Source organism: Notechis scutatus, chromosome 3 (assembly GCF_049901735.1).
Source record: "Notechis scutatus isolate UNSWTSFEM ecotype Mainland chromosome 3, rNotScu1.2, whole genome shotgun sequence".
In the NCBI taxonomy this organism is placed as follows: Eukaryota; Metazoa; Chordata; class Lepidosauria; order Squamata; family Elapidae; genus Notechis; species Notechis scutatus.
The window spans coordinates 192,386,863-192,531,041 of NC_142011.1; the positions used below are offsets into that span (position 1 = coordinate 192,386,863).

General features: G+C 39.2%; 4 protein-coding genes and 1 long non-coding RNA gene across 6 annotated transcripts in view; 3 read left to right on the forward strand and 2 right to left on the reverse strand.

Moving 5' to 3' along the window:
* Positions 1-8,596: 8,596 nt before the first annotated feature.
* On the forward strand, positions 8,597-40,632 carry LOC148131537 (uncharacterized). Of its 2 annotated transcripts, none has more exons than XR_015749007.1 (4): positions 8,597-8,691; positions 8,826-8,888; positions 33,889-33,981; positions 40,159-40,632. It is a non-coding gene; the product is annotated as an uncharacterized LOC148131537 (long non-coding RNA). The 2 variants fall into 2 exon arrangements; XR_015749008.1 differs by lacking the exon at positions 40,159-40,632 and adding an exon at positions 35,682-35,743.
* On the reverse strand, positions 28,820-103,494 carry EIF3H (eukaryotic translation initiation factor 3 subunit H). The gene is made up of 8 exons (XM_026689661.2): positions 103,369-103,494; positions 94,981-95,137; positions 50,716-50,883; positions 47,861-47,960; positions 39,976-40,125; positions 35,705-35,825; positions 32,197-32,329; positions 28,820-29,097 (listed from the first exon to the last, which is right to left on the reverse strand). Exons 1-8 carry the CDS (start codon positions 103,483-103,485, stop codon positions 29,000-29,002), a joined length of 1,044 nt encoding a protein of 347 aa, XP_026545446.1. The 5' UTR covers positions 103,486-103,494; the 3' UTR covers positions 28,820-28,999.
* A 155-nt stretch (positions 103,495-103,649) lies between these two features.
* On the forward strand, positions 103,650-107,184 carry UTP23 (UTP23 small subunit processome component). The gene is made up of 3 exons (XM_026689654.2): positions 103,650-104,682; positions 106,115-106,289; positions 106,702-107,184. Exons 1-3 carry the CDS (start codon positions 104,306-104,308, stop codon positions 107,080-107,082), a joined length of 933 nt encoding a protein of 310 aa, XP_026545439.2. The 5' UTR covers positions 103,650-104,305; the 3' UTR covers positions 107,083-107,184.
* Positions 107,185-111,447: 4,263 nt separating this feature from the next.
* On the reverse strand, positions 111,448-136,039 carry RAD21 (RAD21 cohesin complex component). Its single transcript, XM_026689644.2, has 14 exons — positions 135,703-136,039; positions 129,666-129,832; positions 127,105-127,234; positions 126,226-126,325; positions 125,796-125,902; positions 123,545-123,745; positions 120,566-120,691; positions 119,192-119,314; positions 117,577-117,800; positions 116,369-116,513; positions 116,034-116,185; positions 115,323-115,472; positions 114,212-114,295; positions 111,448-113,252 (listed from the first exon to the last, which is right to left on the reverse strand). The coding sequence occupies exons 2-14, from the start codon at positions 129,807-129,809 to the stop codon at positions 113,061-113,063; spliced, it is 1,878 nt and encodes a 625-aa protein (XP_026545429.1). The 5' UTR covers positions 129,810-129,832; positions 135,703-136,039; the 3' UTR covers positions 111,448-113,060.
* Positions 136,040-142,628: 6,589 nt separating this feature from the next.
* The window catches only part of AARD (alanine and arginine rich domain containing protein), a 2,683-nt gene continuing 1,132 nt past the window's right edge, over positions 142,629-144,179 (forward strand). The window contains exon 1 of the mRNA XM_026689394.2: positions 142,629-142,954. Coding sequence (XP_026545179.1) covers positions 142,733-142,954 — 222 coding nt within the window. The 5' untranslated portion in view covers positions 142,629-142,732. The remainder of the gene's footprint in view (positions 142,955-144,179) is intronic.

Here is a 144,179-nt window from a genome sequence, read left to right on the forward strand (position 1 = left end):
TTTTTATTCCAATATATCTCTAAGGATCAATTGAACTGCTGCTTAAGTGGGTTAGGAATTGTAGTGCAAAAGGACCCTGTTCAACCAGCTGCAACTTAAATTTCTTAAATAGCTTAAATTTCCTACTGTAACAGGGCTGACCTTCTCAAGTTCTTTTTCCTTCCGCTCTCCGCACCAGGTCTTTTCCTAGAACAGAAACGAAAAGGGAACAGCAGCCATTTTCCATTGTCGCCCTCCCTCTTCCCCCTCGTGTGTCGGAGAATGCTATGACTATCATGCTCGACTGAAGCTTGGATGGATGGAAAGAAAAGATCATTTGGTACACAGGGCCACTGAAACATGAGCTTCAGAGAACATAAGGTTGTTTTATCAGGAAATAAATCAAAGCTCTCTTTCATTGCTGGAGAGATGGATTCCACCCTCCTTAACTCATCTTTGCAATGATTAGAGTGTGTGTTTAGACCACAAGAATCTGAGAAATCACCCAGCCTTCCCATCCATGCTTACCAGGCTCAGGATATGGTTGAAATAGTACCATATTCTCCAGAAGACTCCTTTTTCTTCCTTCTTATTTGGTCTCTTGGCGGTGTGCTTGTTTGGATGTTCTCTCATTTTTATAACCTGGGTGATTACAGCTTTCTTTAAAAACTGAGAGCCAAGATATCCATGGTTTTCTTCCCAACACTCTGTGTTGCTAAAATGGGCACAACTAGCATTCTGAGTTTATTTTGTCTTGTTCCCCAGGGACCAATATATCACAGAGAGCTGGCCAAGATTAGCCTTGTTTCTGCTTACTAACTGGTCTTGATCTTACTATTTGTATTTACTAGGTCTGCTTGTTATTATTGATCCGTTTGATTAATTTAATGAAGAGCATCCTATATAATGCTATGGGGGAGGGGACACATGATGGCCCAGCAGTTAAAGACACTGACCTTTTCAGCTCAGTGGAAAGGCAGAAACTTTTTAACCACTCAGCTTCAAGGCCCAGGGAAATTGATGCAGTGAAATTTAGGAAAAAAGCAGCTGACAGCCCAGGTTTGAGACCCAAGCACATGTGACAAGATGAGTTCCTGTACATGCCCCAGCTGCTGTCCACCTAGCAGTTTGAAAGCATGCAAATGTGAGTAGATAAATAGGCACCACTTTGCATTCAATGCTTGCACCTCAAGCATTCCCTGTGCTTGAATGTATAGTCATGCTAGCCACATGATCACGGGAATGTTTTCAAACAATGCCGGCTCCCTCAGCTAAGAAACCGAGATGAGCATTGCTCCCTAGAATTGGACATAACTGGACAGGGAAAACCTTTATCTTTACTTTTACAGTTCTACAACGCAACGGAAAAACAAATTAGTATTACTTTATTCCTCTCTGAGAAAAGGAACATTGTTCAGAAACAGACCAGTAAACCATGCAGCTCTCACAGAAAATATGACAGTTTAAAAAGTAAACTGTGGGGTCTTTGGTGCTCTCTGAGCTTCATTCTTTGCTGGCAGATATTTCATGATCCAACTAGGTTACATCATCAGTTCAAGTGGGCATTGGGTTTGCTATTTGTTTATATGCAGTAGCTTGCCCTGTCAGTTTTGGTGAGTGTGTACCAATAGTCTTCAACTTATGTCATTATGATTTACAACATAAATGTGTGCTCATTTATGGTTGTAAGTGAATTACCCATAGTTTACTCCTTGATGGCAGTAATGAAACTGCCTGAGAACTGACAGTGCTAATGACCAGATGACCACAAAGAAATATTATCCTTCCAACCCCTCCCCCACCTTGTCAGAACTAATCCTTCCATCACCACCACCATCCAGTCACAACTGATGAAGCTTCTTGGATGAGAAGCAAAACATTATTAGCTCCACTCTATAAAGCCTTAGTAAGACCATGCCTAGAATCCTGCATCCAGTTTTGGTCACCACACTATAAAAAATATGTTAAGACTCTAGAAAGGGTGCAGAGAAGAGCAACAAAGATGTGTAGGGGACTGGAGGCTAAAAGATATGAAGAACGGTTACAGGAACTGAACATGGATAGTCTAGTGAAGAGAAGGACCAGGGGAGACACGATAGCAGTGTTCCAATATTTGAGGGGTTGTCACAGAGTAGAGGGGGTCAACCTATTTTCCAAAGCACTTTCCAAAGGCCAGACAACTGACCAAGGAGATATTCAACCTAGAAATAAGAAATTTTCTGTCAGTGAGAACAATCAAACAATGGAACAGCTTGCCTTCAGAAATTGTGGGTGCTTCATCACTGGAAGCTTTCAAGAAGAGACTGGACTGCCATCTGTCAGAAATGGTATAGGGTCACCTGTTTGGGCAGAGGGTTGGACTAGAAGACCTATAAGGTCCCTTCCAACTCTGTTTTTCTGTCTTCTTCGTCTTCCTCAGGGAAAAAGCAGTCCAGTTGCCTTTAGAAAAAGCACCTTTGAGGCAACAATGACCTGGATGACTGAGAATCTCCATAGACAACTGCCTGAGACGTGTACTTGAAAACAGAACTCTTCTGGTTGGAACTAATGGATAGATCATTTGAAAAGAATTTTGGAACATTGTTTTTATATATGATAACAGCTGTGACATTATTATATGCACAGAAATAGATATCTGAAATTCCTACAGTGGAGGGGCTGCCCGGTGATGATGACAGAATTAGCAGAGATAGCAAAATTGACTTTCCTGATTAGGAAAAAACAATAACTTCTTTTATTACTGACTGGAAAGCCCTTAAGCTTTAAGGATTTTCTGCTGAAGAAAGAAAGAAAAATGAGCTTATGATTTACGTGTTTGCTGATTACAAAGGGTACAGTATGGAAAGAAGGAAATTAAGCTGTAATCTTAGAGAAAGAGGGTGAAGCATAAATGCTGCTAAGAAGACCGCAAGTGTTTATTTTCTTTACTTTTCTTTTTTTTTTAAACTCATTTATTTCTTTTTTACTTTCTTTACATTTCTTTTTCAAAAATTGTGTTGCTTTCATTCTTTTAAAAATCCTTGTAATGAAAATTATAATTTTAAAAAGGAAGTACACAGGGCACTGATTTTGCAGTAGCTGAAATTTCCTGACTGTGAGAACTATTAGTCACCCCGCCCCCCCGGCACATGCACACACATCTCCTGCATGCATCCCACCCCCCATGCATGCGTGGCAGATACCCCAAAATCAGCTGGCTGGAGGGAGGCACACATGCATGCCAATGGAATTGAGCTCCTGTGCCCACAGAGATGGGTCTGCATGCCACTTCTGGCATGTGTGCCATAGGTTCGCCATCACAGGTATAGGGTCCCTGCTTGAGCAGGGGATTGGACTAGATGACATCTAAGGTCCCTTCCAAATCTGATATTCTGTTACGCCCAGAGGACTTGAACAGCAGTCATGTAAACTTTGTAAAGCACTCCTTTGGTCATTCTGCCATTTGCATCATTTACTTACCCTGAAATAGTGCGATGAGTATACAATGGTAATAGCAATAGCATTTAGACTTATATACTGCTTCACAATGCTTTACAGCCCTCTCTAAGCGGTTTACAGAGTCAGCATACTACCATCAACAGTCTGGGTCCTCATTTTACTGACCTCAGAAGGGTGGAAAGAATAGATTAGAATAGGATAGTATAGGATAGTATAGGATAGAATAGAATAGAATAGAACAGAACAGAACAGAACAGAACAGAACAGAACAGAACAGAACAGAATAGAATAGAATAGAATAGAATAGAATAGAATAGAATAGAATAGAATAGAATAGAATAGAATAGAATTCTTTATTAGCCAAGTGTGATTGGACACACAAGGAATTTGTCTTTGATGCATGTGCTCTCAGTGTACATAAGAAAAAATAAAATACATTCATCAAGAAGCATAAGATATAACACTTAGTGATAGTCATAGGTTACTAATAAGCAATCAAACAAAACAATATAAATTGTAAAGATACAAGCAACACGGTTATAGCCATAAGTGGGAAGAGATAGGTAATAGAAAGGATGAGAAGAATAATAGTAATACTGAATCAACCTTGAGCCAGTCAGGATCAAACTGCTGGCAGTGGGCAGATTTAGCCTGCAATACTGCATTCTAACCACTGCACCACCATGGGTATGTACATGGGTATTATCTTTCCTAATCTTGAGATGCTGGTTAAATCCAGTGCTCATGTCCTGTTAATACTGAATGTACTCTAAAATGGTTAATCAAAATGTCTGGTATTCATGTGAGAAAGACTGTGGGGAATCAGTTGCTAATCAGCCATAAGGTGAATTGCTTCAGTTGGTAGAATCAGGAAGAGGAACCTTCAATCATTGGAGCTACAGATGGTGTAGCAACAACAAGGAGACACTCCTTATTGCTTGCACTGACAGGAGCCCATCTATTAACGGAAATGTAAATAGCAATTCTATTTTGTTTTCCTACTTACGAGAACATACATAAATTTACCACTGCATAGACAACCTCCTTTCATCTTGAGGTAACAAACCATGGAAAGAAAACATATGAAGACTGTTCATTTTGTTTTTCAAAACAGAGTTTCAATTAGCAGCAGCAGGAAGCAGAAAAGAGGCATAATGCAGCTATTCTGTGCATAATGCTCTGGAAAGAGTGTGTAACTGTCTCAGTTTTAGAGTTTTCTCTTCAACACAGAGTTGTTTTTAATCTTAATGCTTGGGAATGCTAGGGAATTAGAAAAATTAACAGATTTCTCTTTGTCCATGTTGTATCTATGCACACAGCATTACTTGAAACCCTGGGATAAATGTGGATGCTACACCTTCAAGAAAAGATACAGCTATTTATGGACTTTCCAGTATTCACTTTGAAGCCATTTCAAACCCATAGGATATAATTTACTTTAGGAATGAAAAAAATGAAAGTAAATGGACAGAACGAGTGGGAGAGAGGGGAAAAACATACTCACAAACAAGACTAAAGTAATATGATTATATTTGATCACTGAAGCAAATGCCGAAAGCCTGTTCTTTCTTAGATACCTCAGTAAATAATTATTTTGCATTTTAAGCTACAATGCTCTAATGTCTCAGGAAAACCTAAAATAGATTTTTGTGAGCAGATGTCTTTTACAGGGCTTTCTTTAAAACAAAATAAAACATGGATTTCATTGACCATTAAGATTTGGAACAGTAGTTATCTATCTCTGGCCTTTAAGTTATCCTTTAAGTGCTCTGATTTCTTATGAAAAATTGAAAAGATTTTCCAAGTCGATGGATTTTAAAGATTTTTCTCCACAAGCAACCCAAACATTGAATTTATTCAGCATTAAGGTTTGGAACAATAGCTCTACCACAGCCCTAGCTTTTGTCCAGTATGTTTGGTCACAACTCACCCACAGCAATGTTTGAGAATTATGGGACTTGCTGTTCAAACTTATTGGATAACTAAAGCTGAGGAAGATGATTTTATGCATCTAATGGAGACACATATCTTTTATCACTAGATGTTTGGCTTTGAGGGCCCAAACATAACTATTTTGGAAGGTGAATAGTATGAGGAAATAGTATGTTTCCAAAAATATAAGAGATTTACTAGTCTGTTTCAGATCACTAAAACTGCATAGATCTTTCATGCAAACGTTTTCCCCAGGCTAAATGGTGTATACTTTAAGTCTACTTCCCAATACAAAGTAAAATGTCTCAACTTTCCAAATCTATTCCAGGAAAAGCACCATCTATTTTAGCAAATGGCACACCAAGAATATTTTTCTTGTCAATTCTCATTCAATGTGATGAATGAAAATGTGTTTTGGAATTTCAGTGAAATTCCCATTAGCAGAACATAGTGTTCTTACATGTTTGTAGCTCCAAAATGGCCAAAGGAGAATATCCTATCTTTACTTGCCGAAACACCTCTATGGGCGTGTACAACCTCCCTGGCTTCCACACTTCAATTAAATCCCAGAGGAATCCACTATGAGAAAAATCTCTGTATCATTAGAAGGGTGGCCGTTGACATACTGGCAGTGATCTAAGAAAAGAGGATACAATGAAAGAAAGAAAAACAATAGTCTCTATTTGTCTTTGCCCAAATCAGTGTCTCCCACTATAAAAGCATGGCTACTTGTGTATTCCCCAAATCTGCTCAGCCCAATGTTGATATGTGTGCCCTTTCCTCTAGCGAAGTTTTGAAGTGACAACTTATTCTTCTTGTTAATCTGGATCACCATGCCATGGAATGCCTCTTGCTCATACACACACCTTTCTCTGTAAATATGTATAATGTTGTTTTACTGTTTTTCTGACGGCATATATTGCTTTATCTATGAGCTGCCTGCACTTTCTTTGAAGATGGATGGCCATATAAACAATTATAAATAAATAAATAAATACATACATAAATAGCCTGTGTCTTCAACTCTACCAATGATTTCTTCTATCCCCTATAGTATGGAGAAATGTTAAACTGTAGTCTTGACCTGGATTCTAGATAAAGAGCTTCATTTATATAGATCAATGGTTCCCAAAGTGGGCGGTACCACCTCCTGGGGGCAGTGGGATGCCTTGGGGGGGGGGGCACTAAGAGGCAAGGGGGCTGACAGGGGGGGCGTTAAGAGGTGGCAGGGGGGCATTCAAGGCGCTAGCCCCACAGGGTCACCCCACTGACTGTTGCACTGCTCCAGAGCCGGGGCCTCAAATGCGGCAGCTCCGATGCACCGCTCTGGTGCAACAATCAATGGCATCCGTGGATCACCTAGGGGGAGGCAGAGGAAGGGGGGCTTTGACCACATGCCAAATATCCAGTATCCCGCTCAGCCAAGCCTGCCCCTCTTTGTAGTTGCCATGCCTGACAGCAAGTTCACAGTCTGCCCCTCCCACCAGGGATCAGCCTCCCAAGCTGCCCCCCCCTCCCGGGTCACTCACGTCGTAGAGGGCAGTGCTGTTTCCTCCTTCCTGGAGCAGGGCAGGGTTGAGGAAGCCCAGGGCAGGCAGCTTTGCTCTACTTTTGCAATGTGCCGCTGCTGTGTTCAATGAGCTGGCTCCACAAGCTCACCCCATTGAGCCCCTTGCACCGCTCCGGTGCAACAGTCAATGGGATGAGCCTGCAGTGCCGGCTAAAATCTGATTAGATTTTATTCACTACTAGAATCTAATCAGAGATGCTTTGCCAATTCTAGTCCAATGACCTGCTCCAGCAAGGTTAGAAGGGAGCGTGTGTGTATGTGTGTGCATAGCTGTCAAAACTCTAAAAACAGGTCAAGTAGCTCCGGGGAGGCCAGTCATAAATTAGAACACTTGCTAAACAACCAGCCATTAAGTGAAGACTACTTGTATTTGGTTTGCCAGTCAGCTGGCCACACCCACCCAGTCACATGACCAGCAAGTCATGCCCACCCAGGCACCCAGACCAGCAAGCCATGCCCTCAAATTAGGCCACGTCCACAGAAATTTGAATCCCACCCCTGGGTGGGAGGCACCGAGGATGAGTTTGTAGCACCAAGGGGGCAGTGGACTGAAAAAGTTTGGGAACCACTGATATAGATAGTCCGTGACTTATAGCCATTCATTTAGTGACCACCGAAAGTTAACAATGGCATTGAAAAAAGTAACTTATGACCAGCTTTTGTACTTTTCATACTTTGATACACCCATTGCAGCATCCCCATGGTCATTTTATCAAATTTTGGATGCTTGGCCACTGGTTCATATTTATGATGGTTGCAGTGTCCCACATAAAATCTGCATGATGTGTCAAAGCAACGATGAGATTTCAGGACTCCTTGTGACCCTTCAACTTCATGTTCTACCAGGACTGATTGCCTTACTTCCACAGTTTGTCTAAACCAGGGCTGTCAAACTCCTGGCCCACAAGCCAGATGTGTCATGCACTGGCCAAGGTCATGCCAGGGGTAAAATTCAACCACCTCACACCACCTCTGGAGAGGTGGGAGGGATGATTTGAATCGGTTGTCCCCGCCCATGCCTGCCCACCTTCTTCCTTTTAGAGACTGAGTCCCACCAAGCCACACCCACCAAGCCACACCCACAGAGCCACACCCACCAAGCCACGCCCACAGAGCTGGTAGGGGAAAAAATTGAATTTCACCCCTGGGCCACGCACGGTTTAGCAAAGGGGGAAAAGTGCTGATACGTCATATGACAATGCCATGACAATGTGAGTTTGACACCCCTGGTCTAAGCTATTTGAAAGGATACTGCTGCAGTACAAAAGCTCAATAACAGTAGAGGAGATTGTTTCATTGCTGTACATGCTTCTAATTCAGAGTTATTGCCATTGTGCTAATTTTTGCTTTCCTCCTCTGCATTAATACCTAAACCTACTGCTACCTAAATAGAACAACAATTGCCAGTTATTTCCTAGCTATGCTAATTAAGCTAGTGGGGAAACAGCTATATTCTGTTGCAAAAGCCTTGTTCTACTATTAGTGAATGAATAATAGATCAAATCATTTTTCTCTTCGTGTTGGCTCTGTTCACATGATACATAACCTGCTTATGGAATCAACTCTTTGCCCTGTACTCTGAACCAAAACTAATCGACTGGACTGGGTTCAATTCACAGAGGATACAAATCCCTAAACAAACCAAAGGAACAAATCAAGCGTAACGCGTTGCGTAAATGCCTCTTCTCAATCTTTCAGTGATTTGGTTAAGATTGTAACGTTAATCTAAACTGGGCTGTTTTACAATACAAACTCTCCCAGGTGTATTGAAGGTACCAAAAGGAATGGTATTTTTGCGCAATTCCTTTTTTTTCTTTTTTTAAAAATCAAAACAACATAAATATTTCTCCTCCGCACCAACTTGTGATATTTAATCATTATAACCACTGTGTTTTATTCCCATTAGCTAGAAGCAAGGAAGTGTGAAGCAACCTGTGCCACAACTTTATGGCTCTGTATACATTGGCTGGTAAGTAGGAGGATTAAAACCTGATGTGCTGGGAGGAATTAAGAAGTGCTAGTTTTCATAACTGCTATAATTTGTAAAGACCAAAAATGGAGGAGAGAAATCCTAGTGGAATCAATCTATTTCTTATACTCTTTCCAGCTGTACCTAATTTACCCTCGGTTATTTCTCTTTCCTGATCAAGGGCTATTCTCCTTACATTGATTTCCCCCCCCCCTTGCTCTGATCCCCCTGTTGAGCTGAGCTTTTAATAATTGCTTTAATATGTAACATTCCAAAGCAAGGAGTCCAATAAGCAAGATGGCTCTTTTTATTCTTCCTCTCTTTGGTCTTGGAGTCCGGCTAGTATACACTGTGGTATATTTTATTGTAATGATGAACTGCTTAAAGAAACTCTAGAAACAAAAAACAAATGTTTAATCTGCATGCCTTCTTGCTTTAAAAAAAAAAAAGGCAAAATGGTTCATTTTTTTCACTTTTTTTTCCTCGCTTGCTAAAAAGAATAAAATAGCTTTTCTGTTGATTAATTTGTTTGTTAGCTAGCCAAAGAGGAGAGGTTCTCTTTAGTTAGCTAACAAATTAATCAAAATGAAGTTAGTTCTCATTTGCCTGAGCCTTTCCTGCTGCCAACGTGATTGTGTTGCTTTTCATGTGTAAAAGAGCAAATAGCTTACTCTCTTGAAATGTCTTCCTCTCCAATTTTTCTGCTCAAAGAAGAGACTGTCTGCAGAACACTTAATTTTTCCCATCCCCTCTCATATTGGAGAGATTGGAGAGAACGATATTTGAAGAGAGTACTCTAAATTGTTCACATATACCCAAAGATCTAGGCTTACAGCTCAATCACATTATCTTTTAATATGTAGAAGAGCAAACATCTTTTTGTTGCACTCTGTTTTTCTGCAAACTTTCTGCTCTGCAAGGAAAGGGAGGAAGAAAAAAAAAACCAGTAAAATATGTATTGACTATCATGCAGTGGTGGGCCGCTGCCTGGTAGGACCGGTTCGGGCAAACCAATAGTTGTGATCACTGGCTGGGCCCTCCCATGCACCCCTGTGCTATCCTTTCCCTATATAACTAACTTTCTGGTTCATTCCTCGTCCACGCCATACCTGCTGTACTCATCGGAGCTACCTGAGTAGATTAGCTGCATGCTTGAAGCTGTGTTTCAGCCGCAAACTGGTTGGGCGTGGTCACAACCAGTGAACCAGTTGTTAACATAAGTGCAGCCCACCTCTGCTGTCATGGTTATTGTAATGACATCTAGGTTAGCTTATTTGAGCTAGAAAGTTAAGAGGACTGTCCCTGATTCATTTTTTAATGGGAAATTGAGAATACCAGACTTGTGGAAAGAAAAAGAGAGAGAAAGAAAAAGAGAGAGAATGGAAAGGAAGAAAGAGAAAGAAAAAGAAAGAAAGAAAGAAAGAAAGAAAGAAAGAAAGAAAGAAAGAAAGAAAGAAAGAAAGAAAGAGAAAGAGAAAAAAGAAAGAATGAGAGAAAGAAAGAGAAAGAGAGAGATACCTAAAGTACTATAAATCCCAGCCCTGGTTCCTAAATTTTTATTTATTAAAATAGTTTTGAGCTTAATATAGGCTCCATAAGGATTATTAGAAAATAAAAATGATGGGTCATGTGGTATGTTTGGAAAGTAGAAAACATCCACTAGAAAAAGAAGGGAGAGCAGTAAAGAGCATCAGGAGAATGGAGAAAAGAGAGGGTAGCAAAGAACCTACCTTACTATTGACTTTTAGTAATGTTTTCTCTCTGTCCAAACCCCCTATTTCAGCCATTTTCTAAGAAGGCGCATTTTTCTTATTTGAGAGCATGTTTGGGTCTTGTTCTACAAAGGTCTATGAGATGCTCTCAAAATGCCAAATGAACCAGCTCTAACTTGGGCCTAGTATAGCTCTACAAGAAGTGTTCCTTGTGGTGATGCTATGTTGATGAAATCGTTCAAAGAGTCAAACACAACACCCCACCCCACCCCACCCCCACACACAAAGGAATTGTGAGAACAGTGCCAAACAATTTGCAAAGTACCAGAAGAAGAGAGTAAACAATTTGCAAAGTATCAGAAGAAGAGATTAAAGATAACCAGTGGGTCATCTTTAGAGAGTCATCCTTAAAGAGTCATCCTCACATTTAAGCATGCAAGAAGGACAGCCATATGGCAAGTGTGTCACAAAAAATAGTGTGTCACTTTAAAAGTAGCTTGGACAAAGTGGACTCTTGTTAAAGTGGACATCAAAACATCAAACGCAGATCCAGGCCATCAGTGATATAGAACTGTATATTGAACAGCTCCCTTCCTACTTGACAAATATTTATTTCCTTATTCTTTCTGTTCCTCTGCTGCTTCATTTCTGGGGACTCTGGCCAGCTTGCAATATTTATATAATTTATATTTATATAATATGTTTAAATGTGAAACAACAAAAACTCAGTGATCAGCTGTTGCACCACAATGTGGTCAAAGTCTGATTGCATCATTCCTGTCCAAATAGGGGATCTTATGATGGTGGCCAAGAATGCAATGAAAATGTTGATTCAGTGTGTGGTTGCACACACACACACACACACACACACACACACCACCCCTCTTCCTAGGGATCCTTAGAAAAAGGCAAAAACTGAACTACCAATAATGCCTGCCATTGTGATCTTCCTGTTTCCTTGCCAAGACTATTGCAGAGGGATATTCCATCAATCCTTTAAGTACAGCTAGTCCTCGACTTACAACAGTTCATTTAGTGACCGTTCAAAGTTACAACGGCACTGGGGGGGAAAAATGACTTAGGACCGTTTTTCACAATGACGACCTTTGCAGCATTCGTATGGTCATGTGATCAAAATTCAGATGTTTGGTACTTTTGTGAGATTTTGACAAGCAAAGTTGTTAAGTTTGAGGCATGGGTTAATGAAGACCAGACTGTAAACCTTGAACTTCAGCTCTTTATTCTTAAGCATAACAGAGACAAAAAAAACCCGGCTAACAGTCACTCTTTTATAGAGTAAGCTGCTATCAGGATAACCAATGGATAGTGTTGTAGCGTTTGAATCTTGGCACGGCCCGCCAACAGCCAGTCAGATTGCTCGGAATGAACCAATCATAACTTGCCATTATATGGGCCAATAGGAAGTGCAGGATTACGACCCTGCTAGGCAAATGAATCTTTATTAATTACATTTCTTTAGTTCACAACACCCCTCCCCCCTGGGTTCCGTTTGACGGCCGTGGTGATGTAATCACGCAGGTATGCAGGTCGTTTTACCTGCCTATTTGATTTTCGCTGTTCCACTGGCTTTTGTTTAAAGTTCGGTTCCGGTGGAACGCAAGGCTCGTCTTCGCATGGGGTTGATTCCGCGGTGGTGTTTTCGGCACTATCAGGGTCCCTTAACTCCATTCCTGGATCGGGCGGGCATGTTTCCACTACGGTGTTCCTCTGTGGGGAGGATGCCCCCGATCCCGGACCTTCTTCAGGTGGCGCGAGTACTCAGTTTAGCGGCCGTGTGTCCTCAATTACATCATCGTCTATACGGCCTTCGTCCCCCTCGGTATTCCCTCCCCCTTGAGTTTGGAAGTTCGGGGGGTCGCGGATATTGGGTTGTAAACGAGAGCGAAGTTGATCTATGTGGCGTTTCCAGATCTTGCCGTCTGTCGTCTTAAGGCGGTAAGATCTAGGGCCAGTGAGGTAGACTACGGTGGCTGGGACCCACAGCGGTTCGCCGGAAAGGTTTTTGGCATAGACCAAGTCGCCTACCTTGAATTGGCGATACGTTCCACTGGATCCACAAGGTTTCTCTGGCAAATAAGATGGGTGTAATTGGTCGAGGTGGGAGCGAAGCTTCCACCACCATTAAAAGTTCGGCTGGGGTCTTGTTGGTGACACTGTGGGGGGTAATGTGTTGTAGTAAGAGTATTTTGTTCAATCTAGCATCGATGTCCCCCGGATCCATTTTTTGTAGTGTCTTTTTAACAAATTGGACCATCCATTCTGCTCTACCGTTTGCCGCAGGGTGAGCCGGCGAAGTCAAGGCATGGCGGATACCCCGCTCCGCCAAGTATTGTTCGAAGGTGAGAGCAGTAAACTGGGGTCCATTGTCGGAAACTAGAACGTCCGGGAAACCATGTGTTGCAAATAATCTATCTAGTTTTTTAATAATGGAGTCAGTAGTTGTGCTTTTCATCTTGTGGATTTCGAGCCAGTTGGAGTAAGCATCCACGGTTAGGAGAAAAGTGTGTCCCTTCGTAGGTCCCGCGAAATCAATGTGGATGCGGGACCACGGGCCTCGAGGAGTTTCCCATTCGGTGGGAATTGCTCTCGGTGGGGCATTGCTGACTTCTTGGCAGTTTCTACACGTGGTTACCCAGGCTTCAATTTGTTTATCGATGCCTGGCAACCACGCGTAGCTTCGAGCGAGAGCCTTCATGCAGACGATGCCCAGATGTCCTTCGTGCAGGGTTTGCAACACGAGTCGCTGTAGTCTCTCTGGTATGACGACTCTATCTCCCCATAGGATGCAGCCCTTCTGGGAAAATAGTTCCGTTTGCCGGTGTTTGAACGGTGCAAAAATGGCGGGGGTTTCTTCAACTGGCCACCCGCGTTCGACCCATCTGAGAACTTTTGCGAGGATAGCGTCCCGTTTTGTGTCGGCTGCGATATCCCTTGCCGTTAGTGGCGGCGAGTTGAGGGTTTCAATTTGCAGCGTAGTGAGGGTCGGAGCTGGGTCGCTGACGGTTTCCGGAAGTGGGGAACAGCTCAAAGCGTCAGCGTGGGGAATGGCTTTCCCCGGGCAATGCTGCAGTACGTAGTTGCAGGCTGCTAGGAATTCTGACCAGCGAGTCATTCTAGGCGACAATATATGCGGCGTTGGTTTATCACCTGCTAAAATGCCAAGTAAAGGCTTGTGGTCTGTAACTAGAGTAAAGGGCTGCCCGTAAACATATTCCTGGAACCGTTTTACGGCCGATACAATAGCAAGAGCCTCTTTGTCAAGTTGGCTATAGTTTCGTTCAGCCTTTGATAATGTGCGGGAAAAGTACGCAATAGGAGCCTCATTCCCGTTTGGTAACACGTGGCTCAAAATGGCTCCAACCCCAAACGGTGATGCGTCGGACGTAATATTTATTGGCAAAGTCTCGTTGTACTGCATTAGAACAGCATCGGATGTTAATAAGTCTTTCACTTTTTGAAAAGAGCGTTCTTCTCGATGTCCCCAGACGCAGGTAGCTTTTTTGTCGAGAAGTCTATGTAGGGGCTCAGCTACGGTCGCCTTCTGGGACAAGAATATGTTGTAAAAATTAATAAGTCCCAGGAAAGCCTGGAGATCAGTCTTATTTTTAGGTCTTGGGGCGTTCTTGATTGCCCTGAGTTTGTTTTCAGTAGGGTGAATACCGTGTTTATCGAGGAGGTATCCGAGAAACTCTACCCTTTCAGTGCATAGTTGACATTTATTTCTTTTAACCTTGAGACCGGCGTCCATAAATCTATGTAAAACCAATCTGAGACGCCTTTCAAGCTTTTCTCTATTTGGGGCAGCAATTAATACATCATCGAAGTACGGTACAACCCCTTTTATTCCCTGTAAAAGTCTCTCCATTAGACTCTGAAATATACCGGGGGCTACACTCACTCCGAACTGGAGTCTGTTGCATTTAAAGGCACCTCGGTGTGTAACGATAGTCTGTGCCTTTGCGGTTTCCGCATCAACGGGTAGTTGTTGATACGCTTGCGCTAAGTCTAACTTTGCGAAGATCTTCCCGCCGCCCAGGGAATGGAGGAGATGTTGAACCACCGGCACTGGATAAGCGCTCTGTCGGAGTGTGTGGTTCAGAGTGGTGCGGTAGTCTCCACAAATTCTGATTGACCCATCCGGTTTGATGGGGGTTACGATTGGGGTTTCCCAATGAGCATGGTCAATAGGCTGCAACACCCCTTGGGCTATTAACTTATCAAGTTCCTCGTCAATCTTGGGTTTAAGGGCGAACGGCACCCGACGAGGCTTAAGGCGGATAGGGGCTACTTCTGGATTGAGGCTAAATGATATAGGGGTCCCCTTGTACTTGCCTAATTTGTCCGAAAACACGTCGTGGAATTCCTGGACGATGCTCTCTTCCCAATCATCGCTTCCGGCCTGGTGAATGCCGGCCACCTCGATCCCGAGTGGGGCGAACCATTGTAGGCCTAGTAAACTGGGCCGATCACCATTGACGACAGTTAATGGGAGTGACACGGCATGATTTTTAAAAGATACTTGGACTTGACTCACTCCGACGACTGGGATCGTGTTCCCTTGGTAATCCCTGAGGACGATTTTCTGTGTCCTGAGGTCTTGACGACGGATGGCAGGGATCAGCTGTTTAAGGGTCTTCCAGGAAACCATCGAGAGGGACGATCCAGAGTCGACTTCCATCAGGCAAGGTTGGTTTTCGATGGCCACTTCCACTCGGATCTTTTGTTTGTCTAATGACGAAGCGTGGCCGATAATAATAGTCTGGTGTGTCTCTTCTCGTCTTGCTGGAAGAGCAGATGTTTTGCTGCTGTAGGCATGGTTGTTCCATTGGTTATTCAAACGATCCCGATTTGCAGGGAGGTTCCCTGTGGTTTGGCGGAGGTTGTTCTCCTTTCTGTTTGTGTTGGATTCCCTCTTACTCCTGCAGACCCGTGCGATGTGGCCTCTTTTCTCACAGAAACGGCAGATTGCGTCGAGGAATTTGCAACTGGATCGCGGGTGGTTTCCCCCACAGCCCGCACATGGGCGCTGAAATTTTAGAGTTTGTTGATCTCATTCGGCCCGAAGTCTGTTAACCTCTTCTTCATCACTCTCGGACTGGGACTCGAGGTCCTCATGGTGCGCTGTTGCTGAGTGTCTTTCTAGTTGAGGCGAGGCTTCACGGGTGAATTGACGGAGCGGTGCATTGGTGCGGTGCATTCGAGCGGCCGACTTCTTGGTTGCCTCTCCTGCAGTAGCGTCTGCAATGGCATCTGCAAGATCGATGTCCCCTTTTGCCATGAACTTGCTCTGTACTGTGTGGTCATCTAATCCCAGAACTATGCGGTCTCGCATAGCTTCTTCTAGGTCTGAAAAACCACAGAGGCCTCCCAGGTTTCTGAGGTCAGTGATGAAGTCTGCAATACTTTCACCCTTCCGCTGATCCCGTTGATAAAATTCGTGTCTCCGGACCAACGTTGGTACAGCAGGGACATAGTGAGCCCGTAGAATAGGTTCAAGGTTGTCCCAATCCATTGGTTTCACCTCAGCCGGTTTCGCGGCGCTTTCGCCATCCTAAACACGGCTGGTCCACAATGGGTCAAGAACACCGCCCGCTTCTTTCCGGGTGTGGCGTCTTTCAAATTGTTGGTTTCTAGAAACATTTGAAACCAAACCATATACGACTCCCAGTCTTCTTTTTCCGGGTCAAAAGGAGCGGGTGGTATAGCGCCACCTGACATCCTGTCGATGTAGATGCACTCTTAGCCACGTGCTTCGGTTGGTGCTCTGTAGGATTTAGTCAGCTCTTTTGTCTCCGCATCCCACCCTCGTCGCCAGTGTTAAGTTTGAGGCATGGGTTAATGAACGGAGACCAGACTGTAAACCTTGAACTTCAGCTCTTTATTCACAAGCATAACAGAGACAAAAAAAAACCCGCTAGCAGTCACTCTTTTATAGAGTAAGCTGCTATCCGGATAACCAATGGATAGTGTTGTAGCGTTTGAATCTTGGCGCGGCCCGCCAACAGCCAGTCAGATTTCTCGGAATGAACCAATCATAACTTGCCATTATATGGGCCAATAGGAAGTGCAGGATTATGATCCTGCTAGGTAAATGAATCTTTTTTACATTTCTTTAGTTCACAACAAAAGTCAATGGGGAAGACAGGTTCACTCAACAACCAGGGTATTTAACTGATCAACTGCAGTGATTAGCTTAGCAACAGAGGCAAGAAAGGTTGGAAAATGGGGCAAAACTCCTTAACAAATGTCTCACTTATTATATGATTAATACTAATATTATGAACGCTTGTATATAATGAGGAGGGGGGGGATTGCTCAAATTCATTGCAACACACTGTTTACATAAACACTGAATTTTTTTTGCTCTTTCTATATTTAATAAAAATAAAAACATTTTTTAAAAACTCACAAATGTCTCACTTAACAGCAGAAGTTTTGAGCTCAATTGTGGTCATAAGTCAAGGACTACCTGTAAATGAAATTAAAACAGTCACAGGAAGAAAACAAATCAACACTGCAAAACTTTGCTGCCTGGAGGGATTTCTTACTTGTCATAGATAGTGTCAACTAAAAAGATACTCCTTTGGTTTTTTTTAGCTGCCAGAAAAAAGGAGTGGGGGAAAACAGTGCATTCCTTAAGTGCCTAGATAATCATCCTGGCAGCCCAAAGTTGTCGGAGCGATAGAATATTACTGGAGAGCATGATTGATGACTCTTGGGGATGGATGTGTCCCATGGGAGAATACACATCCAGGGGGTGGTAGGAAGTCCAGGGTCAATGGGGAAATGAATGATGTATTTTAGTATTGGCTGCATCCAGCTAACACCAACATGTTCACTTCTAATAAATCAATTTTCTTTTCTCTGAGATGAAGCTAGAGGCTTATGATTTGAATGGGGGTGGATTTGTTGGAGTCCTGACAGATAGCCAACCACAGCAAAATTTGTTCCGCCATCTGGCTTTAAACAGAAAAAAACAACAACAACCCACTTTCACCTGAATTAGCATTATAACATCACATGTTTTTTTTTAATGCAATGCCCTTTTAAAAAAAAAAAAAATTCTGTAAGAAAGGACAAATACAAAGTGTCTCTACTTCCCAGCTTGGACAGGGCTGTCCCCCTTCAGCTTGAACTAACAAACAGAGAGCAATGTTGCTTCTGTCAGATGCCCGCCCCACCCAAGTGCCCATCAATGCCACAATGCCACCATCGGCCCAATGCCGGCTTCCCGTCTCCTTTGGCCACAGGTATGTTTCACCACCGTCTGGCTGGCTGGCTGCTATTTATTCCGAGCTGTTCTAAAATTGTCCCGTTGAGGTTGTAAGCCAAATCCACTGCCAGAGCCCTTGCTTTATTAAAAGTAACAGCTCGGAATGATTGAAAAATTACCAGCCCATTTGGGAAACCTACTGAAATCTTTACAAGGGTGGATGGGGGTGGGAATAATCGCATAGGCGAGCTGTTGTTCCTTTTAGAGCCTTCATTTTTTAGAGACCCTGCCTGACTCAAGACCACTTCCTCCCTCTAGAATTCCACCAGGGAATACAGGTGGTCTCTGTTCGCTATCTCCGTCAGCTGTAAATTTAAAAAGGCATTTCTGACCAGGCTGAAACATTACTGAGATCGCCAGTTTATGTCTAGACTGTTATAATCAGCTAAATGTCATCATAAGGCATATGTTGGTCTTGATGGCTTACATACCCCAGCTCTGCTCCTAAGAAGCAGGATTTTTTTATTGTGTTTTTTTTTTTTTTTAAAGAGAGCTAGTGTTTGCCTAGCCGTGAAAATGGTGCTTTTACCCTGTAATATCAAATATGTAAGCAGGACTGGAAAGCTGCTTTGTAGCAGCTGGCAATCAGCCTGAATTGGAAATGATCCAACCTGTCCCAGTTTAGACTCTGGGGCTCACTCAGGCCATACAAGTGCATAAAGACATAAGGAGCACTCGGCTAGGGCAGGTGGAAGAATAATGTTCAGCTCGACAACTTGTTTCCCAAAAGGGCTAACCAGAAGTTCCACAAGTCCTGTCTGCCACTGCTGTTATTCCCCTGAACTTGGAAAGTACAGGCAAGACTCCCTTGATATACTGTACCAAAGCAGTATACATCAATTAGAGCTAACCCTTGATAGTTTCTTGTTCCATGGATTTATCTCATCTTTTAAAGCCGTTTTAGGGACAAGGTGGCTCAGTGGCTAAGAGGCTGATCTTGTCGATCAGAAAGGTTGGCAGTTCAGCGGTTCAAATCCCTAGCACCGCATAATGGAGTGAGCTCCCGTCACTTGTCCCAGCTTCTGCTACCCCAGCAGTTCGAAAGCATGTAAAAATGCAAGTAGAAAAATAGGGACCACTTTGGTGGGAAGGTAACAGCGTTCCATGCACCTTCAGCATTTAGTCATGCCGGCCACATGACCACGGAGACGTCTTTGAACAGCACTGGCTCTTTGGCTTTGCAACGGAGATGAGTACCGCCCCCTAGAGCCGGAAACGATTAGCATGTCTGTGCAATGGGAACCTTTACCTTTTACCTTTAAAGCCATTGCAAGTTCTGTTTAGGTCACTATTTTGGCAATATCTGCCTTATCACAAAGGTGCTTTTTTCAAGAGGCAATTGGACTTTCTGGTTTTTCTTTGAAGACATTTTGCTTCTTACCCAAGAAGCTTCTTCAGCTGTTCTTGAATGAGAAGTGAAGTGTCTCCAAAGAAAAACCAGAAAGGCCCGTTGCCCCTTGAAAAAGCACCTTTGGAACAACCATGACCTGGATGACTGAGAATCTCCATAGACACCTGCCTTATCATTTCTCAAAAGTCTTCTTCTGTTAGACTATTTTATTCTTAGGGTATTTGAGAGTTCTATTTCAATTGACCTTGTCAGTGATTTAACCTTACTTTATGGTAGTGCATGGTTAGAATGCAGTGCTGCAGGCTACTTCTGCTGCCTGCCTGCCTGCAATTTGGCAGTTCGAATCTCACCAGGGTCAAGGTTGACTCAGCCTTCCATCCTTCCAAGGTTAGTAAAATGAGGACCCAGATTGTTGCAGCCAAGAGGCTGACTCTGTAAACCACTTAGTGAGGGCTGTAAAGCACTGTGAAGCAGTACATAAGTCTAAGGTCTATTGCTATTATGGTTTGTTATACCGTCAGCCAGGTTTTCAGTCTGAACTTGGAATATTTGTGCACCCAGGGGTGGGATTCTACCGGTTCTATCCGGTTTTATAGAACCCCTTGTTAACTTTCTAAGCAGTTCGGAGAACCGGTAGTTAGAAGCAATCTCCTTTTGTTTTTTTCCATCCTTATTACATTCTTAGCAGAATGGCTAGACTTACTGTCTCTGGAGCTTTGGGGCTTGGCTTTCTTAAAGGGGAAGGATTGTTTTAAGATTTTTACACTGCTGTTGGGAGGAAATACTTCCCTGGACAATCAGCATTTTGAAGAAATAATTGAATAATGAAGCAAAGCTTTTAAGTGACAGGGAACCAAGATGAGTGACACTTAGCAAGACTTCTTGGCTAGCTAGAAAAATTGACATTCATACGTGAGTTTACATACTCTCTCTGAGTTTTAGTCTAAAACTGGTTTTTGGTGAAGGTTAATTCTGTGCTTGGTGAAGTTTAATCCTGTGTTTATTGATGGGATAATTTTCCCTATTCAGCTTCAACAAGCAACAGCTACTGTTGTGATTTAATTATTTGTATAGTGTTTGAATTTTTTCCTGCCTCATGGTTTCATTTTCTATCTGGGGAGGGGGTCTTCCTCACTGCTTTAGTACTATCTGGCACTGTTCTTTTGGGATATACTTCCAAGAGGCAGGATGCAAGCTTGGCACTGATTTTTTTTAATTGCCTTTCTGGGGGGCATGTGACCTTTCCTTAATTCTGGATGATTTCCTTAGGATATCTTGTGAGGTGAGTGGCAGCTTTTTGCAAGCAAAGAAGCTTTTTGTATTTTGGTACAGGTAATCCTTGACTTACAACAGTTCATTTGGTGACCATTCAAAGTTACAATGGCACTGAAAAAAGTGACTTATGACCATTTTTCACACTTATGACCATTGCAGCATCCTCACTGTCATGAGAGGCCAGGCAAGGAGAAGCGCCCCTTGACATGAGTGATGTCGAGTTGGCCATGCCCATCCAGTCACATGACCACCAAGCCACACCCACCAACTAAGCCATGCCCACAGAACTGGTTGATAAAAAAACTGAATCCCGCCCCTGAGTGCACCTATTAAGTTCTTCCCAAGGACCTGAGATAGGCAGGTGTTATTATTTCATGTCTTAAAGGTAATATCTCAAAATGTAATTTGTTCTGAGAAAAGATGGCTTTTTCCATGGAGTGATGGTGATTTTGTCAATGCCAATGGTGTTCATGATGCTTTGGGAATGCACCCAAGGTGCATATTACTATTGGCACTATCTTTGCTTTATTTTGCTACAGTCCTTATATTTCTCTTTGCAGGTCTTCATATTTTATTATCCCCTCCAGTTTTTTCCCTTATATTCTGCTATCTTCAGGTACTGCCATGTCCACTATCCGGACGTTTTTATCTTTTTTTATTGACAGTTATTAAGTCTGGGGTGCTATGTGGCCTGAAGGACTGAGAATCTCCATAGACAGATGGTCCACTGCTTCTACAGTCTTTTTGCAGAGGCTAATATTATTATTATTATTACATTTATTTGCCACACATCTCATGATTTGATTGTTCGGAGAACTTAAACATTTCTAACAATAGTGGTGGTTTTTGTTGCAAATCTTTCCATTGGAAGCCTCTCTAATTGCTCCTCTTCTTCTTGTTCTTGATAATGTCTTTAGAATGTCACACTAACATTGCAATAATTAGAATATTTTTTGAGGATGGGATGATTGAAAAAAATTGGTTGCCCATCTTCCTAATTCAAAGACTTAAGAAGACTCTCTCCTGCAACTTTTCCTAGGATTTTTTTCTTGTATGGGATGCTTAACTATAATCTCTTTCTTGCATGACAAACATGAAGATAACAAATCCAAGTCCCTGAAGTTGCTTTTGTGCCTATGTGCCTTTGGAGTGATAGAAGCTAGAATTCAACACATGTGAAGCATACGGATAAGGGAAAGCTGCATCAAACCATTATTTATCTGACATACAGTTATAAGAACAATCAGCCTCAATATAATGCGTTCTGCTTCCTTCTCTTTTTCTAATGGCACTAATAGGAGTTAGTGGTTGTGGGTTCCATTTTATATTTACAACCCTATATGATATCTTCCAAAACCAATAATCTATGGTTTTTCTGGAAACAAGCCAACATCAAGTCATGGGATCAGAAGCGGGCATTGTAAAAGTAACATAGATAGCATTAAGCACTGTTCAAAGCTTGTAAGTGGTTTTAAAAAAGTTGGGATCATCTGAAATTTTACTTGGAAGTGAAAAGAGGGAGAGAAGAAAGAAGGTTTCACAGTGATCCCAGTTTGATCCTCCATTTTAACCTGGATCAAAATGTTCATCAATAAGGCAAAATTCCAAAGTAAGGAGAACAGAATCATTATATCCTTTCATTCCTTTTGCAAAGAAGTTGAATTTTTGCTAACATAATTTAGCTAAAAATATCCACCCATAAACCTTGATAAGATTTTACATAATTTGTTCCCTTTCTTAAACAAACATAATACCATATGGTATTCTCATTTAAATGGAAGAATGTAAAGGCTGGAATTTTGGTCTTGACTCTGAAATTAGATGCGCTTATTAATTTAAAACATCACTAATATAATCTGACAGAAATGTTAAATATATATTTAAGAATTTATAAATCCCTCTGGTTTCCTGTTTCATAAGAATGAAATTTCTAATATTGCTAAAAGGAGCCAATTTTATGCACTAGAATCCTCATTTTCTACTGTATTATTTGTATATTAGAAGTTACTGTTCTTCAGAGTTTGCAATGCAATATCTAAAGTTATATAATACTTAATACTTTAGTAGTCTATGTTTCCCTTACAGCTGGTACTTTTTGGCAGGATAGTTATAGGGGAGGGATGAAGTAGTTGGCCTTACTAAGTACTGATGGAAAAATTAAATGCATAATATTTATGAAGAGAACATTATACTCATTCCACATTCTATATTTAATTTAAACATAAAGATAGGATAAAAAATATAATAATAATAATAATAATAATAATAATAATAATAATAATAATAATAATAATAATAATAATAATAATAATAATAATAATAATAATAATAATAATAATAATAATAATAATAATAATAATAATAATAGTCTTATATTCCTAGGCTCTTCCAAGTACCTGCAGATACTTTGCTTGATGATACCAAGCTTCTTCACCCCACAGGTTATTTTACACTTCTTTAAATACATACACACACACACACACACATTATCAGAAACAAATACCTCAAGGGTATTTGTTGAGTTATAAGCATAGAAGAGTGCATTATTGCTACCTATAATAATCTAGTCAACTAACAGTCAAGGCTAAATTGGTGCTAAATAAGGGTCAACAGAATTCAGGAGTCTCTTATGGCAACATAATTATTCCAAACTAATGACACATTTAATCCCCCCTTACACCTCAGCCTGTTCTTCTCTTACACATTTGCTTTTGTAAATAATAAAAATTATGGATCAATTTATTCAAAACTTTCTTATCAAAGTGTGTGTTCTGGTAAATCAGTATGTTGTAACAGGTTATGTTTCTTTGACATTTCATGAATGGACAAACCCTTCTCCAACTACCATTTGTTTAGAGTCACCTCACATGTTCCAAAAATTCCAAATATGGTACCCATTTTTGCTAATAAATATATTTTGGCAAGAACTTTTTCCTAACATGAGATATTTTTCTTCTTCTTCTCTACTTTCTTAAAGATACACACATTGTAGATCTACTCTAATGGACATATTTCTGTTATACATTTTCTCTCTAAAAACAGTTTTGCTGCATATAATTGTCAGTATTTCTGAGTCCATTTTTTAATAGTAGCTAACATGTGTTTGTTATTTAATTTTTTTTATTACAAACACATTTATTTGTTTAATTACAAACTATTTTTCAGAATCTGGAAAATTTTATTTTCAATTATTCCATATTTCTACCATACATTTTTTCCATGTTCACAGTAATACATAAACCATATAACAGCCCAGTTTTATCCCAAACAGTTTGCTTTTAAAAGATAAAAAATCCCAAGCAGTCATGTGCATTTTGGTGTACGTTCCTCCTAAAGAGTCCATTTGAGGCACATATATTGTCCAATATGTGAATTTTGGTAGGCATTTTTTATTTTAAATTCGTTTACATAATTTGTAAAATGCTGGACTTCATAGCATCAATGGGTTCTGATTTATAAAAGAAGCTTACAAACTAGGAAAATCTCTTTTCATTACCTCTGCATTTTCTTAGCATCACAACAAAAGCTGATAACACTTCACAACTTCGTATTTGGCATGTATGCTCACAATGTTCAGCTGAGCTGGCCATTAAAGTTGCTTGAGGTTCAACTTTTTCTTCTCCCAAGGGATAAATTCTCATCTCTTGCACTGCATGTAGGACTTTAATTGTGCACATCCTATTAGAGATAATGGAAGTTATGCACCTAAAAGTCCTCTGTGTGAAATGAGTCTAATAAATCCAGGGTTATAACCTCATTAAAGACTGATGACTTGTTTCATGGGGAGAGGGCCTTCAGCCTCCATGATCTGGTAATTCATGATTCCATTTGTGCCTAAGCTAGAATTCTTCACTAATAAGTGTCCCCCCCCCTTTCACAATTCTTCCAAATGCGGTCAATCTTATCTCATCATAGCTTGACCAGCTAATATAAATGGCTTCCATTAGGTCAGCCCCCAATTTACAGTATCAGGGCTGAAAGATAGCTGAGCATCAGGCATCACGAACTTCTAATTTCCCCTTTGAAATGACTGGGAAGCCACCAAATCGTTCAATGGTGGAGTATCATTCTCCTGCTTCTCCCCCCATCCTTAGTCTAAGTGCTATTAATTACCACCCTTATAAAGGTTCAGCATTTCACTACATTGCAGAGAAGTTGAAGTACAACATCATCTTCTTTACAGAAAGAATGGATTAAAGTCATCACTTGAACTATTGCATCCAGTTTTGGTTGCCACAATATAAAAAAGGATGTTGAGACTCTGGAAAGAGTGCAGAGAATAAAGATGAGTAGGGGCCTGGAGTTTGAAACTTATGGTGAGTGATTGAGGGAACTAGGTATGTCTAGTCTAAAGAAGAGAAGAACCTGGGGTGACATGATAGCAGTGTTCCAATATTTGAGGGGCTACCATAAAGAAGAGAGAGTCAGCCTGTTTACCAAAGCAACGGAAGGCAGGACAAGAAACAGTAGGTGGCATCTCACAATAATAGTAACTGTGAAAGGTATCTTGGAGTCCTAATAGACAATCACTTAAATTTGAGTCAGCAGTGTGCTACAGCTGCCCCAAAAGCCAACACAGTTCTAGGCTGCATTAAGAAAGGGATAGAATCAAGATCACATGAAGTGTTAATATCACTTCATGATGCCTGGGTAAGTCTACACTTGGAATACTGCATCCAGTTTTGGTCGTGATGTAAAAAAAAAGATGTTGAGACTCTAGAAAGAGTGCAGAGAAGAGCAACAAAGATGATTAGGAGACTAGAGGCTAAAACATATAATGAACAATTTCTAGAATTGGATATGTCTAGTTTAATAAAAAGAAGGTCTAGGGGGTGACATGATAGCAGTGTTCCAATATCTCAGAGGTTGTCACAAGGAAGAGGGAGTCAAGCTATTCTCCAATATAAATTTTAGGGGGAAAAAGATGAAGATCAAGATTTATGGCTACCTGGCATAGCACCAGTCAAAATAGGAGGAAACCTTAGCAGAAGGCACCAAGCAATAAAGTGAATTCTTTAGGGCTGGCCAAGCAATTACAGAAGTTAAATGTGGAAAAAAATAATCCAATAGGTTCTTTGCGATGGTATTAAAGGCACATCATTGTGTCAAGTAAAACAAACAAAGATTAAAACATAATGGTTGACTAAAACAAAGTGAAAGGATATTAGCTTGAAATTTGCCATCTAAAGACAAATGTTTGAACTACAAATGTGTATTTTGACATTTCAACGGGCTCTACTTCCAAGTTCTTTATTAATGTGCAACCTCTCAAACTCCATCTGATGCATTTGACTTTCAAATTAATGTTCCCCTCACTAAGAGAAGGGTGGTTCTGTTAACATTAGGCTGAGCTGCTTAAGGTTTCAATGGATTCAATGGATGAGATTTCTATTCCCAACTATCTATAAAGCCGACCAGAATGAATTTAATTGCCCTAATGCCAAAAACCAAGCTAGTACTTTGGGCTTTTGAAAGGCTAGGGTAACGTGTATACCCTTCCATTCTCACCTAGGTAACCCAATGATCTTGGTATTTGGTAACTTATATAAATATTGGCATAATACATTTCAGGTGCTGTGCACTTGTAGAAGGCTGTTACACAATCCCTAAAAATAGCCTGTGACTACATATGGGGACTTAATTAACACCTACCAGTCATTGCATAGTATGCCAACAATACACCTGAAGACTACGTGCATTTTAGCAATCTCCCTGCTAGGCTAAATAAATTACAATAGGATGGATGGGAAGCTTATTAATGTTACGGAGCTGTAATAACATTGAGAACCTCAATGCATAATACCAAAATTCAGCCCAGGAGACATTTTGTTCATATATGGACTGCATATGTAGGCTGCAAGACTTTTAAGTTGGAGCAGGATGCATGCTAATTTCATATTACAACTGGCCACTTAGTGATTGTGCAAAGTTACAACAGACCCTCCAAAAGGTATTTACAATCTGATTCCCAAGTTCTGATAGCTGGCCAATCGCCCCCATGGTCACATTACCACATTTTAGGTACTCAGTAACTGGTCCACATTTATGGACATTTGCAGCGTCCTGTGGTAACATAACCATGATTTATGACATTAAAAAAAACAGTGTTTATTTCCAGCTTTACAGCAAACAATGGATTTGCCTTATAGCAAACAATGGGTTTGTTTAACCGGGGTGTTCACTTAATGACCGCCATGAAAAAGGTAGTAAAATCATGTCAGTTGCGTGGGTGACTTGCTTTATGACTGTCATAACTTACAACTGTAATGAGCAAACTCCATTAGAGCTACTGAGGTCTACCCGTATAATGGTTTCTTGCAATTGGGCCTCAAAAGCAAAGGAACTTTTAAAGTCAAAATGAAATCTCTCCATTCAGACACTAGATCAGTTTTGCTCCCACAATACATGTTTTTAGTCCTTTCTAGATAAAAAGCAAGTGAGTACAAGATTGCTAGACATGCTTTTCTGTATAATGTGGTACTTGAACTGGTGCTACAGGATACAAGAGCTTTAAGTATAGAGATTATAGGAGTAATTCACAAAAAGAGCATCATGCGCTTGCAAATATCATGGCTGGGTAGACTTGCCAAATGCCTGAGGTTTGCAAACCATCTGCATATTCATTTACATAGTGTGACCAATGTCTAAAGTAGAGGCTGAGGAGAAAGAGGGAGGCAAATGTTTCCATCTTGATAACTTGTATTCCACACTTGTAATTTCATCTTAAAACTCCACCCCTCCTCAACAATCTCTCTTTTCAGTCAAACTGTGGTTGCCCCCTGGATAATTTTCATGTTTTCAGCTAAATGTAATTCTCTTAATTTCCCAGTTTAAAGGAATCTGTCCTCCTAGAAAATACTGATAGTCCTCAACTTACAACTATTGGTTTAGTGACCGTTCAAAATTACAACAGCCCTGAAAAGCAAAGTATGATTGTTTTTCACACAACCATTGCAGTATTCCCATGGTCACATGATCAAACATTGGACAATTGATCACTGACATGTGTTTATTATGGTTGGAGTGGGGCGGTGGCCTAGAGGTGGAGTTCTTGGCTCACAATCAGGAGGCTGATCCTAGGTAGAGGCAAATATTTCTCTCTTTGAACACAATGAGAATGTATCTGCTGAACAAAACTCCGCACTGGCAACAGGAAAGGCATCTGGCCAGTAAAACACACTGCTAGCTCTATTCAATTGCCCAGACTCTACTCCACAAGGGATTATGGGGTTGTTAAACGACAATGATGATGATGATGATGTGTTTATGATGGTTGCAGTGTCCCAGGGTTTCCTGATCCCCTTTTGCGATCTTCTGACAAACAAAATCAATGGGGAAGTCATATTCACTTAATAACTTCTGTGACTAATTTAACAACAGCGGTGATTCACTTAACAACTGTGGCAAGAAAGGTTGTAAAATGAGGCAAAACTCACTTAAGAACAGTATCGCTTAGCAATGGAAATTCTGGGCTCAACTTTGGTCATAAGTCGAGGACTACCTGTGATGCAATTGGAAACACATTTTAATTCTTTTTCCTGATAGAACTGGAACTTTTGCTGAAGTGTACGAGCGAGTTAGATACCTCTTAGTCTAGTCCACTCATTTTTTGCTCATTTGTCACCTGAATCATTTGAGAAGATTTTTGCCCAAGGAGAGATTCTCAGATGTTCAGTGCCCTTCTGCCATTTATCCGAGTCATGTTTTTAAAAATAGTTTTAGGGAAGAGTTGGCAAAAGTGCTAAGCGTGAACCGCCACATTTATTCAAAACCTCCCATTTCAGAAGAAACTCAAACATGATTGTAAGTTCAGAATGATAATGCAATTGCATTATCTATAGATTGGAACTATTTGGTATCAAAGCAACCAATCATCTTCCACTTTTAGTGTTATAACACTAGTTCAAAGCGGCCTTTGTCATTGTTTGAAAATAATTTCAAAGTATACACGAGACAGAAGGGCTTCCTTGGTAGTACAATGGATTTGTCCCTGTCCATTACTATGGGAAAATATAGGTCCACCCAGCCATTTTAGGGCAGATTTTCTATGGGTTTTTAAAAGGCAACTTGAGAAATGGGATTCAGCCTCAGCAGAATAATTCTTTCTAGAGGCTCTGCATTGTGTGTATTTAAAAATAAAATTTCTCTACGTAGAGAAGCCTTTTTCCACCTCATTTGAAATGGCAATTTAAGGTCTTATGAAGGATTGATCTGTTCTATCAAACACTCATGTGAAACTTGGCATCTGAAAATAACAATCTAGAGATAGCTGTCTGGCAGTCAATAAGCACATGCTAAAAAGTTTTACATCTTTTATTATGCTTTTTTTTCCGTTAGAAGAAGAATAATTCTACTCAAAACACATAAGAGTTTAATTCACGGTTCATTTTACAATGTGGAATGAAAGTTAAAAATGTGGTGCGATTCCAAACGTCTGCACTTTTGGTAGGCAAGAAAAAAAAGCACTTTATTTTCTTTCCTAATTGTTGTGTTCTTGAAGTGACTGAGCCAAGAAAAGCTTGCCCAGATTCTGGGCTGTGAATTCCTTGATGTTCCGGCTATAATTATTAATTTGACCTACGAAGAAAAGAGATGGGAAGAGAGAAAAAATACTTTAATGAAAAATCAGACAGATATTTTAATATAAAACTTCCAATCCAAAACATAGTTTCTAACTCCATTTTCTTCACATTGATCACAGCTCATACAATACACCATGCCCAAATAAGTAAACTGTATATAACTGAATTAATTCATATTGGTTCAATTTGATAATATGACTGATTCACACACAATTCATACTACTTAAAACAACCAGGTTACCACAATGCACTGAATTTCCAGCTACCTAATAACAGAGTCTAGTGAGTTGTGTGAACCTAGCCATTTTGTTACTCTTTGATACTAAAGTATATAATCTGAAGCATTTTTACTCAGAAAAAGGCTTCGTTTTTTAGTATCCCTCCAAATGTTGCAAATTGTAAAGCTTTATGGGACAGAATGGGGAATTTATTAAAGAAAGAGTAATCATGCAAGCAAGATGAGTTTGAGCCACGCTTAAGTCATCTTCGACTTACATCCATAATTGGGATGGAATTTTCACAACCAAGCAAATGAATCGCACCCAATTGTATGATCTTTTTTGTCATGGTTGTTAAGCGGATCACCTGGTTATTAAGTGAATCCACCTTCCCTTGTTAATTTTGCTTGTGAGAAGCTGGCTGGGAAGGCTGCAAATAGCGATCACATGACTCTAGGATGCTGCAACCATCATAAATATATGCTGGTTGCCAAGCTCCCAAATTCTGATCTGTGGGGATGTTGTGAATGTCAAAAGTTTGAGACTGGTCGTACAGTAAATCACTTTTTTTCAGTGCCATTCTAAATTCAAATAGTTGCTAAACAAATGATTGTAAGTCGAGGACAAACTGTAAATCCATTTTACTTAGGTACTGGAGCTCACCAAGAATAGCTTCTCAGACTCCCCAAAGTTACAAAATCCGATTTCAGTGTGACATTAGCTTGCAGATTGTCAGGACAAAGTTATGTTGAAATATGGGGTGTGTTTCTTTCTCCTGCCCAATGGTTTATATAGTCTTTCCTTTTTCCCACCTCTAAGTAGGCAAACTCTGACTTGAATTCTTGATCAGATTTGAAAAATGGACCCAATTATCAACAGCTTTCCCCAAATTGCCTTGAAAAAGGCCTTATCTGAACAAATATGGAATGATATTTTCATTCTTCTGATTAAATTGGGAAAGTTGATTTGCTTTTGCATTCTGAATGATACAAAAATAAAAATAGGTTTAGTCATTCAGGCCATGTTATCAGCACAACATTTAGTGAATTCCTTTTTAGTTTTAGGAACTTGCATATTATTCCTGGCTTATATGACTCAAACTAATTTGTAGTAGGTTTTTTTTTTCTTCAGAAATCCACTTCTGAAAATTTATGACAGACAAACCCTATAAAGTGGAATAACTTAATAAATGTGAAATAACTGGGAAAATAGGTCTAAAAATAGGAATAGAAACAGTACTACAGTACTGAGTATGTTAACACACACACACACACATACACACACATGTTCTATCTCTAACAAAGCTGCTTTCCTCAGCTAGCTGACATTTTATAGGTCATGTTTTTGTTAGCTACCTCATGTTATTAGCAATCAAGTCAGCAGTCTGTGAAGGGTTTGTCTGAAGTGCTACACAAATCAAAAAAGTGTCACCTTGCCCCTGGCCCACTCTTTCTGTACATAGTTTGTTTTTATAATTTATTTCCTCTACTAATCAGGAAGAGCAGAAAAACAAAGCCAGATTATCAAAATTAAAATTGCTTAACAGACCAATACATTTTCATTTCCACTTCAAAAAGTTTTTAAAACGCTTGAGAGACAAAACCAACCACATTTCAGCTTTGATCCACAACTTAATTCTGCATGAATTAAAAAAGTAAAGGCTTTTAGTCCCCCCCAGACTTCTAAAAAGAAAAAAAATTGGCGGAGGGCTGTAGAAATATAAATCAGTTGTCCTTTCTCCTAACTGAAGTATAAAGCAAAAGTGAATGGAAAGATAAGTGAAAAAAAAGTTTAACTGGGGGTTTCCCCTTAAAAAAGACTTTGTTGCTGGAGAATGATCAGAATTCAAGGCATACTTATTTTCGGCTAGTCAAGGAGGCTAAAATTTATATAGTTCCACATATTTTATAGTATCCTATCTATCTAAAACAGGGCTGTCAAACTCAAGGCCCGGGGCCGAATCTGGCCCATGAGGTACTTAGATCTGGCCCACAGGGCTGCCCTGGAAATAGAGAAGGACCGGCCCGTGGTGCCTCTGCCAGTGAAAAGGGAGCTCGTGAGGGCCACATGCGGCCCTCCCGAGCTCTGTTTTTGCTGGCTAAGAGGGTTGCAGGAGGCCGTTGCAGCCAAAAACAGAGCTTGGGAATCCATTTTTGCTGGCAGAGCACTTGGGCCACCACAGGCGCTCAACACAAGTGACATCATGCTGGCCACACCCACCTTGGCCATGCCCCACAGCCCTCCCCCAAGGTCAAACATAACCGTGATGTGGCCCTCAATGAAATCGAGTTTGACATCCCAGATCTAAAATGATTTGAAGAGCTCCATTTTCAGGGAATATTAAATTATATTTGAAATTTCGTAATCCACACATGATCTTTGGCTCCTGAATTATCATGGCACAAGGAACCAAAAAGAGGAACACCAGGATTTTTTTAAACCATGGTTTCAAGCATTTGCACTATTTCAGACCACAAAAACATTTCTCTATTCCAGTCTTCTCTCAACATGGTGCCTTCCCAATACATTAAACTATAATTTCCAGAATTCCCAGCCAGCAGGTTAATTAGGAGTTCTGGGAATTTGGTGGGTGTTGGAGTGGACAAAATCATTGTCAACACTTCCTTTCCACTGTGTCTTCACTTCATAGTGTATATTTTTTTTTGCTTTTTTGCCTTGATCTCTGTCCTTTTTTCCATAATTCCAGAAAAACAGCAGGAAATCTGAATTTGCCACTTATTGAAGTAAAGGTTAACATGGCAGCGAAACCAAAACAGGGCCATCCAGGAGGCCTTTATTTTACTTGCTTCCACATCACGCTGAAAACAAGCAGTAGAGGTATAAAAAATGATGGATTTTTCCCTCTGGATCATTACCTGCAATCAAAAGGGAGTCCATCCTGGCAGGAGGCTGTGGCGGCTTGAAGAGTTTGTTCAAGTCTTCCTCAGGAAGGGGAGGTTCTCCTCTACTCTGACGCTGTAGGTTTTCTTGCTGACGTCTCTGCTGGTACTAAAGAGACACAATAGTTCAATGGATGCATTGATCCAAAGGCCATTTCTTGGAAATCATCTGAAGGAATGTTCTTGGTGTAGCTTAAACTAAGTTACGAGGCTGATCTAGACCAAATACAGAATGATTTGTGATGTAGCTAAGCCCTTGGAAATCTCCAAGAGGTCCAGGAACTGTGTTTGAGCTGCCCTTTCACCTCAATGAATTCTATGATCAATACAATTTCCTCCTTTCCATTATGATTTGTCCACTGCAGCCCCATAATGGGAATGTGTGGGAGAACATTCAATACAACAATAATTTGGGGATTTTATCTTAAGTGGTTAATATTGTCTTGAATGAGAAGACAATTGATTCATACAAATGCCTCTTTAGAAGCTTGATATCTGACCTAAGATTGGCCCTGATTGTGATAGCTTTCTTGATTCATGTTAGAACTTGGCTTTTCCAAAGGTCTTTTGAAGCTGAAGTGGAATTACTGGGACCAGGTGGGTATATATGATAGGTTCATGGTTTTTCTGAAAGTCATTTTTTACATGGCTAATTTGATCTGTACACTGTCTGGAGCTTTTTAGAAGCTATATACAAACTATATCAATTCCCCCACTTTCCAATCTTGAGTCATGCTTTAAATAAGTAATCTTCAATATAAGGATCCTGGTACATTCAATATACAGGTAGTCCTCGTGCAGTTTACCCTATCTGGGCCTGGCTGTTCTGCTGCTAATAAAGCAGGTACTAAATGGGAGATCATGTGACCAGGAGTGGGCTTTCAATCTGGAAAGAGACAAAACCACTGCACTCAGTTTCACAACTTCAGTATTTGTTTGCCTCTTAAGCAAATGCCTATCCTTGGGAATACTTGAGTGTCTGCTTACTTTCTTGTACATACTGAAAGCAATGCAATTATGCCAGCAGCCCAGGCTGGAAGATATGCTTTGCAAACTGCTTACTCTCTTGAAATACCTTTGCCTCCAATCTTTCTACTCTGGCTGGGGGAGGGGAGGAGAGAAGGAGAACAGCAAGGAATTTCTGTATGCAATCTCTCCTTTGCCTGACCTCTCCCCCTCCCTTTACAAAGCAGAGAGATTGGAGAGGGATTTCAAGAGAGTAAGCTGTTTGCTTTTCTACATATCAACAGTAAGTGGTTGTGTTTGCCTAATGGCAGGAAAAAGGCTAGACAAAGGAGAGATTCCTACAAAAATCACTTGCTTCTCCCCAGCCATGCCCTCACATAGCAGAGGCTGGAGAGAAGTAGATTTCAAGAAAGTACTGTAAGCTGTTTGCGTAGTGCGCCTAGGGTTCCCAGCCACAGGCTTCCATTGCCGTCTTAATGCTTTTGATCTTCAGAAGAACAGAGAGCATGGTTTCTTGCTATCCCTTTCTCTCCAGTCTCTGGTTTGCAAGGAGGGTGGGAGATACACAGATCGGGCACACGAAAAATGCATACTGATTGTAATGGCAATTACATGACTGAGGGGTACTGCACTGGTTGTAAATGGGCTGTAAAGTTGTTGTTTTTTCAGCACTGTCAAAAAAAAGTTATTTTTTTTCCCCAGCACTTTAGACTGTCATTGAATGAAAGGTCAACAAGAGAAGACTACCTGTAATCTCTTTATTTCTGGCCTACAAGGATCCTGAGTTCAACAAAGGTGATATTATATTTTATACAGCACATCTGGATTTCAAAATGCAGAGTTATATTAAGAAGGCAAAATAGGAAGGCAAAATATACTTCAATCCACCCATCTCCTTTTTATACTGTGCAACCTAAAGCCACTATTACAAGCCCAACTGTGACCCACAGATCTTTAATTGCTCCTAGAAAAATGGATGGCCTCAGACTTAAAAGGGGAGAATGTGGGAAGATTCCAAACCTTAAACTGAATTGTCTGGCAAATAATTTCTTCTTAAGAGAAACTGACATAATTTGAAAGGCCACTTTGAGGCAGAAAACGTCAAAATTATAGCCTGTGTTCTAAAGTGGGCTTAGCATAGTATGTGATGCAATCCCAAACACTTGGCATCACGTCCTGCCTACTCCATCAAAATGTTGTCACTTTGAGTGTCCACTCTTGCTCTTCATTAAGTTCTCCAAGATCTTCATATCTCAATAGCCATAGTGACTAAACATCTGATTTGTACAACATGCATAAGTAAATCTGTCAAAGGCCTCATGCTGTATTCGCACATTAATGCTTGGAGTAGATGGATTGGCTTAGTTGATTTGTGGAAACCTCATCCATTATCTTAAGTTTATGATATGATGGAGCTATGTCTTTAGCAGAAGCTATGTTAAGACAGTGACCAATTTCAACTTTTGATTTACTATTTCTGATTTTCATGTACAAAATCAGAAAAGGTACAAGGAGAAAAAGAAGAGCAGAGTGGGTAAGTCATAACATTAATTTAAAATGAATGTAGCTTCACTTCCAATACAGTTTGAGATTAGTAAAAGAGAGAAGGCAGTCTGCAAATATTCCCAATATTTTCATTTTTCAGAGTTACGTATTATTATGAGGTACATAGACAGGCAAAATAGCAGATTTTATTCTCTGTCTTGCCCATCCCCCTTACTTAAATGGCAAACATTTAAAGCTTCAACAGTACAGGTTTTGTTACACTTCTGGCCAGTGAATCAAGAAATGTCTGGTGACGTTTTGCTGCTTGATAGAAGAACACAAAATGCATCCAGATTTAGAAAATATGAGTGAATAAGAGCATAAAGGTTTGTATGTCAGAGAGAATGAAAAGGGAGAAGAAATGGGAAGGTGGCAGGTAGAAGCAGAGAAGGGAACACAAAGGGGAAAAAGACATCCATAAAATGTATTTTTACACTTTATCAAACAGGTAATGTTCCCCTCAAAACTGCTTGTGCTTGCATTCAACTGTAGAGCTAAATAAAATGAGCGGGGCCAGCAATGGTGCATAAAACCCAGCTACAGCCATTAGAAGTTGAGCAAGAACTACTAGGTAACCTTCCCGGGTTTCCCTTCACCCCCTTCAAATCAGTTTTTCCATCGTTAAAATCATTTCATAAATTTGCCCCTGCAGATTTATACCGATAAGTCAAGGAGCACTCAGCAGCTAAGTCCATGTTCTCCATCCATGTAATAAATGCCAAGGACAGAAAGAACGGTTTTCTAAACTGGCTTGTATATTTAGGTGAAATAATAATAATAATAATAATAATAATAATAATAATAATAATAATAATAATAATAATAATAATAATAATAATAACAACAACAACAACAACAACAACAACAATAACAACAACAACATCCTGCCAATTTGAATCTTACTGTTAAAATCCTATCATGAACTGATTCACTCTCAAACATTTTGATAGGCGGCCAATCCCAAAAATCTTACTTGGTGTTTTTGCTGTTGCTGCTTGCTGGTGTTCCTTAGGTAGGTGTTGTGTTTTACAATATCTTGACTCATTTCATCCACTCGGTCCATCAATAGTTGTAGGGTTTTGCTAAGATGATTACTAAATAGACAAGGAGATACTCTGATGAAGACATGCAGCTATTCTTTAGAAAGACAATGGTATCTGGTCAAATTGAGCTGAATCTGCTTAGGAAATCACAAAATGTCTCTATTTTTTTTTTAAGTTGACTGAGATGATACCTATTGTCTATATATCTCTTGCTGTAATGAGTAGGAGTTGAGAATGAAAGGAAGTCTCATATTACTAAAATGGTAAATCTCTATTCTAGCTAATACAGTACATTAATTATTGGGCTCAGAAACCGGTACAAACATTAAATCATCACTACCTTGTTAATGTTATGAAGACATGTCTCTAATATGACACATCCCAGGCTGTTGTCCATAGATGTACAAAGGCACTGTTCATACTAGACAATCTGTGCCCCAGTGGATCACCGTTTCAGAGATACTTACTGCCTTATGTCTAGTGGTTAAGGCACCAGGCTAGAAACTGGGAGACTGTGAGTTCTAGTTCCACCTTAGGCATGAAAAAATGGCTGGGTGACTTTGACCAGTCATTCTCAGCCCAACCCAACTAACAGGGTTGTTCTTGAGGGGAAAATAGGAGAAGAAAAGAATACTAGGTATATTCACAACTTTGAATTATTATATAAAAATATCAAAGGTGGGATATATGTAAAAAGAATGATAACAGGTGGGGAAAAAGCAGTGGGAACAGAAGAAACTTTCTGCCAGTTTCCCCATTGAGTTTCCCTCCCTCCCTCCTATTTGAAAATAGTTATCTAGCAGGGAATGAAGAAACTAAATGAACAAAATGTTTCAAAACCAAAACAACTTAGTCAAGATTCTATTTTGTATTAGCATTAACTATTTTATATCATTTCAATTTGTGCTTCCACTAGGATTTGAAAGATTGAAAAAAATTAAAGCAAGCAGAATTTTTTAACATTAGATGTTAAAAATTTAAGAACCAGCCTGAAAAAAAAAAAGGTTGATAAACTGAAGAACATGTTTACATCTGTCCTGCTGAAATCATTATGGAAATTCTTAACTTCGTGTTGACTTCATTCTAAGTTAAGGTTGCTGAACTGGGAGCTGAATGTTTTTGGGCAGTGAAAATGAGAAAGGTACACAAAATAACCCTTGTCAAGTTCTCATTGTTTTTACACAGAAGTAATTTGTGTCAATTTCCTGTTCAATCACTTGAGAATTTGTGACACTGCCTAAGAATGGATTTCCTAATAATAATTTTAATCTCATGAGGATGCAAACTTCCACTAAAAGGGAAATTCCCATGTACTCAAAACATCAATTTCTTTGATAATGTTTCCCATTTTTAATGGCTGTTTATTTGCTTAACAAAAGAGATAAGACTCTGGGTGGATTATGGTGAGCTGGAACAGTAATGTATGAAATTGAACTCTGCATTAAGTTGGACTCACAATCCGATCAGCCCCAACCACAATGGCCAAGCAGCAAAGACGCAATCCATGGATCCCCTTCAGTTCATTATTCAAGGCAAACATGCTCAACAATTAGTACTGTTTTTAAAATAAAGTGTCAAAGGGAACATTGTGCAACATTATAGGCCTTTCCAAAGGAAGTCTTCTTAGAACAAAATACAGTGGGTGCTAATGAAGAATGTTTGTAGCTCAGGGTTGAAATGAGGAGTCCATGGCACTTCTTCTCTGAGCTTGGCTGTTTTCTTGCGCATGTTTCATCACCCAAAGTCCGTAACATCCTCAGCATTGATGATGTTACCTAGTTTGGGTAATGAGACGCTTGCAAGAAAATGAACAAGACCAGAGAGCAACAAGGACCCCACAATGGGTACTACAATGGGTACTACAAGACACTACAAGTTTTTACACTTAGAGGAGCTATGATTTGGGGTAAAAAAACCTTCTGAGACAGACTTTTCCAGTACCGACTCATTTATATTTGCAATTCAGAATATTAGATTTCACAGACAAATTGGGACTTAATTTTGTGGCGTGTTTTTAATATGTCTGTTTCTTATGTTACTTATAGTTTCAATGGATTATGCTATTTTTAAAATATAGGCTAATGTATATGCAACTGAAGAGAACACATGTTATTGGACAAATTTAAAATACCGATAAATAGAATGAATGAATGAATGAATGAATATATACATACACATATACACATATACACATATACACATATACACATATACACATATACACACATATATATATATATATATATGGATCTTTGGTTATTCGGGTTTTCTCCCGCAGTAAGATTCTCTTCGCGTAAGAAAACCCGAATAACCAAAGATCCACATACAAACACCGAGAACTCAGAAAACAAATATATATATATATATATATTCTTAAGTTTTCATGGAGATTACATGTATGGTATTCAGCTTTGTTCGGTATTTTCCCACATCATTATAGTTGTGCTTTTAAAGTTGTAGCAACGTTTCGGCAGAATCTCATCTGCCATCATCAGGCTTCTGTATTGTGTTCGTCTGACAAACACAATACAGAAAAGCACAACTATAATGACGTGGGAAAATACCCGAACAAAGCTGAATACCATACACACACACACACACACACACACACACACTGGAGTGGTATCCCAAATAATCAGGATGTTAAGTTAGATTAAGAGCTGATTTGAAATGGTAATTTATGCATGTTTAAATCTAGAAATAATTATGATTATTGACTGATAATTTGAAGAGATATTTGTTAGGTATAACATTGATACCAAATATGGTTTGGGTGAATAAATATATAAAACTTAGATATCATGGTTTAAGTGCTTATCACTTTAAGCAAAATGCAGCAGGCAATTAGCCGATTAAGGGTGCGGTTAGAAGTTACAATATAAGGAAGTATTAGAAGCTGGAAAGCTTACTGGCTGTAACTGTGTGCTGCTGCGACTAACTGTGATTACTGACTGTGAGTGCCTGTGACTGAACTGTTTTTGTTTGCTACTGTTTACTGAATATCCAGCGTTTGTTTCTCTGGAGAGTGAAACCGGAGGAGGAGAAGATATCTTTATCGGCTGATAAAGATATTGCAAGGACTCTTAACTTGGACTATACTAGTGAGTCTTACTGGATGGAAATACTGTGAATGACTTAATGGACTGAATGACAATGCTTAAACTCTAACTGGATTAAAAACTATTTAAACTACAAACAGTGTTTGTGTTCAGTGTGTGTATACTCTGGGGCCCTTCCGCTCTCCTTTGGCTGCCTGGCTTGACTACTGCTGCAATACTCTGCTAGGGGTTAATCCTCAAACCCTAACAATATTATCTAAGAATTTACAGGTACAGCATTACTGTGCTAGAATGGAACTTAGGGCAACCTACATGTTTATAATATTGGAGTCTCTTGTGAGCGTCAATTATATAATATTCAAGTTCTTCTGTAAAACAGTTTTCCTCACACTAGTGACCTCTATATCTATTGGACATTTTCATAATCCATAGTTAGCACATCCAATGCCAGGTTGTTTGAGTGATTATCTAATTGGAAGTCCATTATATATAGACACATAAAGTTGTAGAAAATTGCCAAAGGATATTCTTCAAATCTTGTTTTTAGGAATATAAAAAAGGCACAGAAAGTATTCTCAGTGAAAAGATCTCTTACACAGAAGCTGATTTGAAAGCCTGAGATAAAAAACAAAAAGTATTTTAACCATTCTATTACAGAAATGGTAGGACAAACATTGAAGCAATCTGGGTCAATCTGAAGGAAAATAAATGTGTTGAAAAGGATAGAGAGGCACAATTAATATAAATGGAAAATAGAGAAACCGCAATTTGATGTAAATTGAACCATTTCGTGCATAATTCTTTCAGATACAAAAGCCATCTTGAAATTGAAAATCCTAATTGATGTGTTACCCGTATCTTTTAAATCAAACTGAAATCAAATTGGGTTCTGCCAATATGCTATCCTCTGGAAAAGTTCTTTCTCTGAGTTAGTATGAAACTGATGGAAAACGTAGTCCAAATGCCTCTCTTTTTGCAATAACCTGGTGAAATTCTCCAAGCATCTAGCCTATATTTTCTGTCAATTTCATACTAATTCAAAATGATGACATTTCTGAAATGATTCGTCTTCTCATTTCTACAATGATTTCAACTAAAGTCTAGAAGCACACACTGCATTTTGATTTCAAACCAGCACTTACTTGCTTGCAAGGCTGAGCAATTCATGTCTGTTTACAACTGCTGACTTCTTTTCCAGCTCCCAAAGAAGAACATTGATCAGGTAGGAGTTTCTGATGTTAATGGGGACTTCCTCAAACATGTTTTCAAAGGCAATTCCTGCTTTTTTCAACCTGAAATGAAAAGTGCATATATATTTCTTACAGTTACTCCAGAAAACAACAACAACAATAGTCTCAGCTTCTCATGGCAGAGACTACACTGCTCCATAATTCCAATCATGGAAGATACATTTTTGGAAGACATGGAAGACAAAGAGCTTGGAAGAAAAACTGATTTATTCCAAGAACTTGTAACATTTTTTAAGGGGAAAACAGACCAATGTAAACAGACTTGGGTTACAAGTGTGAAGAGTCAAGAAGCAATTATGATATCAAGATCCGGAGAACTTTGGGGTTCCTTTTAAGCTTAACTATGTTCTCTTACAAAAAGAATAATAATTGGAGGACAAGCAGCATATCTGTCACTAAGTCATCCTAACAATATACAGAAACATTGGTGTCTTTGGCATGCTGGAGGTGACAGTCACTGTCAATATGGTCAACAGTAAACTAGAGCCAGTTTGGGATAGTGGTCAAGACTTTAGGCTAGAAACTGGGAGACTGTGAATTTTAATTCTGCCTTAGGCCAGACCTTGGGCAAATCACTCTCTCTCAACTCCAAGGAGGAGGCAATGGGAAACCACTTCCAAAAAACGTTGCCAATAAAACTTCAGGGACCAGTACAGGAAGGAATCAAAAATTGAATAGAAGACACACACACACATACACACACTATATCTATATCATGTATTGTGTGTGTGTGTGTGTGTGTGTGTGTGTGTGTGTGTGTGTACCGTGTTTCCCTGAAAATACAACCCTGTCTTATTTTTTTGCCACCCAAAAAGGCACCAGGTCTTATTTTCGGGGGGAGGAATGTCATCCACTGACTCACTTCACTTGCACGCGTCACCCCTGGCCTCTTTTTTTTTCTTCCTATCAGAGGCCTTCAGGAACTTCTTCATTCGGCAAGGCCAGCAAGGCTTTCCTGAAGGCTTCTGCAGCCAATAGCAGAGCTCCGGATTGATTTTATGCAACTGGGCCGAAGTGTGTGAGGCCTGGCTGCAACTATCCAAAGGTAAGTAGTAGGGCAGCTCCATCACCCCATCCCCACCCTACCTTAATTTTTACCCATGCAGGAGTAGACGAGGTCTTAATTAGGGCTTATTTTTGGGGGTAGGCCTTATATTGGGCGCAGGTGTAAAAATCAAGCTAGGACTTACTTTCTGAGTAGGTTGTACCTTGGGGGAAACATAGTATGTATATGTATGTGTGTATACACAAACACACAAAAAAATTATACCCCCATGCCTTAAAAATTCCACAACATTGGTGCAGCCTTTATTTCTGAATTCCTTTTGTAAAGAACTCCACTGTTGCCAAATATACCATTGGTTTGCTTCTGTGCAAAAAGCATCTCGACCTACACACGTGCACACACACACACACACACACACACAGAGAGAGAGAGAGAGAGAGAGAGAGAGAGAGACAGACAGACAGACAGACAGCTTTTCAGAGCACAAATTCAAACTTGGCCTTTCTCCCAGCAAGTTTGCTATGCCAGTTACTTTTAAATAATTATTTATGCATTAGAAACTACATGGGGAAAATACTATAACAGTAATCTTTTGGAAGTCCTACATGTTTCAAATCAGCATATAAAAAAATAGAGGCATAATCCTGGCACTTATCCTTTGACAAAAGAATATTGGCTAAATTCATGCAACATTCTAGTCTTAAAGTAACCCATACTGGCTGGGTTCAATGACATGGTAAACTATAAATTACTATTTACAAACCATAATGACTGGACATGCTAAATCAAAACCAGGCAACCATATTATGATATCATCTATTCTGGGAATTAGATCAATACAGAATGGGACTCTTGGATTTTTAATGTTGGTACACTACAGAGTACCATTATGGTCCTTTATTGTTTTTTACCATATTTTCATTTATAATTTAAAACTACAGGCTTCCACACGTCTGTTCTTTGTGGCCACAATCCAATTAAAAAAAACTGACACTCAAGTTCTATGGGTGGGTGGGTGGGCGGGCAGAGTATTTAAGTTGTTCTAAGGAGAGAGAGAGAGAGAGAGGGAGGGGAGGGAGGGAGGGAGGGAGGGAGGGAGGGAGGGAGGGAGAGAGAGAGAGAGAGAGAGAGAGAGAGAGAGAGAGAGAGAAAGAAATGTGGGTCCTGGAAAGTCCTGTTGGGCATCTAGTTGCACAATTCTAACTTTAAGTTCCTCCACTGGGGAAAAACAGGGAAACCTTTCTCTTAATCCAATCTTCTCCAAACTGAAGTCCTCCAGAAGTGTTAGAACTTTGACTTGTGAAAATGCTGTTAATAGAATCAGCAGCCACATTGACTAGAATTTCTAGAAATTGAATCAACCATATTTGGAGAAGTTGAGCCTGAGAAGATGTCAACAATGATAATGCATAAGGACAAGTTGTCTCATTACACCAGGGGTTTCAAACTCAATTTCATTGAGGGACACATCAGGGCTTTGGTTGACCTCGGGGGCCAAGTGGGCGTGGCCAACTGGATGGGCATGGCCAGCTTGATGCCACTCCCCAAACTTCTTCCTCTACTCTTCTCACTGAGTAGACCGGGCCGAAGCTACGCTGGACCGAAGTTTCCTCTTCTCACTGGGTAGACCGGGCCAAAGCTACACGGGCTGGCTCCTACTGCGGGCCAGATCCGACCATATCGTGGGCCACATCCAGCCCACAGACCTTGAGTTTGACACCCCTCCCTGCATTATACCATTATAGAGAAGAATCAGAGAAGAATCGTTGTTTCTAATAAGTGCTTACCATATTAATTATTCATTGTCTGAAAGGGATAAGAATAGTTTTTAGATGGGGATGAACTACATTTGAGCATTCCCCCCGCCCAGGTAGTCCTCAACTTACAACAGTTAATTTAGTGACCATTCAAAGTTACAATGGCACTGAAACAAGTGGCTCGTGACCATTTTTCACACTTATGACCATTGCAGCATCCCCATGGTAACATGGTTTACATTCGGATGCTTGACAACTGACTCACATTTATGATGGTTGCAGTGTCCCGCAGTCATGTGATCCCACTTTGTGACCTTCTGACAGGCAAAGTCAATGGGGAAACCAGGTTCACTTAACAACCATGTTACTAATTTAAGAACTTCAGCAATTCACTTAACAAACGTGGTGAGAAAAGTCATAAAATGAGGCAAAGCTCATTTAACAAATATTTCACTTAACAACATACATTTGGGGCTCAATTGTGGTCATAAATTGAGGACTACCCATACAGGCTTCAGCCCCTCTATGTTAAATTATAGAAGGGCATTCTTCAAAGTTCTTCTCTTTTCAATCAGTGTCCTACATTAGGGTACACGAGCTACCCATGAGAGGGAAAAATAAAACATTCTCATCTTAATAAAAATATTGAAAAATAAATCCCATACACACTGAATTTGCAAGCATGGGATCCAACACATTTTCCCCTTTCCACAAAAATCAGGGCAAAAAACTACATTTTTGTTCTTCCTGTTTCTTATCCTTTGCTGTTAAGATGCAGCTTTGGATTTTAAAAGTGACATTTTTTCCTCCTTGTTTTTATTTGCTCAAACTTTCAAAGGGATCTTTTAGTTTTACAAGGAAACCCAATTATTATTCTTGCTGCTTACTATCTTAATATATTTCCCCTTCTCAAATACTAGCTGATGATTTTTGCAGTTTTTCAAAAGGTGGAACCAACACTTCATCCTCCAAATTGTGAAATAAATGTTTGCATAGCACCCTGAACACCTCCAAACCCAACAGACTGTCACCTTCTTTCCTAGTCTGAGCATCACCCAGGGATTTATTTTTATTTTTTTTAACGAAATTGAAAAGCTGAAGATTAAAAAAAAAAGCAAATGGCAAAAGAGGAAAGAAAAGATCATTTGGAGAAAGCTTTCCTTTTTTTTCTTTTTTAGTCTGCAATTTTAGAAAGAAACCATGCCATCTGCAATTTCTTTCCCCAAAAACTTTCTTAATCTTGCTACAAAAAATGTTATAGGAAAAACCACTGACGGAAACCCTAGCAAATAGCTTGTGAAATCCAGAATTTATTTGATAGCAGTTTGAAAGCATGCAAATGCAACTGGATAAATAGTTACTGCTTTGGAGGATTATTGCGTTCCATATTTTCATGCTGGCCACATGATGTTGGAAATGTCTTTCAGAGATCTGGAGATGAGCAATGCCCCCTTAAATCAGTAACTATTGGACAGGGAAACCTTTAAAACTTTATATTTATGTCACTAATCAAATGTAGTCCAATGAGTACCCTGATCTTTTCCTCTAACTACCATCTAGCATGAGGAGTGTATCAACACCTTCTACAGATGGAGATGTCACAATTTTGACCTCTTACTTAAACTTTATCCTTCAATTGGATCTTCAGAGAACAAGCTGCTAATCAAGTTATGTGAACCATATATTCTGGCGTTCTAAAGTTTTTTTTAATTATTTGATATTTGTGGATATAAAACACAGGAAGAAATGGAGAACGTGTCCAGCTAAACTTGTCCCTTAGACAGATATGTGTGCTATGATTAACTTATTCTCTACAATTGCTTAGATCTATCCTCAGTTGCTTACTTGTTAGTAATTTCATCATAATCTAAAGAGCCTTATATGCACAATTAGGACTTTTATATACCTTCATCTGTCATGACCTTATAAGGTACACTGAGTTATTTTTAAAGGAACAAGACTTCAAAATGTCATGTCACATAGCACAGGAGATCCTAATTAAAAATCTGCTTAAGTCAACTAGCAGGCTTTGGAGTGATTATCTAGGGCAGCTTTGTCCAGCTGGTACACAATAGATATACTGCATCTGAATTCTCAGAATTGCCACCTGCTGTAATGAATCACAATGCAAACTTGCTCATACATCTTGAGGACAGAACAATCTTTGGGGTTTTTTTGGTCCAAGACCCTTTTAAACAATGAGGATCTGCCAGATTATACAATCTTAAAACATCTGTTCTTATACTAAATATATTCAATGTTTTCTAGGTCCCCTGCACCTCCCCTGTTCTTATTCTTGAATCATGAACGTGATCGATCTATGTAATAAGGTGCCCTTGGTTGACTAGAGATGATCGGAGGAGAAACAGTGCTTTGGGCTCAAGCAATTTAGGGGGAAAATTCTATCATTGCTCTGGACTAGAGTTCAACTCAATTTTGTTAATGTTCATGTCAAAAGCTGTGTCATGGCAAATCAAGATGAAACACACTTTAAAAGACATTCAGAGAAAATCCCACTAGTTTGGATACAACAGATTTACAGAGCCATGGCTGTAAAACACATTTTAAAAGGTCAATCAATATTTGCCCCAAATGTAGCCTTAGGACAGTTTTGTTCTGCAACTAGAACAAGTGTGGCAATTCTTGTCATTTAAAAGATACTTGCTTTTTTTGCTCTGGTACCCACAGAAACAATTTACTGAAAATGGAAGGCAATTCCTTCATTTTGAAGACTACATAAGAGATAAGGCTATAAAATAGAAGTTTCAGTATATTCAAAATAAGAGACTGGATTTACATACCCAGCTAAGCATACTATTGTTCGTTTGGGGTATTATTCTAACTTGGTCATGGTGGTTTTCAAAATAGGGTTTACAATTTTATTCAGAGGTGCATTACCTCATGTAAAAGCATACAGCCTTTATAGATCTCTAAAGCATGTTCTAAAAGTGTAATCAATAATGTGATATCAACAGGAAACGTTAATCCAGGGAGTAATTGTATTATAAATTCAAGTCTCAACTCCCAATGACTTCAAGGCATCATTTCATGCAGTTATACAGTAGCAACTTGTAAGTAGCATGGTGGCCTAGAGGTGGAGCTCTCGCCTCACAATCAGGAGGCTGTGAGTTTGATCTTAGGCAGATATTTCTCTCTCTGGGTGCAAAGGGAAAATCTCTGCTGTGGATTCACTGTAGGCGTCAGGAAGAGCATCTGGCCAGTAAACACTCAGCTCCATTCAGTCGCCCCAACTCCACCCTGATGCCAGGGATTACAGTACAGGGTCATTAACGGGGGGAAAAAAATAAAGTAGTAATTTGTCTTCACTTTCTTATTTCACACTCCTAAAATTTTCCTGAAACTCTATCATCCCACTATTAACCAGGTGTGACTTGCCTACCTTCTGTAGAAGTCAAAACAAAACTAGCCTGATGCTGCTACCATACAATACTACTACATACATTTAATTTTAATAAAAAGAGAAAACAAAATCAAAGAGCCAGTTTGGTGTAGTGGTGAAGGCATTGGGCTACAAACCAAGAGACTGTGAATTCCTTTCTTAGGCATGAAGCCATCTGGGTGATCTTGGGCCAATCATTCTGTCTCAGCTCTAAGCAAATGGTAAACCATTTCTAAAATTTTGAAGAAATCAAGAAAACTGTAGGACTAGTCCAGGAAGTTGCCAAGAGTCCTGATTCAAAAGGCACAAAAAACTAAAACGCACAAAATAAATGAGATGGGTCAAGTTAATGCTTTCTGGAGTTAGCCCATAGAAAACCTTTAAAAAAAATGATTGTCACCTTCAGATCAGATCAGGTTATAAACCTCTTCTTTATTTTGATGTGTGACCCCAGACTATTGTGTTGTATTCAATAATTTTAAGCACATTGTATAAATTAGCCCATAGATACTCAAGGATACAGTCTAGATTGTGGTCTTCAAACTCCTAGGCCTAAAACTCCTAGTTTTGTTAAAAATTAGAATAGGGACCATAATATGCAAGGGTAAGTAAAAAAAAAAAAAAGAATAGGGACCGTTATATGCAGAAGTAAAAAAGGCCCTTTTTCAATAGGAAAGCCATGGAATATAAGATTATTGTGGTGAGATTATTATATGGAAAGATGGAAAGATTTGACACTATCCAGAATGGTTGGTGAATTTGACAGCTTTTCCTGAGAAGGATAAATTGACTTCATTGATTACAGAAAAGATATTACCTACATTTACTGATGACAAGAAGCCTCTTGTGTACTTTTTGCATTGAAAACATTTAAAAAAATGAACTTGTGAATTATGGTTTTGATAATTAGACAGGATAGATTACAAAAAGAAGAGTAATATGATAAAGCTTGAGAGACAGAAAGAGAGAGAGAGAGGTTAAAATAAATTTGCTGTGAAGAATATCAGAAGACACTTTATATCTTTATATCTAAAAATTTTAATTACAACACACACACACACACACACACACACACACACAAAGTAAAACAACTAAAACCAGGATTCTTGATCTTCACATTTTTATGTGAAGAATTGAAATTTTACATTTTCCGTCTGTTCTGCTCAATTTCATTTGCCTTAAGAGCTTGTCCTCTGTCTGGAATGATAGGCGTAACAAATCTTTCCTTGGTGAAGCAAATTTTGCTTCTTTATCCTATCAGTTGAGAAGGCTCTCAATACTTGCAGCTACTCGGAATAGCACTTAGCAATAGCACTTAGACTTATATACCGCTTTATAGTGCTTTACAGCCCTCACTAAGCAGTTTACAGAGTCAGCCTACTGCCCCCAACAATCTGGATCCTCATTTTACCCACCTCGGAAGGATGGAAGGCTGAGTCAACCTTGAGCCTGGTGGGATTTGAACTGCCAAATTGCACGCGGCAGATAGTCAGCCCAGGAAAGCACATATATTATACCTATGTAGGTTTTACAAAGTTTCACCGCAAATGATTTGACTATTTTATGCCTCTGGTCCATCTGCCACCCATATCCAGAATTTCCTCTTGCACTTACGCTTCTGGAGAAAAATCCTTCTCTTTGCAAACATCCATCAATTTAGGTGTCAGACGATAGGCTTTTAGGGAGAGATAGCCCTGACTAGTTTTTATAGGATCTGAGAGAGAAAAAAAGGAAAACAATGAAATTTCATCTGAGCGAATCATGTTGGCCAATTTTTTGTATCTTTTAATTATCAGGAAAAAAATGTCAGTATTGTTTTCATACGTCTATGAAACCACAATTTGCGGAGTAAAGAAACACAAATTGCATGTATTATTATTAGTAGTAGTAGTATTGGCATTATTAAAACCTTTAATTTTTATGATTGAATATCAAAATATTATGCAATGATGAAAACAGATTCTAAAAGAAAAAAATAATGATTTAATTTCTAAATAATATACAATAGTGGAAATAGATCCTCTCTAAAAAAATCTTATTGATTTAATTCCATTTCTATATAGAGATTAGTAATAAATTTATTAGTTATTTATAATGGTTTGTTTGAGATTTTCTTGCTGGTAACTGGGTTGGGTCAGAACACATGGGATGGAGTAAGCTCACATCCTTTGCTCCAGCTCCTGCTGGGGACATGAAAGGAGCCCCCATCTGGTCGTCCTCCAGGCAATGAGATGTCACCTGGTAATCCTGGAAGCACCTTGGTGCTTCCAACATGAGGACTGTCAACTCATAAAATATTTCTATGGTTTTTTAGAGTTGCCAACAGAAAGGGAGGGGGGAGTAGTGTGGCGGCTTGGAAATCGAAAATGCATTCCATACGTGCACAATTCTAACTGGAAAACATGATTGATGACTCTTGGCTATGGATGTGTCTCATTGGAGAATATGCACCCAGGGGTTGGGGGAAAACCAGGGTCAAGGGTGACAATGAATTATGTGCCTCAGAGTCGGCTACACCCAGGCAGTGCCAGACATGTTAACTCCCAATAAATCCTTTTGAAGTTTTGGAAGTTTGGCTCGAGACTCATGATTTAATTGGGGTAACTGCCGGAATCCTGACAAAGACAATGTAACAAAAAGGATAGATGATAACTGAGAAACAAGCATGTATTTGGGAAGATAATTCCACAGAATGAGGTGCATTAAAATTTAGCTTCTTAAAATTCATGTCCTCCCCTTTGCCTGGGGTTGAATGGTAAATATTGGAGTGAAAGTTCTCTTAAAATAACTGGTTCCATGATTTCAGAACCTCAGACGTAGGCACAAGAAGCAAAACTGAAGGGCTTCCTGTTCTTATTTTTGAAATGAGAAAAAGAGACAAAGAAAATTCTTATCGTCAAAAATTGCCCATTTTGTTGCTGTATTTCCTTGGCGTATTGCTGTATTTCAATGCTGTATTTCATAGGTGCAATCTTAAATGCCTGGAAAACCACATGTATTCCCATAGTTACCCCTTTTTGGACTAGAGTTTCAAAATGTGACAGCCAATATTTTAAATAGTTCCAGAAACAAATTGGGAATCAACACAGAAAGGGAAAAGAGAAAGCGGGAATCAAATTTCTAAAATAATACTAGAAAAATGAGCTTTACGAATTGTTTCTTTTTTTAAATCTTCCCCAATGCAAAGAAGCCAGACTCAGGATCCACACTCTAATCAACAGCATTACCTCTTACCACATTTAAGACTCAAGAGAGCTACATGATGCAACGCAGTATGCAGACTCAGTATTTTTTTTTTAAAAAAACCACATAGGTAAATTTTTCCAGTTGCCTTTTTTTTTTTTTTTAAATGTCTACATACTTAACATGTTGATGAGCATGTAAGGATGGAAAAACATATGAATTTTAAAAAGGAAAAAATATGTAGTCTTTAGGAGAAAGGCGCTTAACGTCTGTGGTGAGATAACAGCTTAGGCAGACTTGCCAAACAGCAATTTAAAAAAAAAATCAAACAAAAATATATTTATGCTGGTTGTCTATAACCAAACCCAGCAAAAAAAAACAAAAAACCTTTAGCGATCAGTGATAAAATGAAAACCCAAGTAGAGTAAAACAAGTGGAAAATTCATCAGGACCTGATGATGCAATATTTCCAGCCAGAATAAGTATATACTTTAACAACTTGTTCTTTACTGTAATCCAATTGTTAACATACTGAAACAATTTAGGGGCAGCTTGTAAGATTGATCGCATTCATTAGTACTTTTTCTGACAGACACTCAGAACGTTACATTTACTTCTCAGCTGGAAACTATATGTGAGCTTGCCAGATATGGCAAAACTGTGAGTGTTCAGGGAGGGGACAGCTATAAAGCTGTTAAACTGCCTATGGTTCTGATACAGCACAGAACATCTGGTCTGGAGAACTTAGGAAACGTCGCCATTAGAAAAAAAAAAGAAATCAGCAGAAAAGAGGGTGGGAGGGGTAAATCTTCGTGCAACAAAACAGTCCAGGTTTTGTATGCTTCTATCAGATGCATAAAAATTGGGAAGGGGGGGAGAGAGAAGAGAAATACTTGGCAATCTGCTTTATGATTGGTCAGTCTTATGCCGAGCCAGACGTTCCAGCAAGCTGGGTAAGACATCTGGTGTAGTTCCACTAGCCCCCTTCTATGAGGGATGGGAATTGGGAGGAATCAAAATGAAGCAGCTCCTCTGGCATTCCAAAACATACACATCAGGGCTCTGATAGCAAGAAAAATAAACAAAAAGAAGGAAACTCTGTCTAGACTTTGCTGCTGCTGAGGCTGCTGCAGACACAGAGTTGGTATTTACTTGCCAAAGGTCTGCCAAGGCAGCTCTTGAGGCAGGGAGCTCATCGGCGATGTATATAATAATATTGAGGAATTGGGGTGTTGGTGGCGGTGGTGGTGATGGAAGGAATAATACAGAAAGTCACACATGCTAACCGTAAATGAGAACGACAGATTCCTCTATGGCGTGCTGGTAACTGAACTGGGAATCCAGGAGAGCACGGGTAACAAAGGAGCCGTAGTACGTGGACTGATACCAGCCGACATGGAGATGGTCAATATTGACATGGCGAAGACTACGCATCATTTCCATTTGATATTGAACTGGAGAGAGAGAGAAAAAAAAAGAGAGGGACAATAAGCATTCTGTAGGATAAGTTTACATCTGAATCTCAGCCATTTCTGAAGGATGCCCTAGTGAAATAAGGCTGGGAGAATCTGCTGTCCTATTTGGATCAGAGGAATCTCTTGAGGTGGCAAAGCTCACACACACCAAGCAGAGGCCTTGAATTCTTTGAAGCCAAAATCTTTTCAGATTTTCAAATGATTCTCAGGATGTCTGTTGGCTTAATTTGGAGAGACAACCACAATGGATTCTAGTTTTGAAACTTGTGATTCTAAAAAGTTGGGATTAGTGAAGCAGGTTCTCTGGTATGTTCAAGTAAAGGCAGCAGGTAAACAGAAACAATGTCTACTTCTTTCAGGAAAGTCCATTGCCAGAGTTGATGGGAAGATTATCCAACCTTTGAATAAGGCATTTATTCCAACTGCCTGAAGAACTGGAAGGTTAGGCTGCTCCATTCAACTCTTCAAAGATCACTTTTTCACAAGTACTATTACTAAACTAAATATTCCCCATTCTGCAACTGTACATCTATTATTTTTCAGTGAATCTAGTAACTATTTCTCTCAAATACCATATCAATTATCTAAACTATGAAGACTGGTTAGGATTGCCTTGAGTGTAATATCAATCTTCTAAGGCATTTTCCTATGTGTCATTCAGAAATCTAGTAAGTATCCCCTTCATCTTTTCATTCAAATCTCTTTTAAAAAGCCGAACAGTATAAGAACAAAAAATGAATAGTTTGCCCCTCAATAATTTGTTTTAGTTTGAACTATTTGTACTGACTCTTTGAATATAAACATGATTTTAAATCCAGCTAAGTAACTATTAACTTCTCATGCCATCCAACTGTGTAACTAGCTTGCTAATCAGAATGCTACAAGGTACTTTTGTCAAATGCTTTGCTTTGTTTTCAAAATGGTTACAGATAGTCTCTCTCAAATTTCTTAAATATTGATGCCAAAATGACTGATCAACAGTTCTCTGGATTCTTTTCCCCACTATTGATTTTTAACAAACATAATATCCTCTTCTCCAGTAATATGGGACTTGACTTGTTCTCCAGGATGTCACAAAGTTAATATGTAAGAATTTGGCCAGACTTTTGACTATACAAAACTTCACTTCGCCTTAAAATCACAAAGTCTAATATTATATGACATGCTCCCAGTGTTCCTACTATATTGACTAAATATTTTTTCCTTGTGTGTGTGCTAATAGAACGTTTAAATTTGACTAACTCTTTTCTTTTGGTTCGTGTCAAGTATAGCTGATCTTTCTGTGTTGTTCTGCACTCTCTGAAACAGAAAACTGCGAGCAAGACATATCAACAATTCTATGAAAGAACTATGCTTAGCAAAATTTGACTCTCGGAGATATTGGGAGTCCCTTGTCACTACAATTTCATGCCTCTCTTATCAATGTACAATATAAAATTGTAAGATCTATAATGAGGTTCTAAAATATAAGCCATATCTTCACTGTTTTTATCCTTCCCCATTATTTTGCAGCTGTTTTTAGCCTAGCCCAATCTGTCCTGGTTCCTCCAGGGGAAAAAAAAAAGATTAATTCCCATTTTCCCTAGGACAAGGTTTATCTCTTGGTCTTTGCAATAGCAGGGCCCCAGATCTGCTAATATGGCTTTAAATCAGTCTTTCCCAACCACCATTAATAAAACAACTATTTAGGAAATCCTATTTGGATACACTACTGATTGCAGTTATAATTCCTTCCAAAGTGAAATTGTGCTTAAATGACCTCTATTATTGCCCATGCTTACTTAAGCCCATTTCTAGTCAATCAAACTACTGTAATTTAGATAATATGTAATTATTTATAGCATGCTTTCTGAACTGAACAAAAGAATCTTGCTGTATTGCAGAAAAGGCCTATTTAGTTTGGCCTCCTATGTCCCAGATTGGCCAGCAAGATGCTTTTGGTAGCTTGCTACTTATTACAAGAGATGTTCATACATATATATTACCTAAATACATCTTACAATAAACCTGTATGATAGCACTGTATTAAAACTTTTATGTTCTTTAGGGGAAGAAAGACGGTGATAGTTTCAAAATAGGAATTTCATTTCAAAACAATCCCTGATTTATCTTTTAAAAAGTGAAATAATGTGAAGAAGTAACAAGAAATGTTCTATATATTACTGAATACAGAAAAGGATTTGAGGGGTCCTTGGTGCTCTCTGAGCTTGGTTGTTTTCTTGTAGACATTTCATTACCCAATAGCACTGATGATGTTACCTTGTTTGGGTAATGAAACCAAGCCTAGAGAGCACCAAGGAGCCTTCATTTCAACCTTGAGCTGCAAATATTCTCCTTCACTAGGAAAGGATTTCAACCTGTAACCATTCTCCCAATGCTGTATTTCTACTTTTCCCCAACCTGGATGGTGACTTAAAATTCAGGATAGTTTGTAAGTATCTTGATCCACATTCTGTGGTAGGAGTCTCAAAACTCAAGGTCCAAATCCAGCCTGCTGGGCTGAATCCAGCCTGCTGGGTGTTTAGATCTGGCCCATGGGGCCACCCTGAAAACAGCGAAGGACTGGCCCGCAATGCCTCTGTCATCGAAAATGGCGCTCAGGAGGGCTGCACACAACCCCGAGTTCCATTTTTGCTGGCAGAGGGCTGCAGGATGCTGCTGTGGCCAAAAACGGAGGCTGGGAGGGTCACCTGGGAGGGGCCCTTCTAAGCTCTGTTTTTGCTGGCAGAGGATTGCAAGAGGCCATCTCAGCCAAAAACTGAGCTTGGGAGCCCGTTTTTGCTGGCAGTGCTCAGGCACCCCTCCCCCGATATGAGTGATGTCAAACTGACTATGGCCACCTTGGCCACATCTACCCTGGCTCCCCAAAGTCAAACACAACTTTGATGCGGCCCTCAATGAAATCAAGTTTGACACCCCTGTTCTATGGCAACCTTATAAAAAGTAGCAGAGTGGAAAGAAGATGGGAGATTGTGTGATCTTCTCTTTCCAGCATATTTGTTGGCTTTACATTCAGCAACATGCCTTGAACAGAATGGAGCAAATTTCATTATTCTGACTCAGTTCTTTCTCCAATGGTTTCTGAGTCTTCTTTCAAAGCAGAATGTCCTTCTATCATTTAAATAAATAAGTTTACAACAGAAACAAGAATGTGTGGCACAGTCCATCAGCTTCTTGTTGACATAAACAGGATCCAGACACAGAACGGAGAGAATTAATACATTTTTATATAATCTTTGCATACACATATACACACACGTAAGCTTCCAAAAAGCTAATTGAATTATTGTTAACTGTTTCCAGAGTACAAATCAAGACAAGATTTTTTGTGTTGTAAAATATGCAGAAAGTTAACTACATTAAATATAGACCCATAATGAAAAAAGTTTATGAAGCAGCCTGCAGTACTAGAAAGTTCTTTGAAACTTTTGATTTAATGTGTATTTTACATACAGATATTTCACAAGGGAGCCAGTTTATTCTAATGGTTAAGGCACCAAGCTAGAAACCAGGATATTGTGAATTCTAGTCCCACGAAAGCCATCTGGGTGACTTTGGGCCAACCAATGGATCAACATTCGATTTATCTGGGGGGGGAAAAAGAGGAGAACCCTGCACATAGAGTGGTACCTCAGTACTCATCCTTAACAGGTTCCAAGAGGCACGATGAGTACCAAAAAGGGTAAGTACCAAATAATTTTTTTCCATAAGGAATAATTGTAGTGAGTCACAAGGCAGCCGACACCAACAAATTCTAGCTTATGTGTTGACTATCAAACAAATGATGAGTATCGGGGCAATATTTTCATACTAAAATGTGTTAAGTATCAAATTTGATGAGTTTCAAAGCAGTTGAGTACTAAGATACCACCTGGATGGGAAAACACCAGGAAGAAAAAGGAAGGCATTTACAAAATCATAAAAGTGGAAGGGGAAATCAAGTGTGGTTTATTGTTAGTTGTTTAATTCATTTTGAGAGTGGCCTACAGACCCAAATTTGCTCCAGATTTGATCCTTCAGTTTTTAGAGTTTACAAGCTAAGAGCAGAGAGGGATGCCTAATTCTGATATTACAATCAATATGGGAATTGGATCAAGCCATATGGGATCATATAGCACTCCCTCCCTGGTATAGAGATTAAAAACTTCTGGGAACATGGAAGTAGGGGGGTTCCTACCTCTTGGGATTTTTCAAAGGAAAAATTGATATTCTGTGCATGTGAAATATACATAACAGGTATTTGAACCCTAACTTAATTTGGGACTCTGGTTGAACAGAAAGTTTGATATAAATCAAGTAACTAAAAAAGTAAATATATCACTGTTTTGCTTCACCAGTTGAAAAAACACAATTTATAATATCATTTGGCATACTTAAGAGTACAATTCCTCAAAAACAAAACACAGGCTAGTGGAATTTACTTATATGTAAAGTCCACACAGCTGCAGCCTTAAAATTTAGTGCATACATATATGCCTACTTACAAAATAAGCTTCACTGAATTCAGGAGAATGCATTCCACTGTATATAAGGCATGAAAACTGCTTCCTTCCCTATACTTTTACATAACTGTTCCAATTATCCTGGCTACAAACCATACCAAATATAATTAACACCTTATATTGTTCTTAGATTATGTTTTGAACGTGTAGTCTTTTCTTGTAAGATATTCCATTCATTTCAAAGGATAAAATATATATATATTTCTTCCCTACCCCAGATATTTCTATTTTTTTGAATTTGTTCTTATAAAAAATGGGGAGAAAGAGGGGAGGGAATATGTTTTGAAATTTTTCAAACAGCCATAGTTTGCTTGGCTATTTATTTTAGTCAAAGGATGTGGTAATGGTAAGAAATATTTTTTTACCCATGCCTTAGCCTCTCAGCACATCACAGATGATTAATATGCTTGTGAGGCACCATAGGCTAACAGATATTTTAGAAGGCTAGTGTACTGAATGTGCCAGATTTCAAATTCTTAGCTAGTTGTATAGTACTCTGTCCAATTTGTCAAACTAAGGTCCACACATTTTTATTAATCGATGAAATTTCTATTTGACCCTCTCTTGGAAATGTGGGTCTTCTCCTTGATGTTGTGCTTTAGGGGTGTGAGGTTATCCAAAAATTATCACCGGAGTTTCAACTCAGAAGAAAGGCAGTCTTTCTTTTTGTGTCAAACTTCTAGACATCTTTAAAATCCTGTACAACTGTACTACACATTGTTCCCTCCAGGTTTGTTATATTTGTGTTATAATTTTAACAAAGGTGGGATGGCTCAGCAGTTAAAGATGCTGAGCTTTTAGCTGGAATGCTGACAGCCCGGGTGCAAGAACCAAGTGCTGTGCGATAGGGTGAGCTCCCTTTATTTGCCCCCATTTCTGCCCACCTAGCAGCTCAAAAGCATGCAAATGCAAGTAGATAAATAGGTACCACTTCGGTGGGAAGGGAACAGCATTCCGTATGCCTCAGTCTATAATCATACTGGCCACATGACTATACAAATATCTTTGGACAACGCTGACTCCCTCAGCTAAGAAACAGAGATGAGCACTGCCCCATGGAGTTGGATATGACTGGAAAGTGGAAAGCCTTACCTTTTAATGGTGGAGGAGGAAGAGGAGGAGAAAAAGGAGAAGGAAGAAGAGGAGGAAGAGAAGGAGGAGGGTGTCTGTAGAGAATGGGCGTTGGTACTTACCTGATACGCCCTTTCTCGTCGAGCTGCGTAGAGCATCCAGAGTGGGAGGTGCTCCAGTCTCCGCTCTTACAGGCTGAGCTATAATTGAGGAACGCACCTCCTCCTCCACGTGACACCTCCGTAGCGTTCCCCAGTTTTACGAAGATGAGAAGACAAGCGACTCTCCTCTCCTCTTAACTATTGTAGCAACTCACAACTACTTAACTGTTTAAATCATTGGCCGAAACAAGATTCCCCACCAGACGGACAATTTAGGGTGGGGCTGGATGCTCTACGCAGCTCGACGAGAAAGAACATATCAGGTAAGTACCAACGCCCATTCTCCATAGAGCTGCTGCAAGCATCTAGAGTGGGACATACCAAAGCATGGCCTGTCCTACGGGAGGGACTCCGTCTGGGTCGGAATATCCTCTGGTTCTCTTGCCACTTGTTGAAGGACTCGCCTGCCAAAGGACGCTTCTGCTGAAGCGAATACATCGATTTTATAATGATGAATGAAAGGTGACGGAGACGCCCAGGTAGCCACTCAACAGATATCATTTATCGAAGCCTGGGTTGCCGAAGGCTGCCGAGGTAGCCGCACTCCTTGTAGAATGTGCGGTTATCCCACTGGGAACAGGAAGCGCCTGAGTTAAATAGGCCTTGGAGATTGTAGCTCTGATCCAACGGCCTACAGTAGACGGGGATACTTTGAAACCCAGCGTCTTTGGTTGGAATGACAGGAACAGTGATTCTGACTTCCTAAAAGGATGGGTGCGACTGATGTAAATACGAAGCGCCCGTCTGACATCGAGGGTATGCCACTGCCTTTCCCTCTCTCGAGAAGGCTTGGGGCAAAAGTTAGGAAGAATGAGTTCCTGTGATCTGTGAAAGGCTGAGTTAACCTTGGGTAGGAAGGAAGGATCTGGTCGCAGGACCACTCAATCAGCGTGGAAAACGCAAAGATCCTTTCTAACGGACAGAGCTGCTATTTCAGATATCCGTCGTGCAGATGTAATTGCTACGAGAAATACCACCTTGAACGTAAGGAATTGGAGTGATGCTTCCCTTAAAGGTTCAAAGGGAGGTTTAGTCAGTGCCATGAGTACCTTGTTAAGGTCCCAGGTTGGATATCTGTGTATTACAGGAGGATATAAATTGGTGGCCCCTCTAAGGAATGCTCGAATACGAGGGTGGTGTGAAAGTGGGTCAGAGGAGTTGCCAGAAATAACAGTTGATAAGGCTGCCACTTGCCTTCTCAAAGTATTGGGGGATAGGCCCCTGTCCAGTCCTTCTTGCAAGAAGGCCAAAATTTGAGCTATCGATGGGGACAGCGGATTAATGTGTGATTTGTGGCACCATTTGCAGAAAATGCTCCAGGTAGCATTATATATCCTGATGGTTGAAGGCCGTCTCGCTGCCAGGATGGTTCCAATGACCTGATTGGAGAGACCCTCCTTTCTTAAACGCTCCCGCTCAACCTCCAGACAGCTAACTGAAGCCACTGAGGATTTGGATGCTGAAGAGGTCCCTGGGATAGCGAGATCCTGTCCGGTGGGATCCGCCAGGGAGGGGCCACTGACAGGTTGCGAAGGTCGGCAAACCACGGTCTCCTGGGCCAGTACGGGGCAACCAGGAGAAGTTCTGCCCTCTCGTGAATCAGCCTTTGGATCACTTTGGGGATTAACGGCAGTGGGGGAAATGCGTATAAGAGCCCTGGGGGCCAGGGGCAGCGTAGGGCATCGTGATTCTCTGCCCCCTTGGTGGGGTACCTCGAGAAGAATCTCGGTATCTGGGTGTTGAGCGGTGACGCAAATAGGTCCACTAGCAGGTGGCCGAATATCGCTGAGGCCTCCCTGAACAGGGAGGGATGTAGGTGCCATTCTGCCTGATCTAAGGTGGCCCTGCTCAACCAGTCTGCCCGAACATTTGAGGCCCCCGAGATGTAATCTGCCCTGATGGATAAAAGGTTGGTCTCCGCCCAGCGACAGAGACGCTCGGCCTCCCTCATGAGATGGATGGAATGTGTGCCCCCCTGCCGGTTGATATGAGCCTTGGTCATAATGTTGTCCGTCAGGACCAATACGTGGCGGCCGCGCACTTGAGGAAGGAAGGTGCGTAGGGCCAGGTATACCGTGTGAAGCTCCAGCCAGTTTATACTGCACCGTTGCTTGACTGCTGACCAGGTGCCCTGAGCTGAGAGCGAATGGATGTGGGGCCCCCATCCGGATAGGCTGGCGTCTGTTGTGAGGGTGACCCTTTGGGGCTCCTTGAAGAGATGTCCCTTGTTGATAGCGGGTCTGGTCCACCAAAGAAGCGATGCGAGAACTCTTGGGGGAATCTTCACCACGGCTCTTGAATTGCCCCTTCCGGAACGCTGATATGGCAGGAGGAACCACTGCAGAGATCTGGTATGCAAACGAGCCCAGGGGATAATGGATATGCATGAGACCAATTTGCCAAGTAATTTAGATAAGTCCAGTAATGACGCCTTTCTCGCTCGTCTGATCACCCTGACCAATTTTTGAATGCTGAGGAATCTTTCAGGGGAAAGGAAGACCCTTTCTTTAACTGAGTCAATCACTGTTCCTAAGTGTGCAATTCGGGTGGAAGGAGAAAGCTGACTCTTCTCCCAATTTACTAGAAAGCCATGGGCCTGAAGAACCGAGAGAGTAGTTCTGGTGTCCCTTATGGCTTGGCCTTTGGAAGGAGAGAGGATGAGAATGTTATCCAGGTAACAGTGAATATGGATGGGGAAATTTCTAAGGTGGGCCGCTAGGGCTGCCAGGACCTTGGTAAAGGTCCTCGGGGCCGAGGCTAGGCCAAAGGGAAGAGCCACATACTGAAAATGATGACCGTTGTAGCAAAAATGAAGAAATTTGACAAAGGAGGGGTGAATGGGGATGTGGAGATATGCTTCTGAGAGGTCAATGGAAGTGAGCCAATCTCCCTTTCTGATGCCCTGAAGAATAGACTGAAGGGTATGCATCTTAAACTTATGCCGGACAATGTAGCGATTAAGCCTCTTCATGTCTAGAATGGGTCTCCAACCTCCGGAGTGCTTTGGAACTATGAAAAGGTGGGAGTAAAAACCCCTTCCCCGCTGGGAAGATGGGACGGGCTGAATGGCCCTGATTTCGGTGAGGTGCTTGATAGCGGCTTCTATTAAAGCCCGCTTGGTGCGGTCCTTGGAAAGAGGGGAAACCATGAAATGCTCCGGGGGGGATTGGAACTCAAGGGATAGACCGGACCTGATGGTGTCCCTAACCCAAACATCAGAAGTGGATGATTCCCATTGGTCAGCAAAATATTTAATGCGCCCGCCAATGGGATAGGGGGTTAGGGACTTATCTGGGGCGCCGGGACGGCTTACCTCCTGCGCCCCGGAAAGGTCTCCTGTAGTTGGCCCCTCTCCTATTCCTGTCCCTGGTGTCGGAGTGGTCTTGGTAGGCCGGTCGAAAGGACGGGGTTCTCTGAAACCTGGGGGGGAAGGGTATCTGATAGGGGGTACGAAAGGAGCCCCTTTGAAAGGGCTGGGACACTCTGGGCTCTGGCCTGCGAAAAAGAGATGGAAGATATTTCTTTTTATTTCGGCTTTCCATCAGCAAGGGTTCCAGGGCCGGACCAAATAGTTTGTCTCCCGAAAGGGGAGCCGAAGCCAATTTAGATTTGTTCTTGATGTCTGCTTGCCAGTGTTTAAGCCAGAGCAGATGACAGGCTGCAACGTGTGAAGAGATAGCCCGGGAGGAAAACTTAACGGAATGGAAGGTGGCGTCGGACGCAAATTCCGCTGCAGCCGTAAGTTTGGCAATGTCCTGGTGTGCCCTGGTGTTAGATGGGGGGACATGCTGTTTTAACTGACGGAGCCATCTAATAGAGGATTGAGTAAAAAAGGATGCGGCCGTGGCTGATCGAATGGCCCAAGCATCGGATAGATGTGCCCGGCGTAGCGCCATCTCGGCCCGCTTGTCCTCTGGCTTCAGCGCTTCCAAAGCGTCGGTTGGAGTGGAGGATGACGCTAACCCTACTATTGGATCATCAACCTCGGGAATGTCTAATAAGGAGGAGAACTCCGCATCGAGATTAAAAAATTTCCTGTCCTGACTGGAGGGAGCGGGGGGGGGAGGGGCTGTTGAACCGAACTGCTTTGCTACCAAGTCGGAGAAAATGGGTGGAGTGGGAATGACTTCCGCTTCCACGACCGGTTGTTTGAAAATAGAATTCTCTGGATCTCCAGAGGCGGCTGGGGAGGTATCGGAGGGTAACTGAGACATCAGACCCGAAATATTTTTCTCCTTGAACAACAGGGACTTGAACAGATGGGGTTTGAACAGGCCTACAAAGGCGGGCTGGTCAGGCGAGATACCCTCGTCCTCTGACATCTCTTCTTCCATCGGTTCCACCTCTAAGAGGGGTTCAGAATAGTGTAGGGACCTCCTATCCGATTCTTCCTCTTCCCTGAAGGGTTCTAGACCCGTTTCCTCTTCCTCCTCCTCCTCTCCCTCTCCTTCTAGAAAGGGGATCTCCCTCTGGGGAAGTACCTGACCATGGTGAGGTTCCGGTCTGGGAAGGGATCTGCCAGAAGCTGATTCGACATGGGCAACCATCGCTGGAAGGCCTGGCCTGGCCATTTGTTGGAGACCCTCGGCGATCCCCTGGCGGATGGCTAGCTGCATCCATTCTCTAACCCTGTCCGGAATAGGGTCTGCGGATGGTTCCTCTGGTCACAGACCAGCCGCGGTCGGTGTGAAAGTAGCCTCAGGTGTTCAGATGGCTTGGAGGCTCCGAGCGGGTGAACTGCGCCTGGAAAGAGAGAACTGGTCTGGCAGAGAAGGAGGATGAGTAAAGGCAGAAGGGGTGGGAATAGGAGGTGCCGGGGGCACAGACTGTGAGTCCCTTGAACGTTTGTCAAATTCCTTCTCCAAGGCTTTATGGCGCCTTAAGGCGTCCCTTTGAGAAGCCTTGGATGCCTCCCTGGTCTGCCTGCGCAAATGGTGTGTCTTTGACTTGGCCTTCAAGGAAGGTCCTCTGGGATTGTCCTCTGCCATATTAACAGCAAAAATACAGGCTGATAATGCTTGCGAGGCTGAGCTAAAACTGGGGAACGCTACGGAGGTGTCACGTGGAGGAGGAGGAGCGTTCCTCAATTATAGCTCAGCCTGTAAGAGCGGAGACTGGAGCACCTCCCACTCTGGATGCTCGCAGCAGCTCTATGGAGAAACAGTCAGAAGCCTTTTTGCATGCTGTCTACATATAAATTACAAACGTTGGTTGTAGTCTAGCTGTGAATGCATCTGAGATTATTCTCCTTCTTGGTGGTCTTGATACAAACCACCAATTCATTCTTTGAATTTGCTACATTAGCCAAATAGGTGAGGAAATAATATTCTGGCTAGAAGAAGACAAGAAACCCATAGCTTGTTCTGTTTATGGCTTTTGTTTGGAACCACATTCATGGCTAACCATATTAAGATTGCCCTGTCATCCAAACACTAATTAAGAGAGGCCTTAATACTTTTTATTTATTATGGAGCAATAACAATCATTTGGGTAACAATCATTTGGGTAACATTTGGCTGCTCAGTTTCTAAGAAAGATGGACTAATCAGACTATTTCCATTTCTCTTCTACACATGGTCCTATTTTTCTATGTTCATCTCATTTTCTTCCAATCCTCATAAAAAAAAAACATTTAGCATTTGTAACCACAAATTACACATTTCTAAATATATTTTATCTCAAAGTACACATTTCTAAGCATATTTTACTCTAAATGTATATTTTGTACACTCTTTAGTAGATTTTCCATGCCAAAAATTACATCACAAAATTTGGAGACACATGAAATCCAAACAATTATTAAGTTCCCATTCATAGATTTGTCTGAGGGTGCAGATGAGCTTGGGTTGATTTGAACTGTGGATTGGATTAAATCCTCAAGCATCCTGATTTATCACAGAACAATGACTGGCTGTGGTTTATTAACACTACATCTCATGATAAAGTTGAAACTACCACTAGTATTTTCAAAATAATAGACAAATGAAGCATATTATGTATTTCACACTAAAAAAAAATTCTATGGGGGAAATTTTAGCTCTATGTATGTTTTAAAATGTGCCAGAGCACCATGCTGCAGAAATTAATCACTCTCCATCCTATTGATATTAACAGGGACAAACTCCTACAATCTGTCAAATATAATAGGACAGCCTCTAATCATTATACCTTTTCAAGGAAGTTTTTTTTTTAAAGTGACCACAAGTTGTAAGCTTGCAATATTACTCCAACTTCAGATAGAAAAATAATTTATATATATAAATAACTCTTTAAAAATTGCTTAAAACTTTTTTTCCCAAAATAAAGCTAAAATCTAGTTTGCCAATTCTATTATCCTGCCGCCACTAAGTTTGTTCAGAATTGCAGACTAGTATCTTCAACAACAACCACAACAGCTTGCAAATATTCCACATCAAATTACAAAATATGTTATAACCAAAATGGGAATAAGGGGACTCATTTCATTTAGAACACTTGATAAGATTTTAATACATCACTGGAAATATGCATGGCATAAACTCCTGGGAACACGTAACAGTGACTTCTGAAGAGGGGTTATGAGATGGCAGCTAACCAGATCTACTTGAAATGGTGGTTATACATATTCCACAGGATATAATCCAAAAGCCACGGAGACTTCTATCCAGAAAAAACATAACATTTTGGAGGAGCACAAGATTTATCTGGCTTAATTTAATTTGCCAACCATTGAGAAAAGCACTTGTTTTGCTACCTTTGATCATTAATACTGTAAAATAAGCTTTCTCTTTAGCCTGTTCAAACAATATCCTTTAGTTAAACAAAGAATGATTCTTCATATTATGGAAGAACGTCTACAGTTTAATACTCCCATAATAAGTAAAAAATGAAATTGATCCAGAAGACAGCTCAGACGACTGCAAGGATGTTGCTTCTGTCTTTCAAGCATAGAAATTTGCAACAGACTTAAGAAGAGAACTATGTCCACACAGACTTGGCAGTCACCTGAAGATTAGAAACAAGAAAAACACCACGCTGCAGTACAATACATTTGTTATCTCAAGAAACACACTTGATGTTGCTGTCCAAATGCCTTAGGACACCTGTTCAAAAAAAAAAAAAAATCAAAACATGACCTGGCTTATTTCAACATGCCAGATGCTTATCAATCACTCCTGGATAGGAATTCATGATGATGATGATGTGACATTCAGTCAGTATCAACTCCTAATGACTGCATAGGAGTCTTTCTTTCTCCCAGGAAGATCTATCCACAACTTGGTCTTTCAGATGTTCCAACAATACATCTGAAGAATTCTGAGAGTTGAAGTCCACAAACTTGCCAAGGTTGGATACCCCTTAATTGGCAAGTCTAAGACTTATTGCTGAACTTTCTTCTTTCATCTTTACACTGAACCCCAATAGTTGTGAGTTGAGCGATACCTATATTATACATGTGGACACAGTTCTTAGGTTTGTGGCAAATTCCTATGCTTCAATGACAAAAGCAACATCATTGCAGTCTCATAGCTGTGCACCATTTTTGAGGTGTCATTTGGATCAATTTCATGAGTTCTTTAGACTTTTTGCAGTTAAAGTCCCATAAGAGCACCATGCCCACTCTCAAGCCAGTATTATTTCACAGCACCATCTATTTCCCAAGTAGTGATGAGTCTAATTTGAGTGTTGTATAAGAGCTTGGAAAACCCTGAGCTCAATTTCCCTGCTGAGCTTTGATTTTTTTTTCTGCTTGCCCTCATGCACCGACTGTACTATGTTAAAGAGTAGTTGTGTGAACAGCCGGGAATAGTCCAATGAAAGATACTCTGAACTCTTTTGAAAAAGGAGTGGAATATGATGAAAAACCAATTTGGGCATGCCTACCTCAGCTTAATGAATAGAGTTAGGTGCAAACTCTTTGCCTGACCTTAGTCTTCCCCTTTTTCCTTCTCGGATATTGTATGTGACAAGCAGTACAGACAAATTTTAAATCAGCAAAGAACATGTAAGACATTTTCAGTTAGCCAGTTTTCTTTAGAAGAGGTGAGTTATTAAGCTGAAATAGGTACATCCAAATGGAGCCAGTAATACTGTTCCCACAGCAGGCTCAATTGCTGATGGGGTTTCCATATATTATGGAAATAACAAGAAAGTTAATCTATGTTCTGGGGATTAAATAAGTCCCAAATTGCCCAATTATGAAGAGGGATAACTTTACCATGTTGGTCATATTGTAGAAACATCTAAACCTGAACTTACTGCCAAACCCAGATAGTATAGGATACATCTCCCAAACATCAAATGGCTGCTGGCGCCTCTTACTGTCTGCTTAGCTGATGGGACAATGGCTAGAAATGCCAGGAAGCCATGTCAGCTTTCTCCTAGTTCAAGAATTCACGAGCTAATAAACTCTTCCTAGAAGTGGGTGCATATTCCGTATTCCCTCAAATCGCAGCTCTTATCCCTGCTAGTGTGAGGGTGACTTGCTGGATGACCAATAAGTGAGCCCTGATGGCGCAGAGGTTAAATTGCAATATTGCAGATAAGCTCTGCCCAAAGCCTGGAGTTCGATCATGATGGGGTTCAAGGTTGAGTCAGGCTTCCAAGCTTTTGAGATCTTTAAAATGAGGATCCAGATTGTTGGGAGCAATAATCAAATAATTTTACAAGAGAGTGCTGGAATGGTATACAAGCCTAAATGCTATTGCTATTGCTATATGACTGATGTGACTGAGCCAGTGGCAATTAGATGGCTGAATTAGTTAAGTGGGAACAGGGTTACGGTGTCATCATGATACTCTCTCAAAAGAGAAAAGGATCTCTTTGCTATCACTGAATGAAGAATAGCTAAAATATGTAGCTGAATAAATAAAATAAATTTAGGTTTCAAAAATAAAAGAAATCTAATCATTCTGATTTATGGTGTGTGCAGATAGTATCAGAAACAGTTAGACCAAAAGTTGCCAAAATGCATTAATAGAGCAGAGAGGGAAGTAGATGGTAGTATAAAAGAAAGGCTACCAAGAAACTCCATTAGGGACAAAATTGAACCAAGTAAGTGTAAGGCAGGGCACTTTTGTTTGTGTATCATTCAACATATTTTTTGCAATAATACTTATTTTTCAAAACCAATTTATACAGCTACTCACCAGACATGCTTATAAAATAATAAATAGGGTCAATTTTTAATGTGCATTGGGCACACAAAGGGGAGCATTTTACTTATCTGCAAATATCAGTGTGCTTTGTATTCTCTCTTCCTCCCACGCCACTTAACATGAGTAGCAAAGTAGGATGCTAACCTAAAGAAAAATTAAACATCTGGCAAAACATAATCTAGAACATTACAACTGCTGCTGCATTTAATTTCTCTGCAAAGGTAATGCTGCATTTAATTTCTCTGCTGCATTTAATTTCTCTGCAAACATATTTCTCAATTTCAAGAGGTTACAGTCAAGGGAGATTAAGGCAGAGTCAAAATAGGAGGTGCAGATGGGGGTTCCTAACTATGAAGATTGGAACAGGCAATGTCTTCTCAAATAAAAAGGAATTAATCTTTCCCTGTTTACTCCTTTGCTCTGAAGAACCAGATTAAAACATATCTACAGTGCACCCAGAATCAAATCAACTCACCATAAAATATTCACTAAAAAGGGCTTTCAATCCAGGTACACATTACAAATGGAAAAGCAATTAATTGAACAAATTGACAGTATGTGCATGGTTTGGATGATGTACTTGATTAGGAAGATGCAGTACAGTCCTCTTGTATATTAAGTATGAGTAGGTTTCAATTCTACAGTTGGTACAAAGTCAATGCATTTAGCCAGCAGGCAAAATCCCTGTCAACACAACAAAACTAGATTATTCAGATTCCAATTCACATTCAATTGATGTTCATTTTAACTGCAAAAAAAATTCTGGAAATGGTTTTGGCAAGATGTTAAGCAATAGGTTAGTAATTGTACTGGATAGTTGAGCCAGCAAAGTACAGGCAGTCCATGACTTATGACCACAACTGAGCCCAAAATTTCTGTTGCTAAATGAGACATTTGTTAAGTGAATTTTACCCCCTTTTGTGACCTTTCTTGTCACAGTTGCTAAGTGAATCACTGCACTTATTCAGTTAGTAACACAGTTAAGTGAATATGGATTCCCCATCGACTTTGCTTGTCAGAAGTTCAAAAAGGTGATCATGACCCTAGGACACTGCAACTATCATAAATATGAGTTACTTGCCAAGCACCTGAATTTTGATCACATGACAGTGAGGATGTCCTAAGTGTGAAAAAGAAAACAATCATAAGTTACGTTTTTCAGTGCCGTTCTACCTTGAAGGGACTGTTTAAGTCAAGGACTACCTGTAGAAGACAGGAGATTCCACACCTATCTCCCAGAAGCCCTCCAGGTCTCTGCTTCTGCCTCCTAATTTTATCCTACCGCCACTATCTCTCTTCCAGAGATTCTTCACCTGGTAGCCATCCATCAACCTTGGTATGCAAGAGTGATAGGGCTCTCATAACCAGTGATAGTATTCTGGAAAAAGATCAAAATGCAGAAGGAAGAAATCTAACTACCCACCTACCTACATCTTGGCCTTGTAGCATCTAGAGCAGGGGCGTCAAACTCGATTTCATTGAGGGCCGCATCAGGGTTGTGTTTGACTTCAGGGAGCCAGGATGGGCATGGCCTGGGTGGGTATGGCCAGCTCGACATCACTCGTGTCGGGGCATCTGTGGTGGGCCAAGCATTCTGCCAGTGAAAAGGGGCTCCTGAGTTGTTTTCGGTTGCGACAGCCTCCTGCAACCCTCTGCCAGCGAAAACAACCTCAGGAGGGCCACATGTTTTCACTGGCAGAGGGCCAGCCCTTCGCTGTTTCCAGGTCGGTCCTAAGGGCCAGATCTAAGCACCCGATGGGCCGAATTTGGCCCGCGGCCCTTGAGTTTGACACCCTTGATCTAGAGAATTCAGCTCCTCTTTCATGTCTTCATGGAGTTTTCCTCCACTTATTTTTTTTAAAATCTCCCATCAGGTAGAATAGTGAAGTTAATCTCATTCTCTATAAGAAGCTGCACATTTCTCCCTCTGGGAAGAGTGCATTAGGATCAACCTGCAGTCAAGCAAGGAGGTTACATTCATAAGGATAATCTATAAACTCACACAATTTGAATTTTCAGAATTGTTTATGTTGAAGAGAGAACTATAATCCTTGCTTTCAGATTAATTTTAAGAAGGGACTAAAATGAATTTAAAAAGCCAACTCACATATCCATTTGCTTATAATTTCATCCTTAATATTAGAAACTAAGATGATTTTTTTTAATGGAAACTAAATCTTCAGAGTCAGATAGGTGGAAAAGTGTTCAAGGTTGTTTTACTTGCACATGGGATTTACAAAACATCAATATAATATTTCATTTTCATTTTCTATCTAAAACACAACCACACACTGCACCAAAAACATATCAAATTCTCAGTTCCTGAAGCAAGATAATATCTAAAGTGATTCCTTGATCCACTTCCTACTAATATAACCAAACTACCTTAATTTTAAGATTTTTTTCCTTGTTGTATACCATGTCCAAATCGCTCTTAAAACCTCAAATGGAATCATACACACACTTTCTCTGGTATGCCTTTTAGACATAAACATGTTTCAGTTTTGTAAAATTATCTGCTATTTCCCCTTGAGTCAAATCAAGGGCTACCAGTCTATTTTTCCTACCACATTTATTCTCAAGAGACTACAAGACAAGCCACCATTTTTCAGAACTCTGGCATATTGGCTTTCTCAGTAATAAATTAGACATAGTTAGCAATTCAGCTACTTTTACTTCTTTTGTTCTTTATTAAGTTGGATCAATGCCATCTGGTTCTACTGATTTATGGCTGCTTACCTTCATTTTCACCTGTAAGGCCTCCTATATCAACCAGTCTGGACACCTGAACTTCTGCTTATATTCCTAGAAAAACAACCCAGGAAACCACCCAGGGATGGAATCCAATTATTGCTGATTACCTCAAGAACCATTCCTTCCCAAGTTTCAATTTCACCAGGTGCACAGAGAAGACCAAAAGACTCTTTAAAGCCTTCCTCCCAAACAAAAAACATTTACTTGATGCTGAAATAAATTGCCCCCAAATAAATTTGGCATAAATAGGACCCTGTAATAGAGGAATGAAAATCTGGGCCTGTTTAATCTGGGCCTAAGGAAAATGTAATGTAATTTGCAATATTGTGAGCAGTAAAACATATATCACTTTCTTACCACTACTTCTTTTTGGTGTATTTATTTTCTGGAAACAGAAGTATTACTTGTGATTCAGAGACCTCCTCCCCCAATAGCCCTGCACCAAATATGGCCTGAGAAGCTCCCCAAAGTCTTCCCCTCCTACAGCTCAAAAAAGGATAAGAAAGAAAAAAAGATGTTTCCTTAGACCCTGCTTGCTACTCAGTGATGGCATGAAGACAGACCGTCCCTTTCTTTGTATGCCAAAGGAAGTCTGAAAGCAATTGCTCCTTCTTATCTCAGGGCTGTCTTTCTTCATTCAGAAGACGTTGTCTTCCCAACCTCTGAATGACAATTGACTGGGGTATGATAGAGAAAAGGGTCATGGGAAAAAAAAGGCAAGGACTTTTCTTTGTAGCAATGTCATAACATCACTGACAGAGGGAGGCGCAAAGGACATCTAGCTGTTGGCATGCTGACCTCCCTCAAGTCCTATTGTTTTTGAACCAGACTGTAGGAGATGATCAGGCTGAGCCTGACAGAAGGATCAAATGTGTCATCAGTCTCAAGTCCCTTCATGCTCACAAGAGATCTAAGTCCAGCCCACCTTGAGTTCTATTGACTCTTATCCACCACCAATTTGCATTTACTGTTAGCAGTTCTTGTACAGATTCTTGTACAGAGTTTAAGCTGTTGCAATAAACCTATATATTCATCTGAACTGCCTGGACTCCTGATTTCCTACATTTAACACAGATGTCTCAAAGCTCTACAGATCAGCATCTCTTCTCTGCCACGTCTTTTTACCAAGAAGCCTTTAGGGCTGTCTGTCACCATCAAATATGTATAACTGCCAAAGAAAAGCACCTGCTGCCATCATTTCTTACATTTTAAAAATATTTTTGAGTAGATTAAGGCCTACCATAGGACCCATTTAAAAGGTTATTAGCTCCTGACAGCAGTCTCTTTTCGATGCAGTAGTTTTATTTAACAATCCGAGGGAACAGAATTTAATAACCCAGGAAGTAGAATCCAATAGGCCTGGGGAATATCAAAGTGGAGAAGCTAGTAAGTTCCACTTTATTGTGGCATACTGCTTTTCAAAACTGAGGGGGTGGCCTTATCATTCTCCTCTTCTATTAACATTTAAATGTGCCCACAGAAATCAGAAGCAGCTAATTCTTTACTCAATGTGGTATCCAAGGCATTAAATTTAATAAAATGACCTCAATAAAAGTTAATCAGAAGTGTTTAAATGTATCGGCAATAAAACAAATTTTATGGCTAGCAGTCAGTTATCTTCTGTGACAAATTAACTGAGCACTCAAAATGAGATGCATCAGTACCATTTTAGTAATGAAAAATGAATGCGAGTCAAACATAACAGAAGGGACCAACTCATTACTTCCCAAATAGAAACCTCATTTGGACAGGGAAGATATTTGTCTATTCTGATGGTCTTTCATGGCTTAGAAGTCTGCTTAATTCTCCCAGGGAATGTCACTTTGCCCCTGAATCAGGAATAATAATAACATGATTTCTCTTCCCAAATCCAAGTTTCAAACATATGCTGTTGCAACACATTTCACAGATTTGGAAGGCCAGCCCCAGTCTTTGGGAGAACATCGTCCTCTGCTCGAAGTAGAATAGAAACTAGAAAAATAGTAGTGAAAAAAACTCCATGTCTCTCCAGCATCAAAGAAAAGACCAGACTCTGCCAAATTTGGCCCTGAACTTCCTAAGTTCTTTAAATGTTTCAAAAATCCAGAAGCTAATAATCTATGTATGCTATTTTTCCATTCTAGCATTGATTCCAACTTAGTTCTAGTACTACATCTGGTCTCATTTTTTTTATTCTAACATGTGTCATTTGTGCCAGTCTCTGGCACAAATGACATTTAGAAAAGGATTTTCACTGGCAAGTTAACTACATATCACATTGTGCTAAGAACAGATCATAAGAAAACAACCACACAGCCCCAAATGAAAAACTAGTCACTTGAATACACAACCTGATGATTATCCTTGGCAACCTGATCTACAGTACAACACTGCATGATAAGAAACAAAAGACAACTCATTTCAGGAAGGATGATCAAATTAAATGATTTAACCCAATCATTAACCCATTTTTTCAAGTTTTCAAGATGTTTAACAAACTTTCCATTAATTTCTCCTTACTCTGGTCCTGAAATTTTATAGCAATTCTAAATTAAAAGTTAAAATTTAATGGTGAATAGACAACACACTCCAACTGCAAAGTGTCAATGTTTGCTCGACTTAGGTTAGAAACTCAAGCAAAAGATTTGGTATACCATTTATTTTTAAAATATTGGGAAAAACGAGGATTAGTTTTTACTCAGTTTGAATTGTTCCAGTAAGATTGCAATGAATATATACAGCACCTCCCAAATGAGAACACAGCCAATATCACAGATACATAAGAGTAGCAAAGGTCTGTTTCACAAGATTATTATTTTTCCATAATAAAACAAAATCAGCTAAGTGCTCAAATGCATTTCTTATTAGGAGATTATTTGCACCTTACATCATTGAAGATACTCACTAGAATGCAATTTTATGGCAGGACTCCTGTCAGTAAACTGTACTTACGAAGTCTATTGCTAAAGTTAAGTTTTGGATGCTCTTCATGGGCATTTTCACATCAGACATGTTGAAGTAGTCCAACTTCATAATAACAAAGCATGCATGACTTCCTTGATTAGCACACTCTAGAAATACCTGGGCAAGCATACCTGGATCATAATGTGTACCTGTCTATTCAGTAGCAAAGCTGGTCCTAGGACAGAATCAAGAAAAAGGGTTCTCTCCACACTTGTTCTTAAAGTGTAACATGTGTTAATTAGTCTGTACATGCTGGCTTCACTGAGAAGATCCATATACTTTTAAAAGTGGATCAGACAAATAAATGAAGAACAGGCCTATCAAGAGCTATTTCTTTTGAGGATTTGCATCAGGTTGGAATCAGCATACTTCTAAATGCCAGGTGTAGGGGATCAACAGTATGAGAGGGATATGTCTGTTTCCAGCTTGCAAGCACCCAGAGATAATCTGGTTGGCCAGATTGTAAGAAACAAAATGTTGGAAAAGATGGGGCATGGAATGATCCATCAAAATTATTGTTAACCTCCCACTCACCATCTTCCAGAAATAAATGGGAGTGTGCTTTTGAAGTTGCATGTATCACTTATAACACGGGGGTCAAATTTGTGGCATCACATTGCCGTCATCCCCTTCCCGGATCTGGGGTGGGTGTGGCCCAAATGTGATGCATCCGGGCCATAGGTTGCTAGTTTGACACTCCTGACTCACAACCACCAAACTTTTTTGGCAAGAAAATCAATACTGAAAATAATCTGCAACCTGTATAAAGCCTATAGTATTCTCAATGTTAATTAATTACAATTCCCAGCAACCTGATCTAGTCACTTAAGCAATACTGCAAGATTGTCTGAAGACAGACTGTCTCTCAAGCCAATGTCATCAAGGGTTTTAAGCATCTTGAGTTACATCTGGAAGCCGAATGGTAACCAGTGCAGCTCATGAAACAGCTGGACATGTGCGCATACTGAAACAAGCCCATCACCGCCCACACTACTAAATTCCAGACCATTTGTTACTTCCAAGGATTGTCTTCAAAGGAAGTCCATGTAGAGTACAGAGCATAACACAATATCCAACCACAAGATGATAAAGGCTTGAATAACTATCCAAAAAGCCCCTTAGTCAAGGAACTATGCAACTCACACATCAGATATACACATGCACAGACTGTCTTGGCCACTGCTGTCCCTTGCACTTCCAGCAGGAGCTGTGATCCCCAGATTACACATCAGACTTGGATGCAGAAGTGCAATCCCACTGAGGACTAAATATAGAATATCCCTCAAACCAGTGCAGCAAACATACAAGCAAAGCCATTTGGTCTTCTCAGGATTAGGCCTTAGTCTGTTCTTTCCCCTTCAAGCCTACAAAAGCCTCCAGGTCAAGCCTTCGAGAGTGTCACATGGCTGACCCAGGGTCAACCAGGAGTAAGTGTGCACCATCATCATACTAATACCAGACCAAAACTGACAAATGTTCTCACCCAGCAGTTTCATGTGGATGCAAAGGCAGAACGTTGAGCTCACAAGTGAATTGCTAATTTTGCAATATAAAAAGAGCTTTGAATTCAAATGGGCAAGCCACTAACCTACTAAAGTACACATGTCACCCATGAGCAGGAAATTACAAGAACTTCTAGTATAGCTGGAAATGCGCAAAAAATGTCGTATCTTTTCAACCTCAATGCCAGAGATGCGCAAAACTTTCCAGGATGAAAGCTGAAGTTGCCTTTTGAATAGTACTATGTATGGAACTGCATTCCAAAAGAAATACAGCTAGAAGAAGAAAAAAATACTTCATTTCATTTATGATGGAATTACATTAATGAGGTGAAAGCATTATTTGCCGGTTTTGCATTAATAATTTCTGTGTATTCAAAATTAGAAATCGACACCCAGATTTGGCGGGAGGGGAGGCTCTGGGGGCAGTGGTCAGAATTGCTTTGTGGCCCTGGCTCTACAAGATCTGAGTCAATGCTCAACACCATGTACATTACTATAAAATCTGCCTGTCTTAACCACTTGGTTTATTTTGGGGTTAGCTCTACTGCTGATCTCACCCTTCATCAGAACATACACTGGCTCTAAAATATTACTTTTTCCTCTCGTGGGCCTCTGTTGAATTATATTAAGCTAAGGCCTAAATCACAAGAATGACAGGGAATTGTAGTAGTTTAACACAAACAAGTCTTGAAATAATATTGTGATCAAAGCAGAAGGCAGCTTAATAAAACCCAGGTGGTTCTGGCTTATCATATATGGTCCTCATTACCTCAATTGCTCAGTTTAATAGATTGCCTGGTGTCAGCAGGAGGAGGTCTCTGCTATTAATTCCTCCAGTTATAACCCTACATGTGTTTTCTGAAGCTCTTTGATAAATCAGCTTTGTCCAGGAAAAATGTAAAGGGGGAAAAAATTCTATTTTAGAAGTAAAACCTTTTGCCACTGCTGGCAAAACCACAGAAACCACTGAGAGTTTGCTTTATTCACTATTAACATAGGACTAAACTAGTTTCTTAGCAGCTTCCAGATGATTCAAACTTACCAGAATTTTGTGTGGGTTGATGTATTTCTCTTCCCACATATCCCATCCCAAAAGCCGCACAAAAATAGGAATTTTGTTGCAAGACTTGTTCTATGAATTCCAGATAAAGGTGGTGTGTTGTATTCATTCCGCCCCCCCTTTCATTAACTTTTCCATTTTAGATAACCGCCAAATTAATTTGGGGCTATAAAAATTCAAATCCAGGGAAGCACACTTTGATTTGTTTGCAGAAACCCTTTAAAAATCACACTTCCCTATACTTCTCATCAAAACGATCAATAGATATTTTTAAAGCTGCATAAATAATTCACATTAAAATATTACAGCAGTCATAGGTTTCAGTGATGAACAAACATGTCTATCTCTATGAAATGGATAACTGACCAAATCAACACAGAGTTCTCATGACAAGCACAAATGACCAAGCTCAAATTGTCATATTTTGAACATATCAAATAAAAGACCTAGTTCTCTGGAGAAAGCCCTAAACTGGGAAAAATGGAAGAAAAGAGAAGAGGAACATTCCAGCAAGGTGAGTGGACTCAGTTAAAGTGGTGATGAGAATATTCCAAAAGAACCAGAAAAATCGCTTAAGAGTCAACATCAGCTTGATGGTCCATAATCAACTAATCAAACAAATTTCTACATAATATGGATGTAAATCAATGATTGTCTAACTATAAATGTATATATACTTATCAACTCTATGTGCCATACATCACTAAAAGCACCACAACTATACAAAGGGATGGGGGCATTTTTCTTTACTTCCAACTTAGACAGAGGAGGTATTCAGCAGGTTCTGATCAATTCTGGAGAACCGGTAGTGGAAATTTTGAGTAGTTCGGAGAACTGGCAAATCCCACCTCTGACTGGCCCTGCTCCCATCTTATTGGCTGGGCCTTCGTTTGTTGCCCTGCACAGGAGAACGGAGCTGGAAAGCAGATTAGTGGGGTGGGGAGGGAACGGGGATTTTGCAGTCTCCTTCCCCTGCCATGCTCACCAAGCCACGCCCACAGAACCGATAGTAAAAAAAATTGAATCCCACCACTGATCTGAGGATAGTACAGTAGATTCAGGATCCAATCTGGGCCAGTGACCAGGACCAAAGGGTTTGTCTTCCGAGCTTTCGGACTCATGCTGGAGCCCATTCTCAGGGAACTTTTCTCTGGCAGGGTGTGGAATGTTGGATCCTGTAACATTATCCCGGGACGCATACATTTGCCTTCATTAATAGTACAGTAGATGTTCAGTATGGAGCTACATAACCACTGTTGTTTGATAATAACTCCAAACAAAAAAATCACTTTCTCTTATGTTGTATTTTGCAGTGACAAAATACAACATGCAGTGACTTTTGGAGAAAACAACATGCAAGATTCTGCCAGTCAGGCCAGTTATTCTATCTTCACTCTTCTTCCAATGCTTCCAATGCTAGTAGACAGAAAATTCAAATCAAATGCTTTCATCTCTTATTTCTGTTCTACAGAAACCTGTAGTGATTTAAGGATGCAAGATTTGATGGAGAAGACACTGGGAACTGGGCCTTTTAGGGACATTGCTTAGCTGCCAACATTCCTTGTAAACCACAACTTTATAAATGTGTTTTCCCCCCACAGTTAAGTGTAATCATCATTTTCAGGTCCCATAACCAGTGGATACCTTATGGGGCCTCCTCACTCCCCGCCAAAATGGTTTTTCTTAAAGTTCCAATGCACCTGAACAATTCCACATGGATATTTTGCAGCATATAAGAAAGAAGTAATGAGATAAAATTTGAAGAGCTATCAAAAATCTGGAAACTGAAAAACAAAATAAAATAGACTGCCAAGACATGTAAGTCAACTGATCCAATTACCCCCTTCTGGGATTTTGTGGTTTATTATTATTTTTTCCAATCATGCATGGCACTGCACCCACGGATGAACCATTTCCAAAGTCATCCAAATAACAAGGCTGCCATTTTCAAGGGTTTTTTTGTGTGTGTGCTAGCGGTTGTAAAAGAGCAGCTTTCAGTCTGGCTTAGAGTGTCAGGAGTGGCACCCAGCGTCCAAACAGATTCCTTACAACATAACTACTTGCTCAGAAAAATTCTCTCATTTTGTTCCAACTTCTCTCACTATATTGCCGCTACAAACAAATCCCAGAAAGATATAGGATTGTTCAAAGGTTTGCAAACTGGCCACCCTTTAGTCTCAGTTTCCAGGACAAAATCCTCTTAGATATTCTGTTCATCTTTGAAAACTACATGAAAACATTTTAGAAGTAAGGTTTAGCCTTCTCCTGTATGAATCCAGTTTCCTTTATAAACAGTGCACCGTACTTGCAATAGCATTTTTAAAAACAAAAATTTTACAGCATTAATAATTCATCCAAAATTCTCTTATAGCCAACACCCCAAGCATATTTATACAATTATGTTTCACACTTTAGCACATCCTACTGCAAAATCACAGTTGGTAACAGCTGGCACCAGAGTCAGGAGGCCAAAACCCGCATGGAGATTTTGAAAAATTTCACTTGAATGGGCATTCATGCCAATGACTATATAAAGTGCATCAGTATCCCCAGGGTATATTAAATGATGGTTGAAAATGATACCAACTTTTTTTTTAGAAAAAAGAAAGAAAAATCATAGAGTTGTGATATTTAATATTTACACCTAAATATTAAATATCACAACTTTAAGACAATCTATTTTAACATCAGCCTTTCCCAACTCTTACACTTCTCTTATATATCCACAAACTTTATAGGTTCACAATAGCTAAAGTAGAAAGTTAAACAGGATGCTTTTGCCAAAATATAATTTGAAATGGCACAGCCTGATTGGGTCATGCAACAAAGATTCTACACTGATACTGAAGAATTTAATTGAAATATTTTTTTAAGAAGAAAACATTAATAAAGTGGATTTTCATTTTTAAAGCCTTCGTTTGGCCTAACCTCCTCTATACATTTCAGAATCAGCATAGCTATGGGTAAGACTTAAAAATAGCAAAATCTAAATAATAATAATAAGAGGGAACTAACTTTTCATTCCTTTGGACACCAAAGTCACCGATTTCAAGAAGGCAGACCTCAGCAAAGAAATTACAACGGCTGATTTCAACCCTCAATTACCTGAGTTAAAATTAATTAGAATTAATACCCATTTCTCACTCATTAAATGGGCAGCAATTAACAGACTAACTCCTTCATGAAAAATGTTTAACGCATACCAGAAGTGTTGGGTTAATAGCCGCTAAGTTCCCTTTCTGCTTGACAATTAGAAGGTTTGGACACGAGTAGAGAAGAGAAAGCGAACATACTGTCTCGTTCCCTTATCCTTTTAATCAGAATAGAGCTGAAAGGGACTTTGGAGGTCTTCTAGTCTAAACCCTGCTCAAGTAGGAGACTCCATACCATTTCAGAAAAGTGGCTGTCCAGTCTCTTCTTAAAGGCCTCCGGTGATGAAAGGCAAGTTGTTCCACTGGTTAATTGCTCTCACTGTTAGGAAGTTTCTCCTTAATTCCAGGTTGTCTAAACGCAACATGTTGGGGTAGGAGGAATAAAGGAAAGCTCCATTCACAGTTATGTACCCTTAGCAGAACTCTCTACATCAGGGGTCCCCAACCACCGGGCCGCGGACCGGTACCGGGCCGTGGAGCACTCTCTACCGGGCCGCAAAGAATTTTTTTTAAAAAAAATGGCGGCTTTCTTCGCCTTCGGTGAATGCTGCTGGGATCGGGGATCAAGGACACAAATGAAAGAAGGGGAGGGAGGAAGCAACCGAAGCCTGTCCTGCTCTCTGGCTCAGCTCTCTCAGTCGCTATCTCGCTCCTCCACCAGCCCAGGAAGAAACTGCTTCAAAGAAGGGGGGCTTTTCCTGTCGCCGCAGCGCCTCCGAAGCGCCCGTTTCTCCCCCACCCCCACCCCGTCCTCCCGCCCGCTCGCCCGCCCACGTGCACGCGGGGTTCAACCCAGTGCTCCGTTCTGCCTGCCTGCCTGCCTGCCTGCCTTCGTTAATGGTTGAATCGAAACAGCTTCGGCTGAGTAAAAGAGGCGAATAGTTATTATTCTCAGCCAAAGCTGCTCCCAAACAACCAGAAACTAAGGCAGGCAGGCAGGCAGGCAGAACGGGACACTGTGGATTGAAGCGCTGGCGGGCGGGTGGGGGTGAAACGGGCGCTCGGAATAGCTGCAGCGACAGGAAAAGCCCCCTCCTTCTCTTCTCTCCCCCCCCCGGTCCTTGCAAAAATTTTCTGCTTGAAACCGGTCCCTGGTACAAAAAAGGTTGGGGACCACTGCTCTACATGGCCTGTGACCCTGTTTCAGACTACAAGCTATGTTCATATTCAAGCAAATTAAGTACACCTACCTTTAGAGTCCCTGGCTAAACCCCCTTGCCTCTACCATTGTGTGTGTGTGTGTAAAAACACATACTCCTTTCTCCAGTCTACATTTCATGCATTTGATGAATCAGACTGCGATTCAGAAATCCTTGCGCAATAAATAAATCTGCTGGTCTTCCAGGTACAATAAAACTCTCTCACTCCTGCAGCAACAGACTAACAAGGCCATACCCTTGGGTGTGCATGATTTACAGCACAACCTTAAGCATGTTTGTTTAGAGTTAAACCCCGCTGTGCCACATGAGGTAACAATGCACAGAACCGAAACCACACTTGCTGAGCAAAGCAGAATGTGTTCGAACTGTATTAACACATTCACCAAAATGAAGGACAAGTGAGGGAAAGCTGTATTAAGGCAACTGAGAAGGATGCTCATGACAGTGCAATTAAAATTGACTCTACATACCCAGAGAGACAAAACAAAAAGCAAACATGGTTATTGGCATGTAGGAATTTAAGAACCAAGTTTGAGATTCCCCTGCCTCAGAAGTCACAGATAAATATATTTTTTTCCTACTAGCGTATTTTCCTACTAGCCTATGTTAATAAAATCAAACTCAGACTTGGACAAAGAAAAAAGCTAGTTAGAATAAACCCGATAACATCAAAAATTGCATGCTTAAACCATTAGGGGATACTCAAAGCCTTATCGGCAAGCTGCCAGGTCAAGAATCGTCCTGCCAATTTTACACTCTCTATGTAGGCTGTATTTGCTGGTATTTGATTTACCTCCAACGTTCTATTAACCAGAATCAATACTGGCATTTACCTGCATTATCTGATTCTGTTTCTTATCCAAACACATTCAACTACTGCCTCATTTATGTATAATGCATTTCTACTTGTTGGCCTCGCTTTAAACAATATCACTGACAAGCTAAATGAACAGCTAAATGGAGTTGTGCAAGGATTTGCCAGGTTCTGCCATCTTTTGCAACAATAATAACACAAAATATCTGCCTTGGACACAATTTACTTATTTTTTTTAATTTATATTGCCATCTATTCGCCCGTGGTGACTTGGGGCTTACACAATGTAAAACCATATTTAAAATGAAAAATAAATATAAAAAATAAAAACTAACAAAAAGAATCAAATTAATAAAGTACAACAGAACAAAATCTGGAAAAAATGGGGGAAAAAATCACATACACACCCCAACTTCCACCCCCCACCCTGACGACCGCAGATCATACTAGCAAATTGATGGGCTCCATCCCACTCTGGGTTCCCCAGGCCTGTTGGCAAAACCAGGTCTTCAGTGCCTTTCGAAAGAGTGCTAGAGTGGGGTCCATTCTAATCTCTGGGGGAATGATATTCCAGCAGGTGGGAGCCACCACGGAGAAGGCCCTTCTTCTGGCTCCCACCAGGTATATCTCCCTCGGGGATGGAACCCACAACATTCCCTGCCTCCCCTCTCTGATGGGTCGGTAGATGTGACCGGCAAGAGACAACCCTGTCCCAAGCCATGAAGGGCTTTAAAGGTGACATCCAGCATCTTGAATTGCACCCAGAAACAAATCAGTAACCAATGCAGCTCCTGCAGGAGAGTTGACACATGTGCACACCGGGGTCTGCACAAAACCATGTGGGCCGCTGCATTTTGTACCAACTGGAGCTTCCGGATGCTCTTCAAGGGCAGCCCCATATAGAGCGCGTTGCAATAATCAAGATGGGAAGTGACAAGGGCATGAGCGACTGTGAGTAGGGATAGTTGGTCCAGGAAAGGGTGTAACTGGTGCACAACCCGCAGTTGTGCAAAGGCCCTCCTGGCCACAACCGCCACCTGCTCTTAAAGTAGGAGTCATGAGTCCAGGAAAACCCCTAGATTACGCACAGGGTCTGTTTGGGGTAGTGCCACCCCATCCAATGAAGTGTGGGCAGTGAAAAGAGCAAAAGAGAAGGTAGGTGGGTTTATGCTTTTTTTAAGACAGATTGCAAGTTCTTAACTTGCTATTTGGAATAAATTGCTAAATGGCAATTATTGCTGTATTTTGTAATGTAGGTACTTGCTGATAGAGTACAAAGAACTTACAGATATTATGTGACAGTTCATTTTATTTAAAACAAAGAAAGAAAGCCACATACACAATTCCCTCCTGTCCCAAAGAGCTTGTTCCAAAAAGTTAAGAGTTGTATTAAAAAAAAGAACCACACAAAAACATAGAGTCTTTGGAAATCATATCAAAGCTATTTCCTTGATTGCCACGCTTGGCTAATTAAGGTTTTCGTCTTTGTAACTAAATTTCCCCTTCCCCAAAATCCTAGAGGTGTGCACAGTTAGCTTTAACTGGTCTGTGCCTGGTCCAAAATACACAATTCAGATGTTTAGTTCTGGACACAGACCAAGATGGGGCCATTATTTTTCCGATATGTATTGAAATGTAACTTGTTCTTGGTGGAAGCGTTGTGGTGTCCTAGTTTGTGTTCAGTGGCACTGTTAGCCATCTTGCTTCTAGCAACTGGTGTTATCTTTGGAATACTTCTGCTTGGGTCGCTGTCAGTCCGATAAAATGGACCAAATGAAACAGACTAATGCCAGATGGTCTAAAACGTATTGTTAACAGTCATAGTAACACAATCTTCTGAATCTGAAGGTGCTTCCCCCCCACTCCTCACTTTATCTTTGTGTAATTTATGGAGGGTATGTTTACTCAAATTAGTTTCTTGGAATGAGCTCAAGTCACACTTGCCCAATCATTATCTTGGCGGTACTTTTCCTCATGTCCTTGATCTCCTATACCTCCATCCAGTCTCATAAGATAGACTAATAATTCTATCTCTATTGCACATTGATTATTGCAATGAATCTCACAATGCACAATCTTTATTGTAGCATTGTGAGATTCATTCTGGATATAACTGCCATTGGAGAAAGACTGAGTGCCAAGATGGGCAATGGTAGATTTCATTAAATAGAAAAGCAAGCAAGCATTTGTTTCTTTATATCTGTCAATTCATATGGCTCCGAGTGATGCATATCGACCAATAATGTAGGATTAGGAACTATCACGGCGTACGATACAACAAATATCTACTGCGTGCTACCCCCACCCCCCAATAAATTATAGGTGAGGCTTCAGGCAGATGGTCCATTCCCCTCTGTTAACAATCCATGGACTGAGGACCAAAGGATGAGATACCCTCTCCTGAACCTAAATTCATGCCCCATTGTAGTAATGCTGACCTAGATGTGCCAGTAAAGTGCATCCAACCCCCAAATTAGGTATGCTATAGGCCTAAGAGGAGCATGATATGGGAGCTACTTCAAACTTGTACCTGAAGACTTATCAAGGCTATCCACAACCATTGCAAACATGGTTCAGTGGGAGAAGGACACCAAGCACATTTCAATCTGAAGAGCTACTTTGGACATTAACTGTGTTCCTTCCAAGATAGCCATTGTTGTGGACACGTTGCAAGGTATCTGCTCTTGAGGACAGCAACATGAACGAGTAGTGGCTGAAGCAGCTATTAAACTGCAGGGTGATCCAAAGTCATGATCCAAATGCGATGCACCTATTATGTAGATCACAATTAGCTTTCTAGCATTATACAGGTTGCTGCATTCTAAGGCATTTTTCATCTGGTGCCTGTGACTGATATGAATCCCTCATGAATCCTTTTCTCTGCTGCCCACCTTATAATATGGGAAATAAATGTCCAATAAAAACAGCAGGTGTTGACTTTTACATACACTTCCCCTCAGTTAAGGGCGATTTCTCCCTCACCACGTACTGATAAAACTGAGGTAAAAATGAGGGGACACCTGCCATTGCAAGCCCAATTACTTTTCACAGTGGAGCCAGTTCAGTGCGGGCTTCAGGCTAGAAACCAGAAGTCAGTTAGTTCAAATCCCAACTTAGCCAAGACTGGGGTGACCTTAGGGTAGTCACTCTCTCTCAGCCTAACCCATCTCACAGGGTTGTTGTTGTGGGGAAAATAGGAGGAGGAAGGAGAATTAGGTATGTGGTGCCATCTTGAGTTATTGTTAAAAACAGTAAAGGTGGGAGATAGATACGACCTACCCTGAAAAGTAAGTCTTAGTTTGATTTTTATATGTGCACCCAATATAAGCCCTACCCCAAAAATAAGCCCTAATTAAAACCCCGCACACTCCAGGGTGCACGGGTAAAAACTAACATAGGGTAGGGATGAGGGGGGTGGAGCTGCCCTATTACTTACATTCAGACTGTTGCAGTCAGGCCTCGCACACCGATACCTGCCTTGCCGGCCCATTTCTTCTGTATCCGGCAAAACCGGCAAGGCTTTGCTGAAGGCCTCTGCAGCTGACAGTAGAGCTCCAGATCGATCTGGAGCTCTGTTATTGGCTGTAAATGCCTTCAGCAAAGCCTTGCCAGCTGCAGAAGAAGAAGGCCCTGAAGAAGAAGAAGACCCTTCTGACAGCAAAAAGGGGTCTTATTTTTGGGGAAAGATGCTAGTTAGATTAGATAGATAGCTAACTAGATAGCTATCTAGCTAGATAGATGGGGGAGACAGACAGATAGACAGACAGACAGACAACAAAAAATGCTAGGTGGGCTGCAAAATCAAGATGCAAAGGACAACTTGTCAGTCAAACAATGAGGAGGGTGTAACAATCTGCCAGTTAGCCTTTAAATTCTGGATAAAGGGAGAGATGTATTATGTCCCTGATTGTCTGCAAGGCTAAGTTTAGCCATAGCAAATAGATTTAGAAGAGGTTTATTTTAAAACATGTTAAATCTTTTAACAGACTGACTGGGATTAATTTAATATTTTCTGCCAGGACATGTCATGCCTTGGGGGGGAGATAATCAATCAGAAGTAGTGTCTCATGTGAGAGCTCAAAGCCAGCCTTTCTCTCATCACTGTTCCTTTCCAACATGAACACCTATGTCCTCTGGGCATATGTTTGCCCTAAGTGCAGGGGTTAGGTCTACCTGATGGGGATGGCAAAAATATGGCCAGTCACTAAATGTCTCGAAACAATGTTTTCTGTATCTCTTTGCTGCTTTCAAAAGATTCTCCCCTAAAACTGCTTCTAGATCCTACTATTTCCCCTGACCAATATACTCCAACATGGTGGGGGGTTTTTTAATTTCAGCCAAGCTGCAGGCAGACAGAAGTGGACCTTCTAGACTACAAAGTTTTATTTTCAGTTTGAAACAAAGCACATTTTTGTTTTATGTACTCCAATACAAAATCCTAAGAAAATTATATCCCTTAGCACCTAATTTCAAATGCACCATTTTGTCAGCTTTAAATAAAATAAGCACACAAGAGACAAATACCTATACATTTTCTCCATCTATTTTTTTTTTTTTTGTTGGTAGAAACTAAATGCATCTCATCTGTGGGCTTTTGGTACGCTCTATTTCATTTGCCATAAACTTTACAATATTTAAAGATTGCTTCCATCATATGTTGCATGAGATCCAGCTGATCAGTAGTTAACTAATTTTGAAGAAACCTAAATAGAAACTAAACCCTTGGACAATTCTTTATGGTTGCCATATAATTTTTATTCCTAAATCCAAATGTGATTTTATTGTGATTATTCTTTGAGAGTCTCTTTATGTCATCTTTGGAGATATTTAAATGCACTAAATAAATCAGTGTTTAAGCTAACTGTTCAACCTGAATGTCTGATTATAACTCCCAGAATGAGGACAGTTCCAGCTTTTGGCCATGCTGACTGTATTTGTAGATGTTAAGTAAACTAATTATGAAAAAGTTGGCTTAAGCACTCGCATTATTGCATATAATAAAGTTCTTGTTTATCAAAATATATTATCCTGATAGTTTCAGAAGCACCCATGAAGATACAACTACAATAAACTTGGAAAGTTTCACATACACAAAAAAGGAGAATGTGTGTATATTAATAGGAAGTTTACAGAGTTAAGAATTTTACCTTGAATCTAGGTAAAACAATTTTACTTTTTAAAAAATTGATGCCAAGCAATCAACAAGCAGAAAATACTTTGTTTGATGGATATTCAAACTTTCTACCTAGCCTTGCTAGTCTTACATTTATTACATTTTTAAAATCTTGGACTTCCTCCAAGAAGGTAAATAAAAAAGGTAAATAAAGATCTGGATCAATTCATTACAATAGCTAAATTTGAGGTGACAGTCAAATTATAGGAATGAAAGAAAAGGTTCAGAGGTGTTGGGAGAAAGAATATAAGGAAAACAACAATAAGAGATTGCTTTTTATCAGAGAGCTTGGGAGTATCTGTAACAATAAAGGAAAATTCACTTACCAACTGAGGCAGTACAGAACATTAAGTCTAATAAAACTGCTTGGCACTCCAAGAAAGTGTTCCAAGCAAGTACAAAAGCAAAACTAAATCAAACTAAAAACAATCAGCTGTTAGAAATAAATGGAGAAAAGACTGAATATTTTCAGCAATGAAAACAATTACTTAATTTAGACTTGGTCCAACTGATTTCAAAGTAAATTTATGTTAAACTGGTACAAAATTAGTTTCAACTTCTTTAAAATTATTTTATATTACAATTATTTTTTGTCAGTCATGAAATAGAGATTTGTTCTATGTGCAAAAAATGGCCATTTAGAATTCATTGTTACCCTTGTTATATACCTTATTTTTTTCTAGGACGTTTACTGTTGAAGTAACAGCAGCAACAAAAAAATCTTGGATTTTCAACTTTTGAAAATTATATTCTAATGATGCTACATTTTATTTCTTTTTAATATATTAACTTAAAAAGAATTTCACTTAAAAACTGGATATTTCATACAAATTAATTTTAAACACTTGGTATACATCTTAATTTTGGGGGGGAAATAAATACTTTATGAAAGAAAACAATTAAACTTTACTGCTTTATATAAAAAATCAAGGCACTTAAACTGTGTTTTTAGAATGAAAGTAATATTTTAATGTTCCTACTTTTTAAATAAATATCAACTATATAAAAATTCACAACATACGCACAGCTCAAAAACGAATGAAGTTAAAAGTAAAGCTCTTAATTCTACTTTTCAAATATCAGATTTTAGCTTTATTCCTCATACTTCAATTTAAAAGTTTTCTCAGCTGTCCAGGCTAAAAGGATTTTAATGTATATAATCTTTGGTTAAGGCTTTTTCCACATCTTATCAGAATAACTTACAAATGGAACATTCAGCACATTTATTACCACAAATATTTAAACTTTAGTTCAACGCACTCTAACAAATTAGTATTTTTTAAAAATCATCATACGTATATAGAATACCTACATCTGATTCCTGCCTACATCATTCTTGAAAAAGAAAAATTAAATTTTCCACTCTTGTACTTTTTCCCCCCCTCTGGGGAGACATCTTTTTTCAATTTAGTATTTAAAAAAATAAAATAAAAATTAATAGCACATTATTTTCCCCACACAAACAACAGCCATTAAGAGTTGGTGATGGTTTGAATTAACATTTTATGCCAAAGGAAATCAAAAGATTGTTAAATACCTACTTGTCTCATAAGTTATAAAATGTGTGCATTTTCTGTTTTGAGCTTTCTGTACAGCATATCATAAAGTATACCACTGTCTTTCATGTAATTGAGTAATAAAAAGGTAGTAACTTAGTTGGGACATATGGGCTACTATGGGAAGATTTACAGACTATTATTAGAGGAAAAATAAGCATATATTACAATGAAGATGAAGAAAACATATCAAAAATAAGGTTGGCACAAGCAAATAAGCATTTGCAGGGCAACAATAATTTTTAGCTTTTCTTCTCAAATCATTCAAGAAGGACTTGCCTAAAACAAATGTCATTATATTTTAGCAGCCTCATTAAAAAGAGGCAGCATAACATTCCATGATTACCTAAAGAATACCCACAATTCATAATTATTTTAGGTGTATCCAGTAGCCTAAATTCATGATAGAGAAATTCTTCTTTTTTCCTTTTTCAAGACTCAAGGTGTTCCTTAGCATATAACACAGTAATCAAATTAACAGAAATCAGTTGTAATACTATTAACAGAAATAAGTATATTCTATAAATAATAACCTTTCTCTTACTTTAAACAAAGTATTAGAGAATGGATTTGTACAATGAAATGTGACCTGGAAATTAAATACTTGTAAAGAAATAAGACAGATTAAGAGGGAGGGAAAAAATCAGAAGAAAATAAATTGAATCATGAAAATTAAACTGAGCACAGCAAAAAACTCTTGACTAAAAAAAATATGTGGGTCATATATAAAACTTTAAATCAAGAAAAAAATAGATGTTTATTCTCATGCAAACTTTTAAAGACAATGTTCATAAATAGGCTAACAATGTAAAAAGATTAATTAGGATAATGTTATGCATTACAGCTGTTAAAGATGAGTCCTAAAAGGATTTAATTATATACATAATGTACCACATCCCATGATGTTTGCATTAAAGCATTAAAAGAAAAAAACTGGAATTTTTATGCCATGTCAAATTGCTTTTAAACTCTCCTCAAGTGCAAACTGTTATTGAGCTTAGAAACAATGGTAAAGGAAAAAAAGGGAACAAAATTCTGAAGCTTGTCACCCTGACTGCAATATTTTCAATCCCTAGGATATGAACAAACTGCATTTAAAAGACACAATTTCTTACTTTAAGATTTCAGTTTATGAAGATATTTTTGCTATAGCTTAAACACCCTTTACATATTTTGGCAATATTCAGAAACAAACTTCGGAAAACACATGCAATCTAAGGAAAAAACTGAAAACCCAACGATGTTTCCAACACAGTCTAATTTTTTTAAAAAAGTTAGCTAGCATGTTGTAGAGGACACTGGGGATTAAATGTTGAAAGATAATTTGGAAGTTATTTCAGAGATACCATCTCGTAATAAAATGTAATGTTACTATTGGTCTCCTCATAACATGAACTTGTCTCCCCCCCATAGTGAATAACTTGATAGAATTACCACTATTCATCCCCAAACGTTATTATATAGGTAGCAAAGCTGACAGGAGATCATAGGCACTGTAACCTACCAAAGAGATCAGGAAGGCAAAAATAATGAATTATTTGAAATATTGATAATTTATTAATTTTATAAAAGGAAGTATACGGGCACTAATAAGATCCAAACAAGGTTTTCTGAATGATTCAGAAATCCTGCAACTTCTCCATTACAAAAACTGATATGTAATAAGATATAAATCAGCAATCAAGAAATGGAAGTAAGGGCAGAAATGTCTCTGTGATATCCTATTAAGGTTAACATTGCAAGATTAAAACTTGAAGATGATTTAATCCAATTCTCCGAGTCAACCTGACATACTAAATTAAAAAGTCAACTTGAACCACCCACTTATGCATGGATACAGCTTTTTCCAAGGAGAACTGGAAATCATAGTCAATTGACTGAAATGTAAACTTTCAACCAATTCTCTCTTGAATCATCAAAACAGTTTTCCAGACAAATTTACACTGTATTTTGTCTACATGTGCACAGGCTCTAAACCATTCGTCTTTTGTGTAAATATTAGTGGGGGGAAATGATTCTTTTGAAGCACAGCTTCCATCTCACTGAAAAGAGAACATCTCCTTGAATTTGATACTGAAATCAGCGGAAATACATCCCAATCAATAAGGCTCATTTCATTTAAAACTAGAGGAATCTGCTTGAAGGGACTGACAATAAATTGTTGATCTGAACTTAATACAATGGGCTTATTATACTATTCACTGAAGGTGATAACATAAAACATGTCTGAACTTTAACAAATGAAAATAGCTTCCTCTTCCTTCCCAATGCCTTACTTCATGGTTAACAGCATAAATGAAAAGTAATTGCTTTTAAGCTGGCTAACAATGCCCCCTAATGGATATTTCAATAACTATCTCACTTAAAAAATAATAATACTGTACCCAATCTCGATGTTTATTATAATTCTGCTACAGCCTTGCTTAATTACCTGAAACAGATTTATTTTGTACCTCATCAAGTAAAAGGTGTGCAGCAAATGAGCCCAATTCATAGAAGTAAATCTAATAGAAGTATATGAGAAAATAATTCTACTTGAAACCTTTTCCAGCCTGAAGGAACAACTAGAAAATTAAATGACAATTTATTCCTGATTTATTGTCTACTCTTTTTGAAGTAATTCAGATTAGGTAAACGTATGCATTTTTTTAAAAGTGAGAAATGTATCTTTGTTCCTTAAGGACTGCAACTGAATTCTTTACTTGTAGAGACTGAAGAAGAAGAAAAAGAACCAAGCAAGATATATCTTGCATTCTTCTTATATTCAGGTTTATCATTACTGGAAGGAAAGGAACATTACATGCCAGCTAATATCATGTTAGTTATATAACCAATCCCTATTGCCTATTGATGAGCAAACTATCTTGATTTTGATGAGTCATTTCATACCATTTCCAGCATATTTCAACCCCATAACTGGCTTCAGGTGTGCTGAAATGGTCTCAAATCTGCAGTTCATCTTGCCTATTATTATTTGGCTTTCCAATTGTTTGCAATATCTTCTACTTGACCTTTTTTTAAATAGATGACATCTTTATCATGTTAGGCCTTTGCCTCATCAGTAAGTTACAGTCACACCAATAAGTCCTCTTCCCAATTCATAGAGACAAGGAGATGACAAGAATATCTCCGTCTGTCTAAGCAATACCGTACAACAGATGTGAAAATGAATATGACCTATCAATCACTTCCAAGAAGAGGCACAAAGAATCAGCAATAAGACATCCAAATTACTGTGGCGTAGCATGTATGCTTGTTCAGAAGAGCCTGCCTGCAGAATCTGTTAAGCACCACTTTTGTTTGAGAGCTAGGGGAACAAGTTTTAAAAAGGCAGGAAGATCTCATAGTGCTGTACAATGTGAGAGAATGGACATGCACACATCAAAATGCCTCTTCAAACTTACTAACAGGGCCAGAGGTTAGGGCAGATAACAGGCTCAACAGGCCTTTGATCCTGGGAGTTGCCCTCTATTATCGTGGCTAAGTAATTGTTGAGAGGCCTGTCCTCCATGAATAAAATATGTCTTGTACAGAACATGAATATGCACAGCATTTATAGGATAGTAGTTATTCAATGCCAGGAGTTGCTAAATGGATCACTGGTCTTTGAAATCATCATTTCACCACTTATCTGACACAGAAACTCCATGTATATCTACTTAAAAGGAAGTACTATCTACAGTGGGGCTGATTGTCAAATGAATCGTGTAAGACAATGCCTGAAGTTACAAATTAAGTAGCATTTGGGGTGTGGGGAGACTAAAATGATGATACTTTGTTCTACGTTCCATCAATCTAACTCTTTCTGTTGGAACTGTTAATTCCAAGAACTGTAGTTTGGCTTGGAATTGAAGATTGCATTGCAATCTGGTGGGGAATTCATCAACACTGAATCAATAACAGTATAACACAAAGTATTTATTGACATAATTTTGCAAATTGAAATTTATATCCCGTGATATTTGCTGCCACTTATTGCATTCCCCTTTTTGGGATAGTGGTATGGCAGAAACTTCATTTTATGAGCTCATTTTTCATACTGTCATATAGCTTGTTTGGAGATTTTTTTTTTAATTGTGATTTTGGCAGTGATTTCAGCTTCCTCCCTAAAGGGGATTCAGAACAAACATTTATATCCTCATGAATCATCCATCACCTCTTAATACTTTAGTGTAACCAAGAAGCACAGTTGTGATATATACACAGTTGTTCATGTATACATTATGTAGGTCTATTGGTATTACCTGATCTATTGTTGCTCAAAAAAATGGGTAGGCATGAGACATATACCGGTGATCAAAATATACCTCACTGATCATTGTTTGATTTATGAAATGTATTCAAAAGTCTTGTTTTAAGGTACTGCACAAGGATAACGAATGGTGGATGAATTCAAATGCAATCCTAACAATTAAATCACAATGTCAGCCAGAAAATTCACAAATCATCCTTGGTAGAAAGCCAAGGTGAATCCTGAAGTGCCCCCATTCTAAAATAGACAATGGATTTCATCAACATAGAGGCATCCCTCAGATTCTTTCTCCCTTTTCATCACTGCCTCAGTGATTTTTACAAATACCATGTCATTATTAACCTCAATTTAATTCAATCCACTTGTCTGGAACTTCCCTCAGTTCCCTCTCATTTCCAATAGTCCAGCTATGAAATGTATAAAAGGAGTAACATAAATCTAATATTTTTTTTTAAAAAAAAAATTCTTTCATCCAGAGTTATTATCCATTTGTTTGGAGCTTATAACTGTCTCTGGGTTCCAAAAAATGTAATAGGGTTTAAAAAAAATAACAGAATTCCAAGAATTGCCTAAGATTGGTTTGGCTCTTTAGCCTGCACTTTTAATCCTATCCAGTATGCTTCCTCTTCCATTCTGGTTTGTAGCCTTCACTTCCATAGTTGGTTTCCTTCTCTCCCTTTTGCTGGATGACACATTACTTTGTGGGACGAAATATTGTGACAAGTCATGTCTTTTTTGCTGACATGTGGACCTTCTAAAATAGAATAGAATAACAGAGTTGGAAGGAATCTTGGAGGTCTTCTAATCGAACCCTCTGCTTAGGCAGGAAACCCTATAACATTTCAAACAAATGGTTATCCAATATCTTCTTAAAAACTTCCAGTGTTGGAGCATTTACAACTTCTGGAGGCAAGTTGTTCCACTGATAGATCTAACTGTCAGGAAATTTCTCCTTAGTTCTAAATTGCTTCTCTCCTTGATTAATCTCCACCCATTGCTTCCTGTCCTGCCCTCAGGTGCTTTGGAGAGTAGCTCTTCGTTGTGGCAGCCCCTTAAATATTGGAATACTGCTATCATGTCACCCCTGGTCCTTCTTTTCATCAAATAGACATACCTAATTCCAGCAACCATTCTTTATATGTTTTAGCCTCCAGTCCCTTGATCATCTTTTTGCTCTTCTCTGCACTCTTTCTAGAGTTTCAACATCTTTTTTACATCGTGGCAACCAAAACTGGATGCACTTTTCCAAGTGTGGCCTTACCCAGGCATTATAAAGTGGTATTAACACGTCACGTGATCTTGATTCCATCCCTCTGTTTATGCAGCCTAGAACTGTGTTGGCTTTTTGGGCAGCTGCAGCAAACTACTGGCTCATATTTAAATGATCATCCACTAGGACTCTGAAAATTGTGAGGGAATTTTTGTGTGATTTTCAGAGATTCCAGGGACTCCGCAAGAGCAGGGCCCTTTTGTGCAACTTCCGGAGAAGCCCTCTGGAGCCTTTGAAAATCGCACAGGAATGCTTGGCTTTCTTGCATGGCTTTTAGAGGGTCCAGAAAAAGGCATCCAGATGAGAGTCTGGAGAAGAGGTCTCTTTTTGTCTGTGTATGTACGTGTGGATACGACAGCAGCCAAGAAGGATATTTTCTGAATTTTTGACATACATTCGCCAAAAATGTGAGCGTGCGCAGCTGCAGAAACACAGGGATTTCCTGCATGCGGCAGCTGCGGTGAGTAGAGCGGGCGAGGCGCAGAAAGCAGATGGGCTGCATGGGTGGGGAGAGCGAGCAAGATATATAGGACAGGATAGCACCAAGGCAGGCCCAGCCAGTGGTCATAACTACCAGCACGGGGCCGGTGGAAACCGGCAGCAGCCCACCACTACTTGGCAGGGAAGCATTCACTACACCTTCTAGTCAGGTGTCCCTCAAGTTTTAGTCAAATCATTCCATGAGTGCTTGTTCCCAGCTACGTTTTTCCCATTTCATGGCAAAATCTGTGGTACAGATGCAGGCTGCTTGGAAATATACATATTCATAAAAGCCCACATATGTAAGCAAGGATATGTGACAAAACTGGAAGGAAGATGAAATAAGTATTGCACGTTCACAAAGATAGGTAAAAAAATATATGATCTAGATTCATGATGGCGAACCTATGGCACGCATACCACAGGTGATACGCACAGCCATCTATGTGGGCATGCAAGCCCCAGGCAAATTTACCTCAGTGCGCCTCACAGCTGATTTTCCGCCCATTTGAGGCCTTTTTCAGTCTCCCAGAGGCTTGAGGGAAGCCTCTGCAGCCTTTGCAGGCCAAAAAATGGGTTTCATTACCCATAGATTGAAATCAGACAAAGCGATTTCTCCTTTTTTGAAAAAAAGAAAAATATTGGATTCAGAGAGTAACAAAAGTATGGCTATGACATCTTTAGAAGGACTAGAGTTTTCAACTGTTTTTGATAAAAGTTGAAGGATTCCTTTTCCTCAAATAGACATGCTATCATAATTTTAACATGTTCGTGTTGTTGCTGAAAATTTTATTTATGCTGCAAAATTGCAGTGTGGATACTATCATTAGGTGGATGCCATTCTGGGTTACAGCTGAACAAGGAGGCTGAGTTTAAGTGCCATAAAAATGTTTCTTACAGGGATTATTATATAAATATTTACATTCTGAAAATAAAAGTGTCAACTTTTTCCAGTGATTTCCAACTGCTCACAGACAGTCTCAGGACATTTTTTTAAGGAGAAAAGCTGCAAATGCAATTTCTTCTAGGACTCTTCTGAAGTATTGAAATTGGAAGTATTACCTTAATAATCACGTCGTTGCCTTTTTTGAACTGGATTGCATTCACAGAGTATAATTAGATGTTTTGTGTCAATAATTATTTCTAAAAGATATTTAGCTTTGACACTATAGTGCCTAAAATAAATTACCAAATGGTAGAGGTTTTCCCTTGTAAAGATTAGATTCAAACTTCACAATCCTTTCTTTAAAGGGTAGCCTGAGTTGCACACACATGGAATTTCAATTATCAAATTATCACCATAATGAATTTGTACCCACAAGTGATCAGGTCCATCCACCACTACTGATGTTTTGAAGAGCTATGGGAGAGAGAGGGAGGAGAGATTTGCAAATCTCAACAGAACTTGGCAGGATTCTGAGAGGTTTATTAAGTTTCCCTGCCACAGATCTCTTCTAGCAATTGGTGGCTTTTCAATCTTCTTCAGTAGAGCTCATGTTAGGCTGAATCCTAGAATCTTCCTGCATTATATTGCCAAAGCAAAGTTAACATAACCGCAGATCCCTTACTTGATCATTATTCCTTTTTCTTTGCTTGTCCTCCACTCAGCCAGGTTTTTCAGAGATGAGGAAAAAATGTTCCTGCCAGAAATCCAAGTGGATCACTTCCAGAAAGCTGGTAAAATTAGACTAAAAGCTGCTAGCAACCCTAGGAGTTAATAACACCAACAGCAAATATGCCAGTGTCATGGCTCATCATTCTATACACATATATTTGTAAGACCTTTACTCATTTTCTGTAATATCCTAAAGGAAAATGGGTGCTAATCAAGCAGTTGGTTTCTCACCTAAAGCAATGAAGTAAGATCACTGCTGAGAGGAATTGAAAGGGACAGCTCAAAAGGAAAAAGAAACCTGTTTAGAAAGGACCAAAACAACAGCACTACCACCCAAGAAAATTACTGGATTCTTCTACATGTTTTATTCTCAGACCTGCGAAGAAAGTCAAGTCTCAATACAGGTAATCCTCGAGTTACAACAGTTCACTTAGCGACCGTCTGAAGTTACGACATACCCCCTTGCATGATCTCGCACTATTTTAGAGGCCTTTGTTCTCTGCAAATTGAGGCCTGAACAAGATATGTGACAAAAGGCTTTGCAAATGGAGGGAAGGCTCCATTTCTTCAGGCCTTCCTTCCATTTGCCATTTCCTTGACAAAGCCTGCAGGGGTGCGTTCCTCCAGGGCTCCGTTCTCGCCAGCAAAAGCTTTTTTGCAAAGACAATCAGAGCCTACAGAGATACAATCTCCCTCTGGGCTCCGATCGTCTTTGCAAAAAGCCCTTGTTGCCAAAACAAGAGCCACATCAAAAAAAGCTGCTGCCAAGTCTCTACCCGGCTCTGTTTTTAGCACGGCTCCGTTTTTGGCTGGAAGGGCTTTTTGCAAAGATGACTGGAGCCCAGAGGGATGCAATCTCCCTCTAGGCTTCGGTAAGCTTTTGTACAAGGTGAAACCGTGGCAGAGAGGCTGGAGGGAGGGGAGACAGTTTATCAAGATCTTCAAAAGATAAGTGGATCCAGTCAGGCAGGATTTGGGGGGGGGGGGGGAGAAGCATGAGATATATGAGTTGGGGGAAGCCTTGGGTGGTCAGACTCACTAGCACACACACCCACGCTCTTCCCCATCCTGAGATACCTCATGACCCGTGCAGACAATTAGTGAATGCATGGGCGAAGGCAGGCATGTTCATTTAACGTGATGCACTCCAAGGAATCCTCCAGTTACAAATGTAATTGGCAGGCTCCATTCGTAACTCAAGGATTACCTGTAGAGAACGGATTAGCTAAAAATGGGCTCCAAGAATTCAGTCTGAACGCTACATTCTCGGAGTAGGGAATCACAATAATTATCTGTATATAACTGGACGTATCAGGTCAAAATCCTTTATTACGATCGATGACCAGATATATAGGTACAGTTCAGCGACAATATTACGGGGAGAAAGAAATGTGCCATTGGCCACGAGACCTGGCATTTACAAGGCAAGGAACTGTTTACTATTTTTGTACGCAGGTTATCTTAAACGATTTACCTTCATCAAAGTCAGCATCGTCTTCTGTATGCTGAGGGAATGGGAAGCAGTTGGTGATTTCAAGTCTGTCATCCACCACCAAGCCTAGTAACACACCCTGAACCACTTCATTGCCTTGGCCTTCTTCGTGATAATGCTTGATGATCTTCAGCACCACCTGAAATATACATGTGAAATTAGGACAATTTCATTTAAGATGGGAGGCCTAGCTCATCTAACAGTCTGTTTTCCAATAACTGTTTCAGAAAAAGCCAACAACACTTGTTTAGGTATGAATTGAACGTTATATTCTGTTCTGACCCAGCCTTCACAAGTAGTGATAAGACATTTATTCATGGGTAAAACAACCCCTTATCAAACAGGCCAGTAACAGTCTTTTATTCACATGGAAAAACAAAAAATCAAACGTAATTAGTGTTTAAAGACCACAGAAATGTTGCTATGGCATCAGATGAACTTATCTCTGCATATATGTATTGGAAAAAAATTGCTAGGGCTTTTCTGGGGAAGTAATGGTGGACTGAGGACAGCTCAGTGAAAAACAGAAATGATAACAACAGCGGCATGAAAAGCCAGCATGTAGATCAGTTCTTCAATAATTCCTCTCTGGACAAGGAGAGAATTTGAGATCTCCCACAAATGTTCGATACAGCTGCTTCTCATGAGGACATCACAAGATAGTTTTCTCTGTTGATTTAGAGCTCTAGAAGACAAAGGAATAACTGCCTTGCTCAAACCATGGATAGCGCCATTAAAAGGACACTAAGTTTTCACATATTTTCTAATCACTTTTGAAAATTGCTTGTTAACTGCCTTTTAGCGATTAGAAACTTTTGGCTGAACAGGTTTACAACATCAGGTGAGTTTTCTTCAATCCTTACTGAAGTTTTAACTACAAATATGTATGTATGTATGTACTGCATGTGTGTGTGTATAGGCAGGTAGACACACACACACATCTATCCATCTATCCACCTATGAATAACAGCAGAAGAGTCATTAAAACTCTGATTTTAGAAAGCTACAAATGAACTAAGGGGTACAGATAAATTTGAAATAAGATTTTGGAATTAATTATAAAGAATCTTTCCCATGGGAAAATGCTTTTGCTTTGAATTATTTAAAAAACAAGAAAAAGATTTTTAAAAATTGGGCACTAGAGGGAACTAAAGATTACAATTAAAGAAGAAGAAACCTTAAACTTGATTTAAAATTCTAGTACAAAGCAAAATAGTTTAACACTGGGCATATTAAAATATATTTTTCAATAATGAACCCAGAAGTTAATTTTAATATTGTATGCCTGTATAGATGGATTGTATTTAAAAGATATGATAGAAGAACATGTTCCACTTGACAAGGTCAAAACTATCATGGAAAAATATGTTACACTGGACATACAAAAGAAAGTGATTATCTTAGTAACTAGATAACAAGCCAAAAATTTCCTATATTGGCTTTACCACAGATGCCTGTTAAATTTTTGAAAAAATGTCATGAGAAAGTATTAAAAAAATGAAAACAAAGTTCAACGACGATATTTGAAGAAACTAAAAATTAGAAGTAAAAGGAAAAAAATATAAAATTAGCTTATTTGATCAAGGTCAAAATAGTTATATTTCTGGTAATTTTTGCTGATACCTGGATGGAAATGACAACATTTCATTGATTTGTTTATAAATAAGAGATGGGATATGGAAAGAAATTGGTATATTTTCAGAGAAGTTGATAAGTTATTAAAATTGTTTATATTTGTGATGAATAATTTATTCATATATTTCTTTTCTTTTTCTTTACTATCTTATTTGTTGTTTCTTTTCTATTGTTTTTGTATTCCTTTATTGCAGCTTCTCTTTATTTTTAATTATTTATTAGAATAAAAATATGTGTTACTGTTGTAATTATATTTAATAACATTATTATTAAAAAGGAAAAAAAAACTCTAACGTGGGAACTGGAAATAAATCTGCTGCTGCTAAACATTCCTACTCAAGAGCTAAGTGATGTCCAAAGCATTCTGTTTTCCATTTTTCATCCATTCAAAATAATCAAAGAGCATTCTTTATTCAAACAGCATCCATTCACCTGATGGCTTTTACAGGTTTCCCTTAGACTTTTCTTTCCGCAGTTTTTTTTTTAAATATTTATTTCCATTTCTGCAAACCTTCCCACACCCCTACCCTTAGTCTGCTGAAGTGCTATTTGGCAAACAACCATTCAAATTTGTCATTTTGTACATTTAGAGTAGTCAACCTGGTACAGTCCAATCAACATCATCCAGTGGATCTAGTAGATAAGAGATAGCAAATACTCCAGCACTTCCAAAATTGATATTAAGAGGAACTCTAGTATCAGTTCACCTACTAACATCTATGGGGAGAGATTTTGTTTTTTACACACAAACATGGTTTGGGGGAATGGTCTACATAGGTTAAAAAAATCAACATGTTATCTAAATGGAATTTAGGCTCAGAAAGACCCAAAATCAATCGGGATGAGAGAAGCATTTCAAAATAACCCAATCACAAAGTTTTTACTCCAGCAATTCAGAGACAAAGTTTCTGCTTGACTAATCATAAAAGAGAAGTTGTTTCATTAAGCAATCTCTCGTAGATTTTAATAGGCAAAGATGACATTTTTTTTAACTTTAAGATGAGAAAATGAGAAATGTCACCGTCGTAGTGCAAGAGTAATCCTTACAAAACTGTGAAGGCCCCTTACAGAAATGTTTCTGGAACCTGAGCCCTGGGAAATTAGTTCTTTGAGCTGCTACGAAAATAGGTATTCAGTATCATTATCTACACAGTCATTAAAATGAACAAGGTAATAGCAGCTTTGTCTGACCTGATGCCACCAGATGGAAGCCACCAGAGATTTCTGCAATCAATCACAGAATCACTTAGCTGGAAAGAGCTATCAGGTCTTCAAGCCCTATGCTCTCTACCCCACCTTCCCCCCCCCCCCAGCAGATATTCAGATTAACAACACACACATGACTTTCAGGCTCTGTCTGAAGGCATCCAGTGATGGAGAATTGTTCACCTTTCTAAGAAACCGGTTCCACCAATTATAGCTCTCACTTATAGTCCCAATCATTCCCAGCAACACGTTTAGTGGAAGGTTGAGTCAGAACAGTGGGATGAAGAACTTCCAGTTGAACTAGGAAATCTTTTTTGACTGCTTTTTTTTATTTGTTATTTTGAACCCAGCAGAATGTAGAATTCAGAATGTGTACTTCTTTTGCATTGCTGTTTAAAATATCTAACAAATATTTACCGTACTGGGATATTTCTCACTACTGGTTGAATATGCAATTATCCCACTCCACCATTTTAACCTTAAGAATGTGCCTTAAATTAAGCTGACAAATAGGCCATTGTCAGACAACTCTAGCCTATTTTCCACACATGGTGGTTCGGATAACTTGACAAGTTGTCAAAATTGATAACTTATCGGTAGCACTGAACTAACTACTAATAGTTTCACCATCAGATCAGAACTTCTTAGGACAAAACATGACATTCCTCTCTTGGAACAGAGACCTTCCATCATAAAGTAACTTTGCGTAAATCTGGAGGAAAAACAGTTTACAACAAAAAGTCTTTTTATCACAAAGGTGAGAGATGCATACAACCCACCTGAGCAACCTATAGTTTTCAGAATATCTATACAGGTAACCCTTGACTTACGACCACAATTGAGCCCCAAACCTCTGTTGAGCCCCAAACCTAAGTGAGACAGTTGTTAAGTGAATTTTGCCCCATTTTATGATCTTTCTTGCCACAGTTGTTAAATGAATCACTGCAGTTCTTAAGTTAGTAACATGGTTGTTAATTGAATCTGGCTTCCGCATTGACTTTGCTTGTTGCAGGACATTGCAACTGTCATTAATACATGCCAGTTGCCAAGCATCTGAAATTTTATCACATGACCAATTGGCTTTTTTTTTAGAAGAAACTGAGTTTCTTCAATTAGAAACAGTACTTTTAACTTATTGCTGAAAAATTCAGTAATAAGTTAAAAGTAGTGTTTCTCAACCTTGAGAACTTTAAGATGTATTGACTACAAATCCCAGAATTCCTCAGAAAGGCTTTAGGAATTTTGGCAGTTGAAGTTCATATATCTTAAACTTCCCAAGGTTGAAAAAGTCTGAGTTAAAGTATAATTGATATCCAAAACTGCCAAGATAGAGCAATTATATCACCCAAGAGACATAAGCATTAGTATTGATATCTCTTCGAGTCACCAAGCTTCTGATTTACCATCTAATGAAGATACGTGCAATATTTCAGGAATAACGAAGAATTAGAATTTCAGCCATCAGTAGCTGCAATCTCTTATACTCCTGAAATGCCAGATTCAGTATTCATGCCCATTAAAACATGACTCTCCAGGTTCCCAGGAGCTCCATATGTAACTATTTCAAAAAGTCAGCTAGTGAGATAAGTTTACCTTACCATTCTTCCACAAGCCATTTTTCAAATGGACTCTAGCTGAATTTCATTTTAAATTTAGAGATGAGAGCCTGAACACAGGAATAATAAATCTGATACACATATTTGATCTTTGGAAATTATTGGTCTGAAGGGGAATAAAAGCAAGTGACTGTATCTGAAGCATACACTTTATGAATCTTAAATGTGAGTATCCCATCTATTTTTCTTTAAACCTAACAGAAGCCTACATTTTGAAATAGTTGCCAAAATATTGTGTTACGATGAAGCAGCATGTCTTTTTAATTTGTATCTTCAACTCTCTTTCCTATATGGTCCTAAACCAGGATTCCCCAGTCTAGATGTCCTCTAAATCAGCAGACCCTAATCTTCTACTTCCATGGACTGGCAGCATCGTCGGGAGATGGTTTTACGCACAACCTAGATCCCACACATGTGCAAATGAAAATTCACACAAATGAAGATTCACCCACCACTTGCATAGCCCAGTTCACAATGGACCATGGACCAATACCTGTCCAGGACACAGGGATTGGGGATTTCTGTTCTAAATTTTAGATTCCCCACAACAAAAGGATTTCTCTTCTTTTATTAACTCAAGCAAATAAATATCACCATAAAGGCTGAAGAACACACATCTTAAGATTTATACATGTCCAACACAAAATCAGTATTTCAATGAAACATGAATATGCTGCAGTAATCCATTTAAAATATTTATAGGCTGCTTTTTAGAGTCAAATGCTATTGGCAGCTTGCAATATACGCAAAGCAATATTTTACAGTAATGCACCATAAAAGTACAGTTAAATAGACAAGTATGATGAGCTATAATAAAAGGTGATTAAGTTTAGAATCAAATCAATCATTATAACCTATAATCATCCCCCATACAATAATCCAAGATTCTCGTCCAATATAAGGCAAATGTAGACAAATGGGCCTTTACAGCCTGCTGAACTGCCTTCAATGTTATAGCAATGTGCATGCCAACTATGGCAGTTTGAACACTAATGAGCACAGCATCTTCATAGCACAATCCAGCCATCACTGATGTGATTTAAAATCTGTTCTCAGTATTTCTGGTTTTTTTTTTAGCACAATGATAGCTTGATGACTCTAAAAAGTGCTCAAGTCACTTGTGGGGAAATAATGTAGAAAACCATCTAGAGATCTCGCCCTGAAAGATTCTGTCTCTTATGTCCTGACCACTAAAACTGTTCATCATTGACAAGAGAGCATTACTTCATCAGTCTAATCAGTACAGGTAGGTCCTTGGCTTATGACTGGTTGTTTACCAACCATTCAAAGATACAATGGACCCTGAAAACATAATTTATGACACAGATTCGACATACTGATAACTGGGCCCCAATCTGCAATCACGTGGGCCTGGAAGCTAAATTATGTGAAGAACAGTCAAGGACTGGGTATGTCTTAGCTTAATGAAGAGAAGACTTTCCAAGGGCTGCCACAGGGAAAAGAACAATGATTTCTACTCCATAGAACCTGAAGTTAGGACAAGAAGCAATTGATGAAAACTTGTCAGAGGGAGACCCAAACTGCAAATAAAGAGGAATTTCTTGATAGTAAAAACCATCAAGCAACAGCTTAATGGAACAACTTTTTACAGTTTGCCTCCAGGTGTTGATGGCTGCTCCATCACTGGAGGTTTTCAAGAAAATATTGGACATCCATTTAAGCCATGGAGGTGAAGTGGTTAGAATGCAGTATTGCAAGCTAATTCTGCTGACTGCCAACAGTTCATCAGCTCATGTCTCATCAGCTGAAGGTTGACTCAGCCTTCTAAGGTCAGTAAAATGTATTTTGGGGGGCAATATGCTGACACTGTAAACTTCCTTGAGAGGGCTGTAAAGCACTGTGAAGTGGTATATAAGTCTAAGTGTTATTGTTATTTGCAGAGATGGTATAAGGACACCTGTCTTGGGCATGGGATTAGACTAGAAGACCTCCAAGGTCTCTTCTATAATTTTATAAATCTTTTGCCTGCCTTCATGAGAAGATATGTTTTATCCTAGTTTGCCGAGTAAACTATAACTGAGTTCACACATCACTTGCCACTGGCTGGGGAATTCTGGGAGTTGAAGTCCGCCCACCTTAAAGTCATCAACGGTTGAAAAATGCTGCTCTATGTTAAATGCCTATGGCGATTCTCAGTCATCCAGGTCATGGTTATCCCAAAGGTGCTTATTCAAGAGGAAACTGGACTTTCTTCTTTTTCTTTGAAGACGCTTCACTTCTCATCCAAAAAGCTTCTAAAGATAAACTTCCAGGTAGCCCCAACGACTCACTAAAAGAATGTGTTGTAGATTGGAGATAGATGATATCACATCTCTCCCCTTCTGTTGAGAGAAGGCTGTTCAATTTTGACATAGACGGACTCTTTGACTCCTCTTTCAAATTGGTGGTCCCCTCTGTCAAAAATGTGGACTTTGCTGTCTGCAAGGAGTCTAAATCCTTCCATTCCCCACCATCCAGTCAGGGCTGAAGAAGCTTCATGGGTGAGAAGCGAAATGCCTTCCAGAAAGTCGAGTTGCCTCTTGAAAAAGCACCTTTGGGACAACTATGACGTGGATGACTGAGAATCTCCATACATATCCTCATATACCCTCTCCTGAATTTTTAAATAAATGAAAGGTTATAATCAAACAAACACAGTTATTTACATTTCCTGATTGTAAGCTTTTGGAAGAAATGGAAATGGGCTTTTATAAAATCTGAAAGTTGTGGGATCTCAGCAATAATTTTCTGGGACACCTTTGGGACTGCTCTGTGTTGCGTAGACCAAGTTTAATAACCTACCGATCTTCTTCACACGGCATTCTACAACATTAAACAAGCACACTGCATTTATAGTCTTGGTGCAGTCGCTGAATTCTGCAGTTTAAGCAAGTGCTGGATTGTCACATAGATAGAATTCTTTATTGGCCAAGTGTGATTGGACACACAAGGAATTTATCTTTGGTGCGTATGCTCTCAGTATACATAAAAAAAAATAAAATACATTCATCAAGAATCATAAGATACAACATTTCATGATAGTCATAGGATACTAAATAAGCAATCTAGGAAACTAAATAAAACAATATAAATTGTAAAGATACAAACAACAAGGTTATAGTCATAAGTGGGAGGAGATAGGTCATAGGAAAGATGAGAAGAATAATAGTAATACAGTCTTAGTAAATAGTTTGATGGTGTTGTGGGAATTTATTGGCCAAGTGTGATTGGACACACAAGGAATTTGTCTTTGGTGCATATGCTCTCAAAGAAAAAATAAAATACATTAATCAAGAATCATAAGATACAACACTTAGTGATAGTCATAGGTTACTAATAAGCAATCAAATCATACTAGGGAACAAATAAAACAATATAAATGGTAGAGATACAAGCAACATGGTTATAGGAAGTGAGAAGAGACAGGTACTAGGAAGGATGAGAAGAATAATAGTAATAGTCTTAGTAAGTAGTTTGACAGCATTGTGGGAATTAGTTGTTTAGCAGAGTGATGGTATTCGGGGAAAACTGTCCTTGTGTCTAGTTGTTCTGGTGTGCAGTGCCCTGTAGCCTCGTTTCGAGGGCAGAAGTTGAAGCAATTTATGTCCAGGATGTGAGGGGTCTGTAGATATTTTCACAGCCCTCTTTTTTATTTCATCTCTCTCTCTCCCTCCCTCTTTCTCTTTCTCTCCCTCTCTCTCCCCCTCTCTCTCCCTCCCTCTCTTTCTCTCTCTCTTTCTCTCCCTCTCCCTTCCTCCCTCTCTCAAGGAACCATGTGTAAAGAAGGGCTCTTGCTGCCTATTCACCAGAGTTAAATGGGGCTACCGAAGCAGGATGCTGAAGCGGATGGCTGGAAAAAAAAAACAATCGAATAGCCCATCTCCATCCCTGCCAGGATTCCCCTTTCGCTCACCAGCCCGTCGATCTGTACTTGCTTCACCGCCGAGTCCCCCGGACCCGATTTGCCTTTGGCTTTCCCGCTAACGACTGCGGAAGGACCGGCTCCGCTTCCTTCCTTACGAGACGCCATGCCGAAAAGAAGCAGCGAGCACACCGTCCGGGAAGGGAAAAGGCGGGGGGAGGTTCGTTGCGCCGCACAGGATTGTCCGGGTAACGGACTGGAAACACGACCCCGGAACATAAGGTTCCGCTTGCAAAGAAGCCCAAAAGTCAGTTTAAACCGGCCTTTGGATTGGAGGGGCCGTGCTGATTTCTCAGTAAAAGACGCGATATGATCGGGCTGCGCCTCACAAATGGGTAATGTTATTCAATGCAGGATGCGAGAAAATCTTGCCTATGTGGGTCGCTAAGAGTGGAAAAATCCCTTAATGGCGCTCCAATCAATCGATTTGGATGGAGTACGACGTTTCCTTTACACGATTCCGGTAGTTCATTCGACCAGCAGTCCTCTGAGCCTTTTAAAAGTGATTATGAACTAAGGAAAAACTTCAAGCCCTTTAAATCACACACACAGCAAATTTGGTCCTTCTCCGTATATTGAGATTGCAAGTCCCCGAATTCTCTTCTAGCATGGCTATAATTATTTTATTCGTTTTGGAAGTGCACAAGATTTGCTTTTGCTGCAAGAAGGGAGGCATTCAGAAATGAATCTAACGGATATCACTGTTAGCTTTGCAATGTCAGAGCCAACTTAATAGCCCAGTTTTAGATAATGTATCTGCTCCCAATTGCCTGGGGCAATAACGTACAACAGAATGAATAATTGCCCTGCTTATATTACCAACAGAAAGCTACACTTTTTAAACATTTATTTTATTGAATAGGAACTGCATTGCTGATTTTTTAAATGAGCACTTTACAACTTTCTGCACCCAGCAGCTTCAATCCGAATGTCGGCAGCCTGGTTCTTGTTTTCAGAATTATTGCCCACGTGTTTCAGGCAGGAACACACTGCGCATGCGTCAGAGAGGTCTCTTCTTCCGTTAAACGAACCAACCAAACTTCCGGTGAAAGGAAGAGAGGTAGCTGCCTGCTTTCGTGAGGTGTTGTCGTGTCTTTACTCTCCTTCGGCTTCTGTTATGAAGGTCACCCGGCAAAAGCATGCCAAGAAGAACATGGGCTTCTACAAGCACAATTTTGGTTTCCGGGAACCTTTCCAGGTGCTGCTGGACGGCACCTTCTGCCAGGCTGCGCTGCGCAACAAGATCCAGATACGCGAGCAGTTGCCGGGTTACCTGGCCGGAGCCACGCAACTCTGCACGACGCGGTGAGGGGGGGGGAAGAGTTGAGGGGAGCGCGCCTCGATTGGCTGCGAGGGAGAACTGACAGGAGCGCGAGACGCGATGTCAAACCGCGCAGGCGCGCTCTGTTCCTTGGGTAGGTGGCCGGTCGGTAGGACCGCGCGAGCTCTCTTTCAAGCAGTGTGGCCTGGGATTGGCTGATGGGAGAGATCCGCGCGGCAGGGGCAGGACAGTAGTTGCCGGCCAACGGTTAATGACGTGGGGGGCCACTCGCAGAAGTCCCTGCGAGGTGGCGAAAGGATGGCGGGGGGAATCATGCGCTGATTCAGTGCCAGTCCCGTTTGGGGAGGCTCGTTTGGATTACAGATAGTCCTCAACTTAGATGTTAATAGCAAAGGTGCCTATGCTAAGGATAAGTGTCAAGCAAGCATGTGGAAGCAGTATCAGGATGCAAGTTGTGCAAACCAATGGGACTTGCTTCTTGACGCTACTTCCATCTTGTCTGTTTTGACACCTACCCATCCTCACCATCACATGGAAGTCTCTGCTCAATTATTTCTTACTGCCCCATCCTACATTGTGAGGCATATTGGGAGTGGGTGATACTTTGAATGTTTTTATTGCATATGCAGTATGCCTCCATTTAGAGGCTCAAGCTGATGTACAAACACTCCCTTGCTCCCATTTTCCTCAGAACAAAATGCTTTGTTCCTAACAATCCTGTGAGATATTTTGGGCTGAAAGAGGGTGATTGGCCCAAAGTCACCCAGTGATCAATGGATAGTATCCATTTTATGTTACTGTGCTACATACTATGTAACACTTTCATTTCATATCAATTACTTGACATCCACTGGCCTTGAGCAACTTGTAAATTCAAATAAAGTGTTCATTGGTACATGTTCTTTTTTTAAATATTTACATGCTACTCATCTTAAATCAAACTCTAGGAAGTTCACAATCCAAGAATAAAAAACATTTATAAACAATAAAAGAAACCAAAAGCAGATGAGATAGATAACAATGAAATCATATTTGATTTTTTTTTTCATTTCTTGATGTATTTCTGCCTTTCAGTGGATACATAAGGATTTAATTTCTTGGGAATATATTTAACTTCCTCAGTATATATTTTAAGAAATTCCATCCCATCTTAAGTATAAGAAATAGAGGTAGTCATTGCTTAATGATCACTTGTTCAGCAACTATTCAAAGTTACAATGATGTTGAACAAGATTTATGGCCAAGACTTGCCGTTGTGGCATCCCCACAATCATGCGTCATGATTTGGATGTTTACTTGGAATTAGTTGGATTCCACCTGAATTCCAAAAATATATTGGCATCTGCCATTTATGAGCAGATTTGTTTGTAGATGTAGACTTGTGGTGTAATTAGGCTTCTTAAAAATACAAAATAAAGTTTTGTGCTTCTTTTTCTTACTATATTTCTCTTTTAGATGTGTGTTAAAAGAATTGGAATGCTTGGGGAAACAGTTGTATGGTGCAAAACTAATTGCACAGAGATTTCAACTTCGCAACTGCTCTCATTTAAAAAATCCAGTGAGTGGTTCAGACTGCCTATTGTCCATGGTTGAGGATGGTAATCCACATCATTATTTTATAGCTACACAGGTAAATTTATTTCACCTGAACATATGTGAATAAAATGTCCTATCTATGACCTGCACTAAAAATATTCATTCATTTTCTTATACATAACCTTGAATAACTGTGTCATTAGACTTTTTTCAGATTTCAAGAAAAAAATCCTCTTGCAGTGAATTCACTACTTCCTAACTACTTATCTTTAATTGTTAAGATAATTTGCTGTCCTACTTGTGTTACCTTTACATACAGTGATAGCTAACTTTACAGCTGTTACACTTACAATATTAGGCTAATTATATATTTCAAAAAGTTTAATTACATAGGCTGAGGGAATATAATTAGAGTTTTTTATTGTTCTGTGAAGCGTATTGTGTAGTCTGCACTCACCTACATCTTGCAACAGACTCTTTGTTTTGTGTTTTACTTTAAAAAATAGGACCAGCACCTGGCCACAAAAATAAAGAAAAGGCCTGGAATCCCTCTGCTATTTATAATTCAGAATACAATGGTTCTGGACAAGCCTTCCGCCAAATCTTTGGATTCAGTACAGGCAATGCACATAAACCAGCTTATTCCGGAGCACCACAAACAGACCATTACATTTCTGAAAGAGAAAAAAGGTCTTGTGAAAACTTCAGAACCCAAAAGAAGAAAGCGGAAAAGGGCTGCTGGGCCAAATCCTCTCAGCTGTCTGAAGAAAAAGAGAAAATCTGAAGAATCCCAACAGTCTTCCACATCGAAGAAAAAGGGAAAACGGAAGCGCAGTAAAAGGAAATCAGACACTATGACTGTAGCTGTCCAAGATATGAAAGACTAACATTATTCGGAATAGTTGATGTGCATTTCTATTTTGCAGATTTTAGATATGTAGTTAATTCTGTTTGAAAAATAAATCATACTTTGTTTTAAAAAAAAAAAATATTTTTCATGCTGGTGCCATAAGTGGAAAGAACTCTTCACAATGTTTATGGCATCTCATTTCAAATAAATTGTGTACATCTTTTAAAATGGCAGTTGAAATATATATACCGTGTTTCTCCAACAATACGACCCCCCCAATAGGAAGACCCAGCATGTTTTCTAGGCATAAAATGAAATTAAGCCCCTCCCCCCAAATTTAGGCCTAGTTTAAAACATGCAAAATGGGGGAGGAGGTGGGGGGGAACTTGCCATTAGGAGTGCCCTGCGGGCAGCTTCGCCTCACCATCAGCCGCTCCTAACACCATGGTGGAGCACGGAGGGCTCCCTTACCCGGTCAGCAGGCGGGCGGGGTCAGCGTGGATGTCCGGCAGCGTTTCAGCCGCTTCTCAGGCCACCGGTGCTGGCGCCTCTCTCGCCAACGCCATCTCCAACAACAGTGTCTGAGTCGCTCCTGCCTTTCCCTCGTCCCCGTAACAACAGGAAAAAAAAACATTACCTGGGAGTGCCGCGCGCTGCGTTTTTGGTTTAATCCCGAGCGGCTGGGTGGGCGTGAGAAGAGCCAAGCGAGCGTCTCTGCTGCTGCTACCCTTGGTGCTCCAGCCTCGGGCTCTGCAAGTTTGCAAAAGTCCCGGTGCGCACCCGTTCCTGCATTCAAGCACCCAGGCCGAGCTGCAGCTGTCCCTCTCGCCAGCGCCGTCTCCAATAACAGCGGCAGCAGCGGCAAGAACCGTGGAAGCATTTCAGCTGCTTCTCGGGTGGGGGAGCCGCCTCCATAACTTCCACGGTTCTCTGCCGCTGTTATTGGAGACAGCGCTGGCGAGAGGGACAGCTGCAGCTCGGCCTGGGTGCTTGGAATGCAGGAACGGGCTGCGCACCGGGACTTTTGCAAACTTGCAGAGCCCGAGGCTGGAGCACCAAGGGTAGCAGCAGCAGAGACGCTCGCTCGGCTCTTCTCACACCCACCCAGCCGCTCGGGATTAAACCAAAACGCAGCGCACGGCGCTCCCAGGTACCTCAAAATCTTTTTTTTTTCTTGTTACTGGGATGGGGGAAAAGTGGGAGCGACTCAGACGCTGTTGTTGGAGGCAGTGCTGGTGCGTGCGGGGGGGGGGGAGAAATTAATTCACCCCCGAAAAGATGACCTAGCCGTTTTTTCAGGGATAAAAAAAAAAAATAAGGCCCGGCCTTATTTTGTGAGAAACACGGTATAAGAATGAACTTTATATAAAGAGGCTATAAGGTTAAGATGTTTGGTACTTTTCAAAACAGAAGGCATTGTGAGGATGGCAAAATAATCCTTATTCAAAGATGCCACCCAAGTTAAATTAAGGATAGGGACATGCTACTAAGTGCAATCAGAATAAGACAGGATTGCAAGAGTTCAGGGATAAGAAAAAGCATTCTAGCCAGCTCTTTTTCTATACCTACCTACACACACACATTTCAGGAGAACCTTATAAATGTGCTTGCTTCAGTTACAGTGGAGTTTCATGTCTGATAGGTTTTAACTTGTATTAATTCTTGGTGTGGATATCCGTGTGTGTGTGTGTGTGTGTGTTTGAAAGACAGTGCAGAGCTCATTACAATGTAACATTCAGTGATCCTAAGTTAATGAAGTCAGTCTAAGCAAATGCATATTTGAAAAAGATCCTAACTAGAACCATAATGGTTATCTACTAATTTAGGATTCCTACCATGTAAAAGAGCTGGAAAAACTGCAGAAAAAGAACTGAAGAGTTCATTGTTGACAATTTAGAATCAAGCCAGCTTTAATTAAATTAGGCTAGTGATTTAATGATAGGTCACTGTTCTCCAGATGTTTTAGAACTCAGCTTCCGTTAGTTCCAGCCAGCATGGTCAATGACAAGGGAATATGGAAAGCTTGGTCTAATGTATTTGACCAAATACCAAATTCTTGACATTTGAATCATCTGGAACCTGTCAGGTTCCTGCTCTAGGTTATACAGTAAATATAGAAAATCTACATGGCTTTGTTAAAATGCCAGGTTTTTGAGATGTAAAAAATATCAGTCCAAGAAAAATAACTTTTCTTGGCCCGATTTTTTTCTACCTTTAATAAAATGTATCAGCTGTACAATCCAATTGAAAAACAAACTGAAAATGTTTACTGGGGAAAAAATAAGAGTAATGTGGCTGCATAAATGTTCACATTCTCTTTTGAGGGACTGATCGAGCCCATTCAGCTGTTCTAGTAGGATTTTTCTGACATTTACTCAGTTGCCTCTTATAGCAAAAGCCATGGTCAACAAAGAGCTTTTACAAAGCATCAAAGGGATCTCTCACTATTGGGAGATATCAGGATAAGGGTACCAAAAAAAAGAATCCCAAGGCATTGGATATACCATGGAATACAGTAAAGACAGTCATCAACAAGTGGGGAAAAAAATACGGCAACAGTGACATTACTAAGAACTGGATGTCCCTCCAAAATTGATGAAAAAAATACCCAGCAAACTGGTCCAAGAGCCTACCAAAAAATGCTACAGAAACATTAAAGGAGCTGCTGGAAGTTCTGGCAAGTACTGGTTGTGTACTACATGTGACATTCTCTCATATAGAACCAGCTAAATATGAGCCAGTAGTGTGCAGAAGCAGCCAAAAGCTAATGCAATTCTAAATTGCATTAACAGGGATACAATCAAGATCAAGTGAGGTACTAATACCGCTCTATAAAGCCTTAGTAAGACCACACTTCAGAGTATTGCATCCAGTTTTGGTCATACTACAAAAAAAGATGTTGAGATTATAGAAAAAGTACAGAGAAGAGCAACCAGGATGATTAGAGGGCTGGAGACTAAAACATAGGAAGAACTGTTGCAGGAACTGGGTATGGCTAGTCTAGTGAAGAGAAGGACCAGGGGAGACATGATAGCAGTCTTCCAATATTTGAGGGGCTGCCACAGAGAGGAAGGGGTCAAGCTATTTTCTAAAGCTCCTGTAGGCCAGATAAGGAATAATGGATGGAAACTGGAGAGATTGAACCTGGAAATAAGGAGAAACTTTCTGACAGAACAATCAACCAATGGAACAGCTTGCCCTCGGAAGTTGTGGGAGTGCCATCACTTGAGACTTTCAAGAAGACATTGGACTCCCATCTGTCAGAAATGGTGTAGGGTATCCTGCTTGGGCAGGGGGTTGGACTAGATGACCTACAAGGTCCCTTCCAACTCTGATTATCTATTATCTGGATTATATTTTTCATATCTCAGCTATGTGGTAGGGTAGCTAGCTGGAAACCTTTTCTTACAAAGATGAGCATCCAAGCCTGGCTAAATTTTGCAAAAACCTACATCAAATCTGACAAAAGCATGTGGGAAAATATGTTGTCTAATGAAACCAAGTTTAAACTCTTTGGCCGTAATTCATACATTTAACACAAAAACAACACTACACATCACCAAAAGTTCACCCACAGTAAAGCTTGTTGGTAGCAACATTATCTTTTGGGGCTTTCTTTCTTTAGCTGAAACTGGAGTTTCAGTCAAGGTGGGAATTATGAACAGTTCCAAATATCAGTCAGTTTTGGCACAAACCTTCAGGCCTCTGCTTAAAATACTAAAGAGGAATTTAAGCTTTGAACATGGCAACTCAAAGCATGCCTCCAAATCAACAAAAGATTGGCTTGTTTTGAAAAAGATCAAAGTTTTGGAATGAGTCTGGATCTGATCCAATTGAAAATCTTGGGATGACCTGAAGAGGACTATGCACAGGAGATGCCCTACCAATCTGACAGATTTGGAACACTTTTGCAAGAGTGAACAAAAATTTCCAAGGCAAGATGGGCCATGCTGATAGGCTCCTATCCCCAAAGACTGAAATAAATAAAGCTGCTATCCTTCTGTATGTGCAAATGAATGCATTGTGCTTTTAATATACCCTCAAATTTGATTTCTAAATTATAGGTTATTATCATAGTGATAGCAAATTCTTTGTTTTATTTCCATTATAATCTGAGGTGGAGTACTTATGGACTTCCAGATATTGGGCTACATTGCATAGGATTCCCAATCAACATGATTTTGGGCTGTAGTTTAGGAGCACCAGGAAACATGTAGGCTCCCCATTCTGATAACTTTTGCTTGAATTTTGCTAAAGTTCATTTGTCTAATTAATGTATTGTGTTGCTTCCAGCATATATGCCTTGATAACTTAGCTTTTCAGAACACTTTTAACTGCTTATTAGCTAATATGGAGATTACTTCCCACAATATAACCAAATACCAGAGAAACTGGCACTATATAATGGCTTAACACAATTTTTATTAGAAAAGTTATACATAACAGCAACTATTTTCAAGAATATTAACCTTGAAAAGCAACAAAAATGGACTAACAATCTTTAACAAGAAACTAATGACCTTCTCTATAATCAAACATTCAGGTTATCTACAATGTCTCTTTGTACAAAGGGAGAAAATAATGGTTTACAGGCACATCATGTCAAAAATAAAGTTGCAGTAGCTATTTTATACAATTATCATTTCTCAAGCGTTATTAAACACCGCAAATTTTAAAACATTCACATAATTTTACACTTGGGCATATACTGAATCTCAGTCTCAAACGTTTAATCATTTCACAAAAGTGCCAACATTTAAAATCAGAACCTTTAATATTTTTTTTAAATTTTGCTAAGAAATGTTAACATCTATCCATCCACATTCACATGATTTCTGGTTTGGCCTGATTCTAGTTATTATAATAATAATAAAGTCTTTATTTTAAAAAAATAGTAAAAAACCAAATGGGGTTGTTTGAAAAGCTATTCAGTGTCCATTATTGGAAAACATCCCATTACAAAAGCTGTAAAGGTAGCCAGGTCTATTAATACTTATTACACAACAAGATTACTTTTAATAAATGCAAGTTTACCTGCTTCTAAAATATACATCTGAAGCCTGCTGTCTTTTTAGGCCCAATGCTGTCCCACATAATTATTAATTTATACAATTTTATCTTGCTGACTCGAGACCCACCTAGTTATCAGCTTCCAAAAACCAAATTACTTATAATCTAAATGTATGACATTTCATGTACATACAATCCCCTAAGAAAGGTAAATGCTTAAAGAGGTTTAATCTCAAAGTGAGGAAAAGCTTAATCAAACTAGCCTGCCCTCACAGCTACCTGATGCCAGAGGTGGACCACTCTGAAAAGGAATGTAACATCTACTACCAGAAATGTTTTGCACATGAAGCCCCAATTTTTTTAAAAAAAAAACCCAACTTTTTTTTCCTATGGGTACCCATTTGCATTTAAGTCCTAGAGCTGCTTCAATTACTCTATAGAAAACATGGCACAGCAAGGACTCCTGACTACTAGGCACTGACATTCACCATGGCAGCCCCAAAAACCACCATTTGGTAGTAGGAAGATGACCAACACTGATGCAAACAAAGGGCAGGCAAAAATAACTCACACAGAGGAAAAAAGCTCAGAATGTTAGGTCTATTTGGCAAATCAGTCATGAAATAAAAAGTTGGCCATTATTGGGTCTTCTGGTGTTAATTAAAATAACATTCTGGTTTATGAATATATTGGGAAAAAATTATTAGTCCTAGTTAGATTTACCATTATTGCACAAAACTGCTTTGAACTGGGTTTTTTTTTAAAAAAAAAAAACTTTTCATGAAGATCCTTGAGTACTTTCTCATCTCTGTGCTGGAATTCAAGTCATCCAGTGCAGAAAAGTTACTAGAAATGCAAAAGTGGTAAAATAGAAACCCCTCCCCAGACACAAAAAAATCAATTACTGTACATTGACAATGAAACCTCTAAATTTCTTCCCTTATGGGTCCTGCACATAGTACAATGTGAGAACTAATGATGCTAACTATACAGTAAGCCAACTATTCAAATAATATGGAATCTGGGACCAGGACTTGCAATGATATCACTATATGGTTCTTCCTGTGTCAACTCGATAGCTTGTTGCTTTTTCAGTACCAAAAAACTGTAGAATTTTGCTGCTGCTTGTTTGCGGTTTGTATTCCGACACAACTCAAGCAAACTGATAGATTTTGCTCCAGTCTTGGCAAGGGCTCTCTGAAAATACAAAATAGTTAACCATTATAATTTCTAACTCTCATTCTAAATGTTTGCTAATGCCAAGCAATCACAAGATAATTTATGTTTATTACTGGAAGAGCTCCTGCACCCAGTTACAGCCTGCAAAGCTTAGATTGAGGTGTCCAACATTGGCTATTTTAAGACCTGTGCACTTCAACTTCCCAATCAACATAGCTGGGTGGGAAATTCTGGGAGTTGAAGGCCACAGGTCTTAAAGTTGCCAAGGTGGGACACCCCTGGCTTAGATTTTCAGGAGACAAAGATATTTAGTGAAAGACATTTAGTGAAAGAGATTGTGAAAACCTTTATTGAATTAAGAAAAACACACTAGAACCAAACACACTCTCAAATTAGGATAAACAATGCGTAAGAGGCATTCACAAGTTCAATACAGAAAAATATAAGAAAATCCTCACTGGAGCCTTAATGAGTAAAGGATGTGCAGCCATGGCTTTTTAAGGAGATACCATCAAGATACCATACTACAATCTCCATATAAGCCCCTGAAACACTTTTCCACTCTGGATCCAAGTAGCTGCCAATCACTGTTGCCAAGTATCTGGGCAGTCTGAATTGATTGATTTAAAAATGTCTAAAATCAGAGGGATTTGTGTTCCTGACTTAATTAGGGATTACTTCTTCGTATTAAATTTCCTACAATAATTACTGCAGGGGACACACAAGGAATTTTTAAAATCTAATTGTTGGTTTATCTACCTCAGCAGTGGCCCTTCAGGGTTTCAGACCAGTTTTACTAACTATATCCAGAGTTCCATGTGTTCAAAACAGAGCCCCAGTAAGGGTTAATGTCTCTGTGTTTTGTTACGGGCTGCCTGAAAGCATCTTGTTAGCCACAGAAGAAAAATATAAGTTAATTAGCAGACAAATGATATTCAATAAGTACCTCTCACACATTATCAAAAATGAATTAATACCTGAAGACCATGAAGCATCTGTTGTGTTCTCTTGTTCCATCGTCGTTCCTCCTGATCCTGGTCACCTCCAGTACCATCTTCCTCCTGAAATGAATTGCATTGAAGAACGGACTCAGATAATATAATTAAATTTCTGTCTTAAAAAAAATGCTCAAGATTAAAAAAAAAAAAGAACATTTCCCCTAGGAAGTTACATAAGGATACTACAAAAGTAGGAATTTTGTGGTTCTTATGTCCACCTAACTTGCTCATTATATACAATTGACTGGCCACTATGGGAAGCTCAAGGTTAAAAAAAAAAAAACTCTTCCAAAGTGAGTGAGAGCAGCAATTAGTAAATGCTTCACATTTTCATTCAAAAATTCTGAATTTAATATAAATCAGTTTTCTCCAGCTTACATATTCTGGACAACTAAAAATTCCCAGAATTCGCAAACAAGTGTGCCTTGGTCAGATTTCTGGGTGTTGAAGTCCATATGCCCAGGCTCAGGAAAAATTATACAGGTTGTGAATACCAAATTGTTTAGACAGAGTCAATGTAGAAAGTAGTGAAATCCTGGATATAGGTAGGATTAAAGAGTAGCAGATAATACACTCCTGAACTTAACTGCAAACTCAAAGATGTAAATCAGTCTTTCATGGTGGACAAAACAAGTCCCTATATATTAAATCTGAGTACAGAAACAGGAAAGGCTATTAGAAAAATATTAGCTAACAAGGTACTTACAGAGAAGTGCCCACAACCATAACATTTTAAACACTTCCTATAAATGCAACTGAATAAATTTTGAAATGTTATCTTTTATATTCATGAAAGCAATATGGAAAAATAACGTTAATGAACAAGATCATTTTCATGAATTGTTAAAGTCTAATGAAAAAATAAATTAATACAATATTTTGTAACCAAAAAGTATGTAGAAACACTGAATTATTACAGAGTATCCAACAATGTCTCAATCTCCTTCCTTCCATCCATCCATTACCGCATTATTCAGGACCAGTTGAAGCTTCTGAGTGGGTCTCAAAGGCAGCCTCACATAGTGTTCATTGCAGTACTTGAACCATAAAGTCACTAAGAGATTATTGACTGCTATAGATCAATACTTACCTCCTCCTCCTCTTCCTCCTCCTTTTCCTTCTCTTTTTCTTTTTCTTTTTCAGGCAAAAGCTCTAGTTCTGGAATTAGTTGACATATATTCTGAGGTTCTTCTGGAGGCAATTCCACTGGGGGCATTTCTATCTGTTGTAATGGTTGGGGCTGATGAGAGAAACATTCGAGTTTAATGATTAAAACCCGTCTTAGTAACACCTTTTTTAAAAACATGGTTTTTCAAAATCCTCACATATAACCTATTTCCTTTATATTAATATCTAGAGTAGATATATCCATTTATTAAAATATGTTCAAGAATTTTCCTTGCATCCTCCCCAGTGTTCAATTTCATTGGGGAAGAAAATTTGATATTGCCAAGGAGAGCATGTACAAAGACAGCATTTACTTAAAATCAGTTAAACAGAATATAATATACTAATATACCCTGATATTTTGTTAAAACCACCAAGCAAGGCACTATAAAGTGATTTTTTCTGATTATCAGGAATATTAATCAATGGAAGGATAAGCAATAACCAGTGAAATTGCTGAAAGGTTATCTACTTGTGCCAGTTTACACTACTGGAAATTGGATAAATGACCCCCAAATGGACCTATGTTATTTCCTTATGACATTTGGTATTGCTCTGAAGTCATTACAGAGATAAGCATTATCCTTTATTGTTCGGCAATGTATCTATATATCAAATACGTTCTTTTACTCACAGGGAGAACAGGTTCTGGTTCCACTTGTACAGCCTTTCGCTTTACACCTGTCTGAGGTGGAGGTGGTGGCATGACTGATTCATCTAAATTGGTCCTACTGCCTTCCATCATGGATTCCTGCAGGCGACTCGGCTCTTCTAAAATGGGTTCATCTATTGCAAAATAAACATGGACGTGTTACTATTTTTCTCAATGCTGGCAATCCTTTCTATCTTGACAAAAGAACAAATTCTTCTTAGCAATGCACATGAAGTACACATTTTGAACATTAAGCTGCATAGCTTTTTAAATGCATTTACTGAACAGTCAAAAACCAAGCTATTAAAGACACAAACCTATAACATTGCGTTGCTGGTCTTCTCGGGGTACTTCTGGATTCTCAAAATCTTTAAGGAATTCATCCAGATTATCAGCTTCCCCACCTTTCCTCCTCTTTCTAAGATCTTCTGGTACAAGAGGTGTAAGACAGCGAGTAAAAAGCTTCAAATTAAAAAAAGAAGTAAATTATATTTTTAATTGAGAAACACTGCTTCGTTATCTAATTCAGGCAGTTCAAAGTTAGTCTAGCATCAGACTATATCCATCTACATACTAAAATGAGTAATAGGCTCACATGCACCTATATGAAGTTACTATAGATTAGAGATGCCTCACTCTAGCTGAGGGGCACTGAGGTTTGGTATAGCTTTTTATTAGCTGTGCCAGTCTTTTGGTATGGCTTTCCAGGGAGAATCCAGCTGGAACTTAGGAGGGCATTTCAGCCTTCAACCTAGTTTGAGTATCGTTCAGTTTAATTTTATTTTATTCTGTGTTTTCATTAGTTTATGGATTTTTCATTTCTATCCCTTTGTTTTGTATATATTGCTCACCTCTCTCTTTCATGTAAACTGGTAACAGTCCTTAGAGATTTCACATTCTATAAATGTGAAGAAGAACAATGCCTCATTTGCACAATTTATTATTAGAAAATGTAATAGTTTCTGGCAGCCTATCCCAAACTGATGTGGTCCAAACCTTCTTATACTTTTGGGGCAGTTCTAGGAATTGCTGTTCTGACATATCTTAGGTGACCGAAGTGGTAAAGGATGGTGTACGATTATTTGCAATAACTATTCATTAGACCACTATTTACACTAAATTGGTAAAGAATGGTTTACCACAGGGGTGTCAAACTCAAGGACCGCAGTCCTGATATGGAAACAGTGAAGAACCAGTCCACAGTGCATCTGCCAGTGAAAACGGAGCTTGAGAGGGTCACATGCCCCCACCCCAGCTCCTTTTTCAGCTGTGGTGGTCTCCTGCAACCCTCTCCCAGTGAAAACAGAGGTCGTCACAGGAGCTCCTAATACTACTGACATTGAGTTGGCCACACCCAACCTGGCCACGCCCCCTATCCCCCCCAGACCAAACAACCCTGATGCAGCCCTCAATGAAATAGAGTTTGACACCCCTGGTTTACCAATTTACCATTAAATTGGTAACAGTTTAAGATTATTTGCAATAACTATTCGTTATAAATTTTCCAACATTTAGTTCAACTCACCTTCAGCAGCCTGTTATTCCAAAGAGGTTGAGCAGGAAGAGAGAAAAGTTTTTCAACACCTCCAGTCTCTTTCCACATCATTAATTTCTTAGTAGGAGGTGCCAAATCCAGTGTAGTGACAATGTCAGAATAATCACTTAGTTGGGCTCTGATGGTCTTGCTGTCCAATTCTTTCACACTGTCTACAATCAGCTTTCTCTTCCTCTTTGCTTTGGTTTCTTTAACTATTTAGGGGGAAATGTATTAGACACTGGATATTACAACAATGTGCTTATTGATAATTAAATTACAGTATTATTTTAGTTTATTTTACAACTATGTTACAATTTATATACAAAGGAACAATCTGCTTAAAATGTTTTTACTTAAGAATGATTGTGTTATAATATTCAGAAAAGAATATACTCCCACAATTATGGTTAGACTATGTAACATATTTGTTAGAAGCTTCAGTGAGACCATCTAAAGAACTACAAGTTCAAACTTTTTTCAATTTATTTTCTACTTGTGGAAAAAAACTCTTACTAAAATTACATTTAAAAAATAGAACTACAACCTTGGGAATGAGATTAGATGCTTATAGATTATCCCTACAAGTCACCCAAGAGTAGAATCAATCTTGAAGTGGAAAATCATATATTCAGAAAAGCACATTGTATTCTTGAAATCAAGACCACAAGTCCTTTATAATGATGTAAAGAACATTATAAAATGTGCATCTAACTGGAACAATATGGACCAGAGAGGACTGTAATTAAAAGGTTTTACTACTTCACAAGCAATCTTTTTATTTTAAACAATTTCCAGATGCAGTTTTAAAATAGCATTTGGTCTAGTGGCTAAGGCTAGAAAGCAAGAGACCATGAGCCCATGGCCTTGGCCATGAAAGCAAATGCTGATCAGCCAATGCTGATTAGACTCTATTACCCCCAAATTTATCAATGACTAGAAAAGATTTATAGATCTGCTGACAATCTATTCAATCAATCTCAGTTAAAGTATAACTGAGATGTACCAAGCTGCAATTTATGTTACAAGCTTTCCTTCAATACTGAGCTTATGTGGAAGGTGAAAGCTGGCCAGTGTGTGTGAGACAATATCCTGGAACCTTACTTAATACTTTCCTCATTAATTGTAGTTATTCTGTCATCAGATATCAGGTATCATCTTTACTACTTAATTGCAATTACAAATTAAAAATATCTTTAATTTAAAAATATATATTTAATCACTTGGTAGTGGTAGAGCTTTAAAGTTTTTTATTTTTAATTCTTCTTGTGCCATATCCATCATCGGACGTTGTTGATCATGTAGGATCGCCAACATGATAGTCAACGTCTGATGATGGATATGGCATAAGAAGAATTAAAAATAGAAAAAAATTAAAGCTCTATCACTATCAAGTGATTAAATAATTTCAAATATAAAGCAACAAGAATGTTCTGTGTGTGCACATATACATGATTTACTTTTACAGGTGGATATACTTAAAACACAAAGGCTGATCTTTTATTAAAATTAAGCCATCAGAAAAGCTTAAGATTTTCCTGTGGTAAAAAGGCAATAGCAGTGCCAATAGTAGGCATATTACATAAACCAAACAATTAAAATTTACCAGTGATATCAATGGGCTCTAAAGCAAATGCTTCTTCTTCATTTGGAACCAGTGTTGTCTGATCAGTCATGGTTGGCAAGGGTTCCACTGGATCTGCAGAGTCTGGGCTATCTGGTCCTCCCACTGTGAATTAGAGAATGAAGTAAGTTTTTGAAAGTATTTTAGAGCCACAATATAAAATACAAGTCAGAGCCGCCAAAATGATCTTCCATGGGTTAGAGTCCCTCTCTTGGTCCTTCCTGCCTAAAATGAGTCATGGTGGCATAGTGATTAGAATGCAGTATTGCAGGCTACTTCTGCTGACTGCCGGGTGCCTGCAATTTGGCAGTTCGAATCTCACTAGGCTCAAGGTTGACTCAGCCTCTTATCCTTCCGAAGTCGGTAAAATGAGGACCGATAGTTGGGGGCAATATGCTGATGCTGTAAACTGCTTCAAGAGGGCTGTGAAGTACTGTGAATTAAGTATAATTCTATGTAGGTCTAAGAACTATTGCCTTCATTCTGTGCAAGCTGAGTATGCTCATTTGTCATTGGCTTGCTGCAATGTTTGTTTCCCCTTTTGGTAAAGGTTAGAGTGGATACATAAATACCTAGAGTCAACTACATTTGTTTTCTCCAAAGCTCTCTATGGGCATTTTTATCCTAACATGCTAATATGAACCAGAATCTAACCAATCCAGGTTTAGGGTTAAGGGTTAAGTTTTCTATACAACTAAACACTGTATCCTCATTTTTTACTTATTGCTATATATTCTAACTTGCAATCTGGTTTTTTTTCTCACACTCCCATTATTCTATACTACAGAATTCAAACTGAATTTCTAACATTTTTCTTTGGGACTTTTAAAAATTGCCCTTTTTTAATCTATGCGTATTCATGATTGCTTCAATATTTTCTTCCTTTGATTCATAACCGGCTCCTGGTCCTACCTCTACAAATATGGGATGGTTTAAATTGTAAGCAAAATGCTTCACAAACACACCATTTGTTCTGATATCACATTGTTCCCCATATTCACATGCTGTTGCAACGTGCATAGGCTAGGCAATAATAGGAAGAAATGTGATTGGGGCTAGGATGGTGACTAAGGAAAGGGGAGCAATTGGCAAGTACCATTTTTCACTAATGAAATATTGGTCATGAAAATCAATCGAGATGGGAGAAAAAGAGGGAAATTAATCCCTGCCTAGGAAAGTACCAACTTGTAATCACTCAGCCTTGATTATGTCTTGCCTATAGATAGTCCTTTAGCAATTACTGCCACAATATTAATGATATAGAAAATGTAAGTCTGTCAAGTATGCCATTCCATCCATGAAATGCTATCGTTCAGAGCTTTTTCAAAAACAAAATACAACTATTTAAATATTCACTTGAGGCATTATCATCATCATCCATATCATCATGGGGCGGTTGCTCCGGCAACATTACTCCCACTTCTGAAAGCGCAGGTGGGTCATCAAATATTCCTTCTTCAGTGTTGCTGAGAAGTTTGTCAACTGAAACAACAAATCAAGAAATTAAGGTTAGCAGCATAAATATTTTATCAAAATATAAGACTATCTTTGCTACAACAGCATTAAAAATGGAACTTTTTCAACAGACTATCAACAACCAAGAAGTTCTTGGTGCTCTCTGAGCTTATTTGTAGACATTACATTACGCAACTAGATAACTTCAGAGCAAGTGAGTGTGGAGTTTGCTGCTTATTTATACATAATAGGCTTTTCCTGTTAGGTTTGGTGGAAGTGTGGTTTCTCCCTTGTTCATTCTTCATGGAAATGGGTCTATTTGTTTGAAATATGTAGTTTAAGCCAAAATATTTTCATTCATATTCAATGCAGAAGAATGAATACATATCAAAGAGGATGGGTGATTTTTGTTTTACAATGAATATAAAAAACATTTATACATACAATTGGTGATAGACAGGTAGTGGTTAGTAGGTATTCTATTATGAGAAATTAATATTGAAAGAAGTTTAAATGGCTATATAAGAGCATGCCCCTGCGTATCTTATATGGAGACCTGGGAATGTCAGGGGAAACATAAAAAGTCCTCCTCCCCCCGAAGACGACTGCAGCGGTAATTTAAAATGGCCACCCTGAAGAGGAGGACTCAGCTGGATTAAGATTTGTGCAGGAGGGAAGAAAGAGGTGCATAACATCTGAACCAGGACAACTGGGCAATACAACTAAACAAAAGTACCCCGGGATTAAGGTAACATGGAATTTTTAAGAAAAGAAAAGCGAGCGGCAAAATTACAAAGGGACAGGGGGAAAAAAGAAAATATTTTTGACAGCTAAGAGGGGCTTCGAACCGGGAAAGGAAGAAGCTGGAACTAAAGATTTAACTAAATCGGACTAAAATATTTTGGGAATAAACAGGCATAAAATAAAGCTGGACTTAAGATTGTCAAAAAATAATAATAAAGTTTACAAATTGGAGACTGGACTGTGCTGGAATATTGAGGTTTGAAAAACCCTAAATAAAAATATAGGGGGAAAAAGTGAAGACTTTGTATTATGGAGAGTGCCACCTTTTGACAAAAACATGAGCTCAAACAAAAGGGAAAGCATCCTGTTTCTGAATGAACTTGTGTGGATATAACATTAAAGAAATATTGAAACAAAGTAAGAATCTTAGAAAGTGAAAGCAGAACCAGAATAAAGAAAAAAAGCAAGGCTGGAATAACTGAGAACTTTAGAAAACTGAAAGAAGAAAGAAGGAAAGTAAAAGTGGCTTTTTTTGTGGACTTTAACGATAATAAAATATAAGAGTGTGTAATGATATCTCTTTGGGAATTAAAAATGGAACTTAAAAATATGAGAGAATTACTACAGGAAAGAGGTGAATCACTTTGCTCTGTGTTAGAAAAAATGGAAATGGCGATTGAAGAACAAGAAGAAAGAGCTTCAGAGGAGAAGTCGATTCAAGGAGAAGACATTTTAAATAGACAATTAACACAAAGAACACTACAAAGAAGTGGGGAAAGGAGGAAGGTTAAAAAGTTGAAATTTAAGAAGGCAATCAAAAGGGGGAATACCTGTGAAGTCAGGAAAGGCAGAAAGACCCAGCAGAAAAGGGGAAAGAAAGATATTAAGAAAGAGAGGGATATAAACTGGAATGAGAAAAGATAATGGGAAAAGAGGGGGAGGAGAAGCAGTAAGAAACAGGTGCATGAAATAAAGAAATACGGAAATAGTAAAATGTTGGAAAGAAATTGTTTTTTCAGATATGGTTGATGAATTAAAAAGGGGATTCTGCAGGGTGACAAGGGGTAATAAGAATATTTCTGCAATTAAAAATATTTAGAAAATGGGGTAATATAGATACTGATAACTCTTATTAAAAATCAAGGGGGGAAAATATGCTGCGGAATCCAAATGAAAAGATGTAATGATTATTATTGTAACTTCTTAAAAATAATGGTTTATTGGGAATCAAGATGAGGGAATAAAGGTATATTTTAATCATTGAGGTGTCACACTCAAAACAGTAAAAGGGGGGAACCTACACTTGGTTTTTTTTTGTTTTTTTTAGTGTTAAAATTTGTATTAATCTAGAATTTATAAAAAGAATGTGTAATGGAAAGGGAATATGACAGACTAAAGAACCAACTAAGAACCAACCAACTAAGTTAATATAGACTATTAAAAGCAAGGAGAGACATTGGTAACTTTTTATTATCATTATTATTATTATTAGGCAAACACATATTATCTTTATTTTTAAAATAAATATTAAAGGATTATATTTGAAATAATTGAAATGAAACAAAAAGATGTTTCGATTAAGATTAATGAAAGAGGCTAGAATTAATGTGTTTGTTTCTCTCCTTACTGAAAATTTGGAATGGAAAAGGTAATAATAGAATTAAGTATACATATAATTGCTGTCATATTTGTATGTAAAGGTGATGATCCGGAAATATGTTGTCCACAAAAAGAGATTTTTGTTTTTAATGTGAAAAACTGAATAAAATTTGTTAAAAAAAAAAAGTCCTCCTCCTTACAGATAGTTCTCTTACTAATGGTAATTGGGACTGCAAACTCCATCGCTAAGTGACACTGGTAAAGTATGATGTCACATGATACATCAACTTATGACAGTAGTTCCAACAGTCCCACTTGCCATAGTTGCCTTTATTGATATAGATGTAAAAAGCTATGTTGCCCCGTGAGAAAAAAATCCTACATCTTTAGTTAGAACCTTTTTACTAAATTCATTGCCATTACTGTACAGGTAGTCAATGACTAACTTCGACCTACATCTGTTGGCTTAACAATGGTTCAAATTAACCATGACCTTGGAAGAGGTGCTTTATGGCAAGATACAAATTGATTACATACCCAGGATTCCACCATCATTTCCCTCTCCAAAATCATCCTTGTATTGGTCTTCATATTCCAAGTGATTAGATTTCTCATTAAGATGACTGGTGCTCTGCTCTGGCTCCAGCAGAAGGTTTGAAGTACTAGAGCTTACCAGCATGTCATCTGGAAAAGCACTACCTTCTCTCATCATTTCACGATCATCCATGCCAAAGTCTCCTTTAAAATTAAGAGGAAAAAAAAACAGGTATCTTCAATTACCTGTTCTATATTATTTTAAATGCAACATTATGTTGCTCTAATTTTTAATTAGTATACACAATATTTTTTATGAATTGCAACATTCAATATTTAAGATATTATCTTCTTCAGTTCATTACTCATGTTTCATAAATATTCTTTATTCCAGTGGTTTCACTAATGTAGTAGTCTTATAAAATATATTCCCAAGGTTAATAAATTATTCATATTCTTTGACACTGAATTTTTTCTCCAACCCGTGCTTATGAAATAATAGATTATCAGATTTATCGGGCGTATAACACGCACTTTTTCCCCTGAAAATAGGGGGCAAATGATGTATGCGTGTTATACGCCGATATAATGTTAAGAAGCCAGCGGAGGCCGGGCGGTGCGAGCAGAGGGCAAGCGGAGGCCGGGCGGTGCGAGCGGAGGGCAAGCGGAGGCCGGGCGGTGCGAGCGGAGGGCAGCGGAGGCCGGGCGGTGCGAGCGGAGGCCAGGCGGTGCGAGCGGAGGCCGGGCGGTGCAAGCGGAGGGCAAGCGGAGGCCGGGCGTGCTTCAAAGTTTTTATTTAGAAATTTAAATTTTTTCCTGAAATTTCCTCTTAAAATGAAGATGCGTGTTATATGCCTGTGCGTGTTATACGCCGACAATTACGGTACTTCTAATGCACAATTATGAGAACACTGATATTGCCATTAGAATATGCATATTTGGAAGATGTGCAAGCTTTTGTTTCCAGACAAAGATTGTAACATTGTGAATTTATCACTTTAGATTCTGATTAAAACCTTATTGCAGAGGTTCTGTAATAAGCTCATTGATTAGTAACTCCTTAAAAGATGCAGAATAATGAAAATGGCCCATGCTTGGTGAGGCACTATATTTACGGATTGTTTTAAAAACAAGAGATGGATCATTAAACACATTAACAAGACCCTGGCCACTGCTTTTAATTATATCTTCTTGCTTTGTGAAATTTTAGATTAAAAATAGAGAATGAATGCTTTAAATATATTATTTTCATACAATTACATTGACTATAAAGAGATACAAACATTACTTGTGAATAGGAAAAATTGATCAAATGAATACTGTATGCAGTTTCCGCTGGAATAAACTCTTAAACCTCAACTTAATAGATCACTATGTAGGAGATTTCAAATCTGATAGAGTAAATTTTCATTTGGGCATGTGAAATTGTCTGTCTGTCATAAAGTTTGCAAGGCAATTTTATCTTAACTTTATGACAAATATGTTTAACACTATTTACATAATGTATAAATATGCAAATCCCAACATTTATATTGATTTACACATTTGAGTAACAACACCATTACATAATTGAAGTATATTGATGCTAATGGCATGTTTTGCCTCATATGCATAATGATGTCATTACTTAAAGGTAATTGTTGTAATGTCATTTTTCTGTATTTAATGGACATTCAGGAATAATCAATGCTGCTCCCAGAAATGGGCCATTAAATGAACTTTCACTGTGAAGTTTAATTGTTCAAGATCCTCAGCACTTTATAAGCATTCCTCAAATCAAGGAGAAAAAAAAGCTGTATTTATTTATGATTTATTAAAATACCAAGGTATTATTTTTATTTGTACAGGTAGTCCTTGTGTTACAAGCATAATGGAGCTTGGTCATAAAGCTTTTACAACTTTTCCACTGCAGTCATTAAGGAAACCATGGTTTACTATCAACCAGTTTTGTAGAAAACTGGAAGTAAATGTGATCACGTGACGTGGGATACTGCAAATGGTCGTAAATGTGGCCCAGCTGCCAAGCACCCGAAGTATGGTCATGTGACTGTGCAACCCCTCCCCCCCCCCAAATCATTGCAACTTCAAATTTAGGTTGTAGATACCCCTCAGGTAAGTCTGTGTAACTCTACTGGTCACTAAACGATTGGTCTAAGTCAAGGACTTACCTATACATCATAACATCTATATCAAGTGTTTTTATGAAAATATAAGAAACTAAGCATAAATCTTATTTAAAACATGCATGCTTTACCAAAATCATTTTCCTGAAGTATGCTGATGTTTCCCACTTCTTCTCGCATTGTAATTTCTTCCACTCTGCTTTGGTTCAAACTAAACTGTTGAGCCACATCGATATCACTTTCAAAAGACATAAAGATTTCAAATTACAAAACATTCCAGATGACAACTAGATATTAATCTTCAGTTGAATAAAGTCATGAATAAGTAATATGGCTTAATATTTTAAAATCCGCACAGATTACAAAACTCAAAATGTAATTTATCACACATGTGTATTATTACAGTGTATCTTTCAAAAGAGCAGAAACAACCTTTTTTCTAATCAGTGGAATGGAAATTCTTTCACTGTTTATTTTCTCCTCCAATACAGCAATAATAAGGATATGGGTAATCTACAAATATCTCAATAATTATCTTAGAATCAGAAAATAAATGCTTACTCTAAATCTGGCAAAGGTTGATCAAAATCATGAAATTCTTCAGGCAAAGTGATAGCATTGTAAGCAGCTTCTCTATTTTCCTCAGGCAAATCAACCACACCTAAAAAAAATTACATGCTCTTAAGGTAACATTTTTAAAGAAAATACCTTGATACTCGTAAGATCACATTAACTGCAGCATATGTTTTCACAATAAACCATTCAATGAAGTAGTATAGGATTCAGGCATTGTACCTAGAGTGTACTTGGTGATAAAACTGATTTTAAAGATTAGAAATGTAACACCCTAACTTTACATGGCAATATCAAATTGGATTCAAAGAAACCACATTAAGCACAACTATTCCAAAAATAATGTTAAGGCCCAGTTAGGTCCAATCATATTACAACTGTCATTGTAACAGTCAAAATAATTGGGGGGGGGGGATCACATGGTACATATTCTGTTATATTTAAAACACTGTACTCTAAAGCAGGGGTCCCCAACCGCCGGTCCGCGGACCGGTACCGGCCACGGAACAAGCCTTACCGGGCGCTGGTTGTTGGCGCCGCCATCTTTTTGGTAAAAAAGCAATTTTTCGTCAAAAGATGGCGGCGCTAGCCGCTCGTGAGCTTTTCCGGTAGAAAGCCATTTCTACCCGAAAAAGCTCACCGAAGCGCTGGCATTATTTGACGCGAAAAATCACTTCCGTGACGTCACCGGAAGTGATTTTTTCAAAAAGATGGCGGCGCCAGCTGACGCCGGAACCGGGCGCGGCGCCAGCTGACGCCGGAACCGGGCCGCGGCGTCGAAAAGGTTGGGGATCCCTGCTCTAAAGTAAACAAAATTATACTGTTTATGAACTAGTAACAGCTGTATAAAAAATATGCATCAAATACCTGGACGGAAAGCCATCTTAATCTTAATGAATGCCTCATTACAATCTGCAAGGAGGTATTTAGCTTTCCTGTGATAGATTCTAACAACTCCCAATAAAAGGTGTCCTGAAGTTCGAAGTGCCATCTTCACCTGAAAAATTATTTATAATTGTAATTGAGAAACAAAATAGGTAATTCCTTAAATCCCCACATCCTATTTAAAGTTGCAACTTAAAACATGTAATTTCTTTTTTGCCATTCATCAAATAAGAAGCACTTTGCAACATCAGACATATTGAAACTATGAAATGACTCTAAATTAATTTTTTAGTTGTCTATCAATATTATTTTATTTTTATTTTTCACACCCACTTCAAGGAGGCCAACATTGTTAATATTTGGAAGAGTCGCTTTCTGTTTCAGATGTGTTGTGGGTCTATTCTGCCCACAACACATCTGGAAGAGAAAGCAACTGGCCCACAGTTACCCAGCCAGCTTTCGTGTCCAAGAGAACTGTCTCTTGATTGTTAGGCCAGCACCTTAAACCACTACTCCAAACCAGCTTTCTAAACATAAATTTATTTAAACTATTTAAAGAGGTGTCCATCCCTTTAAATAGTTTAAATAAATTTAAACCATTGACTCTGGGCAGCATACAGATTAAAATCACCATAGCAGTATATACTGCACAATGATTTAAACCTGGTTAGACCAATCCCCACATTACTAGCAGAATTCATTTAATCTCCTGAGCCAAATGACTGGGGAAATAGCCAAGTTTCAGAGCCTTTCAAAACATTAACAAAGATCCATAAAAATGGCATTGTTCCTTCCTTATAGAGCAGAGATATCAAACAATATAAATCAGAGATATAAAATGTTATTGAGAAGGTAATTGGTTTATTGCTCTGAAGGAACATGGAAAGAAGTGGACCTCTTTCAGTCAAGATTCAAGCCTGACCATAGCACAGAGACTGCATTGACCATATTGTTGATCTTTGGCAAGAATTTTTATATAATAATTATATAAATTTACTGGCTGTTTCAGAAACTTTTAACCCATGCAAATAAATCAATATTGGTAATCTGCTTCACAGAGAAATAAAGTTAAACAAAACTTGCATCAAAGAAAAAGTTAAGAAAACTTTATGTGGGCAGGAGGATGGATGGTCTCTTTTATTGCTTACTTGATTATTAATTTTAGCATAATCTAAAAGTACAAACTTTATATATTCACCCCAATCCTTTATTGAAGATTTCAGAAAATAATGAGATGACTTATAATAACTACGTATTTATCGGCGTATAACACGCACAGGCGTATAACACGCATCTTCATTTTAAGAGGAAATTTCAGGAAAAAAATTAAATTTCTAAATAAAAACTTTGAAGCAAAATAAGGGTAGCTCAGAACTTTTTTTTATTAATATTATTACCACTTATAAGGTAAATCAGTGGTCCCCAACCTTTTTGTACCAGGGACCGGTTTCAAGCAGAAAATTTTTGCAAGGACCGGGGGAAGAGAAGAGAAGGAGGCTTCGCTCTCTCGCTGCTCCACCATCCAAGGAAGAAACTGCTTCAAAGAAGCGGGGGGTTTTCCTGTCGCCGCAGCTATTCCAAGCGCCCGTTTCACCCCCACTCCCACCCGCGCGCGCTTCAATCCACAGTGTCCCATTCTGCCTGCCTGCCTGCCTGCCTTAGTTTCTGGTTGTTTGGGAGCAGCTTCGGCTGAGAATAATAACTATTCGCCTTTTACTCAGCCGAAGCTGTTCCGATTCAACCATTAACGAAGGAAGGCAGGCAGGCAGGCAGAACGGAGCACTGCGGGCGGGCGGGCGGATCGGGGGTGGGGGTGGGGGAAACGGGCGCTTCAGGGAAGCTGCGGCGACAGGAAAGCCTCCTCAGCTTCTTTGAAGCAGTTTCTTCCTGTGCTGGTGGAGGAGCGAGGAGAGCGACTGAGAGAGCTGACCCAGAGAGAAGGACAGGCTTCGGTTGCTTCCTCCTCCCTTCTTTCATTTGTGTCCTTGATCCCGATCCCAGCAGCATTCACCGAAGGCTTCTTAACATATATCGGCGTATAACACGCATACATCATTTGCCCCCTATTTTCAGGGGGAAAAAGTGAGATGACTTATAATAACTACTATTAAAGAAGTCAGTTTCTATTATTCTAGATTATGCTTTATTTAGTGCAAATTGTTAACACCATATGTGATTCAATATGGAGCTTTATTCTCAGAGTTCTAAAAATAAAATAAAACAAGTCAGTGTCTTGCTTTATGTATGTCTGTTAAAATCTCCATGGGAAACCATACAACATCTAACCATGGTAACATAATGGTACTCATTGTCGGTGCAATGTAATTTCTCAATGTAGGAAAGAGATAAACAGCAATACGCTCTTTCATTCATATCTTAGTCCAAACACTCAAATATAGGCATTTGTTTACAATTCCCAGCTAAATCCTGGATTTATATATTGATAATACTGACAAAATAATTCAGTAATGCACCATTTGGATGAATGTATGTTTTTATACCAATTTCTCATATACCACAAAATGTAATCATAAAAAGTATACCTTAGGTGAGATGATGCTCTCTACGCTACTTTCCAAATTGCATTCAAACACATGGGCTTTGGTTAGCTTTTTGTCCCAATGGGCCGCCAGCCATATTTTAGCTAGCGGCCCTCGTTTGCTCAAGACAAAGTGAGCATAAAACATTGTGCCAACACTCTATGCAGAACCTGTTAAAAAAAGTACAACATGTCACAGAAATGCACAGTAATTCTAGTAAAATATTTCATACATAATATAGGTAGGTATTAAATGCATGCTCAGGTTTGGCTTATGGTCTCACCCACTCACAGCCCTGGCAAACAGCCACACTCAAATCATTTTCTACCAAACACTGAGGTACAACATGTTCTTTAGAACAGTGATCCCCAACCTTTCTTATGCGCGCCCGGATCCCCAACCTTTTATGGCGCGCCCGGTATCAGCTGGGCGCACCATCTTTTTGATGAAAAAGTGCTTCGGTGAGCTTTCATATGGCGGCGCCCGGAAAAGCTTCACCGGAAAGGAAGCACATTTTTCATGAAAAGCTTCCGGTGGCTTCCCAGCTCACGGAAGCACTTTTCATCAGATGCGCGCCAGCAAACCAGGCCCGGTAGGACTTGTTCCACGGACTGGTACCGGTCCATGGACCGGTGGTTGGGGACCCCTGCTTTAGAACACATGGAGACCCAATGAATCTAAAATAACAGCAAACCTTTACTGGTTACAACGTATTTATTTGCTCTTTCTCTCCCATTCACACACACATTCTCATTCACACTTAACCATGGCCTTCTCAACTACCATAAGCTGCCCGCCACGGGCCAGAGGAATAAAAGCCACCAAGTCTGGATCCAGACAGCTCAAAGGCTTCAGGACCCCTTTTATCCCCCAACATCCTTAGAATATATTAAGAGAGCCACTCTGATCATACAAAGGGAATCACTAAAAATAAGGTGCCCACTACACATGACCATACTAATGTGGATACTTTTAGAAGATATTCTATGTTGAACTTAGAAACAGATGCATACTGTGATTGTAAAAGGTCCAACTCATAAACAGAACAGCAGCTTCATTAAGCACAAGCTGAAGTTTCCAAGTGGCCTTCAAGGTCAGCTATATGTACTATATAATTATCCAATTGATAGATAACAAGAGTATGACTATCTTCAGTCAAAACCCCTCCTATGAATGGTTTCCACCTGCTCTTCTAGAAAAAGCCACACATCTAGGGATATCTAAGATTGCAGATCTGTTCTTTGCAAAGAAGCATAATCCTATCGAGAAACAAGATTGGTTGTTTCTCAAAGAACAGCCACTTCCCCTTCTTTCTGTGCTTCTGTTAATTGGTGCATCTTCCCTGGGAAGATTGTTGGCACAGATCAATTTCATACTCACAAGGATGAGAGGCGACTGATTAAAATGTCCCTGACAAACCGATTCTCTCTCACCTGCTTCAAGGCAAAATCCAGACCTAAAGTGTACTTGCAACACGTGCCCCACCTATGTTACTGTTACATGGTATATTCATTTCACATCATTGCATTTTCTACTTTGCTGCACCTCTCCAAAAATTCTCCCTCCCCGATTCTGGCTTCTAAGACATGAAACTCTGGCAGACAATCTCTTTACTTCAGTTCAACTTCACACTACCAAATATGAGACTAAAATGGAAACATGTTGCCATTCAATTTGGGCCTTCAATGAAGCACTGACTGATTCCATTCATTCAACATGGCCAATGCAACAACCACTATTTCCACATTCCCTCTTAAGTATTATAGTGAATACCCCGCCAAATTGTTTTAGGGTTTCTTTCCTCTTTGATCTTATCCAATTATCTTTTTAAATCCTACTTTCTTCCTCATCAAACTTCCATAGGATCAGTTTCTCATTGGATTCTATGTATTAACTCTACCTTGGTAATATTAACAAATCAAAACAGGATTAACTATTTAATATAGGATTAACATTTATTATAATTATTCTGTTTCCATGGGAGTTGAAGGCAGCTCCTATTGGCATTGCTTGCTTGTCTCTTACAGCACCAAGCAGGCTCATTGGTGTCCAGTAGTCCAGTCATTGGTGTCCAGTAGTATAAACCACCTCAGAATTGTTGTTTTGTGATCTTGATACATCTTTGATCATTTTGAAAGTGTTTTAAACATAACTGTTTCAAAGTCAAAATCTCCAAAAGATTAAAACAGTTTGAGCACAGAACTGATTCTGTATAGCCTTATTGACAATATTTGTATTTTTAAATGCTAACTAACATTACTTCATTGGGACAATAGAACACAATTGCCCGGTCTACCCTCAAAACAAGATTTGAATACAATTGTTCTGGGTGATTTTAATAATTTACGCTTAGGCTTTGGGTCATGAGGCTAGTACAATTAGAAACTGTCTGACTAACAGCAGGAATATCCTTGCCTGCTCAAAGGAGAAACGGGTACTCTGGATATGAGACAATTTACTGGTCAAAGTGATTTCACAATAATAAAGTAGTATAGTGTTGGAAACTCAAGAGAATTTGATGAATTCTGTACTGAGAATTTTCAACAGGTAAACTAGGTGATTTTAGAATAGTGAAGCTTGAAAAGATGAACAAACCATTCTCTCTCCTGGCTTTCCAAAGACCTTTAAGTAGTGAATCAGATCAGATGATGGATATAAAACTACCAGCAAAGCTGGCTGTGCACATGTTACAATAGATAATCACTCTCTCTGCACAGCAGTGAAGACAGCAGAGCATTACTACCTTCACTGCATCTGCAAATATTTATACTTAACAGAGCTCCTTCAAATCATATAAGGATTAGTATTAGCTATTCCAGAAAGGTTTTCAGTCCTCAGAGACTGTTTTGAAAAACTTGCAAAGCACTTACGAAATTCTAATCCATTTTCTTCCTAATAGTTTAAATGGCAACAGTTAAGTGAGAAACCTATAAACCATTTTTTCTTGTTGTAAATATTCCTAAACAATTGGGACAGCACTATGGTCTTATCCTATTTGCAGACAGCTTCCAAAGAATATTGGAAATTTGTAAATTGATCTCCTGGTCAGTCTGACATAGATACCTCAATATATTATCCTGACTTTAGTGCTGATTAGTATCTATCTGAAACAGATGAAATCATTAAAAGAGAGAGATGTCATTCACCTCTGCTTATCTGTTATGGAATAAATAAATACAGTACAGGTAGTCCTCAACTTTTGACCACAATTGAGCCCAGAATTTATGTTGCTAAGTGAAACATTTGTTAAGTGATTTTTGTCCCATTTTATGAATTTTCTTGCCACAGTTCTTAAGGGAATAACTGCAGGTGGTAAATCAGTAACATGGTTCTTAAGTGAAACTGGTTTGCCCATTGGCTTTGCTCATCAGAAGGCTGCAAAAGGTGATCACTTGGACATTTTAACCATCATAAATATGAATCAGTTGTCAAGCATCTGAATTTTAAACATGTGGATGCTGCAATGATCGTAAGTGTAAAAAACAGTCATAAGTCACTTTTTTCAATAATGTAACTTTGAACAGTCACTAAATGAACTGTTGTAAATTGAGGACTACCTGTACAAAGTTTAAATTGGTGATGAATCCTAGTAAGATGGTAACATGTTGGGCAAATGATAAGATGCCACTGTGGTCTCTGCAGCATTTTATATATATATATTCCACGGAAGCATGAACAGATAGAATTTAGCCTTCGTTACCTGAAAAAGTATCTCACTTACACATGGGCAGTATTGGACTGTACTTTTATAATTCCAAGTTACTGAAATTCCCTGGAGAATTTCTGAATTTGTTGGCAGAACTAAAGCAAATAGAGTACTATATTTTACTGGGCAAAGAAATTATTTCTTAAAAGGATGGCTTCTAGTTATTTATTCCGCTTGTATTCTTTTACATAAAATAGAATACATACACAGAAAAGAAAGGTGAGCCTGCCTACATATATTCAAACAGATGCCTGGATTTTTCTAATAATTCTCTCCACAATTAATACATTCTAAAACCCAAGAGGTTGTTTAAAGGGATTCATGAAGGCTCACCAAATAAATTTTCTTTGGAATACTATGTGTGATACTGGGCTCAGAAGTCCCCAGATAATATACAATTTATCATGAGATTCAGCCTAACTGTAAGTGTTTATCTTTCATTATTTTCTACCTTTAGAGGAAGAGGTTTGCCAATGAAGTTATCAATTACTTTTCCTCCTAGATTGTAAAAGTGGGGTTCACCTCTAGTTTGGAGGTGCTCCTAAGCCCATCTTCTTTCTTGAAGACATAGTCATAGATGATTCTTTTAATACTAGAACCAACTTTGAACAGTGTAGAAGTCAAACTAGATTCCTAGCCAGCTTACTGGCTGCAACTTATGCATTTGATTGAGATACCCTTGGAAATAGTCTGGAAGCTATAATGGATACAGACTACTGCAGCTAGGCTACTGACTAGAGCGCATACTGCATTTGTGCTATACTTGTGTTAATGATCTACCTCTATAACCATGTTCCTAGAAAGCTAGACGACTGCAAAGGCCAAAGCAGACAGGGTACATTTAAGAGTCTCTCACTTCATTTATTTGTATCTTCCCTTCTCTCCAGAAACTCAAGCCAGTAAACAGGACTCCATCCTCTTTTTTCACCTCTAAAAGATGTCACCAAACAGAAACTACTAGAGGCTATTGGAAGGAGTTGAACCTTGCTTTCCTCAGTGCACATTCACCATCTTAATCACTATCATATTGGCTCATTAAATGTCTCTTAATAATTTGGAGGAATCATCCTGTTCTCTAAACTAAAGCATGCACATTTTTATTTGGCAATGACAGTAAAGAGGGCTTTCTCTAGGGCCATAACTGTCTTGTTAAATGCCTGTCTCCACTGCAGCGGTTGATACCTTTCATGTTCTACTTCCTCAGCCATTAAACTCCATGTAAAATTTGTCCTTTTCAAGTCTATTTATACCACTTTTACACCTAATGCTTTCATGTCTACAAAATCTCAGAGTGGGGCTCAACTTTTCCAAACGCATTCCTGACACAAGATACCAACTTGACATGACTCCACTACACCCCGAGGTTTTCTCTGACAAGTTGCAAACAAATCCACCCCTTAAGAAACTGGGCTTCAAGGCTCAGTTTTATAGGATACTAAGCCAAGGCCGAATATTTATTTCAATTTCCCGAGCAGCAGCCCAAACCAAAAGTTAGTCAAAGGACTCTTAGCCCTCCTTTGAATGCTCTACATCCGTCAAAGCACGAGTCAATCCTTTTTTTAAAAAAAAAAAAAAAAACAATGTTCAAAGCCTTTATTGTCATTGTACATCATGTATACAACGAAATTAGTTAATTTAAATTAAAGGGGTTAAAGTCTCCTAAGTGAAACACCAGAAAATAACCCAACCCTCCCGGACAGGTCAATTTCGTCTTGCAACTTAACACACAACTCAAAGAGCTTTTCCGCAGGATCCCGAGGGCATTCACACATGCAAATAAACTGACACAACATGAGCCGGGAAAGGCTCCTTGATCGCGCACGGGATTCCCCAGGCTTTCGCTTTTGCAGCCTGCAATCGCGGGGAAACAATGGATTTCCTGGGGCAAAAGAATAACTGAGAGAAACATTTCAGGAGGCTCTCTTCAAACTACAGTCCTAATTTCACAAGTTCTCTTTTTTGGGTGGGGGGCAGGGGTGTCATTCCAGTTCGTTTTTAAGGAAGAGTTAAAGCTTAAGGATAAGGCAGCCTTTTCTCAGTCAGCCATCGCTTTATTTCGAAAGCAGCAACGGCCAGGCGAAGTCCCGGGATTTAAAAAACCACCAGAGGGCAAGGAAAAGCCCAGCTCCCGAAGCAGGGGGACCTCCCTCTCAAGCTCCGGTCAAAAGCCGTTAAAGAGCCGTTCTTCCCTCAACCTTTTCGCAATGAGCAGGAGCCCGGGGGGGGGGCACAATTAGACCCAGGTCGAGGCCTAGCCTCGCTCCGGCTGCTATGGGAGCTGCCCCCACCACCACCGTTCTCTTCCCACCCACCCCCGGCCTTTCCAGCTCTCACCTCGAGTCCTGCGTAGCTGCCTGAAGAACCGGGCTCCAAGCGCCTCGGAGAACCGCCGAGGCCGCTACCTCCCGCCCGCGGATTCGCCCACCCCCCTTGCCTCCGAGCCACTCAAACAAACAAGATGGCGGCCGTTCCTCTTCCTGCCGCCCAAACCAGCCGTTCAAAATTCGGCAGGATGTTTATCGTTTAAAAAAAAAAAAAAAAAAAGGAAGAGGAGATAGATGGGCCGTGGTGCGCCTGCGCCGGCGTCAGGGCGTACACGTTCTCCTGCTCGAAGACGGGTTGAGGGTGGGGCGGGAGAAGCCACACACAAGGCAATAGGCAGCACGCACCAGTCGCAGGATCGACGCTGGCCAATGAAAAGGAAGAGAAAATGCTTTCGGCGTCGGATTGGCTGAGAATGGAGCAAGGGCCGTCAGTCATGGGCGGAACTAGCGTTCTCATAAAGCGGCACGCGAGCGGGCGAGAGTTGGAGTTGTTGAGTCCTGTGATGCTTATAATTGCTTGCCGCGGGGAGGGGGGTGTTGTGTGTAGAGAATTCGCGGATATTCGCAAATATATCATATATATTTTTATTGTTACTGTGTTCCGTGTTCCCTGGAAGCAAGAAAAAAGCACGGGATTTTTGCATTAGAAAAATATTTTGCATTAAACAAATATTTCATTACGGGGCGTGCAGGTTTGTACGAGGCTAATAAAGCAACCTAGCCAAATACAATAAGTTGAATGAAATTATTTTCAGACATATTTGCGCAGGATTGCAATGTTGCTTGTGGATTTAAAAGTTGAAGCTTTTGTTATTCAATAAACAACTGCGAAATCTGCAGCTAAAGTAAGCAATTGTTTGAAGTGCTTATGATGAATGATATTAATTTCCAATATGAGGTGCCTGGGTTGTCTTTCCCAGTAGATTGCCTCATTCTCTGGTTTTCTGCTTCTGAATCGAGGCTAATTATCATCGAAACCTCCAATAAAGTTTATGGAGATTCTCAATCATCAAGATCATGGTTGTACAGAAGTGCTTTTTCCAGTTTTTAGGTTTGTTTTTTCTTTGAAAAAGTTTCACTTTTCATCCAAGAAGCTAGAACTGAAGAAGTTTCTTGGATGAGAAGCGAAATGTTTTCAGAGAAAAGGTCCATCCCACCCTTGATAGGACCTGATGGTAAAGACTGCAACGACGACACCATTAAAGCCAACCTCTTTAACACATTCTTCGGCTCAGTATTTGTAAACAGCAATGGATCATGCCCAGTATTTCCTAGCCGTACCACAGATAACAACAATGATCTAATACATATCGATTTTACAGAAGACAATGTTGAAAAAGCACTATGCAATCTAAAACCATCTCTATCTATTGGACCGGATGGAATATGTGCCTACTTCTTAAAAAAGCTATCCACTGCCATAGCCAAACCTCTAAGCATAATCTTTGAAAAATCTTTCAGGACCAGCTCCTTGCCTAACCTATGGTCACAAGCCACAGTCATCCCCATCTTCAAAAAGGGAGACCCAAGCCTAGTTGAAAATTACAGACCAATCTCCTTATGCTGCGTCACCTGTAAAGTCATGGAATCAATTATTAACCAATCCATCATCCTCCACTTAGAGACAAACAACCTACTCTCCAATAAACAATTTGGTTTCAGAAAAAAACTATCCTGTAATCTGCAACTCTTACACTTTCTTCATACACTACATAAATGACCTCTGGGATCATATCAAGAGCAACTGCGTTCTCTTCGCTGACTATGTAAAGCTATTCAACACCACCGACAATACTGCTACCCTTCAAAAAGACCTCGACTATGTATCAGAATGGTCAAACAAATGGCAACTTCAAATCTCAACAAATAAATGCTCTGTCTTACATATTGGCAAAAAAAATCAGAAAATAAAGTACAGGCTGAATAGTCAAGACCTTGTTGATGATCCAAGCTCTGTCAAGGATCTTGGAGTAACTCATCTCTAATGATCTAAGGGCTAGAGCCCAGTGTAACTACATAGCCAAAAAGGCATTAAGAGTTGTTAACCTAATCTTACGTAGCTTTTTCTCTGGTAATATCACACTACTAACCAGAGCATACAAAACATTTGCTAGACCAATACTCGAATACAGTTCATCAGTCTGGAACCCACATTACATATCTGATATTAGCACAATTGAGAAAGTCCAGAAATATTTCACAAGAAGAGTTCTCCACTCCTCTACTCGTTGTAGAATACCTTATGCCACCAGACTTGAAATTCTAGAACTAGAAAACCTTGAATTACGCCGTCTTCGGTCTGATTTAAGCATGGTATATAAAATCATACATTGCAATGTCCTACCTGTCAATGAATACTTCAGCTTCAACCATAACAACACAAGAGCACACAATAGATACAAACTCAAAGTTAACCGCACCAAACTTGATTGCAGGAAATACGACTTCAGCAATAGAGTGGTCAATGTCTGGAATACTCTACCCGACTCTGTAGTTTCTTCCCAAACCCCAAAAACTTTAACCTTAGACTGTCTACTATTGACCTCACCCCTTTCCTAAGAGGTCTGTAGGGGCGTGCATAAAGCGCACCAACGTGCCTACCATCCCTGTCCTATTGTTTCTCTTATTCTTCTTTTATTTTTCTTATATGTACCCATTTCATGTATTCACAACTATGTATACACTTATACTTATTATCTTGTAAACAATTGGCAAATCAAATAAATAAAATAAATAAATAAAATAAAAAAAGTCCAGTTGCCTTTTGGAAAAAGCACTTCCATAAACTTACTGCAATGGAGATTACTTGGGACTGCACTACATCTGACAAAGGGGGGGCGAGGGAGATATTAATGTTGAATGGAGAGAATGCAGATGCCTACATTTGCCCTTAATTAAATAGGTAATCAGAAAAGTACTTTCATTTTTAAAAATGACCATTTTAGTTAGGAGGAAGTTGCCGGTATTTGGACTGGCTCACCTGTTTTAATTTAGGCTGATTGATATTGGGTGTAATGTGTTACACAAATGCAGACACTAATTTGCTAAACCCCCTGTGTATGATGTAAGTTTCTTTCTGTAGTTGCTTCCAAGGCTAACTGTTCAAAAACACAAAAGATCTTATGATAGTTATTTAGATGCATCCAGCACAATAAAACTGGTATCCATTGCAACAAAAATATTTAAAGATATTTGAGACCAGTAAGATTCCTAGTTTACCCATTTATTATTACTCAGCTTTATTATCGTAAAATTTCTTAGCAAAATGGAAATTATAAAATGATCATAGTATTAATATATAATAGTATTGTGTATAATCTAGGAAATATAAAATGAATAACCAGTTATACAATTATGCTGTACCAATTAAATAATGTGGATTGCAGTTGAGACATTTATTTAATACAATTCCATTCTACAATCAAAAGCAGCTATTTAGAATTTTAAAGAGTTTTCTCAGCTGCAGCCCATATTGTTTAACTTTGGAGAAATTTATCCTGGGTCTCATAGTCCTTTGCTTATCTAATAAGATGAAAATATATCCATAGTGTAACATTGTTGATATCTATTGTAGAAAATAAAACTCAGATTTAGCTTATTAATCTCTCTTCATTCCTAGCTCCCAATTAATTTCAGTACCAAACTTAATTTCATAAGCATTTTCAATGCCAACAGATGAATTTTCTGATTCATTGCAAATCTTTAATGAACTAATATCCATAAGCACTCAACATCCTAATGAGAATACATCTAACGAGATTACAATTAATTTTCATATTTTTGTTTTGCTAGCCATTGTCTAAGGACATGAGATCCAAAACAAATAAATCTGACCTTAATGAAAATTTATACATTACAACAAGAAACAAAAACAGTATGATAATAATCACAAATTCCATGGTAACATTTGGAACACCTCTAAATTTGATGTATAAAATGTGGGGATAAGAAATGAGAATATGGAAGAGTGCTTGGAACAAAATCTATTGCCTGGTAGAATGCTAACAGAAATGCTGCAATTATGCTAATAAAATGAATAAAGGATGGTTGGTGGAATGATGGAGCAACATAGATTTGAATAATGATTCAGCTTTAGTTATAGAATGTTTCTTTGAGTGTAAGTTTGCTAAATGTAATATATGTACAAAGTAGAGCATAGGGGAGTTTAAAGGGAATATTTAATGTGATTTGCCATTGTTCCATGTGTTTAGGAAGGAATGTATAAAAATGTTTGTGGTATTGTTAGAGATATTCTAGCCAGGGATGTGGACATATTTTTGTGTATGTTCACACACACAGGTAGTCCTTGGTTAATAACCACTCATTCAGTAACCGTTGACATTGCTCTGAACAAATGATACTTATCAGTCCTCAAAGTTCTGGCTGTAACAATAACCCCATGGTCATGTGATCGTGATCCGGGCATTTGGCAACCAGTTCACGGTTATAGCATCCCAGGGTCATGTGATTGTCATTTGCAACCTTCCCTGGTGGCTTCCTATATGTCAAGTCAATGCAGAAGCCAGCAGGGAAGATTGCAAATCATGCCTGCTGCTTTTTCTCCCGGGGATCTTGTACTCCTTAGCATGCTTGTTCTGAATGCAATCAAATTCTAGGTCCTTGACAACCTGTTTGTACGTATGCTGGATGGTGTCAGAATAAGGCTGAACATATTCTTATGATACTGGTACAACTAAAGATCATTTAAACACCTCTCAAACATCAGTCTGGATAGTGATGTGAATCTCAGGGCAGAAAGAAATATTTGCCAGGGGATGTTTGTGCCATGTTTTGGTGCAAGCAGGTACAGCCAAAGCAAAATCATAAAAAGTCAGTATTCTTCCCTAACTTCTCACTTAACACTTCCATCTTTTGAAATTATACCAACTATTTTTAAATTTATCTCTTAACACAACCAAAAGGTTTATAAACTCTGTAGATTTTTTATTTTCTTGCAATATGTAACTGATAGGCTGGAGCTAAATGAATCTTCTGTAAATGATCATGCGGAACCCTTTACACAGATATCTTTTGACATGCCATAGCAGATAACAAAAATGAAGCCCAGAGTTTTTTTCGGAGTCCTAGAAAAACTGAATATATGAAAAGCTTCACATAGGGCCACCTCAATATTTCACATTAAATATTAACCTTAAAGATAAAGGATAAAGAAGATACAGAATATTTTTAACATGGGATTTGTTTTAAAAATGTTTAGACAATGAAGGTAGAAATTAGAAGTTAGAAGAATACCATTGTATACAAGTAAATATTGTTACTACTATTGATATGTGCAAGTAAATTGACCCAGACAATACACAGTTTATTAATGTTAATCTTTATGTTAAAGAAAAATGTACAACTAAAATTTATAAAAAAGATATTTCAAAATAAATACAAATCCAGCCTTGGTCAACCAGGTGCCCTTAAAATGTTGTTGGATTACAATACCTATCATGGCAAATGATGGACATTATAATCCAGTAGAGCTGGAAGATTCTGGGTGGAAAGATAGGTGTGATCCAATCTTCACTTTGTCTAGCCTTTTTTTTAAAAAAAAGAGCCATTCAGTAGAAACTTTACACAAGTTTCTGACTTCCTTTTCCCTCTCACACACAGCAAAAGCGAGATAAACCTACCACCAGCTGCAAGAAGAAAAAAAGAAGCCACCCCACCTTAATAAAGATTTTCTGAAGAGCTGCTACAATTTGTTCCCTTCTTTTCTTCCAATTTATAGTCTGGTACATTATCTTCAGGTCATTTCCACAATAAAAAATCTTGCATCCTTGTCTTGTAAGGCTTGACCTTTCATTCTCAGCCTTGGTTGGTTGCATAATAATTGAGCTTGTGTGCTTATCAGCTTTTACATTAATTCCAGTTTATCGTGGGTGCCCTTGAAAATGAGCAAAGAGTATGACCAGTTCCTACAGTTTTATTTTATGGTCTTGTAAGTTGTAAACTTCAGGACATTGGGGGGTATTACAATTTGGTCTATTTTAAAACATGGAGGAGACAGGGCATGCATATAGTCTTGTTTACTTGTTTTTGCAAATAGGAGACAGTTCAAAAATATACATTTTTTTCTCCAATTTGCTTTCTTTAAAAAGCAAGTATGCTTAATCACCCAATCAAATTGGCTTGATACAGATACATATATGTGCATGAATCTGGATTAAGGGAAGGGATGTCAAATTAGATCCAGACTTCAAAGCCCCATTGACTTTGTGGCATAAAGTATTCTGCACCCACATTTGTGGTATCTAAATGCCGAGCATGCTTCTAAATTGATGTGATTTCTAGCTTGCCAAAGACAGGATCGCTACCACAAAAGTGTCAAGATATATACAATAGTTTTAATCATGAATGCCATTGATTTGGAAATTAAGAACACGTGGTTTACAGATGAACTTCGATGGAAATATTTCACTATAAGGAAACTTGAATGTCTAGGTCTCAGAACTCACAATTTTCCATTTTCTCTGGGTGTTCAAAGACCAAACTGTTGAAAATTAGATTTGGGCAAACCAATTTTGTATTTACTGGTGTATGGATTTTTCCTTGGGTTTGAGCAGGTTTGATCTGAGAATTACCTTGCTGTGTTATGACTACAGTTATGGTAAAGTATGCAGATGAGCTGGCTGAAATGCAAGATGGAAATGAGACTAATCCATCCAAGAAGAATAAATTGTATCATTGCACCGCAGGAATGAAAGGCCTAGATTGTGCCTTTCCTTCCAATGCAGCATGAGTGAAAGAAGTGGGGAGGGAGAGAGAAAGAAAGAAAGAAAGAAGAGAGATTGATTCCCAGAGGGAGAAATTTTGCTCTTTACCCCAGTCTACCCCCCACTTCTCTCCCACTTTCTTTGGAATGATATACAGGGAGGGGAGGGGAGGGGAGGATGGGCTTTCTGTACATAAGAGCCAGAGCGGCTCAAGGCTAGGAAACAATAAGCACAAGGGAGAGTGTGGGAGAGAGGCTGGCAGAGATCTCTTGAAGCTTGGCTGCGCCTCACCACTTCTTTCCATCCCACCCTTGCTCAATGAAGCCAGAAGAGGATGAAGATATGTTCTCCAGCTTTTTGCTGGAGGACATAAAACAGAGGCTGCTCCAAGCTTTCCAAGGGCAGATGACAGGGGTAGCAATTACTCCTGTGTTGTCTAGACCTGTTGAAGATACGGGCCGTGGCAGAAGAGCTGTGCCCACTCAGCACCTACACTGGGGCCACATGGAGAAGGGCATAGCCTGGCTTCGCATAGAGTTGGTAAGTGAAGTGGGCAAGAGAGATAGTTAGACACCCTCCTTTGAGAATATGAAGGGGGTGAACTGTAGCCCTAAGTTGTCCATTTTACTTGTTTTGTTATTACAAACTTCTGAACCTTTTCTAAGTATTGTACAAATCATATAGTCCCTCCTGTTGGAACTAAAGGATGGGGAAAGAAAATTAACACCAGCGATGAAACAATAACCATTTTTGGCCAAAGGATGAAGTTACTTGCTCTTCTCCTTGCTGCCTTATCCATGATGATGATGATGATGATGATGATATGAAGCCTTTATATCATTATCAGTATCCATGCTTGTCAATTCACTTCCCCCACCCCACCCCACCCCCAAAAAACCTAACAAAACAAGAAAAATATAACGAGTGAAGAGGGACACAAAGAATCTTGGGTGGTTAGAAACAGGATCTCTTAGAGCTGTCTGATCCATTGGGGAAAAAATCGTTCAGAGAGAAGTGGAGTCAAATCATGAAAGAAATATATTGATGTGATGCACAGAAGAAGCTGCTGTGATTAAAAAGTACATGAGTTATGTGGGGAAGACAATTAAGTTTCACCCAGGTTTGACTTTGTAGCGATGTACAGTTCCCTGTTTGGGTTCTAAGTTGGTGTATTAAACTGAAATCATTTTGAGATTATATTATTATGATCATATTCAGGTGTCTGAAACAAGATTGATAATGGTATTTCTTCCTGCTGTGTTATCAAGTCAAAATATAAATTGCAATTATAACTCCTCAGAATGATCTCTGGTTTGGGAAAAATCTATACATTCTTCTGATGCCATTTTTTAAAAATACAACCAAGACAATGCTAGAGAAGCAGTGGTGTGTTTACCAACTAATTGGCATCATTGTTAAAACACATCTAGATATTGCCAAGTTTTTTTTAATCTTACCTAGCTCCTTGACAGACCATGTTTTTACTTCTACTTGAAATATCACCCAGTTTCCAAACAACAAGTTTAATCTTTTACTCACGCTTGAATCAAAGCACTTTCAAATGTCTCTTTTAAAATGCCAAATTATGCCTTATTTTTCTTGTGTTTCATTCTTTGTTCTCAGAGACTGGTTTGGTTCCAAAATATTCCGGGTAGTATGCTAGAGTTCCATGAATGAAGCAAAGACAGTTCTATAATCATCAATTATTTCATCATTTTGTTAGCTGGTCACCAATGGTTCTCAGCCACCTTTGAAATCAAAGGTG

What these genes read in the sequence shown, in the direction of transcription:
- EIF3H (XM_026689661.2), bottom strand. Translation starts at nt 103,485, where the DNA reads ATGGCGTCTCGTAAGGAAGGAAGCGGAGCCGGTCCTTCCGCAGTCGTT. An exon ending in CGATGCTGACTTTGATGAAG is followed by an intron (nt 50,884 to 94,980) that starts GTAAATCGTTTA and finishes CTCTCTCTCCAG; the next exon opens with TTCAATATCAAATGGAAATG. An exon ending in ATCTGTCGTTCTCATTTACG is followed by an intron (nt 47,961 to 50,715) that starts GTTAGCATGTGT and finishes TTTCTCTCTCAG; the next exon opens with ATCCTATAAAAACTAGTCAG.
- UTP23 (XM_026689654.2), top strand. Translation starts at nt 104,306, where the DNA reads ATGTCGGCAGCCTGGTTCTTGTTTTCAGAATTATTGCCCACGTGTTTC. An exon ending in ACGCAACTCTGCACGACGCG is followed by an intron (nt 104,683 to 106,114) that starts GTGAGGGGGGGG and finishes TTTCTCTTTTAG; the next exon opens with ATGTGTGTTAAAAGAATTGG. An exon ending in ATTATTTTATAGCTACACAG is followed by an intron (nt 106,290 to 106,701) that starts GTAAATTTATTT and finishes TTTAAAAAATAG; the next exon opens with GACCAGCACCTGGCCACAAA.
- RAD21 (XM_026689644.2), bottom strand. Translation starts at nt 129,809, where the DNA reads ATGTTTTATGCTCACTTTGTCTTGAGCAAACGAGGGCCGCTAGCTAAA. An exon ending in CAACCTTTGCCAGATTTAGA is followed by an intron (nt 125,903 to 126,225) that starts GTAAGCATTTAT and finishes GTCTTTTGAAAG; the next exon opens with TGATATCGATGTGGCTCAAC. An exon ending in AGGAGGAAGAGGAGGAGGAG is followed by an intron (nt 114,296 to 115,322) that starts GTAAGTATTGAT and finishes AATTCATTTCAG; the next exon opens with GAGGAAGATGGTACTGGAGG.